Consider the following 133,902-nt stretch of genomic DNA (forward strand, 5'->3'; position numbering starts at 1 on the left):
GTTCAGTTAGGTTGCGGTCGGTGTGTCAGTTTCTGTGTTTTTGGACAGTTTGTGGTCCTTGGGTCAGTGTCTGTGTGTTCTGTCATGTTGCAGTCTGTGGGTCAGTTTCCGTGTGTTTGGTCAGGCTGTGCTCAGTGTGTCAGTTTCTGTATGTTCAGTCAGGTTGTGTTCAATGGGACAGTCACTGTGTGTTCGGACAGGTTGTGGTCAGTGGGTCAGTTTTTGTGTGTTAAGTCAGGTTGTGTTCAATGGGTCAGTTACTGTGTGCTCGGTGAGGTTGAGGTCATTGGTTCAGTTTCTGTGTGTACAAACAGATTCCTTTGAGTGGGTCAGTTTCTGTGTGTTCGGACAGGTTGTGGTCAGTGTGTCAGCTTTTGTGTTTTCGGAGATTTTGTCATCCGTGGGTCAGTTTCTGTGTGTTCTGTCATGTTGTGATCATTGGGTAAGTTTCTGACTGTTCGGTCAGATTGTGTTCAGTGGATCAGTTACTGTGTGCTCAGTCATGTTTTGGTCAGTGGATCAGTTTCCATGTGTTCGGTCAGTTTATGTTGAGTGGGTCAGTTTCTGTGTGTTCAGAAGTTTCGTGTTCAGTGGGTCAGTTTCTGTGTGAACAAAAATATTCTGTTGTGTGGGTCAGTTTCTGTGTGTTCGGACAGGTTGTGTTCAGTGGGTCAGCTTCTGTGTTTTCGGAGTGTTTGTGGTCTGTGGGTCAGTTTCTGTGTGTTCTGCCATGTTGTGGTCAGTAGGTCAGTTTCCGTGTGTTCGGTCAGGTTTTGTTCTGTGGGTCAGTTTCTGCCTGTTTGTTCAGGTTGTGGTCAGTGGGTCGGTTTCTGCGTTTTCGGACAGTTTGGGGTCAGTGTGTCATGTTCCATTTGTTCGGTTATGTTGTGGCCAGTGTGTCAGTTTCTATTTGTTCGGTCAGGTTGTTTTGACTGGGGCAGTCTCTGTGTGATCGGTCAGGTTGTGTTCAATGGCTCAGTTTCTGTTTGTTCGGTCAGGATGTGGTAAGTGTGTCAGATTTTGTGTGTTTGGTCAGATTGTGGACACTGGGTCAGTTTCTGTGTGTTTTGTCAGGCTGTGGTCAGTGGGTCAGTTCCTATGAGTTTGGTCAGGTTGTGTTCAATGGGTCAGCTTCTGTGTTTTTTTCAGTTCGTGTTCAGTGCGTCAGTTTCTGTGTGCTCAGTCAGTTTGCGGTCAGTGGGTTAGTTTCTGTATTCTACGACAGGCTCTGGTCATTGGGTCAGTTTCTGTGTGTTCGGTCAGGTTATGGTCAGTGGGTCAGTTTCTGTGTGCTCAGTCATGTTGTGTTCAATGGGGCAATTTCTGTGTTTGCGGTCATTTTCTGGTCAGTGGTTCAGTTTCTGTGTGTTCGGTCAGGTTGTGGTCAGTGGGTCACTTTCTGTGTGTACAGTCACTTTGTTTTCAATGCGTCAGTTTCTGTGTGTTCGGTCACGTTGTGGTCAGTGGATCAGTTTCTTTGTGTTCAGTAAGGTTGTGGTCAGTGGGTCAGTTTCTGTGTGTTCAGTCACTTTGTTTTCAATGCGTCAGTTGCTGTGTGTTCGGTCACGTTGTGGTCAGTGGGTCAGTTTCTGTGTGTTTGGTCAGGTTTTGGACACTGGCTCAGTTTCTGTGTGTTCAATCATTTTCTGTGTGCTCCGTCAGGATGTGGTCCATGGATTTGTTTCTTTGTGTTCATTCAGGTTGTGGTCAGTGTGTCAGTTTCTGTGTGTTTGGTCAGGTTGTGGTCAATGTGACAGTTTCCATGCGCTCGGTCAATTTCTGGTCAGTGGGTCACTTTCTGTGTGTTCGGTCAGGTTGTGGTCAGTTGGTCAATTCTGTGCATTCGGTCAGTTTGTGGTCAGTTGATTATTTTCTTTGTGTTCGGTCAGACATTGGTCAATGTGTCATTTTCTTTGTGCTCGGTCAGGTTGTGCTCACTGTGTCAGTTTCTGTGTGTAAGGTCAGTTTCTGTTCAGTGGATCCCTTTCTGTGTGTTTGGCCAGGTTGTGGTTTTGGTCAGTTATTGAGTATTTGGTCAGGTTGTGGTCAGTGGGTCAGTTTCTGTTTGTTCAGTCAGTTTGTTGTCAGTGGGACTGTTTCTGTGTGTTCGTTCAGGTTGTGGTCAAAATGTCAGTTTCTCTGTGTTCATTCAGGTTATGGCATTTGTGTCATTTACTGTCTTACGGTTAGTTTGCGGTGAGTGGGTCAGTTTCTGTGTGTTCGGTCAGGTTGTGATCAGTGGGTCAGTTTCTGTGTGTTCGGTCAGTTTGTATTCAGTGGGTCAGTTTCGCTGTGTTCGGTCAGGTTGTAGGCAGTTGGTCTGTTTATGTGTGTTTAGTCAGATTGTGGACATTGTGTCAGTTTCTGTGTGTTCGGTCAGGTTGTGTTCAGTGGGTCAGTTTCTGTGTGTACGGTCAGATTGTGGTCAATGGGTCAGTTGCTGTGTGAGCATTCAGGTTATGCTCAGTGGGTCAGTTTCTCTGTGTTCGGTCAGGTTGTTGGCAGTTGGTCTGTTTATGTGTGTTCAGTCAGGTTGTGGACATTGTGTCAGTTTCTGTGTGTTCGGTCAGGTTGTGTTCAGCGGGTCAGTTTCTGTGTGTAGGGTCAGATTGTGGTCAGTGGGTCAGTTTCTGTGTGTTCGGTCAGGTTGTGGTCAGTGGGTCAGTTTCTGTCTGTTTTGTCAGGTTGTGGCCAATGGGTCAGTTTCTGTGTGTTCAGTCAGGTTGTGGTCAGTGCTCAGTTTTTTTGTGATCGGTCTGTTTTTTTTCAGTGGGGCAGTTTTGTTGTGTTCGGTCAGCTTCTGGTCAGCGGGTCAGTTTCTGTGTGTTTGCTCAGGTTGTGTTCAATATGTCTGTTATTGTGGCCTCTGTCTCGTTGTGGTCAGTGGTTCAGTTTCTGTGTTTTCGGACAGGTTGTGATCAGTGTGTCAGTTTCTGTGTGTTCTGTCAGGTTGTGGTCACTGGGTCAGCTTCCGTGTGTTCGGCAAGGTTGTGTTCAGTATGTCAGTTACTGTGTGCTCGGTGTGGTTGTGGTCAGTGGTTCAGTTTCTGTGTTTTCGGACAGGTTGTGGTCAGTGGGTGAGCTTAAGTGTGTTCGGTCATGTTGTGGTCAGTGCTTCAGTTTCTGTGTATTCGTTCTGGTTGTGGTCAGTGTGTCAATATCTGTGTGTTCAGTGGGTCAGTTTCTGTGTTTTCGGTCAGCTTGTGTTCAGCGTGTCTGTTTCTATGTGTTTGGTCAGGTTGTGTTCTGTTGGTCAATTTCTGCGTACTCAGTCTGGTTGTGGACTGTGGGTCAGTTTCTGTGTGTTCTGTCAGTATCTGGTCAGTGGATGAGTTACTGTGTATTTGGTCTTGTTGTGGTCTGTGTGTCAGTTTCTGGGTGTTTGGACAGTACGTGGTCAGTGGGTAAGTTTCCGTGTGTTCGGTCAGATTGTGGCCTGTGGCTAAATTTCTGTGTGTTCGGCCAGGTTGTGATCAGTGTGTCAGTTATTGTGTGCTCGGTGAGGTTGTGTTCAGTGCGTCATTTACAGTGTGTTCGGAAAGTTTGTGACCAGTGGGTCAGTTTTTCTGTATTCAGTCAGGTTGTTGTCAGAGGGTCAGTTTCTGTGTGATCGGTCAGGTTGTTTTCAGTGGGTCAGTTTCTGTGTTTTCGCTCAGCTTCTGGCCTGCTGGTCAGTTTCTGTGTGTTCGTTGAGTTTGTGTTCAGTATGTCTGTTACTGTGTGCTCGGTCTGGTTGTGGTCAGTGGGCCAGTTTATGTGTTTTCTGACAGGTTGTGATCAGTGGGTCAGATTCTGTGAGTTCTGTCAGGTTGTGGTCAGTGGTCTGTTTCTGTGCATTCGGTCAGATTGTGCTCAGTATGTCAGTTGCTGTGTATTCGGTTTGGTTGTGGTCAGTGCTTCATTTTTTCTGTATTTTCGGACAGGTTGTGTTCAGTGGGTCAGTTTCAGTGTGTTTGTTCAGGTTGTGGTCAGTGGGTGAGTTTCTATGTTTTCGGACAGGCTGTGATTAGTTGGTCAGTTTCTGTGTGTTCTGTCAGGTTGTGGTCAATGGGTCAGTTTCTGTGTGTTCGGTCAGGTTGTGTTCAGTATGTCAGTAACTGTGTGCTCGGTCTGGTTGTGCTCAGTGGTTCAGTTTCTGTGTTTTCGGACAGGTTGTGGTCAGTGGGTGAGTTTAAGTGCGTTCGGTCATGTTGTGGTCAGTGGGTGAATTTCTGTGTGTTCAGTGGGTCAGTTTCTGTGTTTTAGTTCAGCTTGTGTTCAGCCCGTCAGTTTCTATGTGTTCGGTCAGGTTGTGGTTTGTTGGTCAGTTTCTGCGTGCTCAGTCTGGTTGTGGACTGTGGGTCAGTTTCTGTGCATTCTTTCAGTTTGTGGTCAGTGGATGAGTTACTGTGTGTTTGGTCTTGTTGTGGTCTGTGAGTCAGTTTCTGGGTGTTCGGACAGTACGTGGTCAGTGGGTAAGTTTCTGTGTGTTTGGTCAGATTGTGGTGTGTGGCTAAATTTCTGCGTGTTCGGCCAGGTTGTGGTCAGTGTGTCAGTTACTGTGTGGTTGGTGAGGTTGTGTTCAGTGGGTCATTTACCGTGTGTTCGGCAAAGTTGTAGCCAGTGGGTCAGTTTCTCTGTATTCGGTCAGGTTGTGGTCAGTGGGTTAGTTTCTGTGTGATCGGTCAGGTTGTTTTCAGTGGGTCAGTTTCTGTGTGTTCGCTCAGCTTCTGGCCTGCTGGTCAGTTTCTGTGTATTCGCTGAAGTTGTGTTCACTATGTCTGTTACTTTGTGCTCGGTCTGGTTGTGGTCAGTTGGTCAGTTTATGTGTTTTCTGACAGGGTGTGAGCAGTGGGTCAGTTTCTGTGAGTTTTGTCAGGCTTTGGTCAGTGGTCAGTTTCTGAGCATTCGGTCAGATTGTGTTCCGTATGTCAGTTACTGTGTACTCGGTTTGTTTGTGGTCAGTGCTTCATTTTCTGTGTCTTCGGACAGGTTGTGGTCAGTGGGTCAGTTTCAGTGTGTTTGGTCAGGTTGTGGTCAGTGGGTCAGTTTCTGTGATTTCGGTCTGTTTGTGGTCAGTGGGTCAGCTTCTGTGTGTTCAGTAAGGTTGTGGTCAGTGGGTCAGTTTCTGTGTGTTCAGTCAATTTGTTTTCAATGCGTCAGTTGCTGTGTGTATGGTCACGTTGTGGTCAGTGGGTCAGTTTCTGTGTGTTTGGTCAGGTTTTGGACACTGGCTCAGTTTCTGTGTGTTCAGTCATTTTCTGTGTGCTCCATCAGGATGTGGTCCATGGATCTGTTTCTTTGTGTTCATTCAGGTTGTGGTCAGTGTGTCAGTTTCTGTGTGTTTGGTCAGGTTGTGGTCAATGTGACAGTTTCTATGCGCTCGGTGAGCTTCTGTGTGCTCGGTCAGGTTGTGCTCAGTATGTCAGTTTCTGTGTGTAAGATCAGTTTCTGTTCAGTGGATCCCTTTCTGTGTGTTTGGCCAGGTTGTGATCTTTGGGTCAGTTTCTGAGTATTTGTTGAGGTTGTGGTCAGTGGGTCAGTTTTTGTTTGTTTAGTCAGTTTTTGTCAGTGGGACTGTTTCTGTGTGTTCGATCATGTTGTGGTCATAATGTCAGTTTCTCTGTGTTCGTTCAGGTTATGGCCTTTTGGTCAGTTACTGTCTTTCGGTAAGGTTGTGGTGAGTGGGTCAGTTTCTGTGTGTTCGGTCAGGTTGTGTTCAGTGGGTCAGCTTCTGTGTGTTTGGTCAGTTTGTATTCAGTGGGTCAGTTTCTCTGTGTTCGGTCTGTTTATGTGTGTTCAGTCAGGTTGTGGACATTGTGTCAGTTTCTGTGTGTTCGGTCACATTGTGTTCAGTGGGTCAGTTTCTGTGTGTACGGTCAGATTGTGGTCAGTGGGTCAGTTTCTGTGTGAGCATTCAGGTTGTGCTCAGTGGGTCAGTTTCTCTGTGTTCGGTCAGGTTGTTGGTAGTTGGTCTGTTTATGTGTGTTCAGTAAGGTTGTGGACATTGTGTCAGTTTCTGTGTGTTCGTTCAGGTTGTGTTCAGTGGGTCAGTTTCTGTGTGTACGTTCAGATTGTGGTCTGTGGGTCAGATTCTGTGTGTTCGGTCAGGTTGTGGTCAGTGGGTCAGTTTCTGTGTGATTGGTCATGTTGTTTTAAGTGGGTCAGTTTCTGTGTGTTCGGTCAGCTTCTGGTCAACGAGTCCATTTCTGTGTGTTCGGTCAGGTTGTGTTCAGTATGCCTGTTATTTTGTGCTCGGTATGTTTGTGGTCAGTAGGTCAGTTTTTGTGATTTCGGACAGGTTGTGTTCAGTGGGGCAGTTTCTGTGTGTTTGGTCAGGTTGTCGTCTCTGGGTCAGTTTCTGTGTGCTCAGTGTGGTTGCGATCTGTGTGTCAGCTTCTGTGTGTCCGGCCCGATTGTGGTCAGTGGGTCAGTTTCTGAGTGTTAGGTCAGGTTGTGGTCAGTGGTTCAGTTTCTGTCTGTTTGTTCAGGTTATGGCCAATGTCTCACTATCTGTGTGTTTGTTCATGTTGTGGCCACTGGGTCACTTTCTGTGTGTTTGTTCAGGTTGTGGTCAGTGCTCAGTTTCTGTGTGATCAGTCAGTTTGTTTTCAGTGGGTCTGTTTCGATGTGTTCGGTCAGTTTCTGGTCAGCGGGTCAGTTTCTGTGTGTTCGCTCAGGTTGTGCTCAATATGTCTGTTATTGTGTTCTCGGTCTGGTTGTGGTCATTGGGTCAGTTTCAGTGTGTTCGGTGAGGTTGTGGTCAATGGGTCAGTTTCTGTGTGTTCGCTCATGTTGTGTCCAATATGTCTGTTATTGTGTGCTCGGTCTGGTTGTGGTCAGTGGGTCAGTTTCTGTGTGTTCGGACAGGTTGTGGTCAGTGTGTCAGTTTCAGTGTGTTCCGTCAAGTTGTGTTCAGTGGGTCCGTTTCTGTGTTTCCGTTCAGTTTGTGGTCAGCGAGTCAGTTTCTGTGTGTTCGGTCAGTTTGTGGTCTGCGGGTCAGTTTCTGTGTGCTCAGTCTGGTTGTGATCTGTGTGTCAGCTTCTGTGTGTTCGGCCAGTTTGTGTTCAGTGGGTCAGTTAATGTGTGCTCGGTTTGGCTGTGTTCTGTGTGTCGGTTTCAATGTGTTCGGTCTGGTTGTGGTCAGTGGGGCAGTTTCTGTGTGTTTGGTCAATTGTGGTCAGTGGGTCAGTTTCCGTGTGTTCAGTCAGCTTGTGGTCAGTGGGTCAGTTTCTGTCTGTTTGGTGAGGTTGTGGCCAATTGGTCATTCTCTGTGTGTTCGGTCAGGTTGTGGTCGGTGCTCAGTTTCTGTGTGATCGGTATGTTTGTTTTCAGTGGGTCAGTTTCGTTGTGTTTGGTCAGCTTCTGGTCAGCGGGTCAGTTTCTGTGTGTTCGCTCAGGCTGTTTTTAATATGTCTGCTATTGTGTGCTCTGTCTGGTTGTGGTCCGTGGTTCAGTTTCTGTGTTTCGGACAGGTTGTGGTCAGTGGGTCAGTTTCTGTGTGTTCTGTCAGGTTGTGGTCAATGGGTCAGTTTCTGTGTGTTCGGTCAGTTTGTGTTCAGTATGTCAGTTGCTGTGTGCTCGGCCTGGTTGTGGTCAGTGGTTCAGTTTCTGTGTTTTCAGACAGGTTGTGGTCAGTGGGTGAGTTTAAGTGTGTTCGGTCATGTTGTGGTCATTGGGTGAATTTCTGTGTGTTCAGTGGGTCAGTTTCTGTGTTTTAGTTCAGCTTATGTTCAGCGGGTCAGTTTCTATGTGTTCGGTCAGGTTGTGGTCTGTTGGTCAGTTTCTGCGTGCTCAGTCTGGTTGTGGACTGTGGGTCAGTTTCTGTGTGTTCTTTCAGTTTGTGGTCAGCGGATGAGTTACTGTGTGTTTGGTCTTTCTGTGGTCTGTTCAACATGTCAGTTACTGTGTGCTCGGTCTTATTGTGTTCAGTGGATCAGTTTCTGTGTTTTCGTAAGGTTTTGGTTAGTGGATCAGTTTCTGTGTGTTCGGTAAGGTTGTGTGCACTGGGTCAGCTTCTGTGTTTTCGGGCAGCGTGTTGACAGCAGGTCAGTTTCTGTTTGTTCGGTCACATTGTGGTCTGTGGGTCCGTTTCTGTGTGTTCAGTCAGCTTGTGTTCAGTATGTCAGTTACAGTGTGCTTGATCTGGTTTTGGTCAGTGTATCAGTTTCTGTGTTTTCGGGCAGGTTTTGGTCAGTGGTTCAGTTTCAGTGTGTGTGGTCAGGTTGTGGTCAGTGGGTCAGTTCCTGTAAGTTCAGTCTGTTTGTGGTCAGTGGGTTAGTTTCTCTGTGCAGGGCCAGGTTGTGTACAGTGGGTCAGTTTCTGTGTTTTCGGTCAGGTTGTGGTCTGTGGGTCAAGTTCTGTGTGCTCTGTCTTGTTGTGGTCAGTGGGTCAGTTTCTGTGCGATCTCTCAGGTCGTGGTCAGTGGATCAGTTACTGTTTGCACGGTCTTGTTGTAGTCTGTGTGTCAGTTTCTATGTGTTCGGTCAGGTCGTAGTCAGTGGGTCAGTTTCTGTGTGTTCAGTCAGCTTGTGGTCTGTGTGTTCAGACAGGATGTGTTCAGTGGGTCGGCTTATGTGTTTTCGGACAGGGTGTCGTCCGTGGGTCAGCTTCTGTGTGTTTGGTCAAGTTGTGATCAATGGGACAGTTTCTGTGTGTTCGGTCATGTTGTGGTCAGTGTGTCAGTTTCTGTGTCTTCGGTCACATCGTGGTCATTAGGTCAGTTTCTGTGTGTTCAGTGTGATTTTGTTCAGTGGGTCAGTTTCTGTGAGTTTGGTCAGGATGTGGTCATTGGGTCAGTTTCTGTGTGTTTGGTCAGGTTGTGTTATGTGGGTCAGTTACTGTGTGCTCGGTCAGTTTGTGGTCAGTGGCTCAGTTTCTGTGTGTTCGACAGTTTCTTTGTGTTCGCTGCGGATGTTGTCTGTCGGTCAGTTTCTGTGTTATCTGTCACGCTCTGGTCAGTGGGTCAGTTTCTGTTTGTTCGGTGAGCTTGTGGTCAATGGGTCAGTTTCTGAGTATCCGGCTATGTTGTGGCCAGTGGGTCAGTTTCTGAGTTTTTGGGAAGGTTGTGGTCAGTGTGTCAGTTACTTTGTAATGGTCAGGTTGTGGCCAGTGGGAGAGTTTCTGTGTGCTTGGTCGCGTGGTGGACACTGGGTCAGTTTCTGTCTTTTTGATCAGTGTTTGGTCAGCTGGTCAGTTTCTGTGCGTTCGTGCAGGTTGTGTTCAGTGGGTCAGTTACTGTGTACTCTGCCTGGTTGTGTTCAGTGTTTCAGTTTCTGTGTGTTCGATCAGGTTGTGTTAAGTGGATCAGTTTCTGTGTGTGCGGTCAGGTTGTGGTAAATGGGTCAGTTCCTGTGTGTTCGTTCAGCTTGTGGTCAATTGGTCAGTTTCTGTGTGTTCAGTCAGGTTGTGTTCAGTGGGTCTGTTTGTGTTTTCGGTAAGATTGTGGGCAGTGGGTCAGTTTCTGTGTGTTTCGTCAGCTTGTGGTCAGTGGGTCAGTTAATGTGTGCTCAGTCAGGTTGTTGTCAGTGGGTCATTTTCCATGCGTTCATTCAGATTGTGGCCAGTAGGTCAGTTTATGTGTGTTGGGTGGGGTTGTGGTCAGTGGGTCAGTTTCTGTGTCTTTGGTTAATTAGTTATCATTGGGACAGTTTGTGTGTGTTCGGTCAGGTTGTGTTCAGTGGGTCAGTTACTGTGTGCTCGGTCACAATGTGGTCATTGTGTCAGTTTCTGTGTGTGCGGTCAGGTTGTGGTAAGTGGGTCAGTTACTCTGTGTTCGTTCAGCTTGTGGACAATTGGTCAGTTTCTGTGTGTTCGGTCAGGTTGTGTTCAACATGTCAGTTACTGTGTGCTCGGTCTTATTGTGTTCAGTGGATCAGTTTCTGTGTTTTCGAAAGGTTTTGGTTAGTGGATCAGTTTCTGTGTGTTCGGTAAGGTTGTGTGCACTGGGTCAGCTTCTGTGTTTTCGGGCAGCGTGTTGACAGCAGGTCAGTTTCTGTTTGTTCGGTCACATTGTGGTCTCTGGCTCCGTTTCTGTGTGTTCAGTCAGCTTGTGTTCAGTATGTCAGTTACAGTGTGCTTGATCTGGTTTTGGTCAGTGTATCAGTTTCTGTGTTTTCGGGCAGGTTTTGGTCAGTGGTTCAGTTTCAGTGTGTGTGGTCAGGTTGTGGTCAGTGGGTCAGTTTCTGTAAGTTCAGTCTGTTTGTTGTCAGTGGGTTAGTTTCTCTGTGCAGGGCCAGGTTGTGTACAGTGGGTCAGTTTCTGTGTTTTCGGTCAGGTTGTGGTCTGTCTTGTTGTGGTCAGTGGGTCAGTTTCTGTGCGATCTCTCAGGTCGTGGTCAGTGGATCAGTTACTGTTTGCACGGTCTTGTTGTAGTCTGTGTGTCAGTTTCTATGTGTTCGGTCAGGTCGTAGTCAGTGGGTCAGTTTCTGTGTGTTCAGTCAGCTTGTGGTCTGTGTGTTCAGACAGGATGTGTTCAGTGGGTCGGCTTATGTGTGTTCGGACAGGGTGTCGTCCGTGGGTCAGCTTCTGTGTGTTTGGTCAAGTTGTGATCAATGGGACAGTTTCTGTGTGTTCGGTCATGTTGTGGTCAGTGTGTCAGTTTCTGTGTCTTCGGTCACATCGTGGTCATTAGGTCAGTTTCTGTGTGTTCAGTGTGATTTTGTTCAGTGGGTCAGTTTCTGTGAGTTTGGTCAGGATGTGGTCATTGGGTCAGTTTCTGTGTGTTTGGTCAGGTTGTGTTATGTGGGTCAGTTGCTGTGTGCTCGGTGAGTTTGTGGTCAGTGGCTCAGTTTCTGTGTGTTCGACAGTTTCTTTGTGTTCGCTGCGGATGTTGTCTTTAGGTCAGTTTCTGTCTTATCTGTCATGCTCTGGTCAGTGGGTCAGTTTCTGTTTGTTCGGTGAGCTTGTGGTCAATGGGTCAGTTTCTGAGTATCCGGCTATGTTGTGGCCAGTGGGTCAGTTTCTGAGTGTTTGGGAAGGTTGTGGTCAGTGTGTCAGTTACTTTGTAATGGTCAGGTTGTGGCCAGTGGGAGAGTTTCTGTGTGCTTGGTCGCGTGGTGGACACTGGGTCAGTTTCTGTCTTTTTGATCAGTGTTTGGTCAGCTGGTCAGTTTCTGTGCGTTCGTGCAGGTTGTGTTCAGTGGGTTAGTTACTGTGTACTCTGCCTGGTTGTGTTCAGTGTTTCAGTTTCTGTGTGTTCGATCAGGTTGTGTTAAGTGGATCAGTTTCTGTTTGTGCGGTCAGGTTGTGGTAAATGGGTCAGTTCCTGTGTGTTCGTTCAGCTTGTGGTCAATTGGTCAGTTTCTGTGTGTTTAGTCAGGTTGTGTTCGGTGGGTCTGTTTGTGTTTTCGGTAAGATTGTGGTCAGTGGGTCAGTTTCTGTGTGTTCGGTCAGCTTGTGTTCAGTGGGTCAGTTAATGTGTGCTCAGTCAGGTTGTTGTCAGTGGGTCATTTTCCATGCGTTCATTCAGATTGTGGCCAGTAGGTCAGTTTATGTGTGTTGGGTGGGGTTGTGGTCAGTGGGTCAGTTTCTGTGTCTTTGGTTAATTAGTTATCATTGGGACAGTTTGTGTGTGTTCGGTCAGGTTGTGTTCAGTGGGACAGTAACTGTGTGCTCGGTCACAATGTGGTCATTGTGTCAGTTTCTGTGTGTGCGGTCAGGTTGTGGTAAATGGGTCAGTTCCTCTGTGTTCGTTCAGCTTGTGGTCAATTGGTCAGTTTCTGTGTGTTCGGTCAGGTTGTGTTCAGTGGGTCTCTTTGTGTTTTCGGTAAGGTTGTGGTCAGTGGGTCAGTTTCTATGTGTTCGGTCATGTTGTGGTCAGTGGGTCAGTTAATGTGCCCTCGGTCAGTTTGTAGACAGTGGGTCATTTTCCGTGTGTTCATTCAGATTGTGGTCAGTAGGTCAGTTTATGTGTGTTCGGTGGGATTGTGGTCAGTGGGTCAGTTTCTGTGTGTTTGGTTAATTAGTTGTCATTGGGAAAGTTTGTGTGTGCTTGGTCAGGTTGTGTTCAGTGGGTCAGTTACTGTGTGCTCGGTCACAATGTGGTCATTAGGTCAGTTTCTGTGTGTTCGGTAAGGTTGTTGTCTCTGGGTCAGTTTTTGTGTTTTATGTCATGTTGTGGTCAGTGGGTCAGCTTCAGTGTGTTCGGTCATCTAGTGGTCAATGGGTCAGTTTCTGAGTGTTTGGCTATGTTGTGGCCAATGGGTCAGTTTCTGAGTGTTCGTTCATGTTGTGGTCAGTGTGTCAGTTTATTTGTGATCGGTCAGGTTGTGTTCAGCGGGTCAGTTTCTCTGTGTTCTGTCAGCTTGTGGTCAGTGGCAAAGTTTCTGTGTGTTCATTCAAGTTGTGGTAAGCGTGTCAGTTTCTCTGTTTTCGGACAGGTTGTGGTCAGTGGGTCAGTTTCTGTATGTTCGGTCAGGGTGTGGTCGGTACATCAGTTTCTGTGTGTTCGGTCAGGTTGTTTTCAATATGTCAGTTGCTGTGTGTTCGGTCTGGTTGTGGTCAGTCGGTCAGTTGCTGTTTTTTCGGACAGGTTTTGTCAGTGTGTCAGTTTCTGTGTGTTCGGTAAGGTTTTGTTCAGTTGTTCAGATTCTGTGTTTTCGGTCAGCTTGTGGTCAGTGGGTCAGCTTCTGTTTGATTCGTAAGGTTGTGGTCTGTGGGTCAGTTTCTGTGTGTTTGGTTTGGTTGTGTTTAGCATGTCAGTTATTGTGGGCTCGGTCTGGTTGTGGTCAGTGTGTCAGTTTCTGTGTGTTCAGGAAGGTTGTGTTCAGTGGGTCAGTTACTGTGTTTTCTGTCAGGTTGTGGTCTGTGGGACAGTTTCTGTGTGCTCATTCTGCATGTGATCTGTGGGTCATTTTCTGTGTGTTTTGTCAGGTTGTGGTCAGTGGATCAGTTACTGTGCGCTCAGTCAGCTTGTGGTCAGTGATTCAGTTTCTGTGTGTTCGGTGAGGATGTTGTCTGTGGGTCAGTTTTTGTGTATTATGTCAGGTTGTGGTCAGTGGGTCAGTTTCAGTGTGTTCGGTGAGGATGTTGTCTGTGGGTCAGATTTTGTGTTTTATGTCAGATTGTGGTCAGTGGGTCAGTTTCAGTGTGTTCGGTGGGGATGTTGTCTGTGGGTCAGTTTTTGTGTTTTATGTCAGGTTGTGGTCAGTGGGTCAGTTTCAGTGTGTTCGGTGAGGATGTTGTCTGTGGGTCAGTTTTTGTGTTTTATGTCATGTTGTGGTCAGTGGGTCAGATTCAGTGTGTTCGGTGAGGATGTTGTCTGTGGGTCAGCTTTTGTGTTTTATGTCAGGTTGTGGTCAGTGGGTTAGTTTCAGTGTGCTGCGTCAGATTGTGGTCAATGGATCAGTTTCTGAGTGTTCGTTCAGGTTGTGGTCAGTGTGTCAGTTTCTTTGTGATCGGGCAGGTTGTGTTCAGTGGGTCAGTATCTGTGTGTTCTGTCAGCTTGTGGTCAGTGGTTCAGTTTCTGTGTGTTCAGTCAAGTTGTGGTCAGTGGGTCAGTTTCTGTGTTTTCGGACAGGTTGTGGTCAGTGGGTCAGTTTCTGTGTGTTCGGTCAGGTTGTGGTCTGTAGGTCAGTTTCTGTGTGCTCTGTCAGGTTGTGTTCAGTATGTCAGTTACTTTGTGCTCGGTCTGGTTGTGGTCAGTGGATCAGTTTCTGTGTTTTCGGACAGGTTTTGGTCAGTGGGTCAGCTTCTGTTTGTTTGTTAAGGTTGTGGTCTGTGGGTCAGTTTCTGTGTATTTGGTCAGGTCGTGTTCAGTATGTCAGTTATTGTGTGCTCAGTCTAGTTGTGGACAGTGTGTCCGTTTCTGTGTTTTTGGACAGGTTTTGTTCACTGGGCCAGTTTCTGTGTTTTCGGTCAGGTTGTGGTCAGTGGGTCAGTTTCTGTGCGTTCCATCTGGTTCTGCTCAATTGGTCAGTTTCTGTGTGTTCGGTCAGCTTGTGTTCAGTGGGTCATTTACTGTGTTTTCGGTCAGGTTGTGGTCTGTGGGTCAGTCTCATTGTGCTCATTCTGCTTGTCGTCTGTGGGACAGTTTCTGTGTGTTCTGTAAGGTTGTGGTCAGTGGGACAGTTTCTGTGAGTTCGGAAAGGTCGTGGTCAGTGTTTCAGTTTCTGAGTGTTCGGTCAGCTTGTGGTTTTTGGTCAGTTTCTATGTGTTCGGTCAGGATGTGGCCAGTGGGTCAATTAATGTGTGCTCGGTCAGGTTATGGTCGTTAGGTCATTTTCCTTGTGTTCTGACAGGTTGTGTTCTGAGGGTCAGTTTCTGTGTGTTCGGACAGGTTGTGGTCAGTCGGTCAGTTTCTTTGTGTTCAGTCAAGTTGTGTTCAGTGGGTCAGTTTCTGTGTTTTCGGTCAGCTTGTGGTCAGCGGGTAAGCTTCTGTTTGTTTGGTAAGGTTGTGGTCTGTGGGTCAGTTTCTGTGTATTTGCCAGGTCGTGTTCACTATGTCAGATATTGTGTGCTCGGTCTGGTTGTGGTCAGTGTGTCAGTTTCTGTGTTTTTGGACAGGTTTTGGTCACTGGGTCAGATTCTGTGTTTTCGGTCAGTTTGTTGTCAGTGGGTCAGTTTCTGTGTGTTCCGTCTGGTTGTGGTCAATGGGTCAGTTTCTGTGTGTTTGGTCAGGTTGTGTTCAGTGGGTCAGTTACAGTGTTTTCGGTCAGGTTGTGGTCTTTGGGGCAGTCTCTTTGTGCTCAATCTGCTTGGTGTCTGTGGGTCAGTTTCAGTGTGTTCTGTAAGGTTGTGGTCCGTGGATCAGTTACTGTGTGCTCAGTCAGCTTGTGGGCTGTGGGACAGTTTGTGTGTGTTTGGAAAGTTCGTGGTCAGTGTTTCTGTTTCTGAGTGTTTGGTCAGCTTGTGGTCTGTAGGTCAGTTGCTATGTGTTCGGTCAGGATGTGGTCAGTGGGTCAGTTAATGTGTGCTCGGTCAGGTTATGTTCATTGGGTGATTTTCCGTGTGTTCTGACAGGTTGTGTTCTGAGGGTCAGTTTCTGTGTGTTCGGACAGGTTGTGATCAGTCGGTCAGATACTGTGTTTTTGGTCAAGTTGTGGTCAGTGGGTCAGTTTCTGTGTGTTCAGTCAGGGAGTTGTTGGTGTGTCAGTTTCTGTGTGTTCGGTCAGATTCTGGTCAGTTGGTCAGTTTTTTGTGTTCAGTGAGGTTGTGGACTGTGGGTCTGCTTCTTTGTGTTTGGCCATGTTGTGGTCATTGGCTCAGTTTCTGTGTGTTCGGTCAAGATGTGGTCAGTGGGTCAGATTCTGTGTGCTCGGTCAGTTTCTGTGAGTTCGGTGAGGCTGTTGTCTGTGGCTCATTTTCTGTATTTTCTGTCAGCTTGTGGTCAATGCGTCAGTTTCTGCGTATTTGGCTATGTTGTGGCCAGTGGGTCAGTTTCTGAGTGTTCTGTCAGTTTCTCGTCAGTGTGTCAATTTCTTTTCGATTGGTCAGCTTGTGTTCAGTGGGTCAGTTTCTGTGTGTTCTGTGAACTTGTGGTCAGTAGGACAGTTTCTGTGTGTTCACTCAAGTTGTGGTCAGTGGGTCAGTTTCTGTGCGTTCGGTCAGGTTTTGTTCAGTGGGTCAGTTTCTGTGTGCTCGGACAAGTTGTTGTCAGTGGTTCAGTTTCTGTGTGTTCGTTCAGTTTGTGGTCAATGGGTCAGTGTCTGAGTGTTTGCTCAGGTTGTGTTAATTGGGTCAGTTCCTGTGTGTTCGATCAACTTGTGGTCAATTGGTCAGTTTCTATGTGCTCAGTCAGGTTCTTATCAGTGGATCTGTTTTTGTGTTTTCGGTCAAGTTGAGGTCAGTGGGTCAGTTTCTGTGTGTTCGTTCAGCTTGTGGTCTTTGGGTCAGTTTATGTGCTTTAGGTCATGTTGTGGTCAGTGGTTCAGTTACTGTGTGATCGGTCAGGTGTTCGTCAGTGGGTCATGTTCCGTGTGTTCTGACAGGTTGTGTTATGTGGGTCAGTTTCTGTGTGTTCGGACAGGTTGTGGTCAGTGGGTCAGTTTCTGTGTTTTTGGTCAAGTTGCGGTCAGTGGGTCAGTTTCTGTGTGTTCAGTCAGGTTGTGGTCAGTGTGTCAGTTTCTGTGTTTTCAGTATGGTTGTGGTCAGTGGGTCCGTTTCTGTGTTTTCGGTCTCATTGTGGTCAGTAGGTCAGTTTCTTTGTGTTCGGTGAGGTTGTGATCTCTGCGTCTGTTTCTTTGTGGTTTCCCAAGTTGTGGACTTTGGGTCAGTTTCTGTGTGTTCTGTGAACTTGTGGTCAGTAGGACAGTTTCTGTGTGTTCACTCAAGTTGTGGTCAGTGGGTCAGTTTCTGTGCGTTCGGTCAGGTTTTGTTCAGTGGGTCAGTTTCTGTGTGTTCGGACAAGTTGTTGTCAGTGGTTCAGTTTCTGTGTGTTCGATCAGTTTGTGGTCAATGGGTCAGTGTCTGAGTGTTTGCTCAGGTTGTGTTAATTGGGTCAGTTCCTGTGTGTTCGATCAGCTTGTGGTCAATTGGTCAGTTTCTGTGTGCTCAGTCAGGTTCTTATCAGTGGATCTGTTTCTGTGTTTTCGGTCAAGTTGAGGTCAGTGGGTCAGTTTCTGTGTGTCCGTTCAGCTTGTGGTCTTTGGGTCAGTTTATGTGCTTTAGGTCATGTTGTGGTCAGTGGTTCAGTTACTGTGTGATCGGTCAGGTGTTCGTCAGTGGGTCATGTTCCGTGTGTTCTGACAGGTTGTGTTATGTGGGTCAGTTTCTGTGTGTTCGGACAGGTTGTGGTCAGTGGGTCGGTTTCTGTGTTTTTGGTCAAGTTGCGGTCAGTGGGTCAGTTTCTGTGTGTTCAGTCAGGTTGTGGTCAGTGTGTCAGTTTCTGTGTTTTCAGTATGGTTGTGGTCAGTGGGTCCGTTTCTGTGTTTTCGGTCTCATTGTGGTCAGTAGGTCAGTTTCTTTGTGTTCGGTGAGGTTGTGATCTGTGCGTCTGTTTCTTTGTGGTTTCCCAAGTTGTGGACTTTGGGTCAGTTTCTGTGTGTTCTGTCAAGTTGTGATCAGTGGCCCTGTTTCTGTGTTTTCGGTCAAGCTGTGATCAGTGGGTCTGTTTCTGTGTTTTCGGTCAAGTTGTGATCAGTGGGTCAGTTCCTGTGTGTTCGGTCAGCTTGTGTTCAATGGGTCAGTTTCTGTGTGTTCGGTCAGGTTGTGATCAGTGGGTCAGTTTCTTTGTTTTTGATCAGCTACTGGTCAGCGGGTCAGTTTCTGTGTGTTCAGTGAGTTTGTGGTCAGTGGGTCAGTTATTGTGTGTTCGGTCTGGTTGTTGTCAGTGGACCATTTTCTGTGTGTTCGGACAGGTTCTGGTCAGTGGTTTAGTTTCTTTGTCTTTGGTCAATTTGAAGTCTGCGGGGCAGGTACTGTATGATCGGTCAGATTATGGTCAGTGGGTCAGTTTCTGTGTGTTCGGTCCGGTTGCAGTCTGTGGGTCAGTTTCTCTGTGTTCAGACAGGTTGCGGTCAGTGTGTCTGTTTTTGTGCGCTCGGTCAGATTCTGTTCAGTTTGTCAGTTAATGTGAGCTCGGTCAGGTTGTGGTCAGTAGGTCAGTTTCTGTGTTATCGGTCAGGTTGTGGTCTGTGGGTCAGTTTCTGCGTGTTCGGTCAGGTTGTGTTCAGTGTGTCAGTCACTGTGTGCTCGGTCTGTTTGCGGTCTGTGGGTCAGTTTCTGTGTGTTCGAAGAGGTTGTGGTCAGTGGGTCAGTTTCTCTGTGCTCGGTCAGTTTGTGGTCAGTGGGTCAGTTACTGTGTGCTCAGTCAGGGTGTGGTCAGTGTGTCAGTTTCTGTGTGTTTGGTCAGTTTGTGGTCAGTGGGTAAGTTTCTGTGTGTTCAGTCATATAGTGGTCAGTATGTCAGATTCTGTGTGTTCGGTGGGGTTGTGATCAGTTGGTCTGCTTCTGTGTGTTTGGTCAGGTTGTGGTCATTGCTTCAGTTTCTGTGTGTTCGGTCAAGTTGTGTTCAATGGGTAAGTTACTGTGTGCTCGGTCAGGAAGTGGTCAGTGGGTCAGTTTCTGTGTGTTTGGTCTGTTTGTATGTGTTCGGTGAGGATGTTTTCTGTGGGTTAGTTTCTTTGTTATCTGTCAGGTCGTGGTCAGTGGGTCAGCTTCATTGTGTTCGGTCAGCTTGTGGTCAATGGGTCAGTTTCTGAGTGATCGGCTATGTTATGGCCAGTGGGTCAATCTGTGAGTGTTCGTTGAGGTTTTGGTCAGTGTGTCAGTTACTTTGTGATTGGTCAGGGTGTGGTCAGTGGGTAAGTTAATGTGTGTTCTTTCAGGTTGTGTTATTTGAGTCAGTTACTGTGTGCTCGGTGTGGTTGTGTTCATTGGGTCAGTTTCTGCATGACCGGTCAGGTTGTGGGCAGTGGGTCAGTTTCTGGGTGTTCTGTCAGGTTTTGGTCAGTGGTTCAGCTTCTCTGTTATCGGTCAGCTTCTGGTCAGTGGCTCAGTTTCTGTGTTTTCGGTCAGGTTGTTTTCAGTGGGTCAGTTTCTGTGTGTTGGGTCAGGTTGTGTTCACTGGGTCAGTTTCTGTGTTTTCGTTCAGCTTGTGGTCAGTGGGTCAGTTTCTCTGTGTTCGGTCTAGTTGTAACATGTGGGTCAGTTTCTGTCTGTTCGCTCAGCTTGTAGTCTGTGGGTCAGTTTCTGTTTGTTCGGTTAGTTTGTGGTCAGTGGGTCAGTTAATGTGTGCTCGGTCAGGTTGTGGTCAATGTGTCATTTTCCGTGTGTTCAGTCAAGTTGTGTTCAGTGGGTCAGTTTCTGTGTGTTTGGTCAAGTTGTGGTCAGTGGGTCAGTTTCTGTGTGTTCAGTCAGGCTGTGGTCAATGTGTCAGTTTCTGTTTGTTCAGTCAGGTTGTGGTCAGTAGGTCAGTTTATGTGTGTTCGGTGAGGTTGTGGTCATGGGTTCTGTTTCTGTGTGTTTAGTCAGGTTGTGGTCATTGGGTCAGTTTCTGTATGTTCAGTGAGGTTGTGTTCAGTGGGTCAGTTACTGTGTGCTCGGTCAGGATGTGGTCAGTGGGTCAGTTTCTGTGTGTTCGTTCAGTTTCTGTGTGTTCGGTCAGGATGTGGTCAGTGGGTCAGTTTCTGAGTGTTCTGTTATGTTGTGTCCACTGGTTCAGTTTGTGAGTGCTCGGTCAGGTTGTTGTCAGTGTGTCAGTTACATTGTGATCGGTCAGTTTGTGGTCAGAGTCTCAGTTTTGGTGTGTTCTTTCAGGTTGTGTTCGGTGGGTCAGTTTCTGTGTGTTCGGAAAGGTTGTGGTCAGTGGTTCAGTTTCTGTGTGTTTGGTCAGGTTGTGGTCAATGGGTCAGTTTCTGTGTGTTTGGTCATGTTGCGGTCAGTGTGTCAGTTTCTGTGCTTTCGCTCAGATAGTGGTCAGTGGGTGAGTTTCTGTGCTATCGCTCAGGTTATGGTCATTGGATTAGTTTTTGTGTGTTCTGTCAGGTTGTGGTTAGTGGGTCAGTTTTTGACTGCTCAGTCATGTTGTGGTCTGTGGGTCAGCTGCTGTGTGTTTGTTCAGGTTGTTGTCAGTGGGCCAGATTCTGTGTGTTCGGTCAGTTTGTGGTCAGTGGGTCAGTTACTGTGTGCTCAGTCAGGGTGTGGTCAGTGTGTCAGTTTCTGTGTGTTTGGTCAGTTTGTGGTCAGTGGGTAAGTTTCTGTGTGTTCAGTCATATAGTGGTCAGTATGTCAGATTCTGTGTGTTCGGTGGGGTTGTGATCAGTTGGTCTGCTTCTGTGTGTTTGGTCAGGTTGTGGTCATTGCTTCAGTTTCTGTGTGTTCGGTCAAGTTGTGTTCAATGGGTAAGTTACTGTGTGCTCGGTCAGGAAGTGGTCAGTGGGTCAGTTTCTGTGTGTTTGGTCTGTTTGTATGTGTTCGGTGAGGATGTTTTCTGTGGGTTAGTTTCTTTGTTATCTGTCAGGTCGTGGTCAGTGGGTCAGCTTCATTGTGTTCGGTCAGCTTGTGGTCAATGGGTCAGTTTCTGAGTGATCGGCTATGTTATGGCCAGTGGGTCAATCTGTGAGTGTTCGTTCAGGTTTTGGTCAGTGTGTCAGTTACTTTGTGATTGGTCAGGGTGTGGTCAGTGGGTAAGTTAATGTGTGTTCTTTCAGGTTGTGTTATTTGAGTCAGTTACTGTGTGCTCGGTGTGGTTGTGTTCAGTGGGTCAGTTTCTGCATGACCGGTCAGGTTGTGGGCAGTGGGTCAGTTTCTGGGTGTTCTGTCAGGTTTTGGTCAGTGGTTCAGCTTCTCTGTTATCGGTCAGCTTCTGGTCAGTGGCTCAGTTTCTGTGTTTTCGGTCAGGTTGTTTTCAGTGGGTCAGTTTCTGTGTGTTGGGTCAGGTTGTGTTCACTGGGTCAGTTTCTGTGTTTTCGTTCAGCTTGTGGTCAGTGGGTCAGTTTCTCTGTGTTCGGTCTAGTTGTAACATGTGGGTCAGTTTCTGTCTGTTCGCTCAGCTTGTAGTCTGTGGGTCAGTTTCTGTTTGTTCGGTTAGTTTGTGGTCAGTGGGTCAGTTAATGTGTGCTCGGTCAGGTTGTGGTCAATGTGTCATTTTCCGTGTGTTCAGTCAAGTTGTGTTCAGTGGGTCAGTTTCTGTGTGTTTGGTCAAGTTGTGGTCAGTGGGTCAGTTCCTGTGTGTTCAGTCAGGCTGTGGTCAATGTGTCAGTTTCTGTTTGTTCAGTCAGGTTGTGGTCAGTAGGTCAGTTTATGTGTGTTCGGTGAGGTTGTGGTCATGGGTTCTGTTTCTGTGTGTTTAGTCAGGTTGTGGTCATTGGGTCAGTTTCTGTATGTTCAGTGAGGTTGTGTTCAGTGGGTCAGTTACTGTGTGCTCGGTCAGGATGTGGTCAGTGGGTCAGTTTCTGTGTGTTCGTTCAGTTTCTGTGTGTTCGGTCAGGATGTGGTCAGTGGGTCAGTTTCTGAGTGTTCTGTTATGTTGTGTCCACTGGTTCAGTTTGTGAGTGCTCGGTCAGGTTGTTGTCAGTGTGTCAGTTACATTGTGATCGGTCAGTTTGTGGTCAGAGTCTCAGTTTTGGTGTGTTCTTTCAGGTTGTGTTCGGTGGGTCAGTTTCTGTGTGTTCGGAAAGGTTGTGGTCAGTGGTTCAGTTTCTGTGTGTTTGGTCAGGTTGTGGTCAATGGGTCAGTTTCTGTGTGTTTGGTCATGTTGCGGTCAGTGTGTCAGTTTCTGTGCTTTCGCTCAGATAGTGGTCAGTGGGTGAGTTTCTGTGCTATCGCTCAGGTTATGGTCATTGGATTAGTTTTTGTGTGTTCTGTCAGGTTGTGGTTAGTGGGTCAGTTTTTGACTGCTCAGTCATGTTGTGGTCTGTGGGTCAGCTGCTGTGTGTTTGTTCAGGTTGTTGTCAGTGGGCCAGATTCTGTGTGTTCGGTCAGTTTGTGGTCAGTGGGTCAGTTACTGTGTGCTCAGTCAGGGTGTGGTCAGTGTGTCAGTTTCTGTGTGTTTGGTCAGTTTGTGGTCAGTGGGTAAGTTTCTGTGTGTTCAGTCATATAGTGGTCAGTATGTCAGATTCTGTGTGTTCGGTGGGGTTGTGATCAGTTGGTCTGCTTCTGTGTGTTTGGTCAGGTTGTGGTCATTGCTTCAGTTTCTGTGTGTTCGGTCAAGTTGTGTTCAATGGGTAAGTTACTGTGTGCTCGGTCAGGAAGTGGTCAGTGGGTCAGTTTCTGTGTGTTTGGTCTGTTTGTATGTGTTCGGTGAGGATGTTTTCTGTGGGTTAGTTTCTTTGTTATCTGTCAGGTCGTGGTCAGTGGGTCAGCTTCATTGTGTTCGGTCAGCTTGTGGTCAATGGGTCAGTTTCTGAGTGATCGGCTATGTTATGGCCAGTGGGTCAATCTGTGAGTGTTCGTTCAGGTTTTGGTCAGTGTGTCAGTTACTTTGTGATTGGTCAGGGTGTGGTCAGTGGGTAAGTTAATGTGTGTTCTTTCAGGTTGTGTTATTTGAGTCAGTTACTGTGTGCTCGGTGTGGTTGTGTTCAGTGGGTCAGTTTCTGCATGACCGGTCAGGTTGTGGGCAGTGGGTCAGTTTCTGGGTGTTCTGTCAGGTTTTGGTCAGTGGTTCAGCTTCTCTGTTATCGGTCAGCTTCTGGTCAGTGGCTCAGTTTCTGTGTTTTCGGTCAGGTTGTTTTCAGTGGGTCAGTTTCTGTGTGTTGGGTCAGGTTGTGTTCACTGGGTCAGTTTCTGTGTTTTCGTTCAGCTTGTGGTCAGTGGGTCAGTTTCTCTGTGTTCGGTCTAGTTGTAACATGTGGGTCAGTTTCTGTCTGTTCGCTCAGCTTGTAGTCTGTGGGTCAGTTTCTGTTTGTTCGGTTAGTTTGTGGTCAGTGGGTCAGTTAATGTGTGCTCGGTCAGGTTGTGGTCAATGTGTCATTTTCCGTGTGTTCAGTCAAGTTGTGTTCAGTGGGTCAGTTTCTGTGTGTTTGGTCAAGTTGTGGTCAGTGGGTCAGTTTCTGTGTGTTCAGTCAGGCTGTGGTCAATGTGTCAGTTTCTGTTTGTTCAGTCAGGTTGTGGTCAGTAGGTCAGTTTATGTGTGTTCGGTGAGGTTGTGGTCATGGGTTCTGTTTCTGTGTGTTTAGTCAGGTTGTGGTCATTGGGTCAGTTTCTGTATGTTCAGTGAGGTTGTGTTCAGTGGGTCAGTTACTGTGTGCTCGGTCAGGATGTGGTCAGTGGGTCAGTTTCTGTGTGTTCGTTCAGTTTCTGTGTGTTCGGTCAGGATGTGGTCAGTGGGTCAGTTTCTGAGTGTTCTGTTATGTTGTGTCCACTGGTTCAGTTTGTGAGTGCTCGGTCAGGTTGTTGTCAGTGTGTCAGTTACATTGTGATCGGTCAGTTTGTGGTCAGAGTCTCAGTTTTGGTGTGTTCTTTCAGGTTGTGTTCGGTGGGTCAGTTTCTGTGTGTTCGGAAAGGTTGTGGTCAGTGGTTCAGTTTCTGTGTGTTTGGTCAGGTTGTGGTCAATGGGTCAGTTTCTGTGTGTTTGGTCATGTTGCGGTCAGTGTGTCAGTTTCTGTGCTTTCGCTCAGATAGTGGTCAGTGGGTGAGTTTCTGTGCTATCGCTCAGGTTATGGTCATTGGATTAGTTTTTGTGTGTTCTGTCAGGTTGTGGTTAGTGGGTCAGTTTTTGACTGCTCAGTCATGTTGTGGTCTGTGGGTCAGCTGCTGTGTGTTTGTTCAGGTTGTTGTCAGTGGGCCAGATTCTGTGTGTTCGGTCAGGTTGTGGTCAACATTTCAGTTTCTGTGAGTTCGGTCAGGTTGTGGACAGTGGGTCATTTTCTATGTGTTCGGTCAGGTTGTGTACAGTAAGTCAGTTTCTGTGTGTTTGTTCAGCTTGTGGTCAGCCGGTCAGTTTCTGTGTGTTCGGTCAGGTTGTGGTCAGTGGTTCCTTTTCCGTGGGTTCGGACAGGTTGTGTTCAGTGGGTTAGTTTCTGTGTGTTCGGAGAGGCTGTGTTTAGAGGGTCAGTTTCTGTGTGTTTGGACAAGTTGTGATCTGTGGGTCAGTTTCTCTGTGTTCGGAGAGGTTGTGGTCAGTGGGTCAGTTTCTGTGTGTTCGGCCAATTTCAGGTAATTGGGTCAGTTACTATGTGCTCATTCAGGGTGTGGTCAGTGGGTTATTTTCCTGTGTTTCGGACAGTTTGTGTTCACTGTGTCAGTTTCTGTGTGTAGGGACAGGCTGTGGTCAGTGGGTCAGTTTCTGCGTGTTTGGTCAAGTTGTGGTCAGTGGGTCAATTTCTGTGTGTTCGGTCAGGATGTGGTCAGTGTCTCAGTTTCTGTGTGTTCGGTCAGGTTGTGGTCAGTGTGTCAGTTTCTGTGTGTTTGGTCAGATTGTGGTCAGTAGGTCAGTTTCTGTTTGTTTGGTGAGGTTGTGGTCAGTGGGTTAGTTTCTGTGTGTTCGGTCAGTTTCTGTGTGTTTGGTGAGGATGTTTTCTGAGGGTCAGTTTCTGTGTTTTCTGTCAGGTTGTGGTCAGTGGGTCAGTTTCAGTGTGTTCGGTCAGCTTGTTGACAATTGGTCAGCTTCTGAGTGATCGGCTATGTTGTGGCCAATGGGTCAGTCTCTGAGTGTTCGGTCAGGTTGTGGTCAGTGGGTCAGTTACTTTGTGGTCGGTCAGGTAATGATCAATGGGTATGCTCCTGTGTGTTCTTTCAGGTTGCGTTCATTGGGTCAGTTACTGTGTGCTCGGTCTGGTTGTGTTCAGTGGGTCAGTTTCTGTGTGTTCAGTCAGGTTGTGGTCAGTGGGTCAGTTTCTCGCTGTTCAGAGAGGTTGTGGTCAGTGGGACAGTTTCTGTGCGTTCGGTCAGGTTGTGGTCAGTGGGTCAGTTTCTGTGTGTTTGGTCAGCTTGTGGTCAATGGGTCAGTTTCTGTGTGTTCGGTCAGGTTGTGTCGAGTGGGTCAGTTTCTATGTGATCGGTAAGGTTGTGTTCTGTGGGTCATTTCCTGTTTGTTCAGTCAGCTTGTCGTCAGTGGGTCAGTTTCTCTGTGTTCGTTAAGGTTGTGGTCAGTGGGTCAGCTTCTGTGTGCTCGGTCGGGTTGTGGTCAGTGGGCCAGTTTCTGTGTTTTTGATGAGCTTCTGGTCAGAGGGTCATTTACTGTGTGTTCGGACATGTTGTGGTCAGTGGTTCAGTTTCTGTGTGTTCGGTCATGTTGTGGTCAGTGGTTCAGTTTCTGTGTGTTCGGTCAGGTTGTGGTCAGTGGATCAGTTTCTGTGTGTTCGGTCAGGTTGTGGTCAGTGGTTCAGTTTCTGTGTGATCAGTCAGGTTGTGGTCATTGGCTCAGTTTCTATGTGTTCAGTCTGGTTGTAGTCTGTGGGTCAGTATCTCTGATTTCGGACACGTTGTGGTCAGTGGGTCTGTTTCTGTGTGCTCGGTCAGGTTGTGCTCAGTCTGTCAGTTCCTTTGTGCTCGGTCGGGTTGTGGTCAGTGTGCCAGTTTCTGTGTGTTCGGTCAGGTTGTGGTCTGTGGGTCAGTTTCAACGTGTCCGGACAGATTGTGGTCATTGGATCAGTTTCTGTGTGTTTGGTTAGGTTGCGGTCTGTGGGTCAGATTCTGTGTGTTCGTTCATGTTGTTTTCAGTGTGTCAGTTTCTGTGTGCTCGGTTAGGTTGTGGACAGTGGGTCAGTTTCTGTGTGTTAGGCCATGTTGTGGTCATTGTGTCAGTTACTGTGTGCTCGGTCAGGGTGTGGTCTGTGGGGCAGAAACTCTCTGTTCTGTCAGTTTGTGGTCAGTAGGTCAGTTACTGTGTGCTAGGTCTGGTTGTGGTCTGTGGGTCAGTTTCTGTGTCTTCGAAGAGGTTGTGGTCAGTTTGTGGTCAGTGGGTCAGTTTGAGTGTGTTCGGTCAGGTTGTGGTCTGTGCGTCAGTTTCTGTGTGTTCGGTCATGTTGTGTTCACAGGGTCAGTTTATGTGTTTTCGTTCAGCTTGTGGTCAGTGTGTCAGTTTCTCTGTGTTCGGTCTGGTTGTAATCTATGGGTCAGTTTCTGTCTGTTCGCTCAGCTTGTAGTCATTGGGTCAGTTTCTATTTGTTCGGTCAGTTTGTGGTCAGTGGGTCAGTTACTCTGTGCTCAGTCAGGGTGTGGTCAGTGGGTCATTTTCTGTGTTTTCTGACAGGTTGTGTTCAAGTGGTTCAATTTCTGTGTGTTCGGACAGGTTGTGGTCAGTGTGTCTGCTTCTGTGTGATTGGCTATGTTGTGGCCAGTGGGTCAGTCTCTGAGTGATCGTTCAGGTTGTGGTCAGTGTGTCAATTACTTTGTGATCGTTCAGGTTTTGGTCAGTGGGTAATTTCTGTGTGTTATTTCAGGTTGTGTTCATTTGATCAGTTACTGTGTGCTCGGCCTGGTTGTGTTCAGTGGGACAGTTTCTACGTGACCAGTCAGTTTGTGGGCAGTGGGTCAGTTTCTGGGTGTTCCGTCAGGTTGTGGTCAGTGGTTCAGCTTCTCTGTTTTCGGTCAGCGTCTGTTCAGCGGCTCAGTTTCTGTGTTTTCGGTCAGGTTGTGATCAGTGGATCAGTTTGAGTGTGTTCGGTCAGGTTGTGGTCTGTGCGTCAGTTTCTGTGTGTTCGGTCATGTTGTGTTCACTGGGTCAGTTTATGTGTTTTCGTTCAGCTTGTGGTCAGTGTGTCAGTTTCTCTGTGTTCGGTCTGGTTGTAATCTATGGGTCAGTTTCTGTGTGTTCGCTCAGTTTGCAGTCATTGGGTCAGTTTCGATTTGTTCGGTCAGTTTGTGGTCAGTGGGTCAGTTACTGTGTGCTCAGTCAGGTTGTGGTCTATGTGTCATTTTACGTGTGTTCAGACAGTTTGTGTTCAGTGGGTCAGTTTCTGTGTGTTTGGACAGTTTGTGTTTAGTGGGTCAGTTTATGTGTATTCGGTTATGTTGTGGCCAGTGGGTCAGTTTGTGAGTGCTCGGTCAGGTTGTGGTCATTGTGTCAGTTACATAGTGATTGGGCAGTTTGTGAGCAGTGGCTCTGTTTTGTGTGTTCTTTCAGGATGTGTTCGGTGGTTCAGTCACATTGTGCTCAGTCTGGTTGTGTTCAGTGGGTCAGTTTCAGTGTGTTCGGTCAGGTTGTGGTCAGTGGGTCAGTTTCTGTGTGTATGGAAAGGGTGTGGTCAGTTCTTCAGTTTCTGTGTGTTTGGTCTGGTTGTGGTCAGTCGTTCACTTTCTGTGTGTTTGGTCTGGTTCTGGTTAGTGGGTCCGTTTCTGTCTTCTCAGTCAGTTTGTGGTCTTCGTGTCAGCTTCTGTGTGTTTGTTCAGGTTGTAGTCAGTGGGCCAGATTCTGTGTGTTCGGTCAGGTTTTTTCAGCATGCCAGTTTCTGTGTATTCGTTCAGGTTGTGGTCAGTGGGTCAGTTTCTGTGTGCTTGTTCAGGTTGTGGTCAGTTGGTCAGTTTCTGTGTGTTTAGTCAGGTTGTGGTCAGTGGGACAGTTTCTGAGCTTTCGCTCAGGTAGTGGTCAGCGGGTGAGTTTCTGTGTGTTCGGTCAGGTTGTGATCTGTGGGTCAGTTTCTGCATGTTCGGACAGGTTGTGGTCTTTGGATCAGTTTATTTGTGTTCGGTCAGCTTGTGCTCAGTGGTTCAGTTTCTGTATGCTCAGTCAGGTTGTGGTCTGTGGGACAGTTTCTGTGTTAACTGTCAGTTTGTTGTCAGTGAGCCAGATTCTGTGTGTTCGGACAGGTTGTGGTCAACATGTCAGTTTCTGTGTGATCAGTCAGATTGTGTTCTGTGGGTCAGTTTCGTTTTTTTCGTTCAGGTTGTGGTCAGTGTGTCAGTTTCTGTGTGGTCGGTTAAGTGGTGGTCAAAATGTCATTTTCTGTGTGTTCGTTCAGGTTCTGATCAGTGGGTCAGTTTCTGTGTGTTTGTGCAGGTTGTGGTCAGTGCGTCAGTTTCTGTGCATTCGGTAGGTTGTGGTCAGTGGGTCAGTTGCTGTGTGTTCGGTAAGCTTGTGGTCAATGGGTCAGTTTCTGTGTGTTCGGTCAGGTTGCGTCCAGTGGGTCAGTTTATATGTGATCGGTAAGGTTGTGTTCTGTGGGTCATTTTATGATTGTTCAGTCAGCGTGTCGTCCGTGGGTCAGTTTCTCTGTGTTCATTAAGGTTGTGGTCAGTGGGTCAGCTTCTGTGTGCTCGGTCGGGTTGTGGTCAGAGGGTCAGTTTCTGTGTTTTTGGTCAGCTTCTGATCAGCGGGTCAGTTTCTGTGTGCTCGGACATGTTGTGGTCAGTGGTTCAGTTTCTGTGTGTTTGGTCAGGTTGTGGTCAGTGGTTCAGTTTCTGTGTGATTGGTCAGGTTGTGGTCAATGGGTCAGTTTCTATGTGTTCAGTCTGGTTGTAATCTGTGGGTCAGTATCTCTGATTGCGGACACGTTGTGGTCAGTGAGTCTGTTTCTGTGTGCTCGGTCAGGTTGTGTTCAGTCTGTCACTTACTTTGTGCTTGGTCGGGTTGTGGTCAGTGTGCCAGTTTCTGTGTGTTCGGTCAGGTTGTGGTCTGTGGGTCAGTTTCTGCGTCTCTTGACAGGTTGTGGTCATTGGATCAGTTTCTGTGTGTTTGGTTAGGTTGCGGTCTGTGGGTCAGATTCTGTGTGTTCGGTCATGTTGTGTTCAGTGTGTCAATTTCTGTGTGCTCGTTCAAGTTGTGTACAGTGGGTCAGTTTCTGTGTGTTAGGCCATGTTGTGGTCAATGTGTCAGTTTCTGTGTTATCGGTCAGGGTGTGGTGTGTGGGGCAGAATCTCTCTGTTCTGTCAGTTTATGGTCAGTGGGTCAATTACTGTGTGTTAGGTCTGGTTGTGGTCTGTGGGTCAGTTTCTGTGTGTTCGAAGAGGTTGTGCTCAGTGGGTCACTTTCTGTGTCTTTGGTCAGTTTCTGGTCAGTGGGTCAGTTATTGTGTGCTCAGTCAGGGCATTGTCAGTGGGTCATTTTCTGTGTTTTCTGACAGGTTTTGTTCAAGTGGGTCAGTTTCTGTGTGTTCGGAGAGGTTGTGGTCAGTGGGTCTGCTTCTGTGTGATCGGCTATGTTGTGGCCAGTGGGTCAGTCTCTGAGTGTTCGTTCAGGTTGTGGTCAGTGTGTCAGTTACTTTGTGATCGTTCAGGTTGTTGTCAGTGGGTAATTTTCTGTGTGTTCTTTCAGGTTGTATTCATTTGGTCAGTTACTCTGTGCTCGGCCTGGTTGTGTTCAGTGGGTCAGATTCTGCATGGCCGGTCGGATTGTGGGCAGTCGGTCAGTTTCTGGCTGTTCCGTCAGGTTGTGGTCAGTGGTTCAGCTTCTCTGTTTTCGGTCAGCTTCTGGTCAGCGGCTCAGTTTCTGTGTTTTCGGTCAGGTTGTGTTTCATTGGTCAGTTTCCGTGTTTTCGGTCAGGTTGTGTTCAGTGGGGCAGTTTCTGTGTGTTCGGTCAAGTTGGGATCAGTGGATCAGTTTCTGTGTGTTCGGTCAGGTTGTGGTCAGTGGGTCAGTTACTGTGTGCTCAGTCAGGTTGTGGTCTATGTGTCATTTTACGTGTGTTCAGACAGTTTGTGTTCAGTGGGTCAGTTTCTGTGTGTTTGGACAGTTTGTGTTTAGTGGGTCAGTTTATGTGTATTCGGCTATGTTGTGGCCAGTGGGTCAGTTTGTGAGTGCTCGGTCAGGTTGTGGTCATTGTGTCAGTTACATAGTGATTGGGCAGTTTGTGAGCAGTGGCTCAGTTTTGTGTGTTCTTTCAGGATGTGTTCGGTGGTTAAGTCAAATTGTGCTCAGTCTGGTTGTGTTCAGTGGGTCAGTTTCAGTGTGTTCGGTCAGGTTGTGGTCAGTGGGTCAGTTTCTGTGTGTATGGAAAGGGTGTGGTCAGTACTTCAGTTTCTGTGTGTTTGGTCTGGTTGTGGTCAGTCGTTCACTTTCTGTGTGTTTGGTCTGGTTGTGGTTAGTGGGTCCGTTTCTGTCTTCTCAGTCAGTTTGTGGTCTTCGTGTCAGCTTCTGTGTGTTTGTTCAGGTTGTAGTCAGTGGGCCAGATTCTGTGTGTTCGGTCAGGTTTTTTCAGCATGCCAGTTTCTGTGTATTCGTTCAGGTTGTGGTCAGTGGGTCAGTTTCTGTGTGCTTGTTCAGGTTGTGGTCAGTTGGTCAGTTTCTGTGTGTTTAGTCAGGTTGTGGTCAGTGGGACAGTTTCTGAGCTTTCGCTCAGGTAGTGGTCAGCGGGTGAGTTTCTGTGTGCTCGGTCAGGTTGTGATCTGTGGATCAGTTTCTGCGTGTTCGGTCAGCTGGTGGTCAGTGGGTCATTTACTGTGTGTTTAGTCAGGTTGTGGTTAGTGGGACAGTTTCTGTGCTTTCGCTCAGGCAGTGGTCAGCGGGTGAGTTTCTGTGTGTTCGGTCAGGTTGTGATCTGTGGGTCAGTTTCTGCGTGTTCGGTCAGTGGGTCATTTACTGTGTGTTTACTCAGGTTGTGGTTAGTGGGACAGTTTCTGTGCTTTCGCTCAGGCAGTGGTCAGCGGGTGAGCTTCTGTGTGTTCGGTCAGGTTGTGATCTGTGGGTCAGTTTCCGCATGTTCGGACAGGTTGTGGTCTTTGGATCAGTTTATTTGTGTTCGGTCAGCTTGTGCTCAGTGGTTCAGTTTCTGTATGCTCAGTCAGGTTGTGGTCTGTGGGACAGTTTCTGTGTTAACGGTCAGTTTGTTGTCAGTGAGCCAGATACTGTGTGTTCGGTCAGGTTGTGGTCAACATGTCAGTTTCTGTGTGATCAGTCAGATTGTGTTCTGTGGGTCAGTTTCGTTTTTTTCGTTCAGGTTGTGGTCAGTGTGTCAGTTTCTGTGTGGTCGGTTAAGTGGTGGTCAAAATGTCATTTTCTGTGTGTTCGTTCAGGTTCTGATCAGTGGGTCAGTTTCTGTGTGTTTGTGCAGGTTGTGGTCAGTGCGTCAGTTTCTGTGCATTCGGTAGGTTGTGGTCAGTGAGTCAGTTGCTGTGTGTTCGGTAAGCTTGTGGTCAATGGGTCAGTTTCTGTGTGTTCGGTCAGGTTGCGTCCAGTGGGTCAGTTTATATGTGATTGGTAAGGTTGTGTTCTGTGGGTCATTTTATGATTGTTCAGTCAGCGTGTCGTCCGTGGGTCAGTTTCTCTGTGTTCATTAAGGTTGTGGTCAGTGGGTCAGCTTCTGTGTGCTCGGTCGGGTTGTGGTCAGAGGGTCAGTTTCTGTGTTTTTGGTCAGCTTCTGGTCAGCGGGTCAGTTTCTGTGTGCTCGGACATGTTGTGGTCAGTGGTTCAGTTTCTGTGTGTTCGGTCAGGTTGTGGTCAGTGGTTCAGTTTCTGTGTGATTGGTCAGGTTGTGGTCAATGGGTCAGTTTCTATGTGTTCAGTCTGGTTGTAATCTGTGGGTCAGTATCTCTGATTGCGGACACTATGTGGTCAGTGAGTCTGTTTCTGTGTGCTCGGTCAGGTTGTGTTCAGTCTGTCACTTACTTTGTGCTTGGTCGGGTTGTGGTCAGTGTGCCAGTTTCTGTGTGTTCGGTCAGGTTGTGGTCTGTGGGTCAGTTTCTGCATCTCTTGACAGGTTGTGGTCATTGGATCAGTTTCTGTGTGTTTGGTTAGGTTGCGGTCTGTGGGTCAGATTCTGTGTGTTCGGTCATGTTGTGTTCAGTGTGTCAATTTCTGTGTGCTCGTTCAAGTTGTGGACAGTGGGTCAGCTTCTGTGTGTTAGGCCATGTTGTGGTCAATGTGTCAGTTTCTGTGTTATCGGTCAGGGTGTGGTGTGTGGGGCAGAATCTCTCTGTTCTGTCAGTTTATGGTCAGTGGTCAATTACTGTGTGTTAGGTCTGGTTGTGGTCTGTGGGTCAGTTTCTGTGTGTTCGAAGAGGTTGTGCTCAGTGGGTCACTTTCTGTGTCTTTGGTCAGTTTCTGGTAAGTGGGTCAGTTATTGTGTGCTCAGTCAGGCCATTGTCAGTGGATCATTTTCTGTGTTTTCTGACAGGTTTTGTTCAAGTGGGTCAGTTTCTGTGTGTTCGGAGAGGTTGTGGTCAGTGGGTCTGCTTCTGTGTGATCGGCTATGTTGTGGCCAGTGGGTCAGTCTCTGAGTGTTCGTTCAGGTTGTGGTCAGTGTGTCAGTTACTTTGTGATCGTTCAGGTTGTTGTCAGTGGGTAATTTTCTGTGTGTTCTTTCAGGTTGTATTCATTTGGTCAGTTACTCTGTGCTCGGCCTGGTTGTGTTCAGTGGGTCAAATTCTGCATGGCCGGTCGGATTGTGGGCAGTCGGTCAGTTTCTGGCTGTTCCGTCAGGTTGTGGTCAGTGGTTCAGCTTCTCTGTTTTCGGTCAGCTTCTGGTCAGCGGCTCAGTTTCTGTGTTTTCGGTCAGGTTGTGTTTCATTGGTCAGTTTCCGTGTTTTCGGTCAGGTTGTGTTCAGTGGGGCAGTTTCTGTGTGTTCGGTCAAGTTGTGATCAGTGGATCAGTTTCTGTGTGTTCGGTCAGGTTGTGGTCAGTGTGTCAGTTTCTGTGTATTCGGTCATGTTGTGTTCACTGGGTCAGTTTCTGTGTTTTCGTTCAGCTTGTGGTCAGTGTGTCAGTTTCTCTGTGTTCGGTCTAGTTGTAGTGTATGGGTCAGTTTCTGTGTGTTTGCTCAGCTTGTAGTCTGTGGGTCAGTTTCTCTTTGTTCAGTCAGTTTGTGGTCAATGGGTCAGTTACTGTGTGCTTGGTCAGGTTGTGGTTAATGTGTCATTTTACGTGTGTTCAGACAGGTTGTGTTCAGTGGGTGAGTTTTTGTGTGTTTGGACAGGTAGTGTTTAGTGTGTCAGTTTATGTGTGTTCGGCTATGTTCTGGCCAGTGGGTCAGTTGGTGAGTGCTCGGTCAGGTTGTGATCAGTGTGTCAGTTACATAGTTATCGGGCAGTTTGTGGTCAGTGGCTCAGTTTTTGTGTGTTCTTTCAGGTTGTGTTCGGTGGTTCAGTTACATTGTGCTCGGTCTGGTTGCGTTCAGTGGGTCAGTTTCAGTGTGTTCGGTCAGGTTGTGGTCAGTGGGTCAGTTTCTGCGTGTATGGAAAGGTTGTGGTCAGTGGTTCAGTTTCTGTGCTTTTGCTCTGGTTGTGGTAAGTGGAACAGTTTCTGTGTGTTCGGTCAACCTGTGGTCAGTGGGTCAGTTTCTGTGTGTTTGGTCAGGTTGCGGTCAGTGGGTCAGTTTCTGTGCTTTCGCTCAGGTAGTGGTCAGTGGGCCAGATTCTGTGTGTTCGGTCAGGTTGTGGTCAGCATGTCAGTTTCTGTGTGTTCGTTCAGGTTGTAGTCAGTTGGTCAGTTTATGTGTGTTTGTTCAGGTTGTCGTCAGTTGGTCAGTTTCTGTGTGTTTGTTCAGGTTGTCGTCATTGGATCAGTTTCTGTGTATTTGGTCAGGTTGTGGTCAGTGGGTCAGTTTGTGTGTGCTCGGTCAACTTGTGGTCAGTGGGTCAGTTTCTGTGTGTTCGGTCAGGTTGTGGTCAGTGGGTGAGTTTCTGTGTGCTCAGTTAGGTTGCGGTCTGTGTGTCAGTTTCTGTGTGATCTGTCAGGTTGTGGTCAACATGTCAGTTTTTGTGTGATCTGTTAGGTTGTGTTCAGTGGGTCAGTTTCACTGTGTTCGTTCAGGTTGTGGTCAGTGTGTCAGTTTCTGCATGTTCGGTCAGGTGGTGGTCAATATATCAGTTTCTGTGTGTTCTTTCAGGTTGTGGACAGTGGGTCAGTTTCTGTGTGATTGTTCAGGTTGTGGTCAGTGGGTAAGTATCTGTGTTCAGTTAGTTTGTGGTCAATGGGTCAGTTTCTGTGTTTGCCCAGTTTGTGGTCAGAGGGTCAGTTTCTGTGTGTTCGGTCAGGATGTGATCAATCGGTCAGTTTCTGTGTCTTCGGTTAGTTTGTGTTCTGTGGTTTAGTTTCTGTATGATCGGTTGGGTTGTATACATTGGGTCAATTTCTGCGCTGCCATTCAGCTTCAGGTCATTGGCTCAGTTTCTGTGTGGTCGGTCTGGTTGAGTTCAGTATGTCAGTTACTTTGTGCTCAGTCTGGTTGTGGTCAGTGGGTCAGTTTCTATGTTTTCAGACAGGTTGTGGTCTGTGGGTCAGTTTGTTTGTGTTCATTCAGGTTGTCGTCAGTGGGTCAAATTCTGGGTGTTCGGTCAGTTTGTGGCCAGTTGTTCAGCTTCTGTGTGCTCAGTCTGGTTGTGGCAAGTGTGTCAGTTTCTCTGATTTCGGTCAGCTTCTGGTCAGTGGGTCAGTTTCTGTGCTTTCGGTCAGGTTGTTTTCAGTGGGTCTGTTTCTGTGTGTTCGGTCACGCTGTGGTCAGTGGATCAGTTTCTTTGTGTTCAGTAAGGTTGTGGTCAGTGGGTCAGTTTCTGTGTGTTCAGTCACTTTGTTTTCAATGCGTCAGTTGCTGTGTGTTCGGTCACGTTGTGGTCAGTGGGTCAGTTTATGTGTGTTTGGTCAGGTTTTGGACACTGGCTCAGTTTCTGTGTGTTCAGTCATTTTCTGTGTGCTCCGTCAGGATGTGGTCCATGGATTTGTTTCTTTGTGTTCATTCAGGTTGTGGTCAGTGTGTCAGTTTCTGTGTGTTTGGTCAGGTTGTGATCAATGTGACAGTTTCTATGCGCTCGGTAAATTTCTGATCAGTGGGTCACTTTCTGTGTGTTCGGTCAGGTTGTGGTCAGTTGGTCAATTTCTGTGCATTCGGTCAGGTTGTGGTTAGTTGATTATTTTCTTTGTGTTTGGTCAGACAGTGGTCTATGTGTCATTTTCTGTGTGCTCGTTCAGGTTGTGACCAAGGGGTGAGCTTCTTTGTGCTCGGTCAGGTTGTGCTCACTGTGTAAGTTTCTGTGTGTAAGGTCAGTTTCTGTTCAGTGGATCCCTTTCTGTGTGTTTGGCCAGGTTGTGGTTTTGGGTCAGTTATTGAGTATTTGGTCAGGTTGTGGTCAGTGGGTCAGTTTCTGTTTGTTCAGTCAGTTTGTTGTCAGTGGGACTGTTTCTGTGTGTTCGTTCAGGTTGTGGTCAAAATGTCAGTTTCTCTGTGTTCGTTCAGGTTATGGCCTTTGTGTCATTTACTGTCTTTCGGTTAGTTTGCGGTGAGTGGGTCAGTTTCTGTGTGTTCGGTCAGGTTGTGTTCAGTGGGTCAGTTTCTGTGTGTTCGGTCATTTTCTGTGTGCTCCGTCAGGATGTGGTCCATGGATTTGTTTCTTTGTGTTCATTCAGGTTGTGGTCAGTTGGTCAATTTCTGTGCATTCGGTCAGGTCGTGGTTAGTTGATTATTTTCTTTGTGTTTGTTCAGACAGTGGTCAATGTGTCATTTTCTGTGTGCTCGTTCAGGTTGTGACCAAGGGGTGAGCTTCTGTGTGCTCGGTCAGGTTGTGCTCACTGTGTCAGTTTCTGTGTGTAAGGTCAGTTTCTGTTCAGTGGATCCCTTTCTGTGTGTTTGGCCAGGTTGTGGTTTTGGGTCAGTTATTGAGTTTTTGGTCAGGTTGTGGTCAGTGGGTCAGTTTCTGTTTGTTCAGTCAGTTTGTTGTCAGTGGGACTGTTTCTGTGTGTTCGTTCAGGTTGTGGTCAAAATGTCAGTTTCTCTGTGTTCGTTCAGGTTATGGCCTTTGTGTCATTTACTGTCTTTTGGTTAGTTTGCGGTGAGTGGGTCAGTTTCTGTGTCTTCGGTCAGGTTGTGTTCAGTGGGTCAGTTTCTGTGTGTTCGGTCAGGTTGTGTTCAGTGGGTCAGTTTCTGTGTGTACGGTCAGATTGTGGTCAGTGGGTCAGTTTCTGTGTGAGCGTTCAGGTTATGCTCAGTGGGTCAGTTTCTCTGTGTTCGGTCAGGTTGTTGGCAGTTGGTCTGTTCATGTGTGTTCAGTCAGGTTGTGGACATTGTGTCAGTTTCTGTGTGTTCGGTCAGGTTGTGTTCAGTGGGTCAGTTTCTGTGTGTACGGTCAGATTGTGGTCAGTGGGTCTGTTTCTGTGTGTTCGGTCAGGTTGTGGTCAGTGGGTCAGTTTCTGTCTGTTTTGTCAGGTTGTGGCCAATGGGTCAGTTTCTGTGCGTTCAGTCAGATTGTGGTCAGTGCTCAGTTTTTTTGTGATTGGTCTGTTTTTTTTCAGTGGGTCAGTTTTGTTGTGTTCGGTCAGCTTCTGGTCAGCGGGTCAGTTTCTGTGTGTTTGCTCAGGTTGTGTTCAATATGTCTGTTATTGTGTGCTCTGTCTGGTTGTGGTCAGTGGTTCAGTTTCTGTGTTTTCGGACAGGTTGTGATCAGTGGGTCAGTTTCTGTGTGTTCTGTCAGTTTGTGGTCACTGGGTCAGCTTCCGTGTGTTCGGCCAGGTTGTGTTCAATATGTCAGTTACTGTGTGCTCAGTGTGGTTGTGGTCAGTGGTTCAGTTTTTTGTGTTTTCGGACAGGTTGTGGTCAGTGGGTGAGCTTAAGTGTGTTCGGTCATGTTGTGGTCAGTGCGTCAGCTTCTGTGTGTTCGGTCTGGTTGTGGTCAGTGTGTCAATATCTGTGTGTTCAGTGGGTCAGTTTCTGTGTTTTCGGTGAGCTTGTGTTCAGCGTGTCTGTTTCTATGTATTTGGTCAGGTTGTGTTCTGTTGGTCAGTTTCTGCGTACTCAGTCTGGTTGTGGACTGTGGGTCAGTTTCTGTGTGTTCTGTCAGGATGTGGTCAGTGGATGAGTTACAGTGCATTTGGTCTTGTTGTGGTCTGTGTGTCAGTTTCTGGGTGTTCGGACAGTACGTGGTCAGTGGGTAAGTTTCCGTGTGTTCGGTCAGATTGTGGTCTGTGGCTAAATTTCTGTGTGTCCGGCCAGGTTGTGATCAATGTGTCAGTTATTGTGTGCTCGGTGAGGTTGTGTTCAGTGCGTCATTTACAGTTTGTTCGGAAAGTTTGTGACCAGTGGGTCAGTTTTTCTGTATTCGGTCAGGTTGTTGTCAGTGGGTCAGTTTCTGTGTGATCGGTCAAGTTGTTTTCAGTGGGTCAGTTTCTGTGTGTTCGTTGAGTTTGTGTTCAGTATGTCTGTTACTGTGTGCTTGGTCAGGTTGTGGTCAGTGGGTCAGTTTCTGTTTGTTCATTCAGTTTGTTGTCAGTGGGACTGTTTCTGTGTGTTCGTTCAGGTTGTGGTCAAAATGACAGTTTCTCTGTGTTCGTTCAGGTTATGGCCTTTGTGTCATTTACTGTCTTTCGGTTAGTTTGCGGTGAGTGGGTCAGTTTCTGTGTGTTCGGTCAGATTGTGTTCAGTGGGTCAGTTTCTGTGTGTTCGGTCAGTTTGTATTCAGTGGGTCAGTTTCTCTGTGTTCGGTCAGGTTGTAGGCAGTTGGTCTGTTTATGTGTGTTTAGTCAGATTCTGGACATTGTGTCAGTTTCTGTGTGTTCGGCCAGTTTGTGTTCAGTGGGTCAGTTAATTTGTGCTCGGTTTGGCTGTGTTCTGTGTGTCGGTTTCAGTGTGTTCGGTCAGGATGTGGTCACTGGGACAGTTTCTGTGTGTTTGGACAGGTTGTGGTCAGTGGGGCAGTTTCTGTGTGTTTGGGTATTGTGGTCAGTGGGTCAGTTTCCGTGTGTTCAGTCAGCTTGTGGTCAGTGGGTCAGTTTCTGTCTGTTTTGTGAGGTTGTGGCCAATTGGTCATTTTATGTGTGTTCGGTCAGGTTGTGGTCGGTGCTCAGTTTCTGTGTGATCGGTACGTATGTTTTCAGTGGGTCAGTTTCGTTGTGTTCGGTCAGCTTCTGGTCAGCGGGTCAGTTTCTTTGTGTTCGCTCAGGCTGTGTTCAATATGTCTGTTATTGTGTCCTCTGTCTGGTTGTGGTCAGTGGTTCAGTTTCTGTTTTTCGGACAGGTTGTGATCAGTGGGTCAGTTTCTGTGTGTTCTGTCAAGTTGTGGTCAATGGGTCAGTTTCTGTGTGTTCGGTCAGTTTGTGTTCAATATGTCAGTTACTGTGTGCTCGGTCTGGTTGTGGTCAGTGGTTCAGTTTCTGTGTTTTCAGACAGGTTGTGGTCAGTGGGTGAGTTTAAGTGTGTTTGGTCATGTTGTGGTCAGTGCGTCAGTTTCTGTGTGTTCGGTCTGGTTGTGGTCAGTGGGTCAATTTCTGTGTGTTCAGTGGGTCCGTTTGTGTGGTTCGGTCAGCTTTTGTTCAGCGGGTCACTTTCTATGTGTTCGGTCAGGTTGTGTTCTGCTGGTCAGTTTCTGCGTGCTCATGTCTGTTTGTGGTCAGTGGGTCAGTTTCTGTGTCTTCGGTCAGGTTGTGTTCAGTGGGTCAGTTTCTGTGTGTTCGGTCAGGTTGTGTTCAGTGGGTCAGTTTCTGTGTGTACGTTCAGTTTGTGGTCAGTGGGTCAGTTTCTGTGTGAGCGTTCAGGTTATGCTCAGTGGGTCAGTTTCTCTGTGTTCGGTCAGGTTGTTGGCAGTTGGTCTGTTCATGTGTGTTCAGTCAGGTTGTGGACATTGTGTCAGTTTCTGTGTGTTCGGTCAGGTTGTGTTCAGTGGGTCAGTTTCTGTGTGTACGGTCAGATTGTGGTCAGTGGGTCTGTTTCTGTGTGTTCGGTCAGGTTGTGGTCAGTGGGTCAGTCTCTGTCTGTTTTGTCAGGTTGTGGCCAATGGGTCAGTTTCTGTGCGTTCAGTCAGGTTGTGGTCAGTGCTCAGTTTTTTTGTGATTGGTCTGTTTTTTTTCAGTGGGTCAGTTTTGTTGTGTTCGGTCTGCTTCTGGTCAGCGGGTCTGTTTCTGTGTGTTTGCTCAGGTTGTGTTCAATATGTCTGTTATTGTGTGCTCTGTCTGGTTGTGGTCAGTGGTTCAGTTTCTGTGTTTTCGGACAGGTTGTGATCAGTGGGTCAGTTTCTGTGTGTTCTGTCAGGTTGTGGTCACTGGGTCAGCTTCCGTGTGTTCGGCCAGGTTGTGTTCAATATGTCAGTTACTGTGTGCTCAGTGTGGTTGTGGTCAGTGGTTCAGTTTCTGTGTTTTCGGACAGGTTGTGGTCAGTGGGTGAGCTTAAGTGTGTTCGGTCATGTTGTGGTTAGTGCATCAGCTTCTGTGTGTTCGGTCTGGTTGTGGTCAGTGTGTCAATATCTGTGTGTTCAGTGGGTCAGTTTCTGTGTTTTCGGTGAGCTTGTGTTCAGCGTGTCTGTTTCTATGTATTTGGTCAGGTTGTGTTCTGTTGGTTAGTTTCTGCGTACTCAGTCTGGTTGTGGACTGTGGGTCAGTTTCTGTGTGTTCTGTCAGGATGTGGTCAGTGGATGAGTTACAGTGCATTTGGTCTTGTTGTGGTCTGTGTGTCAGTTTCTGGGTGTTCGGACAGTACGTGGTCAGTGGGTAAGTTTCCGTGTGTTCGGTCAGATTGTGGTCTGTGGCTAAATTTCTGTGTGTACGGCCAGGTTGTGATCAATGTGTCAGTTATTGTGTGCTCGGTGAGGTTGTGTTCAGTGCGTCATTTACAGTTTGTTCGGAAAGTTTGTGACCAGTGGGTCAGTTTTTCTGTATTCGGTCAGGTTGTTGTCAGTGGGTCAGTTTCTGTGTGATCGGTCAAGTTGTTTTCAGTGGGTCAGTTTCTGTGTGTTCGCTCAGCTTCTGGCCTGCTGGTCAGTTTCTGTGTGTTCGTTGAGTTTGTGTTCAGTATGTCTGTTACTGTGTGCTTGGTCAGGTTGTGGTCAGTGGGTCAGTTTCTGTTTATTCAGTCAGTTTGTTGTCAGTGGGACTGTTTCTGTGTGTTCGTTCAGGTTGTGGTCAAAATGTCAGTTTCTCTGTGTTCGTTCAGGTTATGGCCTTTGTGTCATTTACTGTCTTTCGGTTAGTTTGCGGTGAGTGGGTCAGTTTCTGTGTGTTCGGTCAGATTGTGTTCAGTGGGTCAGTTTCTGTGTGTTCGGTCAGTTTGTATTCAGTGGGTCAGTTTCTCTGTGTTCGGTCAGGTTGTAGGCAGTTGGTCTGTTTATGTGTGTTTAGTCAGATTCTGGACATTGTGTCAGTTTCTGTGTGTTCGGTCAGGTTGTGTTCAGTGGGTCAGTTTCTGTGTGTACGGTCAGATTATGGTCAGTGGGTCAGTTTCTTTGTGAGCGTTCAGGTTATGCTCAGTGGGTCAGTTTCTCTGTGTTCTGTCAGGTTGTTGGCAGTTGGTCTGTTTATGTTTGTTCAGTCATGTTGTGGACATTGTGTCAGTTTCTGTGTGTTCGGTCAGGTTGTGTTCACTGGGTCAGTTTCTGTGTGTACGATCAGATTGTGGTCAGTGGGTCAGTTTCTGTGTGTTCGGTCAGGTTGTGGTCAGTGGGTCAGCTTCTGTCTGTTTTGTCAGGTTGTGGCCAATGGGTCAGTTTCTGTGTGTTCGGTCAGGTTGTGTTCAGTATGTCAGTAACTGTGTGCTCGGTCTGGTTGTACTCAGTGGTTCAGTTTCTGTGTTTCCGGACAGGTTGTGGTCAGTGGGTGAGTTTAAGTGCGTTCGGTCATGTTGTGGTCAGTGGGTGAATTTCTGTGTGTTCAGTGGATCAGTTTCTGTGTTTTAGTTCAGCTTGTGTTCAGCGGGTCAGTTTCTATGTGTTCGGTCAGGTTGTGGTTTGTTGGTCAGTTTCTGCGTGCTCAGTCTGGTTGTGGACTGTGGGTCATTTTCTGTGCGTTCTTTCAGTTTGTGGTCAGTGGATGAGTTACTGTGTGTTTGGTCTTGTTGTGGTCTTTGAGTCAGTTTCTGGGTGTTCGGAGAGTACGTGGTCAGTGGGGAAGTTTCTGTGTGTTCGGTCAGATTGTGGTGTGTGGCTAAATTTCTGTGTGTTCGGCCAGGTTGTGGTCAGTGTGTCAGTTACTGTGTGGTCGGTGAGGTTGTGTTCAGTGGGTCATTACCGTGTGTTCGGAGAATTTGTGGCCAGTGGGTCAGTTTCTCTGTATTCGGTCAGGTTGTGGTCAGTGGGTTAGTTTCTGTGTGATCGGTCAGGTTGTTTTCAATGGGTCAGCTTCTGTGTGTTCGCTCAGCTTCTGGCCTGCTGGTCAGTTTCTGTGTATTCGCTGAAGTTGTGTTCAGTATGTCTGTTACTTTGTGCTCGGTCTGGTTGTGGTCAGTTGGTCAGTTTATGTGTTTTCTGACAGGGTGTGATCAGTGGGTGAGTTTCTGTGAGTTTTGTAAGGCTTTGGTCAGTGGTCAGTTTCTGAGCATTCGCTCAGATTGTGTTCCGTATGTCAGTTACTGTGTACTCGGTTTGGTTGTGGTCAGTGCTTTATTTTCTGTGTTTTCGGACAGTTTGTGGTCAGTGGGTCAGTTTCAGTGTGTTTGGTCAGGTTGTGGTCAGTGGGTCAGTTTCTGTGAGTTCGGTCTGTTTGTGGTCAGTGGGTCAGTTTCTGTGTGTTCGGTCAGGTTTTGTTCAGTGGGTCAGTTTCTGTGTTTTCGGTCACGTTGTGGTCAGTGGATCAGCTTCTGTGTGTTCAGTAAGGTTGTGGTCAGTGGGTCAGTTTCTGTGTGTTCAGTCAGTTTGTTTTCAATGCGTCAGTTGCTGTGTGTACGGTCACGTTGTTGTCAGTGGGTCAGTTTCTGTGTTTTTGGTCAGGTTTTGGACACTGGCTCAGTTTCTGTGTGTTCAGTCATTTTCTGTGTGCTTCATCAGGATGTGATCCATGGATCTGTTTCTTTGTGTTCATTCAGGTTGTGGTTAGTGTGTCAGTTTCTGTGTGTTTGGTCAGGTTGTGGTCAATGTGACAGTTTCTATGCGCTCGGTCAATTTCTGGTCAGTGGGTCACTTTCTGTGTGTTCGGTCAGGTTGTGGTCAGTTGATTATTATCTTTGTGTTCGGTCCGACAGTGGTCAATGTGTCATTTTCTGTGTGCTCGTTCAAGTTGTGACCAAGTGGTGAGCTTCTGTGTACTCGGTCAGGTTGTGCTCAGTATGTCAGTTTCTGTGTGTAAGATCAGTTTCTGTTCAGTGGATCCCTTTCTGTGTGTTCGGCCAGGTTGTGGTCTTTGGGTCAGTTTCTGAGTATTTGGTGAGGTTGTGGACAGTGGGTCAGTTTCTGTTTGTTCAGTCAGTTTTTGTCAGTGGGACTGTTTCTGTGTGTTCGTTCATGTTGTGGTCATAATGTCAGTTTCTCTGTGTTCGTTCAGGTTATGGCCTTTTGGTCAGTTACTGGCTTTTGGTTAGGTTGTGGTGAGTGGGTCAGTTTCTGTGTGTTCGGTCAGGTTGTGTTCAGTGGGTCAGTTTCTGTGTGTTTGATCAGTTTGTATTCAGTGGGTCAGTTTCTCTGTGTTCGGTCTGGTTGCAGGCAGTGGGCCTGTTTATGTGTGTTCAGTCAGGTTGTGGACATTGTGTCAGTTTCTGTGTGTTCGGTCAGATTGTGTTCAGTGGGTCAGTTTCTGTGTGTACGGTCAGATTGTGGTCAGTGGGTCAGTTTCTGTGTGAGCATTCAGGTTGTGCGCAGTGGGTCAGTTTCTCTGTGTTCGTTCAGGTTGTTGGCAGTTGGTCTGTTTATGTGTGTTCAGTCAGATTGTGGACATTGTGTCAGTTTCTGTGTGTTCGTTCAGGTTGTGTTCAGTGGGTCAGTTTCTGTGTGTACGGTCAGATTGCTGTCAATGGGTCAGTTTCTGTGTGTTCGGTCAGGTTGTGGTCAGTGGGTCAGTTTCTGTGTGATTGGTAATGTTGTTTTAAGTGGGTAAGTTTCTGTGTGTTCTTTCAGCTTCTGGTCAACGGGTCCATTTCTGTGTGTTCGGTCAGGTTGTGTTCAGTATGCCTGTTATTTTGTGCTCGGTATGTTTGTGGTCAGTAGGTCAGTTTTTGTGATTTCGGACAGGTTGTGGTCAGTGGGGCAGTTTCTGTGTGTTCGGTCAGGTTGTGGTCTCTGGGTCAGTTTCTGTGTGCTCAGTGTGGTAGCGATCTGTGGGTCAGCTTCTGTATGTTCGTCCCGATTGTGGTCAGTGGGTCAGTTTCTGTGTGTTAGGTCAGTTTGTGGTCAGTGGGTCAGTTTCTGTCTGTTTGGTCAGGTTATGGCCAATGTGTCACTTTCTGTGTGTTTGTTCATGTTGTGGCCACTGGGTCACTTGCTGTGTGTTTGTTCAGCTTGTGGTCAGTGCTCAGTTTCTGTGTGATCGGTCAGTTTGTTTTCAGTGCGTCTGTTTCGATGTGTTCGGTCAGTTTCTGGTCAGCGGGTCAGTTTCTGTGTGTTCGCTCAGGTTGTGCTCAATATGTCTGTTATTGTGTTCTCGGTCTGGTTGTGGTCATTGGGTCAGTTTCAGAGTGTTCGGTCAGATTGTGGTCAATGGGTCAGTTTCTGTGTGTTCGCTCATGTTGTGTTCAATATGTCTGTTATTGTGTGCTCGGCCTGGTTGTGGTCAGTGGGTCAGTTTCTGTGTGTTCGGACAGGTTGTGGTCAGTGTGTCAGTTTCAGTGTGTTCGGTCAGGTTGTGTTCAGTGGGTCCGTTTCTGTGTTTCCGTTCAGTTTGTGGTCAGCGAGTCAGTTTCTGTGTGTTCGGTCAGTTTGTGGTCTGTGGGTCAGTTTCTGTGTGCTCAGTCTGGTTGTGATCTGTGTGTCAGCTTCTGTGTTTTCGGCCAGTTTGTGTTCAGTGGGTCAGTTAATTTGTGCTCGGTTTGGCTGTGTTCTGTGTGTCGGTTTCAGTGTGTTCGGTCAGGATGTGGTCACTGGGACAGTTTCTGTGTGTTTGGACAGGTTGTGGTCAGTGGGGCAGTTTCTGTGTGTTTGGGGATTGTGGTCAGCGGGTCAGTTTCCGTGTGTTCAGTCAGCTTGTGGTCAGTGGGTCAGTTTCTGTCTGTTTGGTGAGGTTGTGGCCAATTGGTCATTTTCTGTGTGTTCGGTCAGGTTGTGGTCGGTGCTCAGTTTCTGTGAGTTTGGGACGTATGTTTTCAGTGGGTCAGTTTCGTTGTGTTCGGTCAGCTTCTGGTCAGCGGGTCAGTTTCTTTGTGTTCACTCAGGCTGTGTTCAATATGTCTGTTATTGTGTCCTCTGTCTGGTTGTGGTCAGTGGTTCAGTTTCTGTGTTTCGGACAGGTTGTGATCAGTGGGTCAGTTTCTGTGTGTTCTGTCAAGTTGTGGTCAATGGGTCAGTTTCTGTCTGTTCGGTCAGTTTGTGTTCAGTATGTCAGTTACTGTGTGCTCGGTCTGGTTGTGGTCAGTGGTTCAGTTTCTGTGTTTTCAGACAGGTTGTGGTCAGTGGGTGAGTTTAAATGTGTTTGGTCATGTTGTGGTCAGTGCGTCAGTTTCTGTGTGTTCGGTCTGGTTGTGGTCAGTGGGTCAATTTCTGTGTGTTCAGTGGGTCCGTTTGTGTGGTTCGGTCAGCTTTTGTTCAGCGGGTCAGTTTCTATGTGTTCGGTCAGGTTGTGTTCTGCTGGTCAGTTTCTGCGTGCTCAGGTCTGTTTGTGGTCAGTGGGTCAGTTTCTGTGTTTTCGGACAGGTTGTGATCAGTGGGTCAGTTTCTGTGTGTTCTGTCAGGTTGTGGTCAATGGGTCAGTTTCTGTGTGTTCGGTCAGGTTATGTTCAATATGTCAGTAACTGTGTGCTCGGTCTGCTTGTGGTCAGTGGTTCAGTATCTGTGTTTTCGGACAGGTTGTGATCAATGGGTGAGTTTAAGTGTGTTCGGTCATGTTGTGGACAGTGGGTGAATTTCTGTGTGTTCAGTGGGTCAGTTTCTGTGTTTTAGTTCAGCTTATGTTCAGCGGGTCAGTTTCAATGTGTTCGGTCACGCTGTGGTCTGTTGGTCAGTTTTTGCGTGCTCAGTCTGGTTGTGGACTGTGGGTCAGTTTCTTTGTGTTCTTTCAGTTTGTGGTCAGTGGATGAGTTACTGTGTGTTTGGTCTTGCTGTGGTCTGTGTGTCAGTTTCTGGGTGTTCGGACAGTACGTGGCCAGTGGGTAATTTCCGTGTGTTCGGTCAGATTGTGGTCAGTGTGTCAGTTATTGTGTGGTCGCTGAGGTTGTGTTCAGTGGGACATTTACCATGTGTTCGGAAAGGTTGTGGCCAGTGTGTCAGTTTCTCTGAATTTGGTCAGGTTGTGGTCAGTGGGTTAGTTTCTGTGTGATCGGTCAGGTTGTTTTCAGTGGGTCAGTTTCTGTGTGTTCGCTCAGCTTCTGGCCTGCTGGTCAGTTTCTGTGTGTTTGCAAAGGTTCTGTTCAGTCTGCCTGTTACTATGTGCTCGGTCTGGTTGTGGGCAGTGGGTCAGTTTATGTGTTTTCTGATAGGTTGTGATCAGTGGGTCAGTTTCTGTGAGTTTTGTCAGGCTTTAGTCAGTGGTCAGTTTCTGAGCATTCGGTCAGATTGTGTTAGTATGTCAGTTACTGTGTACTCGGTTTGGTTGTGGTCAGTGCTTCATTTTCTGTGTTTTCGGACAGGTTGTGGTCAGTGGGTCAGTTTCAGTGTGTTTGGTCAGGTTGTGGTCAGTGTGTCAGTTTCTGTGAGTTCGGTCGGTTTGTGGTCAGTGGGTCAGTTTCTGTGTGTTCTGTCAGGTTGTGCTCAGTGGGTCAGTTTCTGCGCGCTCAATCTGTTTCTGGTCTGTGGGTCAGTTTCTGTGTGTTCTGTCAGGTTGTGGTCAGTGGATCAGTTACTGTGTGCTTGGTCTGGTTGTGGTTTGTGTGTCAGTTTCTTTGTGTTCTGTCAGGTTGTGGTCAGTGTGTCAGTTTCTCTGTGTTAGGTCAGGTTGGGGTCAGTGGGTCAGTTTCTGTGTGTTCGGTCAGATTTTGGTCAGTCGGTCAGTTTCTGTGTGTTTGGTGAGGTTGTGGTTAGTGGGTCCGTTACTGTGTGTTCGGTCAGGATGTGGTCAGTGGGTCAGTTTCTATGTGTTCAGTCTGTTTCTGAGTGTTCGCTGAGGTTGTTGTCTGTGTGTCAGTTTCTTTGTTTTCTGTCAGGTTGTAGTCAGTGTGTCATTTTCTGTGTGTTCAGTCAGCTTGTGGTCAATGGTTCAGTTTCTGAGTGTTCGGCTATGTTGTGGTCAGTAGGTCAGTTTCTGATTGTTCGTTCAGGTTGTGGGCAGTGTGTCAGTTTCTTTGTGATTGGTCAAGTTGTGTTCAGATTTTCAGTTTCAGTGTGTTCAGTCAATTTGTGGTCAGTGGGGCAGATTCTGCGTGTTTGGTCAATTGTGGTCAGTGGGTCATTTTCTGTCTTTCTGATCAGTGTTTGGTCAGCAGGTCATTTTCTGTGTGTTCGTTCAAGTTTGTTCAGTGGGTCAGTTTCTGTGTGTTTGGTCAGGTTGTGGCCAGTGGGTCTTTTCCTGCATGTTCGGTCAGTTTGTGGTTTGTGGGTCAGCATCTGTGTGATCAGTCAGGTTGTGGTCAGTGGGTCAGTTTCTGTGTTTTCGATCAGCTTCTGGTCAGCGGGTCAGTTTCTGTGTGTTCGGTCAGGTTGTGTTCAGTCTGTCAGTTACTGTGTGCTCGGTCAGGTTGTGGTCTGAGTGTCAGTTTCCGTGTGTTCGGTCAGGTTGTTGTCAGTGGGTCAGATTCTGTCTGTTCAGTCAGGTTGTGGTCAACACTTCAGTTTTCTGTGTGATAGTTCAGGTTGTGCTCAGTGGGTCACTTTCTGTGTGTGTGTTCACGTTGTGGTCAGAGGGTCAGTCTCTGTGTTTTCGGTTAGTTTGTGGTCAGTGGTTCAGTTTCTGTGTGTTCTGTCAGGGTGTGGTCATTGAATCAGTTTCAGTGTCTTCCTTTAGCTTCTGGTCAATGGGTCAGTTTCTGTGTGTTAGGTCATGTTGTGACCAGTAGGTCAGTTTCTGTGTGTTCCATCAGGTTGTGGTCCGTGGGTCAGTTGCTGTAAGATCTGTCAGGTTGTGTTCAGTGGGACAATTTCTGTGTTTGCAGTCAGCTTTTGGTCAGCGGGTCAGTTTCTGTGTGCTCATTCAGCTTGTGTTCAGTGCGTCAATTACGGTGTGCTCGGTCTGGTTTTGGTCAGTGGGACAGTTTTTTTTTTTTCGGTCAGTTTGTTTTCAGTGAGTCAGTTTCTGTGTGTTCGGTCAGCTAAAGGTCAGTGGGTCAGTTCATGTGTGTTCGGTCAGGTTGTATTCAGTATGTCAGTTACTATGTGCTCGGTCAGGTTGTGGTCAGTGGTTCAGCTTCTGCTTTGCGGTCAGATTTTGATTTGGCCAAGTTGTGGTCATTGGGTCAGTTTCTTTGTGTTCGGTCAGGATGTGGTCAGTGGGTCAGTTTCTATCTGTTCGGTCTGTTTCTGTGTGTTCAGTGAGGATGTTGCCTGTGGGTCAGTTTCTTTGTTTTTTTTTCTCTCACGTTGTGGTCAGTTGGTCATATTCTGTGTGTTCAGTCAGCTTGTGGTCAATGTTTCAGTTTCTGAGTGTTCGGCTATGTTGTGGTCATTGGTTAGTTTCTGAGTGTTCGTTCAGGTTTTGGGCATTGTTTAAGTTTCTTTGTGATCGGTCAGTTTGTGTTCAGATTTTCATTTTCTGTGTGTTATGTCAGCATGTGGTCAGCGGGTCAGTTTCTATTTCTTCGGTTAGGTTGTGTTCAGTGGGTCAGTTTCTGTGTGTTCGGTCTGGTTGTGGTCAGTGGGTCAGTTTCTCTGTGTTCGGTAAGGTTGTGTTCAGTGAGTCAGTTTCTGTGATTTCGGTCAGCTTGTGGTCAGCGGATCAGTTTCTGTGTGTTCGGTCAGGTAGTGGTCTGTGGGTCAGTTTCTGTGTGCTCAGTCTGGTTGTTGTCAGTGGGTCAGGTTCTCTCTGTTCTGTCAGGTTGTGGACAGTGGATCAGTTACTGTGTGTTCTGTCAGGTTGTGGTCAGTGGGTCAGTTACTGTGTGCTTGGTGAGGTTGTGGTCAGTGGGTAATTTTCCGTGTGTTCGGACAGGTTGTGTTCAGTGGGTCAGATTCTGTGTGTTCGGACAGGGTGTGGTCAGTGGGTCAGTTTCTGTGTGTTTGGTCAAGTTGTGATCAATGGGGCAGTTTCTATGTGTTCGGTCAAGTTGTGGTCAGTGTGTCAGTTTCTGTGTCTTCGGTCAGATTGTGTTCATTACATCAGTTTCTCTATGTTCGGTGAGGTTTTGGTCAGTGGGTCTATACTGTGTTTTTGGTCAGGTTGTTGTCATTGGGTCAGTTTCTGTGTGTTTGGTCAGGTTGTATAAAATGGGTCAGTTACTGTGTGTTTGGTGAGGTTCTTTGTGTTCGGTGAGGATGTTTTCTGTGGATCAGTTTCTGTGATATCTGTCAGGCTGTGGTCAGTGGGTCAGATTCTGTGTGTTCAGTGAGCTTCTGGTCAATGGGTCAGTTTCTGAGAGATCGGCTATGTTGTGGCCAGTTGGTTAGTCTCTGAGTGTTTCTGTGCGTTCGGGCAGGTTGTGCCCAGTGGGTCTGTTTCTGTGTGATCGGTCTGGTTGTGGTCAGTGGGTCAGTATCTGTGTGTTTGGTCAAGTTGTGGTCAGTGGGTCTGTTTCTGTGTGATCCATCAGTTTGTTTTCAGAGGTATAGTTCCTGTGTGTTCGATCAGCTTCTGGTCAGCGGTTCAGTTTCTGTGTTTTCGGTCAGGTTGTGGACTGTGGGTCAGTTTCTGTGTGTTCGTTCAGATTGTGTTCAATATGTCAGTTACTGTGTGCTCGCTCTTATTGTGTTCAGTGGGTCAGTTTCTGTGTTATTGGACAGGTTGTAGTCAGTGGGCCGATTTCTGTGAGTTCGGTCAGGTTGTGGTCTGTGGGTCAGTTTCTGTGTGTTCGTTCAGGTTGTGGTCTGTGGGTCAGTTTCTGTGTGTTCGTTCAGATTGTGTTCAACATGTCAGTTACTGTGTGCTCGGTCTTATTGTGTTCAGTGGATCAGTTTCTGTGTTTTCGAAAGGTTTTGGTTAGTGGATCAGTTTCTGTGTGTTCGGTAAGGTTGTGTGCACTGGGTCAGCTTCTGTGTTTTCGGGCAGCGTGTTGACAGCAGGTCAGTTTCTGTTTGTTCTGTCACATTGTGGTCTGTGGGTCCGTTTCTGTGTGTTCAGTCAGCTTGTGTTCAGTATGTCAGTTACAGTGTGCTTGATCTGGTTTTGGTCAGTGTATCAGTTTCTGTGTTTTCGGGCAGGTTTTAATCAGTGGTTCAGTTTCATTGTGTGTGGTCAGGTTGTGGTCAGTGGGTCATTTTCTGTAACTTCAGTCTGTTTGTGGTCAGTGGGTTAGTTTCTCTGTGCAGGGCCAGGTTGTGTACAGTGGGTCAGTTTCTGTGTTTTCGGTCAGGTTGTGGTCTGTGGGTCAATTTCTGTGTGCTCTGTCTTGTTGTGGTCAGTGGGTCAGTTTCTGTGCGATCTCTCAGGTCGTGGTCAGTGGATCAGTTACTGTTTGCACGGTCTTGTTGTAGTCTGTGTGTCAGTTTCTATGTGTTCGGTCAGGTCGTAGTCAGTGGGTCAGTTTCTGTGTGTTCAGTCAGCTTGTGGTCTGTGTGTTCAGACAGGATGTGTTCAGTGGGTCGGCTTATGTCTGTTCGGACAGGGTGTCGTCCGTGGGTCAGCTTCTGTGTGTTTGGTCAAGTTGTGATCAATGGGACAGTTTCTGTGTGTTCGGTCATGTTGTGGTCAGTGTGTCAGTTTCTGTGTCTTCGGTCACATCGTGGTCATTTGGTCAGTTTCTGTGTGTTCAGTGTGATTTTGGTCAGTGGGTCAGTTTCTGTGAGTTTGGTCAGGATGTGGTCATTGGGTCAGTTTCTGTGTGTTTGGTCAGGTTGTGTTATGTGGGTCAGTTACTGTGTGCTCGGTCAGTTTGTGGTCAGTGGCTCAGTTTCTGTGTGTTCGACAGTTTCTTTGTGTTCGCTGCGGATGTTGTCTGTCGGTCAGTTTCTGTGTTATCTGTCACGCTCTGGTCAGTGGGTCAGTTTCTGTTTGTTCGGTGAGCTTGTGGTCAATGGGTCAGTTTCTGAGTATCCGGCTATGTTGTGGCCAGTGCGTCAGTTTCTGAGTGATTGGGAAGGTTGTGGTCAGTGTGTCAGTTACTTTGTAATTGTCAGGTTGTGGCCAGTGGGAGAGTTTCTGTGTGCTTGGTCGCGTGGTGGACACTGGGTCAGTTTCTGTCTTTTTGATCAGTGTTTGGTCAGCTGGTCAGTTTCTGTGCGTTCGTGCAGGTTGTGTTCAGTGGGTCAGTTACTGTGTACTCTGCCTGGTTGTGTTCAGTGTTTCAGTTTCTGTGTGTTCGATCAGGTTGTGTTAAGTGGATCAGTTTCTGTGTGTGCGGTTAGGTTGTGGTAAATGGGTCAGTTCCTGTGTGTTCGTTCAGCTTGTGGTCAATTGGTCAGTTTCTGTGTGTTCAGTCAGGTTGTGTTCAGTGGGTCTGTTTGTGTTTTCGGTAAGATTGTGGTCAGTGGGTCAGTTTCTGTGTGTTCGGTCAGCTTGTGGTCAGTGGGTCAGTTAATGTGTGCTCAGTCAGGTTGTTGTCAGTGGGTCATTTTCCATGCGTTCATTCAGATTGTGGCCAGTAGGTCAGTTTATGTGTGTTGGGTGGGGTTGTGGTCAGTGGGTCAGTTTCTGTGTCTTTGGTTAATTAGTTATCATTGGGACAGTTTGTGTGTGTTCGGTCAGGTTGTGTTCAGTGGGTCAGTTACTGTGTGCTCGGTCACAATGTGGTCATTGTGTCAGTTTCTGTGTGTGCGGTCAGGTTGTGGTAAGTGGGTCAGTTCCTCTGTGTTCGTTCAGCTTGTGGTCAATTGGTCAGTTTCTGTGTGTTCGGTCAGGTTGTGTTCAGTGGGTCTCTTTGTGTTTTCGGTAAGGTTGTGGTCAGTGGGTCAGTTTCTATGTGTTCGGTCATGTTGTGGTCAGTGGGTCAGTTAATGTGTGCTCGGTCAGGTTGTAGACAGTGGGTCATTTTCCGTGTGTTCATTCAGATTGTGGTCAGTAGGTCAGTTTATGTGTGTTCGGTGGGATTGTGGTCAGTGGGTCAGTTTCTGTGTGTTTGGTTAATTAGTTGTCATTGGGACAGTTTGTGTGTGCTTGGTCAGGTTGTGTTCAGTGGGTCAGTTACTGTGTGCTCGGTCACAATGTGGTCATTAGGTCAGTTTCTGTGTGTTCGGTAAGAATGTTGTCTCTGGGTCAGTTTTTGTGTTTTATGTCAGGTTGTGGTCAGTGGGTCAGCTTCAGTGTGTTCGGTCATCTAGTGGTCAATGGGTCAGTTTCTGAGTGTTTGGCTATGTTGTGGCCAATGGGTCAGTTTCTGAGTGTTCGTTCATGTTGTGGTCAGTGTGTCAGTTTCTTTGTGATCGGTCAGGTTGTGTTCAGCGGGTCAGTTTCTCTGTGTTCTGTCAGCTTGTGGTCAGTGGCAAAGTTTCTGTGTGTTCAGTCAAGTTGTGGTAAGCGGGTCAGTTTCTCTGTTTTCGGACAGGTTGTGGTCAGTGGGTCAGTTTCTGTATGTTCGGTCAGGTTGTGGTCGGTACATCAATTTCTGTGTGTTCGATCAGGTTGTTTTCAGTATGTCAGTTGCTGTGTGTTCGGTCTGGTTGTGGTCAGTCGGTCAGTTGCTGTTTTTTCGGACAGGTTTTGTCAGTGTGTCAGTTTCTGTGTGTTCGGTAAGGTTTTGTTCAGTTGTTCAGATTCTGTGTTTTCGGTCAGCTTGTGGTCAGTGGGTCAGCTTCTGTTTGATTCGTAAGGTTGTGGTCTGTGGGTCAGTTTCTGTTTGTTTGGTTTGGTTGTGTTTAGCATGTCAGTTATTGTGGGCTCGGTCTGGTTGTGGTCACTGTGTCAGTTTCTGTGTTTTCGGTCATGTTGTAGTCAGTGGGTCAGTTTCTGTGTGTTCCATCTGGTTGTGGTCAGTGGGTCAGTTTCTGTGTGTTCAGGAAGGTTGTGTTCAGTGGGTCAGTTACTGTGTTTTCTGTCAGGTTGTGGTCTGTGGGACAGTTTCTGTGTGCTCATTCTGCATCTGGTCTGTGGGTAATTTTCTGTGTGTTTTGTCAGGTTGTGGTCAGTGGATCAGTTACTGTGCGCTCAGTCAGCTTGTGGTCAGTGATTCAGTTTCTGTGTGTTCGGTGAGGTTGTTGTCTGTGGGTCAGTTTTTGTGTTTTATGTCAGGTTGTGGTCAGTGGGTCAGTTTCAGTGTGTTCGGTGAGGATGTTGTCTGTGGGTCAGTTTTTGTGTTTTATGTCAGGTTGTGGTCAGTGGGTCAGTTTCAGTGTGTTCGGTGAGGATGTTGTCTGTGGGTCAGTTTTTGTGTTTTATGTCAGGTTGTGGTCAGTGGGTCAGATTCAGTGTGTTCGGTGAGGATGTTGTCTGTGGGTCAGTTTTTGTGTTTTATGTCAGGTTATGGTCAGTGGGTTAGTTTCAGTGTGTTGCGTCAGATTGTGGTCAATGGATCAGTTTCTGAGTGTTCGTTCAGGTTGTGGTCAGTGTGTCAGTTTCTTTGTGATCGGGCAGGTTGTGTTCAGTGGGTCAGTATCTGTGTGTTCTGTCAGCTTGTGGTCAGTGGTTCAGTTTCTGTGTGTTCAGTCAAGTTGTGGTCAGTGGGTCAGTTTCTGTGTTTTCGGACAGGTTGTGGTCAGTGGGTCAGTTTCTGTGTGTTCGGTCAGGTTGTGGTCTGTAGGTCAGTTTCTGTGTGTTCTGCCAGGTTGTGTTCAGTATGTCAGTTACTTTGTGCTCGGTCTGGTTGTGGTCAGTGGATCAGTTTCTGTGTTTTCGGACAGGTTTTGTTCAGTGGGTCAGTTGCTGTGTGTTCGGTAAGATTGTGTTCAGTTGTTCAGTTTCTGTGTTTTCGGTCAGCTTGTGGTCAACGGGTCAGCTTCTGTTTGTTGGTTAAGGTTGTGGTCTGTGGGTCAGTTTCTGTGTATTTGGTTAGGTCGTGTTCAGTATGTCAGTTATTGTGTGCTCAGTCTAGTTGTGGACAGTGTGTCCGTTTCTGTGTTTTTGGACAGGTTTTGTTCACTGGGCCAGTTTCTGTGTTTTCGGTCAGGTTGTGGTCAGTGGGTCAGTTTCTGTGCGTTCCATCTGGTTCTGGTCAATAGGTCAGTTTCTGTGTGTTCGGTCAGGTTGTGTTCAGTGGGTCATTTACTGTGTTTTCAGTCAGGTTGTGGTCTGTGGGTCAGTCTCATTGTGCTCATTCTGCTTGTCGTCTGTCGGACAGTTTCTGTGTGTTCTGTAAGGTTGTGGTCAGTGGGACAGTTTCTGTGAGTTCGGAAAGGTCGTGGTCAGTGTTTCAGTTTCTGAGTGTTCGGTCAGCTTGTGGTCTTTTGGTCAGTTTCTATGTGTTCGGTCAGGATGTGGCCAGTGGGTCAGTTAATGTGTGCTCGGTCAGGTTATGGTCGTTAGGTCATTTTCCTTGTGTTCTGACAGGTTGTGTTCTGAGGGTCAGTTCCTGTGTGTTCGGACAGGTTGTGGTCAGTCGGTCAGTTTCTGTGTGTTCAGTCAGGTTGTTGTTGATGTGTCAGTTTCTGTGTGTTCGGTCAGATTCTGGTCAGTAGGTCAGTTTTTTGTGTTCAGTGAGGTTGTGGACTGTGGGTCTGTTTCTTTGTGTTTGGCCATGTTGTGATTATTGGCTCAGTTTCTGTTTGTTCGGTCAGGATGTGGTCAGTGGGTCAGTTTCTGTGTGTTCGGTCAGTTTCTGTCTGTTCGGTGAGGCTGTTGTCTCTGGCTCATTTTCTGTATTTTCTGTCAGCTTGTGGTCAATGCTTCAGTTTCTGCGTGTTTGGCTATGTTGTGGCCAGTGGGTCAGTTTCTATGTGCTCGGTCAGGATGTGGTCAGTGCGTCAGTTAATGTGTGCTCGGTCAGGTTATGTTCATTGGGTCATTTTCCGTGTGTTCTGACAGGTTGTGTTCTGTTGGTCAGCTTCTGTGTGTTTGGACAGGTTGTGGCTAGTGGGTCAGTTTCTGTGTGTTCGGTGAGGATGTTGTCTGTGGGTCAGTTATTGTGTTTTATGTCAGGTTGTGGTCAGTGGGTCAGTTTCAGTGTGTTGCATCAGCTTGTGGTCAATGGGTCAGTTTCTGTGTTTTCGTTCAGCTTGTGGTCAGTGGGTCAGTTTCTCTGTGTTCGGTCTAGTTGTAACATGTGGGTCAGTTTCTGTCTGTTCGCTCAGCTTGTAGTCTGTGGGTCAGTTTCTGTTTGTTCAGTTAGTTTGTGGTCAGTGGGTCAGTTACTGTGTACTCGGTCAGGTTGTGGTCAATGTGTCATTTTCCGTGTGTTCAGTCAAGTTGTTTTCAGTGGGTCAGCTTCTGTGTGTTTGGTCAAGTTGTGGTCAGTGGGTCAGTTTCTGTGTGTTCAGTCAGGCTGTGGTCAATGTGTCAGTTTCTGTTTGTTCAGTCAGGTTGTGGTCAGTAGGTCAGTTTATGTGTGTTCGGTGAGGTTGTGGTCATGGGTTCTGTTTCTGTGTGTTTGGTCAGGTTGTGGTCATTGGGTCAGTTTCTATATGTACAGTGAGGTTGTGTTCAGTGGGTCAGTTACTGTGTGCTCGGTCAGGATGTGGTCAGTGGGTCAGTTTCTGTGTGTTCGTTCAGTTTCTGTGTGTTCGGTCAGGATGTGGTCAGTGGGTCAGTTTCTGAGTGTTCTGTTATGTTGTGTCCACTGGTTCAGTTTGTGAGTGCTCGTTCAGGTTGTTGTCAGTGTGTCAGTTACATTGTGATCGGTCAGTTTGTGGTCAGAGTCTCAGTTTTGGTGTGTTCTTTCAGGTTGTGTTCGGTGGGTCAGTTTCTGTGTGTTCGGAAAGGTTGTGGTCAATGGGTCAGTTTCTGTATGTTTGGTCATGTTGCGGTCAGTGTGTCAGTTTCTGTGCTTTCGCTCAGATAGTGGTCAGTGGGTGAGTTTCTGTGCTATCGCTCAGGTTATGGTCATTGGATTAGTTTTTGTGTGTTCTGTCAGGTTGTGGTTAGTGGGTCAGTTTTTGCCTGCTCAGTCAGGTTGTGGTCTGTGGGTCAGCTGCTGTGTGTTTGTTCAGGTTGTTGTCAGTGGGCCAGATTCTGTGTGTTCGGTCAGGTTGTGGTCAACATTTCAGTTTCTGTGAGTTCGGTCAGGTTGTGGACAGTGGGTCATTTTCTATGTGCTCTGTCAGGTTGTGTACAGTAAGTCAGTTTCTGTGTGATCGGTCAGCTTGTGGTCAGCCGGTCAGTTTCTGTGTGTTCGGTCAGGTTGTGGTCAGTGGTTCCTTTTCCATGGGTTCGGACAGGTTGTGTTCAGTGGGTTAGTTTCTGTGTGTTCGGAGAGGCTGTGTTTAGAGGGTCAGTTTCTGTGTGTTTGGACAAGTTGTGATCTGTGGGTCAGTTTCTCTGTGTTCGGAGAGGTTGTGGTCAGTGGGTCAGTTACTGTGTGTTCGGCCAATTTCAGGTAATTGGGTCAGTTACTATGTGCTCATTCAGGGTGTGGTCAGTGGGTCATTTTCCTGTGTTTCGGACAGTTTGTGTTCACTGTGTCAGTTTCTGTGTGTAGGGACAGGTTGTGGTCAGTGGATCAGTTTCTGCGTGTTTGGTCAAGTTGTGGTCAGTGGGTCAATTTCTGTGTGTTCGGTCAGGATGTGGTCAGTGTCTCAGTTTCTGTGTGTTCGGTCAGGTTGTGGTCAGTGTGTCAGTTTCTGTGTATTTGGTCAGATTGTGGTCAGTAGGTCAGTTTCTGTTTGTTTGGTGAGGTTGTTGTCTGTGGGTCAGATTTTGTGTTTTATGTCAGGTTGTGGTCAGTGGGTCAGTTTCAGTGTGTTCGGTGAGGATGTTGTCTGTGGGTCAGATTTTGTGTTTTATGTCAGGTTGTGGTCAGTGGGTCAGTTTCAGTGTGTTCGGTGAGGATGTTGTCTGTGGGTCAGTTTTTGTGTTTTATGTCAGGTTGTGGTCAGTGGGTCAGTTTCAGTGTGTTCGGTGAGGATGTTGTCTGTGGGTCAGTTTTTGTGTTTTATGTCAGGTTGTGGTCAGTGGGTCAGATTCAGTGTGTTCGGTGAGGATGTTGTCTGTGGGTCAGTTTTTGTGTTTTATGTCAGGTTGTGGTCAGTGGGTTAGTTTCAGTGTGTTGCGTCAGATTGTGGTCAATGGATCAGTTTCTGAGTGTTCGTTCAGGTTGTGGTCAGTGTGTCAGTTTCTTTGTGATCGGGCAGGTTGTGTTCAGTGGGTCAGTATCTGTGTGTTCTGTCAGCTTGTGGTCAGTGGTTCAGTTTCTGTGTGTTCAGTCAAGTTGTGGTCAGTGGGTCAGTTTCTGTGTTTTCGGACAGGTTGTGGTCAGTGGGTCAGTTTCTGTGTGTTCGGTCAGGTTGTGGTCTGTAGGTCAGTTTCTGTGTGTTCTGCCAGGTTGTGTTCAGTATGTCAGTTACTTTGTGCTCGGTCTGGTTGTGGTCAGTGGATCAGTTTCTGTGTTTTCGGACAGGTTTTGTTCAGTGGGTCAGTTGCTGTGTGTTCGGTAAGATTGTGTTCAGTTGTTCAGTTTCTGTGTTTTCGGTCAGCTTGTGGTCAACGGGTCAGCTTCTGTTTGTTGGTTAAGGTTGTGGTCTGTGGGTCAGTTTCTGTGTATTTGGTTAGGTCGTGTTCAGTATGTCAGTTATTGTGTGCTCAGTCTGGTTGTGGACAGTGTGTCCGTTTCTGTGTTTTTGGACAGGTTTTGTTCACTGGGCCAGTTTCTGTGTTTTCGGTCAGGTTGTGGTCAGTGGGTCAGTTTCTGTGCGTTCCATCTGGTTCTGGTCAATAGGTCAGTTTCTGTGTGTTCGGTCAGGTTGTGTTCAGTGGGTCAGTTACTGTGTTTTCGGTCAGGTTGTGGTCTGTGGATCAGTCTCATTGTGCTCATTCTGCTTGTCGTCTGTGGGACAGTTTCTGTGTGTTCTGTAAGGTTGTGGTCAGTGGGACAGTTTCTGTGAGTTCGGAAAGGTCGTGGTCAGTGTTTCAGTTTCTGAGTGTTCGGTCAGCTTGTGGTCTTTTGGTCAGTTTCTATGTGTTCGGTCAGGATGTGGCCAGTGGGTCAGTTAATGTGTGCTCGGTCAGGTTATGGTCGTTAGGTCATTTTCCTTGTGTTCTGACAGGTTGTGTTCTGAGGGTCAGTTCCTGTGTGTTCGGACAGGTTGTGGTCAGTCGGTCAGTTTCTGTGTGTTCAGTCAGGTTGTTGTTGATGTGTCAGTTTCTGTGTGTTCGGTCAGATTCTGGTCAGTAGGTCAGTTTTTTGTGTTCAGTGAGGTTGTGGACTGTGGGTCTGTTTCTTTGTGTTTGGCCATGTTGTGATTATTGGCTCAGTTTCTGTTTGTTCGGTCAGGATGTGGTCAGTGGGTCAGTTTCTGTGTGTTCGGTCAGTTTCTGTCTGTTCGGTGAGGCTGTTGTCTCTGGCTCATTTTCTGTATTTTCTGTCAGCTTGTGGTCAATGCTTCAGTTTCTGCGTGTTTGGCTATGTTGTGGCCAGTGGGTCAGTTTCTATGTGCTCGGTCAGGATGTGGTCAGTGCGTCAGTTAATGTGTGCTCGGTCAGGTTATGTTCATTGGGTCATTTTCCGTGTGTTCTGACAGGTTGTGTTCTGTTGGTCAGCTTCTGTGTGTTTGGACAGGTTGTGGCTAGTGGGTCAGTTTCTGTGTGTTCGGTGAGGATGTTGTCTGTGGGTCAGTTATTGTGTTTTATGTCAGGTTGTGGTCAGTGGGTCAGTTTCAGTGTGTTGCATCAGCTTGTGGTCAATGGGTCAGTTTCTGTGTTTTCGTTCAGCTTGTGGTCAGTGGGTCAGTTTCTCTGTGTTCGGTCTAGTTGTAACATGTGGGTCAGTTTCTGTCTGTTCGCTCAGCTTGTAGTCTGTGGGTCAGTTTCTGTTTGTTCAGTTAGTTTGTGGTCAGTGGGTCAGTTACTATGTACTCGGTCAGGTTGTGGTCAATGTGTCATTTTCCGTGTGTTCAGTCAAGTTGTTTTCAGTGGGTCAGCTTCTGTGTGTTTGGTCATGTTGTGGTCAGTGGGTCAGTTTCTGTGTGTTCAGTCAGGCTGTGGTCAATGTGTCAGTTTCTGTTTGTTCAGTCAGGTTGTGGTCAGTAGGTCAGTTTATGTGTGTTCGGTGAGGTTGTGGTCATGGGTTCTGTTTCTGTGTGTTTGGTCAGGTTGTGGTCATTGGGTCAGTTTCTGTATGTACAGTGAGGTTGTGTTCAGTGGGTCAGTTACTGTGTGCTCGGTCAGGATGTGGTCAGTGGGTCAGTTTCTGTGTGTTCGTTCAGTTTCTGTGTGTTCGGTCAGGATGTGGTCAGTGGGTCAGTTTCTGAGTGTTCTGTTATGTTGTGTCCACTGGTTCAGTTTGTGAGTGCTCGTTCAGGTTGTTGTCAGTGTGTCAGTTACATTGTGATCGGTCAGTTTGTGGTCAGAGTCTCAGTTTTGGTGTGTTCTTTCAGGTTGTGTTCGGTGGGTCAGTTTCTGTGTGTTCGGAAAGGTTGTGGTCAATGGGTCAGTTTCTGTATGTTTGGTCATGTTGCGGTCAGTGTGTCAGTTTCTGTGCTTTCGCTCAGATAGTGGTCAGTGGGTGAGTTTCTGTGCTATCGCTCAGGTTATGGTCATTGGATTAGTTTTTGTGTGTTCTGTCAGGTTGTGGTTAGTGGGTCAGTTTTTGCCTGCTCAGTCAGGTTGTGGTCTGTGGGTCAGCTGCTGTGTGTTTGTTCAGGTTGTTGTCAGTGGGCCAGATTCTGTGTGTTCGGTCAGGTTGTGGTCAACATTTCAGTTTCTGTGAGTTCGGTCAGGTTGTGGACAGTGGGTCATTTTCTATGTGCTCTGTCAGGTTGTGTACAGTAAGTCAGTTTCTGTGTGATCGGTCAGCTTGTGGTCAGCCGGTCAGTTTCTGTGTGTTCGGTCAGGTTGTGGTCAGTGGTTCCTTTTCCATGGGTTCGGACAGGTTGTGTTCAGTGGGTTAGTTTCTGTGTGTTCGGAGAGGCTGTGTTTAGAGGGTCAGTTTCTGTGTGTTTGGACAAGTTGTGATCTGTGGGTCAGTTTCTCTGTGTTCGGAGAGGTTGTGGTCAGTGGGTCAGTTACTGTGTGTTCGGCCAATTTCAGGTAATTGGGTCAGTTACTATGTGCTCATTCAGGGTGTGGTCAGTGGGTCATTTTCCTGTGTTTCGGACAGTTTGTGTTCACTGTGTCAGTTTCTGTGTGTAGGGACAGGTTGTGGTCAGTGGATCAGTTTCTGCATGTTTGGTCAAGTTGTGGTCAGTGGGTCAATTTCTGTGTGTTCGGTCAGGATGTGGTCAGTGTCTCAGTTTCTGTGTGTTCGGTCAGGTTGTGGTCAGTGTGTCAGTTTCTGTGTATTTGGTCAGATTGTGGTCAGTAGGTCAGTTTCTGTTTGTTTGGTGAGGTTGTTGTCTGTGGGTCAGATTTTGTGTTTTATGTCAGGTTGTGGTCAGTGGGTCAGTTTCAGTGTGTTCGGTGAGGATGTTGTCTGTGGGTCAGATTTTGTGTTTTATGTCAGGTTGTGGTCAGTGGGTCAGTTTCAGTGTGTTCGGTGAGGATGTTGTCTGTGGGTCAGTTTTTGTGTTTTATGTCAGGTTGTGGTCAGTGGGTCAGTTTCAGTGTGTTCGGTGAGGATTTTGTCTGTGGGTCAGTTTTTGTGTTTTATGTCAGGTTGTGGTCAGTGGGTCAGATTCAGTGTGTTCGGTGAGGATGTTGTCTGTGGGTCAGTTTTTGTGTTTTATGTCAGGTTGTGGTCAGTGGGTTAGTTTCAGTGTGTTGCGTCAGATTGTGGTCAATGGATCAGTTTCTGAGTGTTCGTTCAGGTTGTGGTCAGTGTGTCAGTTTCTTTGTGATCGGGCAGGTTGTGTTCAGTGGGTCAGTATCTGTGTGTTCTGTCAGCTTGTGGTCAGTGGTTCAGTTTCTGTGTGTTCAGTCAAGTTGTGGTCAGTGGGTCAGTTTCTGTGTTTTCGGACAGGTTGTGGTCAGTGGGTCAGTTTCTGTGTGTTCGGTCAGGTTGTGGTCTGTAGGTCAGTTTCTGTGTGTTCTGCCAGGTTGTGTTCAGTATGTCAGTTACTTTGTGCTCGGTCTGGTTGTGGTCAGTGGATCAGTTTCTGTGTTTTCGGACAGGTTTTGTTCAGTGGGTCAGTTGCTGTGTGTTCGGTAAGATTGTGTTCAGTTGTTCAGTTTCTGTGTTTTCGGTCAGCTTGTGGTCAACGGGTCAGCTTCTGTTTGTTGGTTAAGGTTGTGGTCTGTGGGTCAGTTTCTGTGTATTTGGTTAGGTCGTGTTCAGTATGTCAGTTATTGTGTGCTCAGTCTGGTTGTGGACAGTGTGTCCGTTTCTGTGTTTTTGGACAGGTTTTGTTCACTGGGCCAGTTTCTGTGTTTTCGGTCAGGTTGTGGTCAGTGGGTCAGTTTCTGTGCGTTCCATCTGGTTCTGGTCAATAGGTCAGTTTCTGTGTGTTCGGTCAGGTTGTGTTCAGTGGGTCAGTTACTGTGTTTTCGGTCAGGTTGTGGTCTGTGGATCAGTCTCATTGTGCTCATTCTGCTTGTCGTCTGTGGGACAGTTTCTGTGTGTTCTGTAAGGTTGTGGTCAGTGGGACAGTTTCTGTGAGTTCGGAAAGGTCGTGGTCAGTGTTTCAGTTTCTGAGTGTTCGGTCAGCTTGTGGTCTTTTGGTCAGTTTCTATGTGTTCGGTCAGGATGTGGCCAGTGGGTCAGTTAATGTGTGCTCGGTCAGGTTATGGTCGTTAGGTCATTTTCCTTGTGTTCTGACAGGTTGTGTTCTGAGGGTCAGTTCCTGTGTGTTCGGACAGGTTGTGGTCAGTCGGTCAGTTTCTGTGTGTTCAGTCAGGTTGTTGTTGATGTGTCAGTTTCTGTGTGTTCGGTCAGATTCTGGTCAGTAGGTCAGTTTTTTGTTTTCAGTGAGGTTGTGGACTGTGGGTCTGTTTCTTTGTGTTTGGCCATGTTGTGATTATTGGCTCAGTTTCTGTTTGTTCGGTCAGGATGTGGTCAGTGGGTCAGTTTCTGTGTGTTCGGTCAGTTTCTGTCTGTTCGGTGAGGCTGTTGTCTCTGGCTCATTTTCTGTATTTTCTGTCAGCTTGTGGTCAATGCTTCAGTTTCTGCGTGTTTGGCTATGTTGTGGCCAGTGGGTCAGTTTCTATGTGCTCGGTCAGGATGTGGTCAGTGCGTCAGTTAATGTGTGCTCGGTCAGGTTATGTTCATTGGGTCATTTTCCGTGTGTTCTGACAGGTTGTGTTCTGTTGGTCAGCTTCTGTGTGTTTGGACAGGTTGTGGCTAGTGGGTCAGTTTCTGTGTGTTCGGTGAGGATGTTGTCTGTGGGTCAGTTATTGTGTTTTATGTCAGGTTGTGGTCAGTGGGTCAGTTTCAGTGTGTTGCATCAGCTTGTGGTCAATGGGTCAGTTTCTGTGTTTTCGTTCAGCTTGTGGTCAGTGGGTCAGTTTCTCTGTGTTCGGTCTAGTTGTAACATGTGGGTCAGTTTCTGTCTGTTCGCTCAGCTTGTAGTCTGTGGGTCAGTTTCTGTTTGTTCAGTTAGTTTGTGGTCAGTGGGTCAGTTACTGTGTACTCGGTCAGGTTGTGGTCAATGTGTCATTTTCCGTGTGTTCAGTCAAGTTGTTTTCAGTGGGTCAGCTTCTGTGTGTTTGGTCAGGTTGTGGTCAGTAGGTCAGTTTATGTGTGTTCGGTGAGGTTGTGGTCATGGGTTCTGTTTCTGTGTGTTTGGTCAGGTTGTGGTCATTGGGTCAGTTTCTGTATGTACAGTGAGGTTGTGTTCAGTGGGTCAGTTACTGTGTGCTCGGTCAGGATGTGGTCAGTGGGTCAGTTTCTGTGTGTTCGTTCAGTTTCTGTGTGTTCGGTCAGGATGTGGTCAGTGGGTCAGTTTCTGAGTGTTCTGTTATGTTGTGTCCACTGGTTCAGTTTGTGAGTGCTCGTTCAGGTTGTTGTCAGTGTGTCAGTTACATTGTGATCGGTCAGTTTGTGGTCAGAGTCTCAGTTTTGGTGTGTTCTTTCAGGTTGTGTTCGGTGGGTCAGTTTCTGTGTGTTCGGAAAGGTTGTGGTCAATGGGTCAGTTTCTGTATGTTTGGTCATGTTGCGGTCAGTGTGTCAGTTTCTGTGCTTTCGCTCAGATAGTGGTCAGTGGGTGAGTTTCTGTGCTATCGCTCAGGTTATGGTCATTGGATTAGTTTTTGTGTGTTCTGTCAGGTTGTGGTTAGTGGGTCAGTTTTTGCCTGCTCAGTCAGGTTGTGGTCTGTGGGTCAGCTGCTGTGTGTTTGTTCAGGTTGTTGTCAGTGGGCCAGATTCTGTGTGTTCGGTCAGGTTGTGGTCAACATTTCAGTTTCTGTGAGTTCGGTCAGGTTGTGGACAGTGGGTCATTTTCTATGTGCTCTGTCAGGTTGTGTACAGTAAGTCAGTTTCTGTGTGATCGGTCAGCTTGTGGTCAGCCGGTCAGTTTCTGTGTGTTCGGTCAGGTTGTGGTCAGTGGTTCCTTTTCCATGGGTTCGGACAGGTTGTGTTCAGTGGGTTAGTTTCTGTGTGTTCGGAGAGGCTGTGTTTAGAGGGTCAGTTTCTGTGTGTTTGGACAAGTTGTGATCTGTGGGTCAGTTTCTCTGTGTTCGGAGAGGTTGTGGTCAGTGGGTCAGTTACTGTGTGTTCGGCCAATTTCAGGTAATTGGGTCAGTTACTATGTGCTCATTCAGGGTGTGGTCAGTGGGTCATTTTCCTGTGTTTCGGACAGTTTGTGTTCACTGTGTCAGTTTCTGTGTGTAGGGACAGGTTGTGGTCAGTGGATCAGTTTCTGCATGTTTGGTCAAGTTGTGGTCAGTGGGTCAATTTCTGTGTGTTCGGTCAGGATGTGGTCAGTGTCTCAGTTTCTGTGTGTTCGGTCAGGTTGTGGTCAGTGTGTCAGTTTCTGTGTATTTGGTCAGATTGTGGTCAGTAGGTCAGTTTCTGTTTGTTTGGTGAGGTTGTTGTCTGTGGGTCAGATTTTGTGTTTTATGTCAGGTTGTGGTCAGTGGGTCAGTTTCAGTGTGTTCGGTGAGGATGTTGTCTGTGGGTCAGATTTTGTGTTTTATGTCAGGTTGTGGTCAGTGGGTCAGTTTCAGTGTGTTCGGTGAGGATGTTGTCTGTGGGTCAGTTTTTGTGTTTTATGTCAGGTTGTGGTCAGTGGGTCAGTTTCAGTGTGTTCGGTGAGGATGTTGTCTGTGGGTCAGTTTTTGTGTTTTATGTCAGGTTGTGGTCAGTGGGTCAGATTCAGTGTGTTCGGTGAGGATGTTGTCTGTGGGTCAGTTTTTGTGTTTTATGTCAGGTTGTGGTCAGTGGGTTAGTTTCAGTGTGTTGCGTCAGATTGTGGTCAATGGATCAGTTTCTGAGTGTTCGTTCAGGTTGTGGTCAGTGTGTCAGTTTCTTTGTGATCGGGCAGGTTGTGTTCAGTGGGTCAGTATCTGTGTGTTCTGTCAGCTTGTGGTCAGTGGTTCAGTTTCTGTGTGTTCAGTCAAGTTGTGGTCAGTGGGTCAGTTTCTGTGTTTTCGGACAGGTTGTGGTCAGTGGGTCAGTTTCTGTGTGTTCGGTCAGGTTGTGGTCTGTAGGTCAGTTTCTGTGTGTTCTGCCAGGTTGTGTTCAGTATGTCAGTTACTTTGTGCTCGGTCTGGTTGTGGTCAGTGGATCAGTTTCTGTGTTTTCGGACAGGTTTTGTTCAGTGGGTCAGTTGCTGTGTGTTCGGTAAGATTGTGTTCAGTTGTTCAGTTTCTGTGTTTTCGGTCAGCTTGTGGTCAACGGGTCAGCTTCTGTTTGTTGGTTAAGGTTGTGGTCTGTGGGTCAGTTTCTGTGTATTTGGTTAGGTCGTGTTCAGTATGTCAGTTATTGTGTGCTCAGTCTAGTTGTGGACAGTGTGTCCGTTTCTGTGTTTTTGGACAGGTTTTGTTCACTGGGCCAGTTTCTGTGTTTTCGGTCAGGTTGTGGTCAGTGGGTCAGTTTCTGTGCGTTCCATCTGGTTCTGGTCAATAGGTCAGTTTCTGTGTGTTCGGTCAGGTTGTGTTCAGTGGGTCAGTTACTGTGTTTTCGGTCAGGTTGTGGTCTGTGGATCAGTCTCATTGTGCTCATTCTGCTTGTCGTCTGTGGGACAGTTTCTGTGTGTTCTGTAAGGTTGTGGTCAGTGGGACAGTTTCTGTGAGTTCGGAAAGGTCGTGGTCAGTGTTTCAGTTTCTGAGTGTTCGGTCAGCTTGTGGTCTTTTGGTCAGTTTCTATGTGTTCGGTCAGGATGTGGCCAGTGGGTCAGTTAATGTGTGCTCGGTCAGGTTATGGTCGTTAGGTCATTTTCCTTGTGTTCTGACAGGTTGTGTTCTGAGGGTCAGTTCCTGTGTGTTCGGACAGGTTGTGGTCAGTCGGTCAGTTTCTGTGTGTTCAGTCAGGTTGTTGTTGATGTGTCAGTTTCTGTGTGTTCGGTCAGATTCTGGTCAGTAGGTCAGTTTTTTGTGTTCAGTGAGGTTGTGGACTGTGGGTCTGTTTCTTTGTGTTTGGCCATGTTGTGATTATTGGCTCAGTTTCTGTTTGTTCGGTCAGGATGTGGTCAGTGGGTCAGTTTCTGTGTGTTCGGTCAGTTTCTGTCTGTTCGGTGAGGCTGTTGTCTCTGGCTCATTTTCTGTATTTTCTGTCAGCTTGTGGTCAATGCTTCAGTTTCTGCGTGTTTGGCTATGTTGTGGCCAGTGGGTCAGTTTCTATGTGCTCGGTCAGGATGTGGTCAGTGCGTCAGTTAATGTGTGCTCGGTCAGGTTATGTTCATTGGGTCATTTTCCGTGTGTTCTGACAGGTTGTGTTCTGTTGGTCAGCTTCTGTGTGTTTGGACAGGTTGTGGCTAGTGGGTCAGTTTCTGTGTGTTCGGTGAGGATGTTGTCTGTGGGTCAGTTATTGTGTTTTATGTCAGGTTGTGGTCAGTGGGTCAGTTTCAGTGTGTTGCATCAGCTTGTGGTCAATGGGTCAGTTTCTGTGTTTTCGTTCAGCTTGTGGTCAGTGGGTCAGTTTCTCTGTGTTCGGTCTAGTTGTAACATGTGGGTCAGTTTCTGTCTGTTCGCTCAGCTTGTAGTCTGTGGGTCAGTTTCTGTTTGTTCAGTTAGTTTGTGGTCAGTGGGTCAGTTACTGTGTGCTCGGTCAGGTTGTGGTCAATGTGTCATTTTCCGTGTGTTCAGTCAAGTTGTGTTCAGTGGGTCAGCTTCTGTGTGTTTGGTCAAGTTGTGGTCAGTGGGTCAGTTTCTGTGTGTTCAGTCAGGCTGTGGTCAATGTGTCAGTTTCTGTTTGTTCAGTCAGGTTGTGGTCAGTAGGTCAGTTTATGTGTGTTCGGTGAGGTTGTGGTCATGGGTTCTGTTTCTGTGTGTTTGGTCAGGTTGTGGTCATTGGGTCAGTTTCTGTATGTACAGTGAGGTTGTGTTCAGTGGGTCAGTTACTGTGTGCTCGGTCAGGATGTGGTCAGTGGGTCAGTTTCTGTGTGTTCGTTCAGTTTCTGTGTGTTCGGTCAGGATGTGGTCAGTGGGTCAGTTTCTGAGTGTTCTGTTATGTTGTGTCCACTGGTTCAGTTTGTGAGTGCTCGTTCAGGTTGTTGTCAGTGTGTCAGTTACATTGTGATCGGTCAGTTTGTGGTCAGAGTCTCAGTTTTGGTGTGTTCTTTCAGGTTGTGTTCGGTGGGTCAGTTTCTGTGTGTTCGGAAAGGTTGTGGTCAATGGGTCAGTTTCTGTATGTTTGGTCATGTTGCGGTCAGTGTGTCAGTTTCTGTGCTTTCGCTCAGATAGTGGTCAGTGGGTGAGTTTCTGTGCTATCGCTCAGGTTATGGTCATTGGATTAGTTTTTGTGTGTTCTGTCAGGTTGTGGTTAGTGGGTCAGTTTTTGCCTGCTCAGTCAGGTTGTGGTCTGTGGGTCAGCTGCTGTGTGTTTGTTCAGGTTGTTGTCAGTGGGCCAGATTCTGTGTGTTCGGTCAGGTTGTGGTCAACATTTCAGTTTCTGTGAGTTCGGTCAGGTTGTGGACAGTGGGTCATTTTCTATGTGCTCTGTCAGTTTGTGTACAGTAAGTCAGTTTCTGTGTGTTCGGTCAGCTTGTGGTCAGCCGGTCAGTTTCTGTGTGTTCGGTCAGGTTGTGGTCAGTGGTTCCTTTTCCATGGGTTCGGACAGGTTGTGTTCAGTGGGTTAGTTTCTGTGTGTTCGGAGAGGCTGTGTTTAGAGGGTCAGTTTCTCTGTGTTTGGACAAGTTGTGATCTGTGGGTCAGTTTCTCTGTGATCGGAGAGGTTGTGGTCAGTGGGTCAGTTTCTGTGTGTTCGGCCAATTTCAGGTAATTGGGTCAGTTACTATGTGCTCATTCAGGGTGTGGTCAGTGGGTCATTTTCCTGTGTTTCGGACAGTTTGTGTTCACTGTGTCAGTTTCTGTGTGTAGGGACAGGTTGTGGTCAGTGGATCAGTTTCTGCGTGTTTGGTCAAGTTGTGGTCAGTGGGTCAATTTCTGTGTGTTCGGTCAGGATGTGGTCAGTGTCTCAGTTTCTGTGTGTTCGGTCAGGTTGTGGTCAGTGTGTCAGTTTCTGTGTATTTGGTCAGATTGTGGTCAGTAGGTCAGTTTCTGTTTGTTTGGTGAGGTTGTGGTCAATGGGTAAGTTACTGTGTGATCGGTCGGAAAGTGGTCAGTGGGTCAGTTTCTGTGTGTTCGGTCAGTTTCTGTGTGTTTGGTGAGGATGTTTTCTGAGGGTCAGTTTCTGTGTTTTCTGTCAGGTTGTGGTCAGTGGGCCAGTTTCAGTGTGTTCGGTCAGCGTGTTGACAATTGGTCAGCTTCTGAGTGATCAGCTATGTTGTGGCCAATGGGTCAGTCTCTGAGTGTTCGGTCAGGTTGTGGTCAGTGGGTCAGTTACTTTGTGATCGGTCAGGTAATGATCAATGGGTATGCTCCTGTGTGTTCTTTCAGGTTGCGTTCATTGGGTCAGTTACTGTGTGCTCGGTCTGGTTGTGTTCAGTGGGTCAGTTTCTGTGTGTTCAGTCAGGTTGTGGTCAGTGGGTCAGTTTCTCGCTGTTCAGAGAGGTTGTGGTAAGTGGTTCAGTTTCTGTGTGTTCGATCATGTTGTGGACAGTTGGTCAGTTCCTGTGTGTTCAATCAGGTTGTGGTCAGTTGGTCAATTTCTGTGTGTTCTTTGAGGTTCTGTTCATTGGGTCAGTTACTGTGTGCTCGGTTTGTTTGCGTTCAGTGGGTCATTTTCAGTGTGTTCGGTCAGGTCCTGGTCAGTGGTTCAGTTTATGTCTGTTCGGAGAGGTTTGTCAGTGGTTCAGTTTATGTGTGTTCGATCATGTTGTGGTCAGTGGGACAGTTTCTATGCGTTCGGTCAGGTTGTGGTCAGTGGGTCAGTTTCTGTGTGTTTGGTCAGCTTGTGGTCAATGGGTCAGTTTCTGTGTGTTCGGTCAGGTTGTGTCGAGTGGGTCAGTTTCTATGTGATCGGTAAGGTTGTGTTCTGTGGGTCATTTCCTGTTTGTTCAGTCAGCTTGTCGTCAGTGGGTCAGTTTCTCTGTGTTCGTTAAGGTTGTGGTCAGTGGGTCAGCTTCTGTGTGCTCGGTCGGGTTGTGGTCAGTGGGCCAGTTTCTGTGTTTTTGATGAGCTTCTGGTCAGAGGGTCATTTACTGTGTGTTCGGACATGTTGTGATCAGTGGTTCAGTTTCTGTGTGTTCGGTCATGTTGTGGTCAGTGATTCAGTTTCTGTGTGTTCGGTCAGGTTGTGGTCAGTGGTTCAGTTTCTGTGTGTTCGGTCAGGTTGTGGTCAGTGGTTCAGTTTCTGTGTGATCAGTCAGGTTGTGGTCATTGGCTCAGTTTCTATGTGTTCAGTCTGGTTGTAGTCTGTGGGTCAGTATCTCTGATTTCGGACACGTTGTGGTCAGTGGGTCTGTTTCTGTGTGCTCGGTCAGGTTGTGCTCAGTCTATCAGTTCCTTTGTGCTCGGTCGGGTTGTGGTCAGTGTGCCAGTTTCTGTGTGTTCGGTCAGGTTGTGGTCTGTGGGTCAGTTTCACCGTGTCCGGACAGATTGTGGTCATTGGATCAGTTTCTGTGTGTTTGGTTAGGTTGCGGTCTGTGGGTCAGATTCTGTGTGTTCGTTCATGTTGTGTTCAGTGTGTCAGTTTCTGTGTGCTCGGTCAGGTTGTGGACAGTGGGTCAGTTTCTGTGTGTTAGGCCATGTTGTGGTCATTGTGTCAGTTACTGTGTGCTAGGTCTGGTTGTGGTCTGTGGGTCAGTTTCTGTGTCTTCGAAGAGGTTGTGGTCAGTTTGTGGTCAGTGGGTCAGTTTGAGTGTGTTCGGTCAGGTTGTGGTCTGTGCGTCAGTTTCTGTGTGTTCGGTCATGTTGTGTTCACTGGGTCAGTTTATGTGTTTTCGTTCAGCTTGTGGTCAGTGTGTCAGTTTCTCTGTGTTCGGTCTGGTTGTAATCTATGGGTCAGTTTCTGTGTGTTCGCTCAGCTTGTAGTCATTGGGTCAGTTTCTATTTGTTCGGTCAGTTTGTGGTCAGTGGGTCAGTTACTGTGTGCTCAGTCAGGTTGTGGTCTATGTGTCATTTTACGTGTGTTCAGACAGTTTGTGTTCAGTGGGTCAGTTTCTGTGTGTTTGGACAGGTTGTGTTTAGTGGGTCAGTTTATGTGTATTCGGCTATGTTGTGGCCAATGGGTCAGTTTGTGAGTGCTCGGTCAGGTTGTGGTCATTGTGTCAGTTACATAGTGATTGGGCAGTTTGTGAGCAGTGGCTCAGTTTTGTGTGTTCTTTCAGGATGTGTTCGGTGGTTCAGTCACATTGTGCTCAGTCTGGTTGTGTTCAGTGGGTCAGTTTCAGTGTGTTCGGTCAGGTTGTGGTCAGTGGGTCAGTTTCTGTGTGTATGGAAAGGGTGTGGTCAGTGGTTCAGTTTCTGTGTGTTTGGTCTGGTTGTGGTCAGTGGTTCACTTTCTGTGTGTTTGGTCTGGTTGTGGTTAGTGGGTCCGTTTCTGTCTTCTCAGTCAGTTTGTGGTCTTCGTGTCAGCTTCTGTGTGTTTGTTCAGGTTGTAGTCAGTGGGCCAGATTCTGTGTGTTCGGTCAGGTTTTTTCAGCATGTCAGTTTCTGTGTATTCGTTCAGGTTGTGGTCAGTGGGTCAGTTTCTGTGTGCTTGTTCAGGTTGTGGTCAGTTGGTCAGTTTCTGTGTGTTTAGTCAGGTTGTGGTCAGTGGGACAGTTTCTGAGCTTTTGCTCAGGTAGTGGTCAGCGGGTGATTTTCTGTGTGTTCGGTCAGGTTGTGATCTGTGGGTCAGTTTCTGCGTGTTCGGTCAGCTGGTGGTCAGTGGGTCATTTACTGTGTGTTTAGTCAGGTTGTGGTTAGTGGGACAGTTTCTGTGCTTTCGCTCAGGCAGTGGTCAGCGGGTGAGTTTCTGTGTGTTCGGTCAGGTTGTGATCTGTGGGTCAGTTTCTGCGTGTTCGGACAGGTTGTGGTCTTTGGATCAGTTTATTTGTGTTCGGTCAGCTTGTGCTCAGTGGTTCAGTTTCTGTATGCTCAGTCAGGTTGTGGTCTGTGGGTCAGTTTCTGTGATAACGGTCAGTTTGTTGTCAGTGAGCCAGATTCCATGTGTTCGGTCAGGTTGTGGTCAACATGTCAGTTTCTGTGTGATCAGTCAGATTGTGTTCTGTGGGTCAGTTTCGTTTTTTTCGTTCAGTTTGTGGTCAGTGGGTCAGTTTGAGTGTGTTCGGTCAGGTTGTGGTCTGTGCGTCAGTTTCTGTGTGTTCGGTCATGTTGTGTTCACTGGGTCAGTTTATGTGTTTTCGTTCAGCTTGTGGTCAGTGTGTCAGTTTCTCTGTGTTCGGTCTGGTTGTAATCTATGGGTCAGTTTCTGTGTGTTCGCTCAGCTTGTAGTCATTGGGTCAGTTTCTATTTGTTCGGTCAGTTTGTGGTCAGTGGGTCAGTTACTGTGTGCTCAGTCAGGTTGTGGTCTATGTGTCATTTTACGTGTGTTCAGACAGTTTGTGTTCAGTGGGTCAGTTTCTGTGTGTTTGGACAGGTTGTGTTTAGTGGGTCAGTTTATGTGTATTCGGCTATGTTGTGGCCAATGGGTCAGTTTGTGAGTGCTCGGTCAGGTTGTGGTCATTGTGTCAGTTACATAGTGATTGGGCAGTTTGTGAGCAGTGGCTCAGTTTTGTGTGTTCTTTCAGGATGTGTTCGGTGGTTCAGTCACATTGTGCTCAGTCTGGTTGTGTTCAGTGGGTCAGTTTCAGTGTGTTCGGTCAGGTTGTGGTCAGTGGGTCAGTTTCTGTGTGTATGGAAAGGGTGTGGTCAGTGGTTCAGTTTCTGTGTGTTTGGTCTGGTTGTGGTCAGTGGTTCACTTTCTGTGTGTTTGGTCTGGTTGTGGTTAGTGGGTCCGTTTCTGTCTTCTCAGTCAGTTTGTGGTCTTCGTGTCAGCTTCTGTGTGTTTGTTCAGGTTGTAGTCAGTGGGCCAGATTCTGTGTGTTCGGTCAGGTTTTTTCAGCATGTCAGTTTCTGTGTATTCGTTCAGGTTGTGGTCAGTGGGTCAGTTTCTGTGTGCTTGTTCAGGTTGTGGTCAGTTGGTCAGTTTCTGTGTGTTTAGTCAGGTTGTGGTCAGTGGGACAGTTTCTGAGCTTTTGCTCAGGTAGTGGTCAGCGGGTGATTTTCTGTGTGTTCGGTCAGGTTGTGATCTGTGGGTCAGTTTCTGCGTGTTCGGTCAGCTGGTGGTCAGTGGGTCATTTACTGTGTGTTTAGTCAGGTTGTGGTTAGTGGGACAGTTTCTGTGCTTTCGCTCAGGCAGTGGTCAGCGGGTGAGTTTCTGTGTGTTCGGTCAGGTTGTGATCTGTGGGTCAGTTTCTGCGTGTTCGGACAGGTTGTGGTCTTTGGATCAGTTTATTTGTGTTCGGTCAGCTTGTGCTCAGTGGTTCAGTTTCTGTATGCTCAGTCAGGTTGTGGTCTGTGGGTCAGTTTCTGTGATAACGGTCAGTTTGTTGTCAGTGAGCCAGATTCCATGTGTTCGGTCAGGTTGTGGTCAACATGTCAGTTTCTGTGTGATCAGTCAGATTGTGTTCTGTGGGTCAGTTTCGTTTTTTTCGTTCAGGTTGTGGTCAGTGTGTCAGTTTCTGTGTGGTCGGTTAAGTGGTGGTCAAAATGTCATTTTCTGTGTGTTCGTTCAGGTTCTGATCAGTGGGTCAGTTTCTGTGTGTTTGTGCAGGTTGTGGTCAGTGCGTCAGTTTCTGTGCATTCGGTAGGTTGTGGTCAGTGGGTCAGTTGCTGTGTGTTCGGTAAGCTTGTGGTCAATGGGTCAGTTTCTGTGTGTTCGGTCAGGTTGCGTCCAGTGGGTCAGTTTATAAGTGATCGGTAAGGTTGTGTTCTGTGGGTCATTTTATGACTGTTCAGTCAGCGTGTCGTCCGTGGGTCAGTTTCTCTGTGTTCATTAAGGTTGTGGTCAGTGGGTCAGCTTCTGTGTGCTCGGTCGGGTTGTGGTCAGAGGGTCAGTTTCTGTGTTTTTGATCAGCTTCTGGTCAGCGGGTCAGTTTCCGTGTGCTCGGACATGTTGTGGTCAGTGGTTCAGTTTCTGTGTGTTCGGTCAGGTTGTGGTCATTGGTTCAGTTTCTGTGTGATTGGTCAGGTTGTGGTCAATGGGTCAGTTCCTATGTGTTCAGTCTGGTTGTAATCTGTGGGTCAGTATCTCTGATTGCGGACACGTTGTGGTCAGTGAGTCTGTTTCTGTGTGCTCGGTCAGGTTGTGTTCAGTCTGTCACTTACTTTGTGCTTGGTCGGGTTGTGGTCAGTGTGCCATTTGCTGTGTGTTCGGTCAGGTTGTGGTCTGTGGGTCAGTTTCTGCGTCTCTTGACAGGTTGTGGTCATTGGATCAGTTTCTTTGTGTTTGGTTAGGTTGCGGTCTGTGGGTCAGATTCTGTGTGTTCGGACATGTTGTGTTCAGTGTGTCAATTTCTGTGTGCTCGTTAAAGTTGTGGACAGTGGGTCAGTTTCTGTGTGTTAGGCCATGTTGTGGTCAATGTGTCAGTTTCTGTGTTATCGGTGAGGGTGTGGTGTGTGGGGCAGAATCTCTCTGTTCTGTCAGTTTATGGTCAGTGGGTCAATTACTGTGTGTTAGGTCTGGTTGTGGTCTGCGGGTCAGTTTCTGTGTGTTCGAAGAGGTTGTGCTCAGTGGGTCACTTTCTGTGTGTTTGGTCAGTTTCTGGTCAGTGGGTCAGTTATTGTGTGCTCAGTCAGGGCATGGTCAGTGGGTCATTTTCTGTGTTTTCTGACAGGTTTTGTTCAAGTGGGTCAGTTTCTGTGTGTTCGGAAAGGTTGTGGTCAGTGGGTCTGCTTCTGTGTGATCGGCTATGTTGTGGCCAGTGGGTCAGTCTCTGAGTGTTCGTTGAGGTTGTGGTCAGTGTGTCAGTTACTTTGTGATCGTTCAGGTTGTTGTCAGTGGGTAATTTTCTGTGTGTTCTTTCAGGTTGTATTCATTTGGTCAGTTACTCTGTGCTCGGCCTGGTTGTGTTCAGTGGGTCAGATTCTGCATGGCCGGTCGGGTTGTGGGCATTCGGTCAGTTTCTGGGTGTTCCGTCAGGTTGTGGTCAGTGGTTCAGCTTCTCTGTTTTCAGTCAGCTTCTGGTCACCGGCTCAGTTTCTGTGTTTTCGGTCAGGTTGTGTTCAATTGGTCAGTTTCTGTGTTTTCGGTCAGGTTGTGTTCAGTGGGGCAGTTTCTGTGTGTTCGTTCAAGTTGTGATCAGTGGATCAGTTTCTGTGTGTTCGGTCAGGTTGTGGTCTGTGCGTCAGTTTCTGTGTGTTCGGTCATGTTGTTTTCACTGGGTCAGTTTCTGTGTTTTCGTTCAGCTTGTGGTCAGTGTGTCAGTTTCTCTGTGTTCGGTCTAGTTGTAGTATATGGGTCAGTTTCTGTGTGTTTGCTCAGCTTGTAGTCTGTGGGTCAGTTTCTCTTTGTTCAGTCAGTTGGTGGTCAATGGGTCAGTTACTGTGTGCTTGGTCAGGTTGTGGTTAATGTGTCATTTTACGTGTGTTCAGACAGGTTGTGTTCAGTGGGTGAGTTTCTGTGTGTTTGGACAGGTAGTATTTAGTGGGTCAGTTTATGTGTGTTCGGCTATGTTCTGGCCAGTGGGTCAGTTTGTGAGTGCTCGGTCAGGTTGTGATCAGTGTGTCAGTTACATAGTTATCGGGCAGTTTGTGGTCAGTGGCTCAATTTTTGTGTGTTCTTTCAGGTTGTGTTCGGTGGTTCAGTTACATTGTGCTCGGTCTGGTTGCGTTCAGTGGGTCAGTTTCTGTGTGTTCGGTCAACCTGTGGTCAGTGGGTCAGTTTCTGTGTGTTTGGTCAGGTTGAGGTCAGTGGGTCAGTTTCTGTGATTTCGCTCAGGCAGTGGTCAGTGGGTGAATTTCTGTGCTTTCGCTCAAGTTGTAGTCAGTGGGCCAGATTCTGTGTGTTCGGTCAGGTTGTGGTCAGCATGTCAGTTTCTGTGTGTTCGTTCAGGTTGTAGTCAGTGGGTCAGTTTATGTGTGTTTGTTCAGGTTGTGGTCAGTTGGTCAGTTTCTGTGTGTTTGTTCAGGTTGTCGTCATTGGATCAGTTTCTGTGTATTTGGTCAGGTTGTGGTCAGTGGGTCAGTTTCTGTGAGCTCGGTCAGCTTGTGGTCAGTGGGTCAGTTTCTGTGTGTTTAATCAGGTTGTGGTCAGTGGGACAGTTTCTGTGTGTTCAGTCTGCTTGTGGTCAGTGGGTCAGTTTCTGTGTGTTTGGGCAGGTTGCGTTCAGTGGGACAGTTTCTGTGCTTTCGCTCAAGTAGTGGTTGTTGGGTGAATTTCTGTGTGTTCGGTCAGGTTGTGGTCAGTGGGTAAGTTTCTGTGTGCTCAGTCAGGTTGCGGTCTGTGTGTCAGTTTCTGTGTGATCTGTCAGGTTGTGGTCAACATGTCAGTTTTTGTGTGATCTGTCAGGTTGTGTTCAGTGGGTCAGTTTCACTGTGTTCGTTCAGGTTGTGGTCAGTGTGTCAGTTTCTGCATGTTCGGTCAGGTGGTGGTCAATATATCAGTTTCTGTGTGTTCTTTCAGGTTGTGGACAGTGGGTCAGTTTCTGTGTGATTGTTCAGGTTGTGGTCAGTGGGTAAGTATCTGTGTTCAGTTAGTTTGTGGTCAATCGGTCAGTTTCTGTGTTTGCCCAGTTTGTGGTCAGAGGGTCAGTTTCTGTGTGTTCGGTCAGGATGTGATCAATCGGTCAGTTTCTGTGTCTTCGGTTAGTTTGTGATCTGTGGTTTAGTTTCTGTAAGATCGGTTGGGTTGTATACATTGGGTCAATTTCTGCGCTGCCAAACAGCTTCAGGTCAATGGCTCAGTTTCTGTGTGGTCGGTCTGGTTGAGTTCAGTATGTCAATTACTGTGTGCTCAGTCTGGTTGTGGTCAGTGGGTCAGTTTCTATGTTTTCAGACAGGTTGTGGTCTGTGGGTCAGTTTGTTTGTGTTCATTCAGGTTGTCGTCAGTGGGTCAAATTCTGGGTGTTCGGTCAGTTTGTGGTCAGTTGTTCAGCTTCTGTGTGCTCGGTCTGGTTGTGGCAAGTGTGTCAGTTTCTCTGATTTCGGTCAGCTTCTGGTCAGTGGGTCAGTTTCTGTGCTTTCGGTCAGGGTGTTTTCAGTGGGTCTGTTTCTGTGTGTTCGGTCACGTTGTGGTCAGTGGATCTGTTTCTTTGTGTTCAGTAAGGTTGTGGTCAGTGGGTCAGTTTCTGTGTGTTCAGTCACTTTGTTTTCAATGCGTCAGTTGCTGTGTGTTCGGTCACGTTGTGGTCAGTGGGTCAGATTCTGTGTGTTTGGTCAGGTTTTGGACACTGGCTCAGTTTCTGTGTGTTCAGTCATTTTCTGTGTGCTCCGTCAGGATGTGGTCCATGGATTTGTTTCTTTGTGTTCATTCAGGTTGTGGTCAGTGTGTCAGTTTCTGTGTGTTTGGTCAGGTTGGGTTCAATGTGACAGTTTCAATGCGCTCGGTCAATTTCTGGTCAGTGGGTCACTTTCTGTGTGTTCGGTCAGGTTGTGGTCAGTTGGTCAATTTCTGTGCATTCGGTCAGGTTGTGGTTAGTTGATTATTTTCTTTGTGTTTGGTCAGACAGTGGTCAATGTGTCATTTTCTGTGTGCTCGTTCAGGTTGTGACCAAGGGGTGAGCTTCTGTGTGCTCGGTCAGGTTGTGCTCACTGTGTCAGTTTCTGTGTGTAAGGTCAGTTTCTGTTCAGTGGATCCCTTTCTGTGTGTTTGGCCAGGTTGTGGTTTTGGGTCAGTTATTGAGTATTTGGTCAGGTTGTGGTCAGTGGGTCAGTTTCTGTTTGTTCAGTCAGTTTGTTGTCAGTGGGACTGTTTCTGTGTGTTCGTTCAGGTTGTGGTCAAAATGTCAGTTTCTCTGTGTTCGTTCAGGTTATGGCCTTTGTGTCATTTACTGTCTTTCGGTTAGTTTGCGGTGAGTGGGTCAGTTTCTGTGTGTTCGGTCAGGTTGTGTTCAGTGGGTCAGTTTCTGTGTGTTCAGTCACTTTGTTTTCAATGCATCAGTTGCTGTGTGTTCGGTCACGTTGTGGTCAGTGGGTCAGATTCTGTGTGTTTGGTCAGGTTTTGGACACTGGCTCAGTTTCTGTGTGTTCAGTCATTTTCTGTGTGCTCCGTCAGGATGTGGTCCATGGATTTGTTTCTTTGTGTTCATTCAGGTTGTGGTCAGTGTGTCAGTTTCTGTGTGTTTGGTCAGGTTGGGTTCAATGTGACAGTTTCAATGCGCTCGGTCAATTTCTGCTCAGTGGGTCACTTTCTGTGTGTTCGGTCAGGTTGTGGTCAGTTGGTCAATTTCTGTGCATTCGGTCAGGTTGTGGTTAGTTGATTATTTTCTTTGTGTTTGGTCAGACAGTGGTCAATGTGTCATTTTCTGTGTGCTCGTTCAGGTTGTGACCAAGGGGTGAGCTTCTGTGTGCTCGGTCAGGTTGTGCTCACTGTGTCAGTTTCTGTGTGTAAGGTCAGTTTCTGTTCAGTGGATCCCTTTCTGTGTGTTTGGCCAGGTTGTGGTTTTGGGTCAGTTATTGAGTATTTGGTCAGGTTGTGGTCAGTGGGTCAGTTTCTGTTTGTTCAGTCAGTTTGTTGTCAGTGGGACTGTTTCTGTGTGTTCGTTCAGGTTGTGGTCAAAATGTCAGTTTCTCTGTGTTCGTTCAGGTTATGGCCTTTGTGTCATTTACTGTCTTTCGGTTAGTTTGCGGTGAGTGGGTCAGTTTCTGTGTGTTCGGTCAGGTTGTGTTCAGTGGGTCAGTTTCTGTGTGTTCGGTCAGTTTGTATTCAGTGTGTCAGTTTCTCTGTGTTCGGTCAGGTTGTAGGCAGTTGGTCTGTTTATGTGTGTTTAGTCAGGTTGTGGACATTGTGTCAGTTTCTGTGTGTTCGGTCAGGTTGTGTTCAGTGGGTCAGTTTCTGTGTGTACGGTCAGATTGTGGTCAGTGGGTCAGTTTCTGTGTGAGCGTTCAGGTTATGCTCAGTGGGTCAGTTTCTCTGTGTTCGGTCAGGTTGTTGGCAGTTGGTCTGTTTATGTGTGTTCAGTCAGGTTGTGGACATTGTGTCAGTTTCTGTGTGTTCGGTCAGGTTGTGTTCAGTGGGTCAGTTTCTGTGTGTACGGTCAGATTGTGGTCAGTGGGTCAGTTTCTGTGTGTTCGGTCAGGTTGTGGTCAGTGGGTCAGTTTCTGTCTGTTTTGTCAGGTTGTGGCCAATGGGTCAGTTTCTGTGGGTTCAGTCAGGTTGTGGTCAGTGCTCAGTTTTTTTGTGATTGGTCTGTTTTTTTTCAGTGGGTCAGTTTCGTTGTGTTCGGTCAGCTTCTGGTCAGCGGGTCAGTTTCTGTGTGTTTCCTCAGCTTGTGTTCAATATGTCTGTTATTGTGTGCTCTGTCTGGTTGTGATCAGTGGTTCAGTTTCGGTGTTTTCGGACAGGTTGTGATCAGTGGGTCAGTTTCTGTGTGTTTTGTCAGGTTGTGGTCACTGGGTCAGCTTCCGTGTGTTCGGCCAGGTTGTGTTCAATATGTCAGTTACTGTGTGCTCGGTGTGGTTGTGGTCAGTGGTTCAGTTTCTGTGTTTTCGGACAGGTTGTGGTCAGTGGGTGAGCTTAAGTGTGTTCGGTCATGTTGTTGTCAGTGCGTCAGCTTCTGTGTGTTCGGTCTGGTTGTGGTCAGTGTGTCAATATCTGTGTGTTCAGTGGGTCAGTTTCTGTGTTTTCGGTGAGCTTGTGTTCAGCGTGTCTGTTTCTATGTGTTTGGTCAGGTTGTATTCTGTTGGTCAGTTTCTGCACACTCAGTCTGGTTGTGGACTGTTGGTCAGTTTCTGTGTGTTCTGTCAGTATGTGGTCAGTGGATGAGTTACAGTGTATTTGGTCTTGTTGTGGTCTGTGTGTCAGTTTCTGGGTGTTCGGACAGTACGTGGTCAGTGGGTAAGTTTCCGTGTGTTCGGTCAGATTGTGGTCTGTGGCTAAATTTCTGTGTGTTCGGCCAGGTTGTGATCATTGTGTCAGTTATTGTGTGCTCGGTGAGGTTGTGTTCAGTGCGTCATTTACAGTGTGTTCGGAAAGTTTGTGACCAGTGGGTCAGTTTTTCTGTATTCGGTCAGGTTGTTGTCAGTGGGTCAGTTTCTGTGTGATCGGTCAAGTTGTTTTCAGTGGGTCAGTTTCTGTGTGTTCGCTCAGCTTCTGGCCTGCTGGTCAGTTTCTGTGTGTTCGTTGAGTTTGTGTTCAGTATGTCTGTTACTGTGTGCTTGGTCAGGTTATGGTCAGTGGGTCAGTTTCTGTTTGTTCAGTCAGTTTGTTGTCAGTGGGACTGTTTCTGTGTGTTCGTTCAGGTTGTGGTCAAAATGTCAGTTTCTCTGTGTTCGTTCAGGTTATGGCCTTTGTGTCATTTACTGTCTTTCGGTTAGTTTGCGGTGAGTGGGTCAGTTTCTGTGTGCTCGGTCAGGTTGTGTTCAGTGGGTCAGTTTCTGTGTGTTCGGTCAGTTTGTATTCAGTGGGTCAGTTTCTCTGTGTTCGGTCAGGTTGTAGGCAGTTGGTCTGTTTATGTGTGTTTAGTCAGGTTGTGGACATTGTGTCAGTTTCTGTGTGTTCGGTCAGGTTGTGTTCAGTGGGTCAGTTTCTGTGTGATCGGTCAAGGTGTTTTCAGTGGGTCAGTTTCTGTGTGTTCGCTCAGCTTCTGGCCTGCTGGTCAGTTTCTGTGTGTTCGTTGAGTTTGTGTTCAGTATGTCTGTTACTGTGTGCTTGGTCTGGTTGTGGTCAGTGGGTCAGTTTATGTGTTTTCTGACAGGTTGTGATCAGTGGGTCAGATTCTGTGAGTTCTGTCAGGTTGTGGTCAGTGGTCAGTTTCTGTGCATTCGGTCAGATTGTGCTCAGTATGTCAGTTACTGTGTATTCGGTTTGCTTGTGGTCAGTGCTTCATTTTCTCTGTATTTTCGGACAGGTTGTGTTCAGTGGGTCAGTTTCAGTGTGTTTGTTCAGGTTGTGGTCAGTGGGTCAGTTTCTGTGTTTTCGGACAGGTTGTGATCAGTGGGTCAGTTTCTGTGTGTTCTGTCAGGTTGTGGTCAATGTTTCAGTTTCTGTGTGTTCGGTCAGGTTGTGTTCAGTATGTCAGTAACTGTGTGCTCGGTCTGGTTGTACTCAGTGGTTCAGTTTCTGTGTTTCCGGACAGGTTGTGGTCAGTGGGTGAGTTTAAGTGCGTTCGGTCATGTTGTGGTCAGTGGGTGAATTTCTGTGTGTTCAGTGGGTCAGTTTCTGTGTTTTAGTTCAGCTTGTGTTCAGTGGGTCAGTTTCTATGTGTTCGGTCAGGTTGTGGTTTGTTGGTCAGTTTCTGCGTGCTCAGTCTGGATGTGGACTGTGGGTCATTTTCTGTGCGTTCTTTCAGTTTGTGGTCAGTGGATGAGTTACTGTGTGTTTGGTCTTGTTGTGGTCTGTGAGTCAGTTTCTGGGTGTTCGGACAGTACGTGGTCAGTGGGGAAGTTTCTGTGTGTTCGGTCAGATTGTGGTGTGTGGCTAAATTTATGTGTGTTCGGCCAGGTTGTGGTCAGTGTGTCAGTTACTGTGTGGTCGGTGAGGTTGTGTTCAGTGGGTCATTTACCGTGTGTTCGGAAAGGTTGTGGCCAGTGGGTCAGTTTCTCTGTATTCGGTCAGGTTGTGGTCAGTGGGTTAGTTTCTGTGTGATCGGTCAGGTTGTTTTCAGTGGGTCAGCTTCTGTGTGTTCGCTCAGCTTCTGGCCTGCTGGTCAGTTTCTGTGTATTCGCTGAAGTTGTGTTCAGTATGTCTGTTACTTTGTGCTCGATCTGGTTGTGGTCAGTTGGTCAGTTTATGTGTTTTCTGACAGGTTGTGATCAGTGGGTCAGATTCTGTGAGTTCTGTCAGGTTGTGGTCAGTGGTCAGTTTCTGTGCATTCGGTCAGATTGTGCTCAGTATGTCAGTTACTGTGTATTCGGTTTGGTTGTGGTCAGTGCTTCATTTTTTCTGTATTTTCGGATAGGTTGTGTTCAGTGGGTCAGTTTCAGTGTGTTTGTTCAGGTTGTGGTCAGTGGGTCAGTTTCTGTGAGTTCGGTCTGTTTGTGGTCAGTGGGTCAGTTTCTGTGTGTTCGGTCAGGTTTTGTTCAGTGGGTCAGTTTCTGTGTTTTCGGTCACGTTGTGGTCAGTGGATCAGCTTCTGTGTGTTCAGTAAGGTTGTGGTCAGTGGGTCAGTTTCTGTTTGTTCAGTCAGTTTGTTTTCAATGCGTCAGTTGCTGTGTGTACGGTCACGTTGTTGTCAGTGGGTCAGTTTCTGTGTGTTTGGTCAGGTTTTGGACACTGGCTCAGTTTCTGTGTGTTCAGTCATTTTCTGTGTGCTCCATCAGGATGTGGTCCATGGATCTGTTTCTTTGTGTTCATTCAGGTTGTGGTCAGTGTGTCAGTTTCTGTGTGTTTGGTCAGGTCGTGGTCAATGTGACAGTTTCTATGCGCTCGGTCAATTTCTGGTCAGTGGGTCACTTTCTGTGTGTTTGGTCAGGTTGTGGTCAGTGGGTCAATTTCTGTGCATTCGGTCAGGTTGTGGTCAGTTGATTATTTTCTTTGTGTTCGGTCTGACAGTGGTCAATGTGTCATTTTCTGTGTGCTCGTTCAGGTTGTGACCAAGTGGTGAGCTTCTGTGTACTCGGTCAGGTTGTGCTCTGTATGTCAGTTTCTGTGTGTAAGATCAGTTTCTGTTCAGTGGATCCCTTTCTGTGTGTTTGGCCAGGTTGTGGTCTTTGGGTCAGTTTCTGAGTATTTGGTGATGTTGTGGTCAGTGGGTCAGTTTCTGTTTGTTCAGTCAGTTTTTGTCAGTGGGACTGTTTCTGTGTGTTCGTTCATGTTGTGGTCATAATGTCAGTTTCTCTGTGTTCGTTCAGGTTATGGCCTTCTGGTCAGTTACTGTCTTTTGGTTAGGTTGTGGTGAGTGGGTCAGTTTCTGTGTGTTCGGTCAGGTTGTGTTCAGTGGGTCAGTTTCTGTGTGTTCGGTCAGTTTGTATTCAGTGGGTCAGTTTCTCTGTGTTCGGTCAGGTTGCAGGCAGTTGGCCTGTTTATGTGTGTTCAGTCAGGTTGTGGACATTGTGTCAGTTTCTGTGTGTTCGGTCAGATTGTGTTCAGTGGGTCAGTTTCTGTGTGTACGGTCAGATTGTGGTCAGTGGGTCAGTTTCTGTGTGAGCATTCAGGTTGTGCTCAGTGGGTCAGTTTCTCTGTGTTCGTTCAGGTTGTTGGCAGTTGGTCTGTTTATTTGTGTTCAGTCAGATTGTGGACACTGTGTCAGTTTCTGTGTGTTCGTTCAGGTTGTGTTCAGTGGGTCAGTTTCTGTGTGTACGGTCAGATTGCTGTCAATGGGTCAGTTTCGGTGTGTTCGGTCAGGTTGTGGTCAGTGGGTCAGTTTCTGTGTGATTGGTAATGTTGTTTTAAGTGGGTAAGTTTCTGTGTGTTCGGTCAGCTTCTGGTCAACGGGTCCATTTCTGTGTGTTCGGTCAGGTTGTGTTCAGTATGCCTGTTATTTTGTGCTCGGTATGTTTGTGGTCAGTAGGTCAGTTTTTCTGATTTCGGACAGGTTGTGGTCAGTGGGGCAGTTTCTGTGTGTTCGGTCAGGTTGTGGTCTCTGGGTCAGTTTCTGTGTGCTCAGTGTGGTAGCGATCTGTGGGTCAGCTTCTGTATGTTCTGCCCGATTGTGGTCAGTGGGTCAGTTTCTGTGTGTTAGGTCAGTTTGTGATCAGTGGGTCAGTTTCTGTCTGTTTGGTTAGGTTATGGCCAATGTGTCACTTTCTGTGTGTTTGTTCATGTTGTGGCCACTGGGTCACTTTCTGTGTGTTGTTCAGGTTGTGGTCAGTGCTCAGTTTCTGTGTGATCGGTCAGTTTGTTTTCGGTGGGTCTGTTTCGATGTGTTCGGTCAGTTTCTGGTCAGCGGGTCAGTTTCTGTGTGTTCGCTCAGGTTGTGGTCAGTGGGTCAATTTCTGTGCATTCGGTCAGGTTGTGGTCAGTTGATTATTATCTTTGTGTTCGGTCTGACAGTGGTCAATGTGTCATTTTCTGTGTGCTCGTTCAGGTTGTGACCAAGTGGTGAGCTTCTGTGTACTCGGTCAGGTTGTGCTCTGTATGTCAGTTTCTGTGTGTAAGATCAGTTTCTGTTCAGTGGATCCCTTTCTGTGTGTTTGGCCAGGTTGTGGTCTTTGGGTCAGTTTCTGAGTATTTGGTGATGTTGTGGTCAGTGGGTCAGTTTCTGTTTGTTCAGTCAGTTTTTGTCAGTGGGACTGTTTCTGTGTGTTCGTTCATGTTGTGGTCATAATGTCAGTTTCTCTGTGTTCGTTCAGGTTATGGCCTTCTGGTCAGTTACTGTCTTTTGGTTAGGTTGTGGTGAGTGGGTCAGTTTCTGTGTGTTCGGTCAGGTTGTGTTCAGTGGGTCAGTTTCTGTGTGTTTGATCAGTTTGTATTCAGTGGGTCAGTTTCTCTGTGTTCGGTCAGGTTGCAGGCAGTTGGCCTGTTTATGTGTGTTCAGTCAGGTTGTGGACATTGTGTCAGTTTCTGTGTGTTCGGTCAGATTGTGTTCAATGGGTCAGTTTCTGTGTGTACGGTCAGATTGTGGTCAGTGGGTCAGTTTCTGTGTGTTCGTTCAGGTTGTTGGCAGTTGGTCTGTTTATGTGTGTTCAGTCAGATTGTGGACACTGTGTCAGTTTCTGTGTGTTCGTTTAGGTTGTGTTCAGTGGGTCAGTTTCTGTGTGTACGGTCAGATTGCTGTCAATGGGTCAGTTTCGGTGTGTTCGGTTAGGTTGTGGTCAGTGGGTCAGTTTCTGTGTGATTGGTAATGTTGTTTTAAGTGGGTAAGTTTCTGTGTGTTCGGTCAGCTTCTGGTCAACGGGTCCATTTCTGTGTGTTCGGTCAGGTTGTGTTCAGTATGCCTGTTATTTTGTGCTCGGTATGTTTGTGGTCAGTAGGTCAGTTTTTCTGATTTCGGACAGGTTGTGGTCAGTGGGGCAGTTTCTGTGTGTTCGGTCAGTTTGTGGTCTGTGGGTCAGTTTCTGTGTGCTCAGTCTGGTTGTGATCTGTGTGTCAGCTTCTGTGTTTTCGGCCAGTTTGTGTTCAGTGGGTCAGTTAATTTGTGCTCGGTTTGGCTGTGTTCTGTGTGTCGGTTTCAGTGTGTTCGGTCAGGATGTGGTCACTGGGACAGTTTCTGTGTGTTTGGACAGGTTGTGGTCAGTGGGGCAGTTTCTGTGTCATTGGTCAATTGTGGTCAGTGGGTAAGTTTCCGTGTGTTCAGTCAGCTTGTGGTCAGTGGGTCAGTTTCTGTCTGTTTGGTGAGGTTGTGGCCAATTGGTCATTTTCTGTGTGTTCGGTCAGGTTGTGGTGAGTGCTCAGTTTCTGTGTGATCGGTATGTTTGTTTTCAGTGGGTCAGTTTCGTTGTGTTCGGTCAGATTCTGGTCAGCGGGTCAGTTTCTGTGTGTTCGCTCAGGCTGTGTTCAATATGTCTGTTATTGTGTGCTCTGTCTGGTTGTGGTCAGTGGTTCAGTTTCTGTGTTTCGGACAGGTTGTGATCAGTGGGTCAGTTTCTGTGTGTTCTGTCAAGTTGTGGTCAATGGGTCAGTTTCTGTGTGTTCGGTCAGTTTGTGTTCAGTATGTCAGTTACTGTGTGCTCGGTCTGGTTGTGGTCAGTGGTTCAGTTTCTGTGTTTTCAGACAGGTTGTGGTCAGTGGGTGAGTTTAAATGTGTTCGGTCATGTTGTGGTCAGTGCGTCAGTTTCTGTGTGTTCGGTCTGGTTGTGGTCAGTGGGTCAATTTCTGTGTGTTCAGTGGGTCCGTTTGTGTGGTTCGGTCAGCTTTTGTTCAGCGGGTCAGTTTCTATGTGTTCGGTCAGGTTGTGTTCTGCTGGTCAGTTTCTGCGTGCTCAGGTTTGTTTGTGGTCAGTGGGTCAGTTTCTGTGTTTTCGGACAGGTTGTGTTCAATATGTCAGTAACTGTGTGCTCGGTCTGCTTGTGGTCAGTGGTTCAGTTTCTGTGTTTTCGGGCAGGTTGTGCTCAATGGGTGAGTTTAAGTGTGTTCGGTCATGTTGTGGTCAGTGGGTTAATTTCTGTGTGTTCAGTGGGTCAGTTTCTGTGTTTTAGTTCAGCTTATGTTCAGCGGGTCAGTTTCAATGTGTTCGGTCAGGTTGTGGTCTGTTGGTCAGTTTCTGCGTGCTCAGTCTGGTTGTGGACTGTGGGTCAGTTTCTGTGTGTTCTTTCAGTTTGTAGTCAGTGGATGAGTTACTGTGTGCTTGGTCTTGTTGTGGTCTGTGTGTCAGTTTCTGGGTGTTCAGACAATACGTGGTCAGTGGGTAATTTCCGTGTGTTCGGTCAGATTATGGTGTGTGGCTAAATTTCTGTGTGTTCGGCCAGTTTGTGGTCAGTGTGTCAGTTATTGTGTGGTCGCTGAGGTTGTGTTCAGTGGGACATTTACCGTGTGTTCGGAAAGGTTGTGGCCAGTGTGTCAGTTTCTCTGAATTTGGTCAGGTTGTGGTCAGTGGGTTAGTTTCTGTGTGATCGGACAGGTTGTTTTCAGTGGGTCAGTTTCTGTGTGTTCGCTCAGCTTCTGGCCTGCTGGTCAGTTTCTGTGTGTTTGCTGAGGTTCTGTTCAGTATGCCTGTTACTATGTGCTCGGTCTGGTTGTGGGCAGTGGGTCAGTTTATCTGTTTTCTGATAGGTTGTGATCAGTGGGTCAGTTTCTGTGAGTTTTGTCAGGCTTTAGTCAGTGGTCAGTTTCTGAGCATTCGGTCAGATTGTGTTAGTATGTCAGTTACTGTGTACTCGGTTTGGTTGTGGTCAGTGCTTCATTTTCTGTGTTTTCGGACAGGTTGTGGTCAGTGGGTCAGTTTCAGTGTGTTTGGTCAGGTTGTGCTCAGTGTGTCAGTTTCTGTGAGCTCGGTCTGTTTGTGGTCAGTGGGTCAGTTTCTGTGTGTTCTGTCAGGTTGTGGTCAGTGGGTCAGTTTCTGCGTGCTCAATCTGATTCTGGTCTGTGGATCAGTTTCTGTGTGTTCTGTCAGGTTGTGGTCAGTGGATCAGTTACTGTGTGCTTGGTCTGGTTGTGGTCTGTGTGTCAGTTTCTTTGTGTTCTGTCAGGTTGTGGTCAGTGTGTCAGTTTCTCTGTGTTAGGTCAGGTTGGGGTCAGTGGGTCAGGTTCTGTGTGTTCGGTCAGATTTTGGTTAGTAGGTCAGTTTCTGTGTGTTTGGTGAGGTTGTGGTTAGTGGGTCCGTTACTGTGTGTTCGGTCAGGATGTGGTCAGTGGGTCAGTTTCTATGTGTTCAGTCTGTTTCTGAGTGTTCGCTGAGGTTGTTGTCTGTGTGTCAGTTTCTTTGTTTTCTGTCAGGTTGTAGTCAGTGTGTCATTTTCAGTGTGTTCAGTCAGCTTGTGGTCAATGGTTCAGTTTCTGAGTGTTCGGCTATGTTGTGGTCAGTAGGTCAGTTTCTGATTGTTCGTTCAGGTTGTGGGCAGTGTGTCAGTTTCTTTGTGATTGGTCAAGTTGTGTTCAGATTTTCAGTTTCAGTGGGTTCAGTCAATTTATGGTCAGTGGGGCAGATTCTGCGTGTTTGGTCAATTGTGGTCAGTGGGTCATTTTCTGTCTTTCTGATCAGTTTTTGGTCAGCAGGTCATTTTCTGTGTGTTCGTTCAAGTTTGTTCAGTGGGTCAGTTTCTGTGTGTTTGGTCAGGTTGTGGCCAGTGGGTCTTTTCCTGCATGTTCGGTCAGTTTGTGGTTTGTGGGTCAGCATCTGTGTGATCAGTCAGGTTGTGGTCAGTGGGTCAGTTTCTGTGTTTTCGATCAGCTTCTGGTCAGCGGGTCAGTTTCTGTGTGTTCGGTCAGGTTCTGTTCAGTCTGTCAGTTACTGTGTGCTCGGTCAGGTTGTGGTCTGAGTGTCAGTTTCCGTGTGTTCGGTCAGGTTGTTGTCAGTGGGTCAGATTCTGTCTGTTCAGTCAGGTTGTGGTCAACACTTCAGTTTTCTGTGTGATAGTTCAGGTTGTGGTCAGTGGGTCACTTTCTGTGTGTGTGTTCACGTTGTGGTCAGGGGGTCAGTCTCTGTGTTTTCGGTTAGTTTGTGGTCAGTGGTTCAGTTTCTGTGTGTTCTGTCAGGGTGTGGTCATTGAATCAGTTTCAGTGTGTTCGTTTAGCTTCTGGTCAATGGGTCAGTTTCTGTGTGTTAGGTCATGTTGTGACCAGTAGGTCAGTTTCTGTGTGTTCCATCAGGTTGTGCTCCGTGGGTCAGTTGCTGTAAGATCTGTCAGGTTGTGTTCAGTGGGACAATTTCTGTGTTTGCAGTCAGCTTTTGGTCAGCGGGTCAGTTTCTGTGTGCTCGTTCAGCTTGTGTTCAGTGCGTCAATTACGGTGTGCTCGGTCTGGTTTTGGTCAGTGGGACAGTTTTTTTTTTTTCGGTCAGTTTGTTTTCAGTGAGTCAGTTTCTGTGTGTTCGGTCAGCTAAAGGTCAGTGGGTCAGTTCATGTGTGTTCGCTCAGGTTCTTTTCAGTATGTCAGTGACTATGTGCTCGGTCAGGTTGTGGTCAGTGGTTCAGCTTCTGCTTTGCGGTCAGCTTTTGATTTGGCCAAGTTGTGGTCATTGGGTCAGTTTCTTTGTGTTCGGTCAGGATGTGGTCAGTGGGTCAGTTTCTATCTGTTCGGTCTGTTTCTGTGTGTTCAGTGAGGATGTTGCCCGTGGGTCAGTTTCTTTGTTTTGTTTTCTCTCACGTTGTGGTCAGTTGGTCATATTCTGTGTGTTCAGTCAGCTTGTGGTCAATGTTTCAGTTTCTGAGTGTTCGGCTATGTTGTGTTCATTGGTTAGTTTCTGAGTGTTCGTTCAGGTTTTGGGCATTGTGTAAGTTTCTTTGTGATCAGTCAGTTTGTGTTCAGATTTTCATTTTCTGTGTGTTATGTCAGCATGTGGTCAGCGGGTCAGTTTCTATTTGTTCGGTTAGGTTGTGTTCTGTGGGTCAGTTTCTGTGTGTTCGGTCTGGTTGTGGTCAGTTGGTCAGTTTCTCTGTGTTCGGTAAGGTTGTGTTCAGTGAGACAGTTTCTGTGATGTCGGTCAGCTTGTGGTCAGCGGATCAGTTTCTGTGTGTTCGGTCAGGTAGTGGTCTGTGGGTCAGTTTCTGTGTGCTCAGTCTGGTTGTGATCAGTGGGTCAGGTTCTCTCTGTTCTTTCAGGTTGTGGACAGTGGATCAGTTAATGTGTGTTCTGTCAGGTTGTGGTCAGTGGGTCAGTTACTGAGTGCTTGGTGAGGTTGTGGTCAGTGGGTAATTTTCCGTGTGTTCGGACAGGTTGTGTTCAGTGGGTCAGATTCTGTGTGTTCGGACAGGGTGTAGTCAGTGGGTCAGTTTCTGTGTCTTTGGTCAGATTGTGTTCATTAGGTCAGTTTCTGTGTGTTCGGTGAGGTTTTGGTCAGTGGGTCTATACTGTGGTTTTGGTCAGGTTGTTGTCATTGGGTCAGATTCTGTGTGTTTGGTCAGGTTGTATAAAATGGGTCAGTTACTGTGTGTTTGGTGAGGTTCTTTGTGTTCAGTGAGGATGTTTTCTGTGGATCAGTTTCTGTGATATCTGTCAGGCTGTGGTCAGTGGGTCAGATTCTGTGTGTTCAGTGAGCTTCTAGTCAATGGGTCAGTATCTGAGAGATCGGCTATGTTGTGGCCAGTTGGTTAGTTTCTGAGTGTTTCTGTGCGTTCGGGCAGGTTGTGCCCAGTGGGTCTGTTTCTGTGTGATCGGTCTGGTTGTGGTCAGTGGGTCAGTATCTGTGTGTTTGGTCAGGTTGTGGTCAGTGGGTCTGTTTCTGTGCGATCCATCAGTTTGTTTTCAGTGGTACAGTTCCTGTGTGTTCGATCAGCTTCTGGTCAGCGGTTCAGTTTCTGTGTTTTCGGTCAGGTTGTGGACTGTGGGTCAGTTTCTGTGTGTTCGTTCAGATTGTGTTCAATATGTCAGTTACTGTGTGTTCGGTCTTATTGTGTTCAGTGTGTCAGTTTCTGTGTTATTGGACAGGTTGTGGTCAGTGGGCCAGTTTCTGTGAGTTCGGTCAGGTTGTGGTCTGTGGGTCAGTTTCTGTGTGTTCGTTCAGGTTGTGGTCTGTGGGTCAGTTTCTGTGTGTTCGTTCAGATTGTGTTCAACATGTCAGTTACTGTGTGCTCGGTCTTATTGTGTTCAATGGATCAGTTTCTGTGTTTTCGAAAGGTTTTGATCAGTGGATCAGTTTATGTGTGTTCGGTAAGGTTGTGTGCATTGGGTCAGCTTCTGTGTTTTCGGGCAGCATGTTATCAGCAGGTCAGTTTCTGTGTGTTCGGTCACATTGTCGTCTGTGGGTCAGTTTCTGTGTGTTCGGTCAGCTTGTGTTCAGTATGACAGTTACAGTGTCCTTGGTCTTGTTTTGGTCAGTGTATCAGTTTCTGTGTTTTCGGGCAGGTTTTGGACAGTGGGTCAGTTTCAGTGTGTGTGGTCAGGTTGTGGTCAGTGGGTCAGTTTCTGTAAGTTCAGTCTGTTTGTGGTCAGTGTGTTAGTTTCTCTGTGCAGGGCCAGGTTGTGTACAGTGGGTCAGTTTCTGTGTTTTCGGTCAGGTTGTGGTCTGTGGGTCAATTTCTGTGTGCTCTGTCTTGTTATGGTCAGTGGGTCAGTTTCTGTGCTATCTCTCAGGTCGTGGTCAGTGGATCAGTTACTGTTTGCGCGATCTTGTTGTAGTCTGTCTGTCAGTTTCTATGTGTTCGGTCAGGTCGTAGTCAGTGGGTCAGTTTCTGTGAGTTCAGTCAGCTTGTGGTCTGTGTGTTCAGACAGGATGTGTTCAGTGGGTCGGCTTATGTGTGTTCGGACAGGGTGTCGTCCATGGGTCAGCTTCTGTGTGTTTGGTCAAGTTGTGATCAATGGGACAGTTTCTGTGTGTTCGGTCATGTTGTGGTCAGTGTGTCAGTTTCTGTGTCTTCGGTCACATCGTGGTCATTAGGTCAGTTTCTGTGTGTTCGGTGTGATTTTGATCTTTGGTTCTGTTTCTGTGAGTTTGGTCAGGATGTGGTCATTGGGTCAGTTTCTGTGTGTTTGGTCAGGTTGTGTTATGTGGGTCAGTTACTGTGTGCTCGGTCAGTTTGTGGTCACTGGCTCAGTTTCTGTGTGTTCGACAGTTTCTTTGTGTTCGCTGCGGATGTTGTCTGTCGGTCAGTTTCTGTGTTATCTGTCAGGCTCTGGTCAGTGGGTCAGTTTCTGTGTGTTCGGTGAGCTTGTGGTAAATGGGTCAGTTTCTGAGTATCCGGCTATGTTGTGGCCAGTGGGTCAGTTTCTGAATGTTTGGGAAGGTTGTGGTCAGTGTGTCAGTTACTTTGTAATGGTCAGGTTGTGGTCAGTGGGAGAGTTTCTGTGTGCTTGGTCGCGTGGTGGACACTGGGTCAGTTTCTGTCTTTTTGATCAGTGTTTGGTCAGCTGGTCAGTTTCTGTGCGTTCGTGCAGGTTGTGTTCAGTGGGTCATTTACTGTGTACTCTGCCTGGTTGCGTTCAGTGTTTCAGTTTCTGTGTTTGTGGTCAGGTTGTGGTAAATGGGTCAGTTCCTGTGTGTTCGTTCAGATTGTGTTCAACATGTCAGTTTATGTGTGTTCAGTCAGGTTGTGTTCAGTGGGTCTGTTTGTGTTTTCGGTAAGTTTGTGGTCAGTGGGTCAGTTTCTGTGTGTTCGGTCAGCTTGTGGTCAGTGGGTCAGTTAATGTGTGCTCGGTCAGTTTTTTGTCAGTGGGTCATTTTCCATGCGTTCATTCAGATTGTGGCCAGTAGGTCAGTTTATGTGTGTTGGGTGGGGTTGTGGTCAGTGGGTCAGTTTCTGTGTCTTTGGTTAATTAGTTATCATTGGGACAGTTTGTGTGTGTTCGGTCAGGTTGTGTTCAGTGGGTCAGTTACTATGTGCTCGGTCACAATGTGGTCATTGTGTCAGTTTCTGTGTGTGCGGTCAGGTTGTGGTAAGTGGGTCAGTTCCTGTGTGTTCGTTCAGCTTGTGGTCAATTGGTCTCTTTCTGTGTGTTCGGACAGGTTGTGTTCAGTGGGTGTCTTTGTGTTTTCGGTAAGGTTGTGGTCAGTGGGTCAGTTTCTGTGTGTTCGGTCATGTTGTGGTCAGTGGGTCAATTAATGTGTGCTCGGTCAGGTTGTGGACAGTGGGCCATTTTCCGTGTGTTCATTCTGATTGTGGTCAGAAGGCCAGTTTATGTGTGTTTGGTGGGATTGTGGTCAGTGGGTCAGTTTCTGTGTGTTTGGTTAATTAGTTGTCATTGGGACAGTTTGTGTGTGCTCAGTCAGGTTGTGTTCAGTGGGTCAGTTACTGTGTGCTCGGTCACTATGTGGTCATTAGGTCAGTTTCTCTGTGTTCGGTAAGGATGCTGTCTCTGGGTCAGTTTTTGTGTTTAATGTCAGGTTGTGGTCAGTGGGTCAGCTTCAGTGTGTTCGGCCATCTAGTGGTCAATGGGTCAGTTTCTGAGTGTTTGGCTATGTTGTGGCCAATGGGTCAGTTTCTGAGTGTTCGTTCATGTTGTGGTCAGTATGTCAGATTCTTTGTGATCGGTCAGGTTGTGTTCAGTGGGTCAGTTTCTCTGTGTTCTCTCAGCTTGTGGTCAGTGGCTAAGTTTCTGTGTGTTCAGTCAAGTTGTGTTCAGCGGGTCAGTTTCTCTGTTTTCGGACAGGTTGTGGTCAGTGGGTCAGTTTCTGTATGTTCGGTCAGGTTGTGGTCGGTACATCAGTTTCTGTGTGTTCGGTCAGGTTGTGGTCAGTCGGTCAGTTGCTGTTTTTTCGGACAGGTTTTGGTGAATGTGTCAGTTTCTGTGTGTTCGGTAAGGTTTTGTTCAGTTGTTCAGATTCAGTGTTTTCGGTCAGCTTCTGGTCAGTCGGTCAGCTTCTGTTTGATTGGTAAGGTTGTGGTCTGTGGGTCAGTTTCTGTGTGTTTGGTTTGGTTGTGTTTAGCATGTCAGTTATTGTGGGCTCGGACTGTTTGTGGTCAGTGTGTCAGTTTCTGTGTTTTCGGTCATGTTGTAGTCAGTGGGTCAGTTTCTGTGTGTTCCATCTGGTTGTGGTCAGTGGGTCAGTTTCTGTGTGTTCAGGAAGGTTGTATTCAGTGGGTCAGTTACTGTGTTTTCTGTCAGGTTGTGGTCTGTGGGACAGTTTCTGTGTGTTCTGTCAGGTTGTGGTAAGTGGATCAGTTACTGTGCGCTCAGTCAGCTTGTGGTCAGTGATTCAGTTTCTGTGTGTTCGGTGAGGATGTTGTCTGTGGGTCAGTTTTTGTGTTTTATGTCAGGTTCACAGAATCACAGAAACCCCACAGTGCAGATAGAGGCCACTTCGGCCCATCGAGCCTGCACCAACACATATCCCACCCGATCCCCGTAACCCCTACACCAACACGTATCCCACCCTATCCACGTAACCCCACGTATTTAATCCACCTAACACTAAGGGTCAATTTATCATAGCCAATCAACCTAACCCGCACATCTTTGGACTGTGGGAGGAAACCGGAGCACCCGGAGGAAACCCACGCAAACACGGGGAGAATGAACAAACTCTACACAGATAGTCGCCCGAGGCCGGATTCGAACCCGGGTCCCTGGCGCTGTGAGGCAACAGTGCTAACCACTATGCCACCGTGCTGTTGTGGTCAGTGGGTCAGTTTCAGTGTGTTCGGTGAGGATGTTGTCTGTGGGTCAGTTTTTGTGTTTTATGTCAGGTTGTGGTCAGTGGGTCAGTTTCAGTGTGTTCGGTGAGGATGTTGTCTGTGGGTCAGTTTTTGTGTTTTATGTCAGGATGTGGTCAGTGGGTCAGATTCAGTGTGTTCGGTGAGGATGTTGCCTGTGGGTCAGTTTTTGTGTTTTATGTCAGGTTGTGGCCAGTGGGTTAGTTTCAGTGTGTTGCGTCAGATTGTGGTCAATGGATCAGTTTCTGAGTGTTCGTTCAGGTTGTGGTCAGTGTGTCAGTTTCTTTGTGATCGGGCAGGTTGTGTTCAGTGGGTCAGTATCTGTGTGTTCTGTCAGCTTGTGGTCAGTGGATCAGTTTCTGTGTGTTCAGTCAAGTTGTGGTCAGTGGGTCAGTTTCTGTGTTTTCGGACAGGTTGTGGTCAGTGGGTTAGTTTCTGTGTGTTTGGTCAGGTTGTGGTCTGTAGGTCAGTTTCTGTGTGTTCTGTCAGGTTGTGTTCAGTATGTCAATTACTTTGTGCTCGGTCTGGTTGTGGTCAGTGGATCAGTTTCTGTGTTTTCGGACAGGTTTTGGTCAGTGGGTCAGTTGCTGTGTGTTCGGTAAGATTGTGTTCAGTTGGTCAGTTTCTGTGTTTTCGGTCAGGTCGTGTTCAATATGTCAGTTATTGTGTGCTCAGTCTGGTTGTGGACAGTGTGTCCGTTTCTGTGTTTTTGGACAGGTTTTGTTCACTGGGCCAGTTTCTGTGTTTTCGGTCAGTTTGTGGTCAGTGGGTCAGTTTCTGTGTGTTCCATCTGGTTGTGGTCAATGTGTCAGTTTCTGTGTGTTCGTTGGGTCAGTTACTGTGTTTTCGGTCAGGTTGTTATCTGTGGGTCAGTCTCATTGTGCTCATTCTGCTTGTCGTCTGTGGGACAGTTTCTGTGTGTTCGGAAAGGTCGTGGTCAGTGTTTCAGTTTCTGAGTGTTTGGTCAGCTTGTGGTCTGTTGGACAGTTTCTATGTGTTCGGTCAGGATGTGGTCAGTGGGTCAGTTAATGTGTGCTCGGTCAGGTTATGGTCATTAGGTCATTTTCCTTGTGTTCTGACAGGTTGTGTTCTGAGGGTCAGTTTCTGTGTGTTCGGACAGGTTGTGGTCACTCGGTCAGTTTCTGTGTGTTTGGTCAATTTGTGGTCAGTGTGTCAGTTTCTGTGTGTTCGGTCAGATTCTGGTCAGTAGGTCAGTTTTTTGTGTTCAGTGAGGTTGTGGACTGTGGGTCTGTTTCTCTGTGTTTGGCCATGTTGTGGTCATTTGCTCAGTTTCTGTTTGTTCGTTCAGGATGTGGTCAGTGGGTCAGTTTCTGTGTGTTCGGTCAGTTTCTGTGTGTTCGGTGAGGCTGTTGTCTGTGGCTCATTTTCTGTATTTTCTGTCAGCTTGTGGTCAATGCTTCAGTTTCTGCGTGTTTGGCTATGTTGTGGCCAGTGGGTCAGTTTCTATGTGCTCGCTCAGGATGTGGTCAGTGGGTCAGTTAATATGAGCTCGGTCAGGTTATGTTCATTGGGTCATTTTCCGTGTGTTCTGACAGGTTGTGTTCTGTTGGTCAGCTTCTGTGTGTTCGGACAGGTTGTGGTCAGTGGGTCAGTTTCTGTGTGTTCGGTGAGGATGTTGTCTGTGGGTCAGTTTTTGTGTTTTATGTCAGGTTGTGGTCAGTGGGTCAGTTCAGTGTGTTCGGTGAGGATGTTGTCTGTGGGTCAGTTTTTGTGTTTTATGTCAGGTTGTGGTCAGTGTGTCAGTTTCAGTGTGTTGCGTCAGCTTGTGGTCAATGGGTCAGTTTCTGAGTGTTCGTTCAGGTTGTGGTCAGTGTGTCAGTTTCTTTGCTATCGGTCAGGTTTTGTTCAGTGGGTCAATATCTGTGTGTTCTGTCAGAGTGTGATCAGTTGGTCAGTTTCTGGGTGTTCAGTCAAGTTGTGGTCAGTGGGTCAGTTTCTGTGCATTCGGTCAGCTTGTGGTCAGCGGGTAAGATTCTGTTTGTTTGGTAAGGTTGTGGTCTGTGGGTCAGTTTCTGTGTATTTGCACAGGTCGTGTTCACTATGTCAGTTATTGTGTGCTCGGTCTGGTTGTGGTCAGTGTGTCAGTTTCTGTGTTTTTGGACAGGTTTTGGTCACTGGGTCAGATTCTGTGTTTTCGGTCAGTTTGTTGTCAGTGGGTCAGTTTCTGTGTGTTCCGTCTGGTTGTGGTCAATGGGTCAGTTTCTTTGTGTTTGGTCAGGTTGTGTTCAGTGGTCAGTGACAGTGTTTTCGGTCAGGTTGTTGTCTTTGGGGCAGTCTCTTTGTGCTCAATCTGCTTGTCGTCTGTTGGTCAGTTTCGGTGTGTTCTGTAAGGTTGTGGTCAGCGGATCAGTTACTGTGTGTTCAGTCAGCTTGTGGTCTGTGGGACAGTTTGTGTGTGTTCGGAATTTTCGTGGTCAGTGTTTCTGTTTCTGAGTGTTCGGTCAGCTTGTTATCTGTAGGTCAGTTGCTATGTGTTCGGTCAGGATGTGGTCAGTGGGCCAGTTAATGTGTGCTCGGTCAGGTTATGGTCATTGGGTGATTACCCGTGTGTTCTGACAGGTTGTGTTCTGAGGGTCAGTATCTGTGTGTTCGGACAGGTTTTGATCAGTCGGTCAGATACTGTGTTTTTGGTCAAGTTGTGGTCAGTGGGTCAGTTTCTGTGTGTTCAGTCAGGTTATTGCTGGTGTGTCAGTTTCTGTGTGTTCGGCCAGATTCTGGTCAGTGGGTCAGTTTTTTGTGTTCAGTGAGGTTGTGGACTGTGGGTCTGTTTCTTTGTGTTTGGCCATGTTGTGGTCATTGGCTCAGTTTCTGTGTGTTCGGTCAAGATGTGGTCAGTGGGTCAGTTTCTGTGTGCTCGGTCAGTTTCTGTGAGTTCGGTGAGGCTGTTGTCTGTGGCTCATGTTCTGTATTTTCTGTCAGCTTGTGGTCAATGCGTCAGTTTCTGCGTTTTTGGCTATGTTGTGGCCAGTGGGTTAGTTTCTGAGTGTTCTGTCAGTTTGTCGTCAGTGTGTCAATTTCTTTTTGATCGGTCAGGTTGTGTTCAGTGGGTCAGTTTCTGTGTGATCTGTGAACTTGTGGTCAGTGGGTCAGTTTCTGTTTGTTCGGTCAGGTTTTGTTCAGTGGGTCAGTTTCTGTGTGTTCGATCAGTTTGTGGTCAATGGGTCAGTGTCTGAGTGTTTGGTCAGGTTGTGGTAATTGGGTCAGTTCCTGTGTGTTCGATCAGCTTGTGGTCAATTGGTTAGTTTCTGTGTGCTCAGTCAGGTTCTTATCAGTGGATCTGTTTCTGTGTTTTCGGTCAAGTTGAGGTCAGTGGGTCAGATTCTGTGTGTTCGTTCAGCTTGTGGTCTTTGGGTCAGTTTATGTGCTTTAGGTCAGGTTGTGGTCAGTGGTTCAGTTACTGTGTGATCGGTCAGGTGGTGGTCAGTGGGTCATGTTCCGTGTGTTCTGACAGGTTGTGTTATGTGGGTCAGTTTCTGTGTGTTCGGACAGGTTGTGGTCAGTGGGTCAGTTTCTTTGTTTTTGGTCAAGTTGTGGTCAGTGGGTCAGTTTCTGTGTGTTCAGTGAGTTTCTGGTCAGTGGGTCAGTTATTGTGTGCTCTGTCTGGTTGTTGTCAGTGAACCATTTTCTGTGTGTTCGGACAGGTCTGGTCAGTGGTTCCGTTTCTTTGTCTTTGCTCAGGTTGAAGTCTGCGGGTCAGGTACTGTATGATCGGTCAGATTGTGGTCAGTGGGTCAGTTTCTGTGTGATCAGTCCGGTTGCAGTCTGTGGCTCAGTTTCTCTGTGTTCGGACAGGTTGCGGTCAGTGTGTCTGTTTTTGTGCGCTCGGTCATATTCTGTTCAGGTTGTCAGTTACTGTGAGCTCGGTCAGGTTGTGGTCAGTAGGTCAGTTTCTGTGTTATCAGTCAGGTTGTGGTCTGTGGGTCAGTTTCTGCGTGTCTGGACAGGTTGTGGTAATAGGATCAGTTTCTGTGTGTTGGGTCAGGTTGCGGTCTGTTGGTCAGATTCTGTGTGTTCGGTCAGGTTGTGTTCAGTGTGTCAGTCACTGTGTGCTCGGTCTGTTTGTGGTCCGTGTGTCAGTTTCTGTTTGTTCGAAGAGGTTGTGGTCAGTGGGTCAGTTTCTCTGTGTTCGGTCAGTTTGTGGTCAGTGGGTCAGTTACTGTGTGCTCAGTCAGGGTGTGGTCAGTGTGTCAGTTTCTGTGTGTTTGGTCAGTTTGTGGTCAGTGGGTAGGTTTCTCTGTGTTTGGTCATATAGGGGTCAGTATGTCAGATTCTGTGTGTTCGGTGGGGTTGTGATCAGTTGGTTTGCTTCTGTGTGTTTGGTCAGGTTGTGGTCATTGCTTCTGTTTCTGTGTGTTCGGTCAAGTTGTGTTCAATGGGTAAGTTACTGTGTGCTCGATCAGGAATTGGTCAGTGGGTCAGTTTCTGTGTGTTTGGTCTGTTTGTATGTATTCGGTGAGGATGCTTTCTGTGGGTTAGTTTCTTTGTTATCTGTCAGGTCGTGGTCAGTGGGTCAGTTTCAGTGTGTTCGGTCAGCTTGTGGTCAATGGGTCAGTTTCTGAGTGATCGGCTATGTTATGGCCAGTGGGTCAATCTCTGAGTGTTCGTTCAGGTTGTGGTCAGTATGTTAGTTACTTTGTGATTGGTCAGGTTGTGGTCAGTGGGTAAGTTTATGTGTGTTCTTTCAGGTTGTGTTATTTCAGTCAGTTACTGTGTGCTCGATCTGGTTGTGTTCAGTGGGTCAGTTTCTGTATGACCAGTCAGGTTGTGGGCAGTGGGTCAGTTTCTGGGTGTTCTGTCAGGTTTTGGTCAGTGGTTCAGCTTCTCTGTTATCGGTCAGCTTCTTGTCAGCGGCTCAGTTTCTGTGTTTTTGGTCAGGTTGTGTTCAGTGGGTCAGTTTCTGTGTGTTCGGTCAGGTTGTGTTCACTGGGTCAGTTTCTGTGTTTTCATTCAGCTTGTGGTCAGTGGGTCAGTTTCTCTGTGTTCGGTCTAGTTGTAACATGTGGGTCAGTTTCTGTCTGTTCGCTCAGCTTGTTGTCTGTGGGTCAGTTTCTGTATGTTCGGTTAGTTTGTGGTCAGTGGGTCAGTGACTTTGTGCTCGGTCAGTTTGTGGTCAATGTGTCATTTTCCATGTGTTCAGTCAGGTTGTGTTCAGTGGTTCAGTTTCTGTGTGTTCGGACAAGTTGTGTTCAGTGGGTCAGTTTCTGTGTGTTGGTCAAGTTGTGGTCAGTGGGTCAGTTTCTGTGTGTTCAGTCAGGTTGTGGTCAGTGTGTCAGTTTCTGTTTGTTCAGTCAGGTTGTGGTCAATAGGTCAGTTTATGTGTGTTCGGTGAGGTTGTGGTCATGGGTTCTGTTTCTGAGTGTTTGGTCAGGTTGTGGTCATTGGGTCAGTTTCTGTATGTTCAGTCAGGTTTTGTTCAGTGGGTCAGTTTCTGTGTGTTGGTCAAGTTGTGGTCAGTGGGTCAGTTTCTGTGTGTTGGTCAAGTTGTGGTCAGTGGGTCAGTTTCTGTGTGTTCAGTCAGGTTGTGGTCAGTGTGTCAGTTTCTGTTTGTTCAGTCAGGTTGTGGTCAATAGGTCAGTTTATGTGTGTTCGGTGAGGTTGTGGTCATGGGTTCTGTTTCTGAGTGTTTGGTCAGGATGTGGTCAGTGGGTCAGTTTCTGTGTGTTCGTTCAGTTTCTGTGTGTTCGGTCAGGATGTGGTCAGTGGGTCAGTTTCTGAGTGTTCGGTTATGTTGTGTCCAGTGGGTCAGTTTGTGAGTGCTCGGTCAGGTTGTTGTCAGTGTGTCAGTTACATTGTGATCGGTCAGTTTGTGGTCAGAGTCTCAGCTTTGGTGTGTTCTTTCAGGTTGTGTTCGCTGGGTCAGTTTCTGTGTGTTCGGAAAGGTTGTGGTCAGTGGTTCAGTTTCTGTGCTTTCGCTCAGATAGTGGTCAGTGGGTGAGTTTCTGTGCTATCGCTCAGGTTATGGTCATTGGATTAGTTTTTGTGTGTTCTGTCATGTTGTGGTTAGTGGGTCAGTTTTTGTCTGCTCAGTCAGGTTGTGGTCAACATTTCGGTTTCTGTGAGTTCGGTCAGGTTGTGGACAGTGGATCATTTTCTATGTGTTCGGTCAGGTTGTGTACAGTAAGTCAGTTTCTGTGTGTTCGGTCAGCTTGTGGTCAGTCGGTCAGTTTCTGTGTGTTCGGTCAGGTTGTGGTCAGTGGTTCCTTTTCCGTGTGTTCGGACAGGTTGTGTTCAGTGGGTTAGTTTCTGTGTGTTCGGAGAGGCTGTGTTTAGAGGGTCAGTTTCTGTGTGTTTGGACAAGTTGTGATCTGTGTGTCAGTTTCTCTGTGTTCAGAGAGGTTGTGGTCAGTGGGTCAGTTTCTGTGTGTTCGGCCAATTTCAGGTAATTGGGTCAGTTACTATGTGCTCATTCAGGGTGTGGTCAGTGGGTCATTTTCCTGTGTTTCAGACAGGTTGTGTTCACTGTGTCAGTTTCTGTGTGTAGGGACAGGTGGTCAGTGGGTCAGTTTCTGTGTGTTTGGTCAAGATGTGGTCAGTGGGTCAAATTCTGTGTGTTCGGTCAGGATGTGGTAAGTGTGTCAGTTTCTGTGTGTTTGGTCAGATTGTGGTCAGTAAGTCAGTTTCTGTTTGTTTGGTGAGGTTGTGGTCACTGGGTAAGTTACTGTGTGATCGGTCAGAAAGTGGTCAGTGGGTTAGTTTCTGTGTGTTCGGTCAGTTTCTGTGTGTTTGGTGAGGATGTTTTCTGAGGGTCAGTTTCTGTGTTTTCTGTCAGGTTGTGGTCAGTGGGTCAGTTTCAGTGTGTTCGGTCAGCTTGTTGTCAATTGGTCAGCTTCTGAGTGATCGGCTAATTTGTGGCCAGTGGGTCCGTCTCTGAGTGTTCGGTCAGGTTGTGGTCAATGGGTCAGCTACTTTGTGATCGGTCAGGTAATGATCAATGGGTATGTTTCTGTGTGTTCTTTCAGGTTGCGTTCATTGGGTCAGTTACTGTGTGCTCGGTCTGGTTGTGTTCAGTGGGTCAGTTTCTGTGTGTTCAGTCAGGTTGTGGCCAGTGGGTCAGTTTCTTTCTGTTCAGAGAGGTTGTGGTCAGTGGTTCAGTTTCTGTGTGTTCGATCATGTTGTGGACAGTTGGTCAGTTCCTGTGTGTTCAATCAGGTTGTGGTCAGTTGGTCAATTTCTGTGTGTTCTTTGAGGTTCTGTTCATTGGGTCAGTTACTGTGTGCTCGGTCTGTTTGCGTTCAGTGGGTCAGTTTCAGTGTGTTCGGTCAGGTTCTGGTCAGTGGGTCTGTTTATGTCTGTTCGGAGAGGTTTGTCAGTGGTTCAGTTTCTGTGTGTTCTATCATGTTGTGGTCAGTGCGTCAGTTTCTGTGTGTTTGGTCAGCTTGTGGTCAATGGGTCAGTTTCTGTGTGTTCGGTCAGGTTGTGTCCAGTGCGTCAGTTTCTAAGTGATCGGTAAGGTTGTGTTCTGTGGGTCATTTCCTGTTTGTTCAGTCAGCTTGTCGTCAATGGGTCAGTTTCTCTGTGTTCGTTAAGGTTGTGGTCAGTGGGTCAGCTTCTGTGTGCTCGGTCGGATTGTGGTCAGTGGGTCAGTTTCTGTGTTTTTGATGAGCTTCTGGTCAGAGTGTCATTTACTGTGTGTTCGGACATGTTGTGGTCAGTCGTTCAGTTTCTGTGTGTTCGGTCATGTTGTGGTCAGTGGTTCAGTTTCTGTGTGTTCGGTCAGGTTGTGGTCAGTGGTTCAGTTTCTGTGTGTTCGGTCAGGTTCTGGTCAGTAGTTCAGTTTCTTTGTGTTCGATTAGGTTGTGTTCAGTGGGTCAGTTTCCGTGTGTTTGGACAGGTTGTGTTTAGTGGGTCAGTTTATGTGTATTCGGCAATGTTGTGGCCAGTGGGTCAGTTTGTGAGTGCTCGGTCAGGTTGTTGTCGTTGTGTCAGTTACATAGTGATTGGGCAGTTTGTGAGCAGTGGCTCAGTTTTTGTGTGTTCTTTCAGGTTGTGTTCGGTGGTTCAGTTACATTGTGCTCAGTCTGGTTGTGTTCAGTGGGTCAGTTTCAGTGTGTTCGGTCAGGTTGTGGTCAGTGGGTCAGTTTCTGTGTGTATGGAAAGGGTGTGGTCAGTGGTTCAGTTTCTGTGTGTTTGGTCTGGTTGTGGTCAGTGGTTCACTTTCTGTGTGTTTGGTCTGGTTGTGGTTAGTGGTTCCGTTTCTGTCTTCTCAGTCAGTTTGTGGTCTTCGTGTCAGCTTCTGTTTGTTTGTTCAGGTTGTAGTCAGTGGGCCAGATTCTGTGTGTTCGGTCAGGTTTTTTCAGCATGTCAGTTTCTGTGTATTCGTTCAGGTTGTGGTCAGTGGGTCAGTTTCTGTGTGCTTGTTCAGGTTGTGGTCAGTTGGTCAGTTTCTGTGTGTTTAGTCAGGTTGTGGTCAGTGGGACAGTTTCTGAGCTTTCGCTCAGGTAGTGGTCGGCGGGTGAGTTTCTGTGTGTTCGGTCAGGTTGTGATCTGTGGGTCAGTTTCTGCGTGTTCGGTCAGTGGGTCATTTTCTGTGTGTTTAGTCAGGTTGTGGTCAGTGGGACAGTTTCTGTGCTTTCGCTCAGGCAGTGGTCAGCGGGTGAGTTTCTGTGTGTTCGGTCAGGTTGTGATCTGTGGGTCAGTTTCTGCGTGTTCGGACAGGTTGTGGTCTTTGGATCAGTTTATTTGTGTTCGGTCAGCTTGTGCTCAGTGGTTCAGTTTCTGTATGCTCAATCAGGTTGTAGTCTGTGGGTCAGTTTCTGTGTGTACGGTCAGTTTGTTGTCTGTGGGCCAGATTCTTTGTGTTCCGTCAGGTTTTGGTCAACATGTCAGTTTCTGTGTGATCAGTCAAATTGTGTTCTGTTGGTCAGTTTCGTTTTTTTCGTTCAGGTTGTGGTCAGTGTGTCAGTTTCTGTGTGGTCGGTTAAGTTGTGGTCAAAATGTGATTTTCTGTGTGTTCGTTCAGGTTCTGATCAGTGGGTCAGTTTCTGTGTGTTTGTGCAGGTTGTGGTCAGTGCCTCAGCTTCTGTGCATTCGGTAGGGTGTGGTCATTGGGTCAGTTGCTGTGTGTTCGGTCAGCTTCTGGTCAGTGGCTCAGTTTGTGTGTTTTCGGTCAGGTTGTGTTCAGTGGGTCAGTTTCCGTGTGTTCGGTCAGGTTGTGTTCACTGGGTCAGTTTCTGTGTTTTCAGTCAGGCTGTGGTCAGTGGGTCAGTTTCTGTATGTTTGTGCAGGTTGTGGTCAGTGCGTCATTTTCTGTGCATTCGGTAGGTTGTGGTCAGTGGGTCAGTTGCTGTGTGTTCGGTCAGCTTGTGGTCAATGGGTCAGTTTCTGTGTGTTCGGTCAGGTTGCGTCCAGTGGGTCAGTTTATATGTGATCGGTAAGGTTGTGTTCTGTGGGTCATTTTATGTTTGTTCAGTCAGCGTGTCGTCCGTGGGTCAGTTTCTCTGTGTTTATTAAGGTTGTGGTCAGTGGGTCAGCTTCTGTGTGCTCGGTCGGGTTGTGGTCAGGGGGTCAGTTTCTGTGTTTTTGATCAGCTTCAGGTCAGCGGGTCAGTTTCTGTGTGCTCGGACATGTTGTGGTCAGTGGTTCAGTTTCTGTGTGTTCGGTCAGGATGTGGTCAGTGGTTCAGTTTCTGTGTGTTCGGTCAGGTTGTGGTCAGTGGTTCAGTTTCTGTGTGATTGGTCAGGTTGTGGTCAATGGGTCAGTTTCTATGTGTTCGGTCTGGTTGTAATCTGTGGGTCAGTATCTTTTATTGCGGACACGTTGTGGTCAGTGAGTCTGTTTCTGTGTGCTCGGTCAGGTCATGTTCAGTCTGTCAGTTACTTTATGCTTGGTCGGGTTGTGGTCAGTGATCCATTTTCTGTGTGTTCGGTCAGGTTGTGGTCTGTGGGTCGATTTCTGCGTCTCTGGACAGGTTGTGGTCATTGGATCAGTTTCTGTGTGTTTGGTTAGGTTGCGGTCTGTGGGTCAGATTCTGTGTGTTCGGTCATGTTGTGTTCAGTGTGTCAATTTCTGTGTGCTCGTTCAAGTTGTGGATAGTGGGTCAGTTTCTGTGTGTTAGGCCATGTTGTGGTCAATGTGTCAGATTCTGTGTTATCGGTCAGGGTGTGGTGTGTGGGGCAGAATCTCTCTGTTCTGTCAGTTAGTGGTCAGTGGGTCAGTTACTGTGTGTTAGGTCTGGTTGTGGTCTGTGGGTCAGTTCCTGTGTGTTCGAAGAGGTTGTGCTCAGTGGGTCACTTTCTGTGTGTTTGGTCAGTTTCTGGTCAGTGGGTCAGTTATTGTGTGCTCAGTCAGGGCATGGTCAGTGGGTCATTTTCTGTGTTTTCTGACAGGTTTTGTTCAAGTGGGTCAGTTTCTGTGTGTTCGGAAAGGTTGTGGTCAGTGGGTCTGCTTCTGTGTGATCGGCTATGTTGTGGCCAGTGGGTCAGTCTCTGAGTGTTCGTTCAGGTTGTGGTCAGTGTGTCAGTTACTTTGTGATCGTTCAGGTTGTTGTCAGTGGGTAAGTTTCTGTGTGTTCTTTCAGGTTGTATTCATTTGGTCAGTTACTCTGTGCTCGGCCTGGTTGTGTTCAGTGGGTCAGTTTCTGCATGGCCGGTCGGGTTGTGGGCAGTCGGTCAGTTTCTGGGTGTTCCATCAGGTTGTGGTCAGTGGTTCAGCTTCTCTGTTTTCGGTCAGCTTCTGGTCAGCAGCTCAGTTTCTGTGTTTTCGGTCAGGTTGTGTTCAATTGGTCAGTTTCCGTGTTTTCGGTCAGGTTGTGTTCAGTGGGTCAGTTACTGTGTGCTTGGTCAGGTTGTGGTTAATGTGTCATTTTACGTGTGTTCAGACAGGTTGTGTTCAGTGGGTGAGTTTCTGTGTGTTTGGACAGGTAGTGTTTAGTGGGTCAGTTTATGTGTGTTCGGCTATGTTCTGGCCAGTGGGTCAGTTTGTGAGTGCTCGGTCAGGTTGTGGTCAGTGTGTCAGTTACACAGTTATCGGGCAGTTTGTGGTCAGTGGCTCAATTTTTGTGCGTTCTTTCAGGTTGTGTTCGATGGTTCAGTTACATTGTGCTCGGTCTGGTTCCGTTCAGTGGGTCAGTTTCAGTGTGTATGGAAAGGTTGTGGTCAGTGGTTCAGTTTCTGTGCTTTTGGTCTGGTTGTGGTAATTGGAACAGTTTCTGTGTTTTCGGTCAACCTGTGGTCAGTGGGTCAGTTTCTGTGTGTTTGGTCAGGTTGCGGTCAGTGGGTCAGTTACTGTGCTTTCGCTCAGGTAGTGGTCAGTGGGTGAATTTCTGTGCTTTCGCTCAGGTTGCAGTCAGTGGGCCAGATTCTGTGTGTTCGGTCAGGTTGTGGTCAGCATGTCAGTTTCTGTGTGCTCGTTCAGGTTGTAGTCAATGGGTCAGTTTATGTGTGTTTGTTCAGGTTGTGGTCAATTGGTCAGTTTCTGTGTGTTTGTTCAGGTTGTCGTCATTGGATCAGTTTCTGTGTATTTGGTCAGGTTGTGGTCAGTGGGTCAGTTTCTGTGTGCTCGGTCAGCTTCTGGTCAGCAGCTCAGTTTCTGTGTTTTCGGTCAGGTTGTGTTCAATTGGTCAGTTTCCGTGTTTTCGGTCAGGTTGTGTTCAGTGGGGCAGTTTCTGTGTGTTCGGTCAGGTTGTGATCAGTGGATCAGTTTCTGTGTGTTCGGTCAGGTTGTGGTCAGTGTGTCAGTTTCTGTGTGTTCGGTCATGTTGTGTTCACTGGGTCAGTTTCTGTGTTTTCGTTCAGCTTGTGGTCAGTGTGTCAGTTTCTCTGTGTTCGGTCTAGTTGTAGTGTATGGGTCAGTTTCTGTGTGTTCGCTCAGCTTGTAGTCTGTGGGTCAGTTTCTGTTTGTTCAGTCAGTTTGTGGTCAGTGGGTCAGTTACTGTGTGCTTGGTCAGGTTGTGGTTAATGTGTCATTTTACGTGTGTTCAGACAGGTTGTGTTCAGTGGGTGAGTTTCTGTGTGTTTGGACAGGTAGTGTTTAGTGGGTCAGTTTATGTGTGTTCGGCTATGTTCTGGCCAGTGGGTCAGTTTGTGAGTGCTCGGTCAGGTTGTGGTCAGTGTGTCAGTTACATAGTTATCGGGCAGTTTGTGGTCAGTGGCACAGTTTTTGTGCGTTCTTTCAGGTTGTGTTCGGTGGTTCAGTTACATTGTGCTCGGTCTGGTTGCGTTCAGTGGGTCAGTTTCAGTGTGTATGGAAAGGTTGTGGTCAGTGGTTCAGTTTCTGTGCTTTTGGTCTGGTTGTGGTAATTGGAACAGTTTCTGTGTGTTCGGTCAACCTGTGGTCAGTGGGTCAGTTTCTGTGTGTTTGGTCAGGTTGCGGTCAGTGGTTCAGTTACTGTGCTTTCGCTCAGGTAGTGGTCAGTGGGTGAATTTCTGTGCTTTCGCTCAGGTTGCAGTCAGTGGGCCAGATTCTGTGTGTTTGGTCAGGTTGTGGTCAGCATGTCAGTTTCTGTGTGCTCGTTCAGGTTGTAGTCAGTGGGTCAGTTTATGTGTGTTTGTTCAGGTTGTGGTCAGTTGGTCAGTTTCTGTGTGTTTGTTCAGGTTGTCGTCATTGGATCAGTTTCTGTGTATTTGGTCAGGTTGTGGTCAGTGGGTCAGTTTCTGTGTGCTCGGTCAGCTTGTGGTCAGTGGGTCAGTTTCTGTGTGTTTAATCAGGTTGTGGTCAGTGGGACAGTTTCTGTGCTTTCGCTCAGGTAGTGGTCAGCGTGTGAGTTTCTGTGTGTTCGGTCAGGTTGTGATCTGTGGGTCAGTTTCTGCGTGTTCGGACAGGTTCTGGTCTTTGGATCAGTTTATTTGTGTTCGGTCAGCTTGTGGTCAGTGGTTCAGTTTCTGTGTGCTCAGTCAAGTTGTGGTCTGTGGGTCAGTTTCTGTGTGTTCGGTCAGGTTGTGGTCAACATGTCAGTTCCTGTGTGATCGGTCAGATTGTGTTCTGTGGGTCAGTTTCGCTTTCTTCGTTCAGGTTTTGGTCACTGTGTCAGTTTCTGTGTGTTCGGTTATGTTGTGGTCAAAATGTCATTTTCTGTGTGTTCGTTCAGGTTCTGATCAGTGGGTCAGTTTCTGTGCGTGTGTTCAGTTTGTGGTCAGTGAGTCAGATTCTGTGTGTTTTTTCAAGTTGTGGTCAGTGGGTCAGTATCTGTGTTCGGTCAGTATGTGGTTAGTGGGTCAGTTACTTTGTTCGGTCAATTTGTGATCAATGGGTCAGTTTCTGTCTGTTCGGTCAGCTTGTTGTCAATGGGTCAGTTTCTGTGTGTTCGTTCATGTTGTGGCCAGTGGGTCAGTTCCTGTGTGTTCGGTAAGCTTGTGTTCAGTGGGTCAGTTTCTGTGTTTTCGGTCAGCTTCTGGCGAGTGGGTCAGTTTTTTTGTGTTCAGTCAGGTTGTTTTCAGTGGTTCAGTTTCTGTGTGTTCGATCAGGCTGACGTCACTAGGTCAGTTTCTGTGTGTTCGGTCAGGTTGTGATGAGTGTGTCATTTTCCTTGTGCTCGATCAGGTTGTGTTCAGTTGGTCATTTGCTGTGTTTTCGGTCTGCTTGTGGTCAGTGGGTCTGTTTCCGTTTTTTCGGTCAGGTAGTGGTCTGTGGGCCAGTTTCTATCTGCTCAGTCTAGTTGTGGTCTGTGGGTCAGTTTCTGTGTGTTCGATCAGGTTGTGGTCAGTGGTTCAGTTTCTGTGTTTTTGCTTAACTTGTGGTCAATGGATGAGTTTCTGTGTGTTCAGTCAGGTTGTGGCCTGTGGGTTAATTTCTGTGTGTTCGGTCAGGATGTGATCAGTGGGTCAGTTTCTGTAAGATCGGTCAGCTTGTGCTCAGTGGGTCAATATCTGTGTTTCCAGTCAGCTTCTGGTCAGCGGGTCAGTTCCTGTGTCTTCGGTCATGTTTTGTTCAGAGAGTCACTTACTGTGTGCTCGGTCTGGTTCTGGTCATTGGGTCAGTTTCTGTGTTTTCGATCAGGTTGTTTTCAGTGGGTCTGTTTCTGTGTGTTCGGTCAGCTTCAGGTCAGTGGGTCAGTTTCTGTGTGTTCGGTCATGTAGTGTTCAGTATGTCAGTTACGGTGTGCTCGGTCTGGTTGTGGTCAGTGGGTAGTTTCTGTGTTTTCGTACAGGTTGTGGTCAGTGGGTCAGTTTCTGTGTGTTTGGTTTGGTTGTGGTCAGTGCGTCAGTTTCTGTGTGTTGGTCATGTTGTGGTCAGTCGGTCAGTTTCTGTGTGTTCGATCTGGTTGTGGTCAGTGGATCTGTTACTGTCTGCTCGGTCTGGTTGTGGTCAGTGGGTCAGTTTCTGTGTTTTCGGAAAGGTAGTGGTCAGTGTGTCAGTTTCTGTGTGTTTGGTCAGGTTGTGGTCAGATTGTCAGTTTCTGGATATTCGGTTAGTTTGTGTTCAGTGTGTCAGTTTCTGTGTGTTTGGTCAGGTTGTGGTCAGTGCGTCAGTTTCTGCGTGTTCGGCCTAGTTGTGGTCATTGGGTAAGTTCCTGTGTGTTCGGTCAGCTTGTGGTTAGTGGGTCAGATTATGTGTGTTCGGTCAGGTTGTGTTATGTGGGTCTGTTTCTGTGTGCTCAGTCTGTTTGTGGTCTGTGGTTCAGTTTCTGTGTGTTCAATCAGGTTGTTGTCAGTGGGTCAGATTCTGTTTGTTCGGTCTGGTTGTGGTCAGTTGGTCAGTTCCTGTGTGTTCAGTCAAGTTGTGGTCAGTGTGTCAGCTTCTGTGTTCTCGGTCAGTAGGTCAATTACTGTGTTTTTGATCAGCTTCTGGTCAGCGGGTCAGTTTCTGTGTGCTCGGTCAGGTTGTGTTCAGTCGGACAGTTACTGTGTGCTCGGTCAGGTTGTGGTCAGTGGTTCAGTTTCTGTGTGTTCCGTCAGGTTGTGGTCTGTGGGTCAGTTTCTGCCTGTTCAGACAGGCTGTGGTCATTGGATCAGTTGCTGTGTGTTCGGTCAGGTTGTGGTCAGTGTGTCAGTTCCAGTGTGTTCAGACAGCTTGTGGTCAGTGGGTGAGTTTCTGTGTGTTTGCTCAGGTTGCAGTCAGTGGGACAGTTTCTGTGCTTTCGCTCAGTTAGTGGGCAGTGGATGAGTTTCTGTGTGTTCTGTCAGGTTGTGCTCTGTGGGTCAGTTTCTGCATGTTCGGACAGTTTGTGGTCATAGGATTAGTTGCTGTGTGTTCGGTCAATTTGTGGTCAGTGGGTCAGTTTCTGGCTGCTCGGTCAGGTTGTGGTCTGTGTATAAGCTTCTGTGTGTTGGTTCAGGTTGTTGTCAGAGGGCCAGATTCTATGTGTTCGGTCAGGTTGTGTTCAGTGGTTCAGTATCTCTGTTTTCGTTCAGGTTTTGGTCTGTTTGTCTGATTCTGTTTGTTTGGTCAGGTTGCTTTCAACATGTCAGTTTCTGTGTGTTCGTTCAGTTTGTGGTCAGTGGGTCAGCTTCTGTGTGTTTGTTCAGGTTGTGGTCATTGATCAGTTTCTGTGTGTTTGTTCAGGTTGTGGTCATTGGGACAGTTTCTGTGTGTTCGGTCAGGTTGTGGTCAGTGGGCCAGTTTCTGTGTGCTCAGTCAGGTTGCGGTCTGTGTGTCAGTTTCTGTGTGTTCGGTCAGGTTGTTGTCAGTGGGCCAGATTCTGTGTTATCGGTCAGGTTGTGGTCTACATGTCAGTTTCTGTGTGATCGGTCAGGTTGTGTTCAATGGGTCAGTTTCATGTGGTCGTTCAGGTTGTAGTCAGTGTGTCAGTTTCTGCGTGTTCGGTCAGGTGGTGGTCAAAATGTCAGTTTCTGTGTGTTCTTTCAGGTTGTGGACAGTGGGTCATTTTCTGTGTGATTGTTAAGATTGTGTTCAGTGGGACAATTTCTGCGTTTTTCTTCAGGTTGTGGTCAATGGGTAAGTATCTGTGTTCAGTCAGTTTGTGGAAAATGGGTCAGTTTCTGTGTTGTTCAGTTTGTGGTCTTTGGGTCAGTTTCTGTGTGTTCGGTCAGGCTGTGATCAATGGCTCAGCTTCTGTGTGTTCGGTCAGCTTGTGGTCTATGGGTCAGTTTCTGTGTGTTCATTCAGGTTTCTGGCCAGTGGGTCAGTTCCTGCGTGTTCGGTGAGGTTGTGGTCTGTGCTTTAGTTTCTTTAAGATCGGTCGGGTTGTATTCATTGGGTCAATTTCTGTGTTGCCAATCAGCTTCAGGTCAGTGGGTCAATTTCTGTGTGGTCGGCCTGCTTGTGTTCAGTATGTCAGTTACTGTGTGCTCAGTCTGGTTGTCGTCAGTGGGTCAGTTTCTATGTTTTCGGACAGGTTGTGGTCTGTGGGTCAGTTTCTTTGTGTTCATTCAATTTGTGGTCAGTGGGTCAGCTTCTGGGTGTTCGGTCAGTTTGTGGTCAGTTGTTCAGTTTCTGTGTTGCCAATCAGCTTCAGGTCAGTGGCTCAGTTTCTGTGTGGTCGGCCTGCTTGTGTTCAGTATGTCAGTTACTGTGTGCTCAGTCTGGTTGTGGTCAGTGGGTCAGTTTCTGTGTGTTCGGTCTGGTTGTCGTCAGTGGGTCAGTTTCTGTGTGTTCGGTCAGGTTGTGGTCTGTCGGTCAGTTTCTGTGTGTTCGGTCAGGTTGTGGTCAGTTGGTCAGTTTCTGTGTGTTCGGTCTGGTTGTCGTCATTGGGTCAGTTTCTGTGTGTTCGGTCAGGTTGTGGTCAGTCGGTCAGTTTCTGTGTGTTCGGTCTGGTTGTCGTCAGTGGGTCAGTTTCTGTGTGTTCTGTCCAAATGTGGTCAGTGGATCAGTTACTGTGTGCTTGGTCTGGTTGTGGTCAGTGGGTCAGTTTCTGTGTTTTCGGACAGGTAGTGGTCAATGGGTCAGTTTCTGTGTGTTTGGTCAGGTAGTGGCCAGTCGGTCAGTTTCTGGATGTTCGCTCAGCTTGTGGTCTGTGGGTCTCTTTCTGTTTGTCGGTCAGCTTGTGGTCAGTGGGTCAGTAAATGTGTGCTCGGTCAGGTTTTGGTCAATGGGTCATTTTCCGTGTGTTCAGACAGGTTGTGTTCAGTGTGTCAGTTTCTGTGTGTTCAGAAAGTTTGTGTTCAGTGGGTCAGTTTCTGTGAATTTGGTCAAGTATTGCTCAGTGGGTCAGTTTTTGTGTTTTCAGTCAGTTTGTGGTCAGTATGTCAGTTTCTGTTTGTTCAGTCAGGTTGTGGTCAGTCGGTCAATTTCTGCGTGTTCGGTCAGGTTGTGGTCAGTTGGTCAGTTTCTGTGTGTTCGGTCAGGTTGTATTCATTATGTCAGTTTCTGTGTGTTCAGTGAGGGTGTGGTCAGAAGTTCTGTTTCTGTGTGTTTGGTCAGGTTGTGGTCATTGGGTCAGTTTCTGTGTGTTCGGTCAGGTTGTATTCAGTGGGTCAGTTACTGTGTGCTCGGTCAGGATGTGCTCAGTGGGTCAGTTTCTGTGTGTTCAGTCAGTTTCTGTGTGTTCAGTGAAGATGTTGTCTGTGGGTCAGTTTCTGTATTTTCTGTCAGGTTGTTGTCAGTGGGTCAATTTCTGTGTGTGTGGTCAACTTGTGGTCAATGGTTCAGTTTCTGAGTGTTCCGCTATGTTGTGGCCAGTGTGTCAGTTTATGAGTGCTTGATCAGTTTGTGGTCACATTGTGATCGGACAGGTTGTGGTCAGGGGTCAGCTTGTGTTTTTTTTTCAGGTTCTCTTCGGTGGTTAAGTTACTCTATGCTCGGTCTAGTTGTGTTCAGTGTGTCAGTTTCTGTGTGGTTGGTCAGGTTGTGGTCAGTGTGTCAGTTTCTGTCTGTTCGGAAAGGTTGTGGTCAATGGTTCAGTTTCTGTCTGTTCGACCAGATGGTGGTCATTGGGTCAGTTTCTGTGTGTTTGGTCAGGTTGTGGTCAGTGGGTCAGTTCCTGTGTGTCCATTCAAGTTGTGGTCAGTGTGTCAGCTTCTGTGTTCTTGTTCGTGTTGTGGGCAGTGGGTCAGTTTCTGTGATTTTGTTCAGCTTCTGGTCAGCGCGTCAGTTTCGGTGTGCTCGTTCAGGCTGTGTTCAGTCTCCCAGTAACTGTGTGCTCGGTCAGGTTGTGGTCAGTGGGTCAGTTTCTGTGTGTTCGGTCAGTTTGCTGTCAGTGGGACGGTTTCTGCGTGTTCAGACAGGTTCTGGTCATTGGATCAGTTTCTGTGTGTCCGGTCATGTTATTGTCATGGGTCAGTTTCTGTGTGCTCGGACAGCTTGTTGTCAGTGGGTAAATTTCTGTGTGTTTGCTCAGGTTGCAGTCATTGGGGGACAGTTTCTTTGCATTCGCTCAGGAAGTGGTCATTGGGTGAGTTTCTGTGTGTTCGGTCAGGTTGTGGTCTGTGGGTCAGTTTCTGCGTGTTCGGACAGATTGTGGACATTGGATTAGTTTCTATGTGTTCGGTCAGGTTGTGATCAGTGTGTCAGTTTCTGTCTGCTCAGTCAGGTTGTGGTCTTTGGGTCAGCTTCTCTGTGTTTGTTCAGGTTGTTGTCGGTGGGCCAGATTCTATGTGTTCGGTCAGGTTGTGGTCAACATGTCAGTTTCTGTGCGCTCGGTCAGGTTGTGTTCAGTGGACCGGTTTCTCTGTTTTCGTTCAGTTTGTGGTCTGTGGGTCAATTTCAGCGTGTTTGGACAGGTTGTGGTCATTGGATCACTTTCTGTGTGTTCGGTCAGGATGTGGTCAGTGGGTCACTTTCTGTGTGCTCAGTCAGGTTGTGGTCTGTGTGTCAGTTTCTGTGTGTTCGGTCAGGTTGTTGTCAGTGGGCCAGATTCTGTGTGTTCGGTCAGGTTGTGATCAACATGTCAGTTTCTGTGTGATCGGTCAGGTTGTGGTCAACATGTCAGTTTCTGTGTGTATGTTCAGGTTTTGGTCCGTGGGTCAGTTTCTGTGTGTTTGTTCAGGTTTTGGTCAGTTGGTCTGTTTCTGTGTGTTTGTTCTGGTTGTGTTCAGTGAGTAAGAATCTGTATTCGGTCAGTTTATTTGTCAGTGGGTCAGATTCTGTATTCGGTCACTTTGTGGTCAGTGGGTCAGTTTCTGTGTGTTCGGTCAGCTTATGGTCAGTGGGTCAGTTACTGTGTGTTCGGTCAGGATGTGCTCAGTGGGTCAGTTTCTGTGTGTTCAGTCAGTTTCTGTGTGTTCAGTGAAGATGTTGTCTGTGGGTCAGTTTCTGTATTTTCTGTCAGGTTGTTGTCAGTGGGTCAGTTTCTGTGTGTGTGGTCAACTTGTGGTCAATGTTTCAGTTTCTGAGTGTTCCGCTATGTTGTGGCCAGTGTGTCAGTTTATGAGTGCTTGATCAGTTTGTGGTCACATTGTGATCGGACAGGTTGTGGTCAGGGGTCAGCTTGTGTTTTTTTTTTCAGGTTCTCTTCGGTGGTTAAGTTACTCTGTGCTCGGTCTAGTTGTGTTCAGTGTGTCAGTTTCTGTGTGGTCGGTCAGGTTGTGGTCAGTGTGTCAGTTTCTGTCTGTTCGGAAAGGTTGTGGTCAATGGTTCAGTTTCTGTCTGTTCGACCAGATGGTGGTCATTGGGTCAGTTTCTGTGTGTTTGGTCAGGTTGTGGTCAGTGGGTCAGTTCCTGTGTGTCCATTCAAGTTGTGGTCAGTGTGTCAGCTTCTGTGTTCTTGTTCGTGTTGTGGTCAGTGGGTAAGTTTCTGTGAATTTGTTCAGCTTCTGGTCAGTGCGTCAGTTTCGGTGTGCTCGTTCAGGCTGTGTTCAGTCTCCCAGTAACTGTGTGATCGGGCAGGTTGTGGTCAGTGGGTCAGTTTCTGTGTGTTCGGTCAGTTTGTTGTCAGTGGGTCGGTTTCCACGTGTTCAGACAGGTTCTGGTCATTGGATCAGTTTCTGTGTGTCCGGTCATGTTGTTGTCATGGGTCAGTTTCTGTGTGCTCGGACAGCTTGTTGTCAGTGGGTAAGGTTCTGTGTGTTTGCTCAGGTTGCAGTCATTGGGGGACAGTTTCTTTGCATTCGCTCAGGAAGTGGTCATTGGGTGAGTTTCTGTGTGTTCAGTCAGGTTGTGGTCTGTGGGTCAGTTTCTGCGTGTTCGGACAGATTGTGGACATTGGATTAGTTTCTATGTGTTCGGTCAGGTTGTGATCAGTGGGTCAGTTTCTGTCTGCTCAGTCAGGTTGTGGTCTGTGGGTCAGCTTCTCTGTGTTTGTTCAGGTTGTTGTCGGTGGGCCAGATTCTATGTGTTCGGTCAGGTTGTGGTCAACATGTCAGTTTCTGTGCGCTCGGTCAGGTTGTGTTCAGTGGACCGGTTTCTCTGTTTTCGTTCAGTTTGTGGTCTGTGGGTCAATTTCAGCGTGTTTGGACAGGTTGTGGTCATTGGATCACTTTCTGTGTGTTCGGTCAGGATGTGGTCAGTGGGTCACTTTCTGTGTGCTCAGTCAGGTTGTGGTCTGTGTGTCAGTTTCTGTGTGTTCGGTCAGGTTGTTGTCAGTGGGCCAGATTCTGTGTGTTCGGTCAGGTTGTGGTCAACATGTCAGTTTCTGTGTGATCGGTCAGGTTGTGGTCAACATGTCAGTTTCTGTGTGTATGTTCAGGTTGTGGTCCGTGGGTCAGTTTCTGTGTGTTTGTTCAGGTTTTGGTTAGTTGGGCAGTTTCTGTGTGTTTGTTCTGGTTGTGTTCAGTGAGTAAGAATCTGTATTCGGTCAGTTTATTTGTCAGTGAGTCAGATTCTGTATTCGGTCACTTTGTGGTCAGTGGGTCAGTTTCTGTGTGTTCGGTCAGCTTATGGTCAGTGGGTCAGTTTCTGTGTGTTCGGTCAGCTTGTGGTCAATGGGTCAGTTTCTGTAAGATCGGTCGTGTTGTGTTCATTGGATCAATTGCTGTGTTTCCAATCATCTTCAGGTCAGTGGGTCAGTTCCTGTGTGTTCGGTCTGGTTGGGTTCAGACTGTCACTTACTCTGTGCTCGGTCTGGTTGTGGTCAGTGGGTCAGTTTCTGTGTTTTCAGACAGGTTGTGGACTGTGGGTCAGTTTCTTTGTGTTCATTCAGGTTGTGGTCAGTGGTCGGCTTCTGGGTGTTCGGTCAATTTGTGGTCAGTTGTTCAGCTTCTTTCTGCTCTTTTCGATTGTGGTCAGTGGGTCAATTTCTCTGTTTTCAGTCAGCTACTGGTCAGTGGGTCAGTTTCTGTGTGTTTGTTCAGGTTGTTGTCTGTGGGCCAGATTCTATGTGTTCGGTCAGGTTGTGGTCAACATGACAGTTTCTGTGTGTTCGTTCAGCTTGTGGTCAGTGGGTCAGTTTCTGTGTGTTTGTTCAGGTTGTGGTCTTTGGTCAGTTTCTGTGTGCTTGTTCAGGTTGTGGTCATTGGATCAGTTGCTGTGTGTTCGAGCAGGTTGTGGTCAGTGGGTCAGTTTGTGTGGGAGTTCAGTCTGCTTGTGGTCAGTGGGTCAGTTTCTGTGTGTTTGGTCAGGTTGCGTTCAGTGGGACAGTTTCTGTGCTTTCGCTCAGGTAGCGGTTGTTGGGTGAGTTTCTGTGTGTTCGGTCAGGTTGTGGTCAGTGGGTAAGTTTCTGTGTGCTCAGTCAGGTTGCGGTCTGTGTGTCAGTTTCTGTGTGATCCGTCAGGTTGTGGTCAACATGTCAGTTTTTGTGTGATCTGTCAGGTTCTGTTCAGTGAGTCAGTTTCACTGTGTTCGTTCAGGTTGTGGTCAGTGTGTCAGTTTCTGCATGTTCGGTCAGGTGGTGGTCAATATATCAGTTTCTGTGTGTTCTTTCAGGTTGTGGACAGTGGGTCAGTTTCTGTGTGATTGTTCAGGTTGTGGTCAGTGGGTAAGTATCTGTGTTCAGTCAGTTTGTGGTCAATGGGTCAGTTTCTGTGTTTGGTCAGTTTGTGGTCAGAGGGTCAGTTTCTGTGTGTTCGGTCAGGATGTGATCAATCGGTCAGTTTCTGTGTCTTCGGTTAGTTTGTGATCTGTGGTTCAGTTTCTGTAAGATCGGTTGGGTTGTATACATTGGGTCAATTTCTGCGCTGCCAATCAGCTTCAGGTCAGTGGCTCAGTTTCTGTGTGGTCGGTCTGGTTGAGTTCAGTATGTCAGTTACTGTGTGCTCAGTCTGGTTATGGTCAGTGGCTCAGTTTCTATGTTTTCAGACAGGTTGTGGTCTGTGGGTCAGTTTGTTTGTGTTCATTCAGGTTGTCGTCAGTGGGTCAGATTCTGGGTGTTCGGTCAGTTTGTGGTCAGTTGTTCAGCTTCTGTGTGCTCGGTCTGGTTGTGGCAAGTGTGTCAGTTTCTCTGTTTTTGATCAGCTTCTGGTCAGTGGGTCAGTTTCTGTGCTTTCGGTCAGGTTGTTTTCAGTGGGTCTGTTTCAGTGTGTTCGGTCAGCTTCAGGTCAGCGGGTCAGTTTCTGTGTATTCGATCAGGTTGTGTTGAGTATGTCAGTTACTGTGTTCCCTCTCTGGTTGTGGTAAGTGGTCAGTTTCTGTGTTTTCGGACAGACTGTGGTCAGTTGGTCAGTTTCTGTGTGTTCGGTCAAGTTGTGTTCAGTGGGTCAGTTTCTGTGTGTTCGGTCAGGTTGTGGTCAGTCAGTCAGTTTCTCTGTGTTCGTTCTGGTTGTGGTCAGTGGGTCAGTTTATGTGTGTTCTGTCCAGATGAGGTCAGTGATCAGTTACTGTGTGCTCGGTCTGGTTGTGGTCAGTGGGTCAGTTTCTGTGTTTTCGTACAGTTGGTGGTCAATGGGTCAGTTTCTTTGTGTTCGGTCAGGTTGTGGTCAGTCGGTCAGTTTCTGGGTGTTCGCTCAGCTTGTGGTCTGTGGGTCTCTTTCTGTTTGTTCGGTCAGGTTGTGGTCATTGGGTCAGTTACTGTGTGCTCGGTCAGGTTGTGGTCAATGGGACATTTTCCATGTGTTCAGACAGGTTGTGTTCAGTGGGTCAGTTTCTGTGTGTTCGGTCAGGTTGTTGTCAGTGTGTCAGTTTCTGTTTGTTCAGTCAGGTTGTGGTCAGTTGGTCAGCTTCTGTGTGTTCGGTCAGGTTGTGGTCAGTTGGTCAATTTCTCTGTGTTCTGTCAGATTGTAGTCAGTGTGTCAGTTTCTGTGTGTTCAGTGAGGTTGTGGTCAGAAGGTCTGTTTCTGTGTGTTTGGTCAGGTTGTGTTCATTGGGTCAGTTTCTTTGTGTTCTGTCAGGTTGTAGTCAGTGGGTGAGTTACTGTGTGATCATTCAGGATGTGTTCAGTGGGACAGTTTCTGTGTTTTCGGTCAGTTTCTGTGTGTTCGGTGAAGATGTTGTCTGTGGGTCAGATTCTGGATTTTCTGTCAGGTTGTGGTCAGTGGGTCAGTTTCTGTGTGATGGTCAACTTGTGGACAATTGTTCAGTTTCTGAGTGTTCGGCTATGTTGTGGCCAGTATGTCAGTTTATGAGTGCTCGGTCAGTTTGTGGTCAGTGTGTCAGTAAGATTGTGATGGGTCAGGTTGTGGCCAGTGGGTCAGTTTGTGTGTGTTTTTTCAGGTTGTGTTCGGTGGTTAAGTTACTCTGTGCTCGGTATGGTTGCGTTCAGTGTGTCAGTTTCTGTGTGGTCGTTCAGGTTGTGGTCAGTGTGTCAGTTTCTGTCTGTTCGGAAATGTTGGGGTCAGTTGTACAGTTTCTGTGTGTTCTATCGGGTTGTGGTCAGTGGTTCAATTTCTGTGTGTTTGGTCAGGTTGTGGTCAGTGGGTCAGTTCCTGTGTGATCAGTCAAGTTTTGGTCAGTGTGTCAGCTTCTGTGTTTTCGGTCGTGTTGTGGTCAGTGGGTCAGTTCCTGTGTTTTTGATCAGCTTCTGTTCAGCGGGTCAGTTTCGGTGTGCTCATTCAGGTTGTGTTCAGACTGACAGTATTTGTGTGCTCGGTCAGTTTGTCGTCTTTGTTTCAGTTCCTGTGTGTTCGGTCAGTTTGTGGTCTGTGGGTCAGTTTCTGCGTGTTCAGACAGGTTCTGGTCGTTGGATCAGTTTCTGTGTGTTCGGTCATGTTGTTGTCATGGGTCAGTTTCTGTGTGTTCGGACAGCTTGTGGTCAGTGGGTCAGATTCTGCGTGTTTGCTGAGTTGCAGTCATTGGGACAGTTTCTGTGCTTTCGCTCATGCAGTGGTCATTGGGTGAGTTTCTGTGTGTTCGATCAGGTTGTGGTCTGTGGGTCAGTTTCTGCGTGTTCGGACAGATTGTGGACATTGGATTAGTTTCTGTGTGTTCGGTCAGGTTGTGGTCAGTGGGTCAGTTTCTGCCTGTTCAGTCAGGTTGTGGTCTGTGGTTCAGCTTCTCTGTGTTTTTCAGGTTGTTGTCAGTGGGCCAGTTTCTATGTGTTCGGTCAGGTTGTGGTCAACATGTCAGTTTCTGTGCGCTCGGTCAGTTTGTGTTCAGTGGGTCAGTTTCTCGGTTTTCGTTCAGTTTGTGGTCTGTGGGTCAGTTTCTGCGTGTTCGGACAGGTTGTGGTCATTGGATCACTTTCTTTGTGTTCGGTCAGTATGTGGTCAGTGGGTCAGTTACTGTGTGCTCAGTCAGTTTGTGGTCAGTGGGTCAGTTTCTGTGTGCTCAGTCAGGTTGTGGTCTGTGTGTCAGTTCCTGTGTGATTGGTAAGGCTGTGGTATGTGGGTCAGTTTCTGTAAGATAGATCGGGTTGTGTTAATTTGGCTAATTTCTGTGCTTCCAATCAGCTTCAGGTCAGTGGGTCAGTTTGTCTGTGTTCGGTCTGGTTGTGTTCAATATGTCAGTTACTGCGTTCTCGGTCTGGTTGTGGTCAGTGGGTCAGTTTCTGTGTTTCCGGACAGGTTGTCAACTGTGGGTCAGTTTCTGTGCATTCCTTCAGGTTGTGGTCAGTGCGTATCCCTCTAGGCATACGGTCAGGTTGTGGTCAGTTGTTCAGCTTCTGTCTGCTCGGTCTGGTTGTGATCAATGGGTCAGTTTCTCTGTTTTCGGTCAGCTTCTGGTCAGTGGATCAGTATCTGTGTTTTCAATCAGGTTGTTTTCAGTGGGTCTGTTGCTGTGTGTTCGGTCAGCTTCAGGTCAGCGGGTCAGTTTCTGTGTGTTCGATCAGGTTGTGTTGAGTATGTCAGTTACTGTGTGCTCAGTCTGGTTGTGGTCAGTGGTCAGTTTCTGTGTTTTCGGACAGGTTGTGGTTAGATGGCTAGTTTCTGTGTGTTTGGCCAAGTTGTGTTCAGTGGGTCACTTTCTCTGTGTTCGCATATGTTGTGGTCAGTGGGGCAGTTTCTGTGTGTTCGGTCTGGTTGTGGTCAGTGTGTCAGTTTCTGTGTGTTCGGTCAGGTTGTGGTCAGTCGGTCAGCTTCTGTGTGTTCGGTCTGGTTGCGATCAGTGGGCCAGTTTCTGTCTTTTTGGACAGGTAGTGGTCTGTGGGTCAGTTTCTTTCCGTTTGGTCAGTTTGTGGTCAGTCGGTCAGTTTCTGGGTGTTTGCTCAGCTTGTGGTCTGTGGGTCAGTTACTATTTGGTCGGTCAGGTTGTGGTCAGTGGGTCAGTTACTTTGTCCTCGGTCAGGTAGTGGTCAATGGGTCATTTTCCGTGTGTTCAGGCAGGTTGTGTTCAGTGGGTCAGTTTCTGTGTGTTCGGACAATTTGTGTTCAGTGGGTCAGTTTCTGTGTGCTCGGTCAGGATGTGTTCAGTGGGTCAGTTTCTGTGTGTTCGGTCAGTTTCTGTGTGTTCGGTGAGGATGTTCTCTGTGGGTCAGTTTCTGTGTTTTCGGTCAGGTTGTGGTCAGTGTGTCAGTTTATGAGTGTTCGGTCAGTTTGTGCTCAGTCTGTCAGTTACATTATGACCGGTCAGGTTGTGGTCAATGGGTCAGTTTGTGTGTTTTTCAGGCTGTGTTCGGTGGTTCAGTTCCTGTGTGTTCAGTCAAGTTGTGGTCAGTGTGTCAGCTTCTGTGTTCTCGGTCGTGCTGTGGTCAGTGGGTCAGTTTCTGTGTTTTTGATCAGCTTCTGGTCAGCGGGTCAGTTTCAGAGTGCTGGGTCAGGTTGTGTTCAGGCTGACAGTAACTTGTGTGCTCGGTCAGGTTGTGGTCAGTGGGCCAGTTTCTGTGTGTTCGGTCAGTTTGTGGTCTGTGGGTCAGTTTCTGCGTGTTCAGACAGGTTCTGGTCATTGGATCAGTTTCTGTGTGTTCGGTCATATTGTTGTCATGTGTCAGTTTCTGTGTGTTCAGACAGCTTGTGTTCAGTTGTTCAGTTTCTGTGTTTTTGCTCAGGTTGCATTCATTGGGACAGTTTCTGTGCTTTCGCTCTGTTGTGGCCAGTGGGCGAGTTTCTGTGTGTTCGGTCAGGTTGTGGTCTGTGGGTCAGTTTCTGCGTGTTCAGTCAGGTTGTGGACATCTATTAGTTCCTGTGTGTTCGGTCAGGTTGTCGTCAGTGGGTCAGTTTCGGTCTGCTCAGTCAGGTTGTGGTCTGTGGGTCAGCTTCTGTGTGTTTGTTCAGGTTGTTGTCAGTGGGACAGATTCTATGTGTTCGGTCAGGTTGTGGTCAACATGTCAGTTTCTCTGTGCTCGGTCAGGTTGTGTTCAATGGTTCAGTTTCTCTGTTTTTGTTCAGGTTGTGTTCTGTGGGTCATTGTCTGCGTGTTCGGACAAGTTGTGGTCATTGGATCACTTTTTGTGTGTTCAGTCAGGATGTGCTCAGTGGGCCATTTTCTGTGTGCTCAGTCAGGCTGTGGTCAGTGGATCAGTTTCTGTGTGCTCAGTCAGATTGTGGACTGTGTGTCAGTTTCTGTGTTTTCGGTCAGGTTGTTGTCAGTGGGCCAGATCCTGTATGATCGGTCAGGTTGTGGTCAACATGTCAGTTTCTGTGTTTTCGTTCAGGTTGTGGTCAGTTGGTCAGTTTCTGTGTGTTTGTTCAGGTTGTGGTCAGTAGGTCAGTTTCTGTGCGTTTGTTCAGATTGTGGTCAGTGGGTCAGTTTCTGTGCGTATGTTCAGGTTGTGGTCAGTGGGTAAGCATCTGTATTCGGTCAGTTTGTGGTCAGTGGGTCAGTTTCTGTGTTTGGTCAGTTTGTGGTCAGTGGGTCAGTTTCTGTGTGTTCGGTCAGTTTGTGGTCAATGGGTCAGTTTCTGTGTGTTCGGTTAGCTTGTGGTCAATGGATTAGTTTCTGTGTGTTCATTCAGGTTGTGGACAGTGGGTCAGTTCCTGTGTGTTCGGTAAGTTTGTGGCCAGTGGGTCAGTTTCTGCAAGATCGGTCATTTGTGTTCATTGGGTCAATTGTTGTGTTTCGAATCAGCTTCAGGTCAGTGGGTCAGTTTATGTCTGTTAGTTCTGGTTGGGTTCAGTGTGTCAGTTATTGTGTGCTCGGTCTGGTTGTGGTCAGTGGGTCAGTTTCTGTGTTTTCGGACAGGTTGTGGTCTGTGGGTGAGTTTCTTTGTGTTCATTCAGGTTGTGGTCAGTGGGTCAGCTTCTGGGTGTTCGGTCAGGTTGTGGTCAGTTGTTCAGCCTCTTTGTGCTCATTCTGATTGTGGTCAGTGGGACAATTACTCTGTTTTCGGTCAGCTACTGGTCAGTTGGTTAGATTCTGCGTGTTTGTTCAGGTTTCTGTTAGTGGGACAGATTCTATGTGTTTGGTCAGGTTGTGGTCAACATGTCAGTTTCTGTGTGCTCGGTCACGTTGTGTTCAGTGGGTCAGTTTCTCTGTTTTCGTTCAGGTTGTGGTCAGTGTGTCAGTTTCTGTGTGTTCGGTCAAGTTGTGGTCACCATGTCAGTTTCTGTGTGTTCGTTCAGGTTGTGGTCAGTGGGGCAGTTTCTGTGTGTTCGTTCAGGTTGTGGTCATTGGTCAGTTTCTCTGTGTTTGTTCAGGTTGCGTTCATTGCATCAGTTTCTGTGTGTTCGGTCAGGTTGTGGTCTGTGGGTCAGTTTCTTCGTGTTAGACCAGCTTGTGATCAATGGGTCAGTTTCTGTGTGTTTGGACAGGTTGCGGACAGTGTGTCAGTTTCTGTGCTTTCGCTCATGTAGTGGTCAGTGGGTGAGTTTCTGTGTGTTCGGTCAGTTTGTGATCTGTGGGGCAGTTTCTGCGTGTTAGGACAGGTTGTGGTGATTGGATCAGTTCCTGTGTGTTCGGTCAGGTTGTGTTCAGTGGGTCAGTTTCAGTGTGTTCAGTCAGTTTGTGGTCTGTGGATCAGCTTCTGTGTGCTCAGTCAGGTTGTTGTCAGTGGGCCAGATTCTGTGTGTTCGGTCAGGTTGTGGTCAACATATCAGTTTCTGTGTGATCGTTCAGCTTGTGTTCAGTCGGGCAGTGTCACTGAGTTCGTTCAGGTTCTGGCCAGTGTGTCAGTATCTGTGTGTTTGTTCAGGCTGTGGTCAGTGGGTAAATTTCTGTGTGTTTGTTCAGGTTGTGGTCAGCATGTAAGTATCTGTGTTCACTCAGTTTGTGGTCAGTGGTTCAGTTTCTGTGTTCGGTCAGTATGTGGTCAGTTGTTCAGTTTCTGTCTGTTCGGTCAGGTTGTGGTCAATGGGTCAGTTTCTGTGTGTTCAGTCAGCTTGTGGTCAATGGGTCAATCTCTGTGTGTTCATTCAGGTTGTGGCCAGTGAGTCAGTTCCTGTGTGTTCGGTAACGTTATGGTGTGTGTGTCAGTTCCTGTAAGATCGGTCGGGTTGTGTTCATTGGGTCAATTTCTGTATTCCCAAGCTGCTTCAGGTCACTGGGTCAGTTTCTTTGTGTTCGGTCTGGTTGGATTCAGTATGTCAGTTACTGTGTGCTCGGTCTGGTTGTTGTCAGTGGGTAAGTTTCTGTGTTTTCGGACAGATTGTGGTATGTTTGTCAGTATCTGTGTGTTCGTTCAGGTTGTGGTCAGTGGGTCAGCTTCTGCTTGTTCGGTCAGGTTGTGTTCAGTTATTCAGCTTCTGTGAGCTCGGTCTAGATGTGTTCAGTGGGTCAGTTTCTCTGTTTTCGGTCAGCTTCTGGTCAGTGGGTCAGTTTCTGTGTGTTCGGTCAGGTTGTGTTCAGTGTATCAGTTGCTGTGTGTTAGATCAGGGTGAGGTCAGTGGGTCAGTTCCTCTGTGTTCGGTCATCTTGTGGTCAGTGGGTCAGTCTCTGTGTTTTCGGTCAGGTTGTGGTCTGCGGTTCAGTTTCTGTCTGCTCAGTCTGGTTGTGTTCTGTGGGTCAGTTTCTGTGTGTTTAGATCAGGTGGTGGTCAATGGGTCAGTTTCTGTGTTTTTGATTAAATTGTGGTCAATGGGTAAGTTTCTATGTGTTCGGGCAGGTTGTGGGCAGTGGGTAAGTTTCTGTGCGTTCGGTCAGGTTGCAGTCAGTGGTTCAGTTTCTGTAGGATAGGTCAGGTTGTGTTCATTGGGTCAATTTCTGTGTTTCCAGTCAGCTTCATGTCAGCGGGACAGTTTCTGTGTGTTCGGTCATGTTGTGTTCAGTATGTCAGTTACTGTGTGCTCGGTCTGGTTGTGGTCAGTGGGTCAGTTTCTGTGTTTTCGGACAAGTTGTGGTCAGTAGGTCAGTTTCTGTGTGTTCGGTCAGGTTTGGTCAGTGGGTCAGTATCTGGGTGTTCGGTCAGTTTCTGGTCAGTGGTTCAGCTTCTGTGTTTCGGTCAGGTTGTGGTCATTGTATCAGTTTCTATGTGTTCAGTCAGCTTGTGGTCAGTGGGTCAGATTCTGTGTGTTAGGTCAGGTTCTGCTCTGTGGGTCTGTTTCTGTGTGCTCAGTCTGTTTGTGGTCTGTGGGTCAGTTTCTTTCTGTTCTGTCAGACTGTGGTCAGTTGATCAGTTACTAGGTGCTCGGTCTGGTTGTGGTCAGTGGGTCAGTTTCTGTGTTTTCGGACAGGCTGTGGTCAGTGGGTCAGTTTCTGTATGTTCGGACAGGTTGTGGTCTTTGGGTCAGTTACTGTGTGTTCGGTCAAATGTGGGCAATGGTTCAGCTTCTGTGTTTTTGGTCTGCTTCTGATCAGCGTGTCAATGTCTGTGTGTTCGGCCAGGTTGTGGTCAGTGGGTCAGTTTCTGTGTTCTGTCATTTTGTGGTCAGTGGGGCAGTTTAGTTGTGCTCAGTCTGTTTGTGGTATGTGGGTCAGGTTCTTTGTGTTCGGTCTGGTTGGATTCAGTATGTCAGTTACTGTGTGCTCAGTGTGGTTGTGGTCAGTGTGTCAGTTTCTGTGTTTTCGGACAGATTGTGGTCTGTTTGTCAGTTTCTGTGTGTTCGTTCAGGTTGTGGTCAGTGGGTCAGCTTATGGGTGTTCGGTCAATTTGTGGTCAGTTGTCCAGCTTCTGTGTGCTCAGTCTGGTTGTGTTCGGTGGGTCAGTTTCTCTGTTTTCGGTCAGCTTCTGGTCAGTGGGTCAGTTTCTGTGTGTTCGGTCAGGTTTTTTTCAGTGGGTCATGTGCTGTGTGTTACATCAGGGTGAGGTCAGTGGGTCAGTTTCTGTGTGTTCGGTCAGCTTGTGGTCAGTGGGTCAGTCTCTGTGTTTTCGGTCAGATTGTGTTCTGTGGTTCAGTTCCTGTCTGCTCAGTCTGTTGTGGTCTGTGGGTCAGTTTCTCTGTGTTCGGTCTGGTGGCAGACAGAGGGTCAGTTTCTGTGTTTTTGGTTAACTTGTGGACAATGGGTAAGTTTCTGTGTGTTCGGGCAGATTGTGGCCAGAGGGTTAGTTTCTGTATGATCGGCCAGGTTGTGTTCAGTGGGTCAATTTCTGTGTTTCCAGTCAGCTTAGGTCAGCGGGTCAGTTTCTGTATATTCGGTCATGTTGTGTTCAGTATGTCAGTTACTGTGTGCTCGTTCTGGTTGTGGTCAGTGGGTCAGATTCTGTGTTGTCGGACAGGTTGTGGTCAGTGGGTCAGTTTCTGGGTGTTTTGTCAGATTTGGGTCAGTGGTTCAGCTTCTGTGTGTTAGGTCAGGTTCTGGTCTGTGGGTCAGTTTCTGTGTGCTCAGTCTGTTTGCGGTCTGCGGGTCATTTTTTTCGTGTTCTGTCAGGTTGTGGTCAGTTGATCAGTTACTGTGATTTAGGTCAGCTTCTGATCAGCGTGTCAGTTCCTGTGTGTTCGGTCAGGTTGTGGTCAGTGGGTCAGTTTCTGTGTGTTCGGTCAGTTTGTGGTCAATGGGTCAGTTTCTGTTTGTTTGTTCAGGTTGTGTTCAGTGTGTCAGTTTCTGTGTGTTCGGTCAGGTTGTGGTCAGTGGTTCATTTTCTGTGTGTTCAGTCTGGTTGTGGTCTGTGGGTCATATACTCTGTGTTCGGTCAGTTTGTTGTTAGTGGGTCAGATTGTACTTTTTCGGACAGGTTGTGGTCTGTCGGTCTGTTTCTATTTGCTCGGTCTGGTTGTGGCCTGTCGGTCAGTTTCTGTTTGATCGGAGATGACGCGGTCAGTTGGTCAGTTTCTGTGTGTTCAGTCAGGTTGTGGTCATTGGGTCAGTTTCTGTGCATTCGGTCAGTTTCTGGGCAGTGTGCCTGTTACTTTGTGATCGGCTAGGATGTGGTCAGTGGGTCAGTTTCTTTGTGTTCCTTCAGGTTGTGTTCAGTGGCTCAGGTTCTGTGTTTTTTTTCAGGATGTGGCCAGTGGGTCAGTTCCTGTGTGTTCGGCCACCTTGTGGTCAATGGCACAGTTTCAGTGTGTTCGGTCAAGTTGTCGTCAATGGGTCAGTTTCTGTGTGATCGGTGAGGTTGTGTTCAGTGGGTAATTGTCTGTGTGATCGGTCAGGTTGTGGTCAGTGGGTCAATTTCTTTGTGTTCAGTCAGGTTGTGGTAAATGGACCAGCTTCTCTGTGCTCGGTCAAGTTGTGTTCAGTGGTTCAGCTTCTGTGTGTTCAGCCAGTTTGTGGTCAGTTGCTCAGCTTCTGTGTGCTCGGTCGGGTTGTGGTCAGTGGGTCAGTTTCTCTGTTTTCGATCAGCTGCTGGTCAACTGGTCAGTTTCTGTGTGTTCGATCAGGTTGTGGTCAGTGGTTCAGTTATTCTGTGTTCGGTCTTTTTGAGGTCAGTTGTTCAGTTTCTGTGTTCTGGCTCAATTTGTGGTCAGTGGTTCAGTTTCTTTGTGTTCGGACAGGTTGTGGTAATTGGATCAGTTACTGTGTGATCGGTCAGGAAGTGGTCATTGGGTCAGTATCAGTGTGTTCAGTCTGGTTGCATTCTGTCATTCAGTTGCTATGTGTTCAGAAAGTTGCTGGTCAACGGGTCAGTTTCTGTGTGCTCTGTCAGGTTGAGGTCAGTGGGGCAGTTACTTTGTGTTCGGTCAGATTGTGGTCAGTAGGTCAGTTTCTGTGAGTTTGGTCCGTTGTGGTCATTGGGTCAGTTTCTGTGTGATCGGTCAGTTTCTGTTCAGTGATTCAGTTCCGGTGTGTTCAGTCAGGATGTGGTCAGTGGGTCAGTTTCTGTGTGTTCGGTCAGTCTGTGTGTTCGGTGAGGATGTTGTCTGTGGGTCAGTTTCTGTGATTTCTGTCAGGTTGTGGTAAGTGGGTCAGTTTCTGTGTGTTCGGTCAGCTTGTGGTCAATGGGTCAGTTTCTGAGTTTTCGGCTATGTTGTGGCCAATGGGTCAGTTTATAAGGGCTCGGTCTAGTTGTGGTCAGTGTGTCAGTTACATTGTGATCAGTCAGGTTGTGGTCACCTGGTCAGTTTCTGTGTGTTCCTTCAAGTTGTGTTCAGTGGGTCAGTTACTGTGTGCTCGGTGTGGTTGTCTTCAGTGGGTCAGTTTCTGTGTGTTCGGTCATGTTGTCGTCAGAGGTTCAGTTTCTGTGTTTTCTGACAGGTTTTGGTCAGTGGTTCGTTTTCTTTTTGTTCGATCAAGTTGTGGTCAGTGGGTCAGTTTCTGTGTGTTTGGACAGGTTGGGGTCAATGGGTCAGTTACTGTGTGATCGGACAGGTTGTGGTCAGTGGGTCAGTTTCTGTGTGTTCTATCTGGTAGTGCTCAGTGTGCCATTTACTCTGTGTTCGGGCATGTTGTGGTCAGTGGGCCAGTTTCTGTGTGCTTCTTCAGGTTGTTGTCAGTGGGACAGATTCTGTGTGTTCGGTCAGTTTATGGTCAAAATGTCAATTTCTGTGTGTTCGTTCAGGTTGTGGTCAGTGGGTCTGTTTCTATGTGTTCCATCAGGTTGTTGTCAGTGATTCTGTTTCTGTGTGTTCGGGCAGGTTGTGGTCAGTGAGTCAGTGCCTGTGTGTTCAGTCAGGTTGTGGTCAGTGGGTCAGTTTCTGTGCTTTTGGTTAACTTGTGGTCAATGGGTCAATTTCTGTGTGTTCGGTCCGGTTGTGGCCAGTGGGTTAGTTTCTCTGTTTTCGACAGGTTGTGGTCAATGGGTCAGTTTCCGTAAGATCAGTCAGGTTGTGTTCAGTGGGTCAATTTCTTTGTTTCCAATCAGCTTCTGGTCAGCTGGACAGTTTCTGTGTGTTCGGTCATGTTGTGTTCAGTGGGTCACTTACAGTGTGCTCGGTCTGGTTGTGGTCAGTGGGTCAGTTTCTGTGTGATCGGTTAGCTTTAGGTCAGCGGGTCAGTTTCTGTGTGTTCGGTCAGGTTGTGGTCAGTGGGTCAGTTACTGTGTGCTCAGTCTGGTTGTGGTCAGTGGGTCAGTTTCTGCGTGTTCAGTCAGTTTGTGGTCAGTATTTCAACTTCTTTGTTTTTGGTCAGCTTCTGATCAGCGAGTCAATTGCTGTGTGTTCGGTCAGGTTGTGTTCAGTGGGTCAGATTCTGTGTCTTCGGGCATGTTGTGGCCAGTGGGTCAGTTTCTTTGTGATCGGTCAGGTTGAGTTCAGTGGGTCATTTTCTGTGTGTTCAGTCAGGTTGTGGTAAATGGGACAGCTTCTCCGTGCTCAGTTGGGTTGTGGTCTGTGGGGCAGTTTCAGTGTTTTCGATCAGCTGCTGGTCAGTGGGTCAGTTTCTGTGTGTTCGGTCAGGTTGTGGTCAGTGGGTCAGTTACTGTGTGCCCGGTCTGGTTGTTGTCAGTAGGTCAGTTTCTGTGGTTTCCACAGGTTGTGGTCACTGGGGCAGTTTCAGTGTTTTCGACCAGCTGCTGGTCAGCGAATCAGTTTTTGTGTGTTCGGTCAGGTTGTGGTCAGTGGGATGGTTACTTTGTGCTCGGTCTGGTTGTTGTCAGTGGGTCATTTTCTGTGTGTTCAGACAGGTTCTGGTCAGTGGTTAAGTTCCTTGTGTTCGGTCAGGTTGTGGTCTGTGGGCCGTTACTGTATGATTGGTCAGATTGTGTTCAGTGGGTCAGTTTCTGTGTATTCAGTCTGGACGTAGTCTGTGGGTCAGTTTCTCTGTGTTCGGACAGGTTGTGGTTAGTGGGTCTCTTGATGTGCGCTTTGTCAGGTTGTGTTCAATCTGTCAGTTACTGTGTGCTCGGTCAGGCTGTGGTCAGTGGTTCAGCTGCTGTGTTTTTGATCAGCTTCTGATCAGCGAGTCAGTTTCTTTGTGTTCGGTCAGGTGGTGTTCAGTGGGTCAGTTTCTGTGTGTTCAGTCAGGTTGTGGCCTGAGGGTCAGTTTCTGTGTGATCTGTCAGGTTGAGTTCTGTTGGTCATTTTCAGTGTATTCGTTCAGCTTGTGGTCAGTGAATCAGTTTCTCTGTGTCCAGTCAGGCTGTGGTAAATATGTCAGCTTCCGTGTGCTCGGTCGTGTTGTGGTCAGTGGGTGATTTTCAGTTTTTTCGACCAGCTGCTCGTCAGCCGGTCATTTTCTGTGTGTTCGGTCAGGTTGTGGTCAGTGGGTCAGTTACTCTGTGCCCGGTCTCGTTGTTGTCAGTGGGGCAGTTTCTGTGGTGTCCACAGGTTGTGGTCAGTGGTTCAGTTTTTGTCTGTTCTGTCAGGTTGTGGTCAATGGTTTAGTTAATGTGTGTTCGGTCAGGTTGTGGTCAGTGGTTCAGTTTCTGTGTGTTCGATCAGGTTGCGGTCAGTGGTTCAGTTTCTGTGTTCTCACGCAGTTTGTGGTCAGTGGTTCAGTTTCTGTGTGATCAGACATGATGTGGTCAGTGGATCAGTTACTGTGTGTTCGTTCAGTCAGTATCTGAGTGTTTAGTCTGGTTGTAGTCTGTCGGTCAGTTTCTATGTGTTCAAACAGGTTCTGGTCAGTGGTTTAGCTTCTGTGTTTTCGGACAGCTTCTGATCAGCGTGTCAGTTTCTGTGTGTTCGGTCAGGTAGTGGTAAGTGGGTCAGTTTCTGTGTGTTCCGTCAGTTTGTGTCTGTGGGTCAGTTTCTGTGTGCTCAGTCTGGTTGTGGTCAATGGGTTAGTTTCTGTGTGTCCTGTCAGGTTTTGGTCAGTGGATCAGTTACTGTGTGCTCGGTCTGGTTGTGGTCTGTGGGTAAGTTTCTGTTTGATCGGAGAGGTCATGGTAAGTGGATCAGTTACGGAGTGTTCTTTCAGGTTGTGGTCCGTGGATCAGTTACTGTGTGCTCGGCCTGGTTGTCATCTGTGTGTCTGTTACTGTGCGTTCGAGAAGGTTGTGGTCAGTGGGTCAGTTCCTTTGTGATCGGTCAGCTTGTGTTCAGTGGGTCAGTTTCTGTGTGTTCTGTGAGCTTGTGGACAGTAGCTCAGTTTCTGAGTGTTCAGTCAAGTTGTGGTCAGTGGGTCAGTTTCTGTATGCTTGTTCGGGTTATGGCAGTGGGTCAGTTTCTGTCTTTTTGATCAGTGTTTGGTCAGCAGGTCAGTTTCTGCATTTCCGTTCAGGCTGTGTTCAGCAGGTCAGTTTCTGTGCATTCGGTCAGGTTCTGGTCAGTGGGTCAGTTTCTGTGTGTTCGGACAAGTTGTGGTCAGTTGTTCAGTTTCTGTGTTTTCCATCAGGTTGTGGTCAGTGGGTGAGATTCTGTGTGTTTGGTCAGGTTGTGGTAAGTGGGTCAGTTCATGTGGGTTCATTCAGGTTGTCGTCAATTGGTCAGTTTCTGAGTGTTCGGTCAGTTTTTGATCAGTGGGTCTGTTGCTGTGTCTTTCGTCAAGTTGTGGTCAGTGGGTCAGTTTCATGTGTGTTCGGTCAGGTTGTGGAAAGTGGGTCAGTTCCTGTGTGTTTGGTCAGCTTGTGGTCAATGGGTCAGTTTCTGTGTGTTCGGTCAGGTCGTGATCAGTGGGTCAGTATCTTTATTTTTGATCAGCTTCTGGTCAGCGGGACAGTTTCTGTGTGTTCGGTCAGGTTGTGGTCTGTGGGTCAGTTTCTGTGCTTTCGGGAAGTTTGCGGTCATTGGGTCAGGTAGTTTGTGATTGTTCAGCTTGTTTTCAGTGGGTCAGTTTCTGTGTGTTCTGTGAGCTTGTGGTCAGTAGCTCAGTTTCTGAGTGTTCAGTCAAGTTGTGGTCAGTGGGTCAGTTTCTGTGTGCTTGTTCGGGTTATGGCAGTGGGTCAGTTTCTGTCTTTTTGATCAGTGTTTGGTCAGCAGCTCAGTTTCTGCATGTTCGTTCAGGCTGTGTTCAGCGGGTCAGTTTCTATGCATTCGGTCAGGTTGTGGTCAGTTGTTCAGTTTCTGTGTGTTCCATCAGGTTGTGGTCAGTGGGTCCGTTTCTGTGCGTTTGGTCAGGTTGTGGTAACTGGGTCATACCTGTGTGTTCGTTCAGATTGTGGTCGATTGGTCATTTTCTGTGTGTTCGGTCAGGTTGTGATCAGTGGGTCTGTATCTGTGTTTTCGGTCAATTTGTGGTCAGTGGGTCAGTTTCTGTGTGTTCATTCAAGTTGTTGTCAGTGGGTCAGTTTCTGTGTGCTTGGTCGGTTTATGGTTAGTGGGACAGTTTCTGTCTTTTTGATCAGTGTTCGGTGAGCAGGTCAGTTTCTGACTATTCATTCAGGTTGTGTTCAGTGGGTCTGTTTCTGTGCGTTCGGTCAGGTTGAGATCAGTGGTTCAGTTTCTGTGTGTTCGGATAAGTTGCGTTCAGTTGGATGTTTACTGTGTGCTCGGTCTGGTTGTTGTCAGTGGGTCATTTTCTGTGTGTTCAGACAGGTTCTGGTCAGTGGTTCAGTTCTTTGTGTTCAGTCAGGTTGTGGTCTGTGTGGCAGTTACTGTATGATCGGTCAGATTGTGGCCAGTGGGTAAGTTTCTGTGTGTTCAGTCTGGTCGTAGTCTGTGGGCCAGTTTCTCTGTGTTCGGGCAGGTTGTGGTCAGTGGGTCTGTTTGTGTGCGCACTCTCAGGTTGTGCTCAGTCTGTCAGTTAATTTTTGCTCGGTCAGGCTGTGGTCAGTGGGTCAGCTGCTGTGTTTTTGGTCAGCTTCTGATCAGCGAGTCAGTTTCTGTGTGTTCGGTCAGGTGGTGTTCAGTGGGTCAGTTTCTGTGTGTTCAGTCAGGCTGTGGCCAGTGTGTCAGTTTCTGTGTGGTCTGTCATGTTGAGTTCTGTTGGTCATATTCTGTGTATTCGTTCAGCTTGTGGTCAGTGGGTCAGATTCTGTGTGTTCAGTCAGGCTGTGGTAAATAGGTGAGCTTCTGTGTGCTCGGTCGTGTTGTGGTCAGTGGGTCAGTTTCAGTGCTTTCGATCAGCTGATCATCTGCACGTCAGTTTCTGTGTGTTCGGTCAAGTTGTGGTAAGTGAATCAGTTACTCTGTGCCGGGTCTCGTTGTTGTCAGTGGGTCAATTACTGTGGTGTCCACAGGTTGTGGTCAGTGGTTCAGTTCTTATTTGTTCGGTCAGGTTGTTGTCAGTGGTTCAGTTTCTGTGTGTTCGGTCAGGTTGTGGTCAGTGGTTCAGTTACAGTGTGTTCGGTCAGGTTGTGGTCAGTGGTTCAGTTTCTGTGTGTCCGGTTAGGTTGTGGTCAGTGGTTCAGTTACTGTGTGTTCGATCAGGTTGCACTCAGTGGGTCAATATCTGTGTGTTCGGTCTTGTTGTAGTCTGTCGGTCAGTTTCTATGTGTTCAGACAGGTTGTGGTCATTGGGTCACCATCTGTGTGTTTGGTCTGGTTGTTGTCTGTCTGTCAGTTTCTATGTGTTTGGACAGGTTGTGGTCAATTGGTCATTTTCTGTGTGCTCATTCGCCTTGTGGTCAGTGGGTCAGCTTGTGTGTGTTCGTTCAGCTTGTGGTCAGTGGGTCAGTTTCTGTGTTTTTGGTCAGCTTCTGATCAGCGAGTCAGTTTCTGTGTGTTCGGTCAGGTGGTGTTCAGTGGGTCAGTTTCTGTGTGTTCAGTCAGGCTGTGGCCAGTGTGTCAGTTTCTGTGTGATCTGTCATGTTGAGTTCTGTTGGTCATATTCTGTGTATTCGTTCAGCTTGTGGTCAGTGGGTCAGATTCTGTGTGTTCAGTCAGGCTGTGGTAAATAGGTGAGCTTCTGTGTGCTTGGTCGTGTTGTGGTCAGTGGGTCAGTTTCAGTGCTTTCGATCAGCTGATCATCTGCGCGTCAGTTTCTGTGTGTTCGGTCAAGTTGTGGTAAGTGAATCAGTTACTCTGTGCCCGGTCTCGTTGTTGTCAGTGGGTCAATTACTGTGGTGTCCACAGGTTGTGGTCAGTGGTTCAGTTTTTGTTTGTTCGGTCAGGTTGTGGTCAGTGGTTCAGTTTCTGTGTGTTCGGTCAGGTTGTGGTCAGTGGTTCAGTTACAGTGTGTTCGGTCAGGTTGTGGTCAGTGGTTCAGTTTCTGTGTGTCCGGTTAGGTTGTGGTCAGTGGTTCAGTTACTGTGTGTTCGATCAGGTTGCACTCAGTGGGTCAATATCTGTGTGTTCGGTCTTGTTGTAGTCTGTCGGTCAGTTTCTATGTGTTCAGACAGGTTGTGGTCAGTGGGTCAGCATCTGTGTGTTTGGTCTGGTTGTTGTCTGTCTGTCAGTTTCTATGTGTTTGGACAGGTTGTGGTCAATTGGTCATTTTCTGTGTGCTCATTCGCCTTGTGGTCAGTGGGTCAGCTTGTGTGTGTTCGTTCAGCTTGTGGTCAGTGGGTCAGTTTCTGTGTGTTCGGCCAGGTTGTGGTCAGTGGTTTAGCTTCTGTGTTTTCGGCCAGCTTTTGATCAGCCTGTCAGTTTCTGTGTGTTCGGTCAGGTAGTGGTCAGTGGGTCAGTTTCTGTGTGTTCGTTCAAGTAGTGGTCAGTGTGTCAGTTTCTGTGTGTTCGGTCTGGTTGTGGTCAGTTGGTCAGTTTCTGTGTGTTCGGTCAGGTTGTGTTCTGTGGGTCAGTTTCTGTGTGCTCAGTCTGGTTGTTCTCTTTGGGTCAATTTCTGTGTTGTCGGTGAAATTGTGTTCTGTGGGTTATTTTCTGTGTGCTCAGTATGGAAGTGGTCATTGGGTTAGGTTCTGTGTGTCCTGTCAGCTTTTGGTCAGTGGATCAATTACTGTGTGCTCGGTCTGGTTGTGATCTGTGGGTCAGTTTCTGTTTGAACAGAGTGGTCATGGGCAGTGGAACAGTTACGGTGTGTTCGTTCAGGTTGTGGTCCATGGATCAGTTACTTTGTGCTTGGTCTGGTTGTGGTCTGTGGCTCTGTTTCTGTGTGTTCGGGAAAGTTGTGGTCAGTGGGTCAGTTCCTTTGTGATCGGTCAGCTTGTGCTCAGTGGGTCAGTTTCTGTGTGTTCTGTGAGCTTGTGGTCAGTAGCTCAGTTTTTGTGTGTTCAGACATGTTGTGGTCAGTGAGTCAGTTTCTGTGTGTTTGGTCGGGTTATGTTCAGTTGGTCTGTTTTTGTCTTTTTGATCAGTGTTCAGTCAGCAGGTCAGTTTCTGTGTGATCATTCAGGTTGTGTTCAGTGGGTCAGTTTCTGTGCGTTCAGTCAGGTTGTGGTCAGTTGTTCAGTTTCTGTGTGTACGATCAGGTTGTGGTCAGTGGGTCAGCTTCTGTGTGTTTCGTCAGGCTGTGGTAATTTCTTCAGTTCATGTGGGTTCATTCAGGTTGTGGTCTATTGGTCAGTTTCTGTGTGTTCGGTCAGTTTGTGATCAGTGTGTCTGTTGCTGTGTCTTTGGTCAAGTTGTGGTCAGTGGATCAGTTTTGGTGTGTTCGGTCAGATTGTGGAAAGTGGGTCAATTCCTGTGTTTTTGATCAGCTTGTGGTCAATGCGTCAGTTTCTGTGTGTTCGGTCAGGTTGTGATCAGTGGGTCAGTTTCCTTGTTTTTGATCAGCTTCTGGTCAGCGGGTCAGTTTCTGTGTGTTCGGTCAGGTTGTGGTCTGTGGGTCAGTTTCTGTGCTTTCGGGAAGGTTGTGGTCATTGGTTCAGGTAATTTGTGATTGGTCAGCTTGTTTTCAGTGGGTCAGTTTCTGTGTGTTCTGTGAGCTTGTGGTCAGTAGCTCAGTTTCTGAGTGTTCAGTCAATTTGTGGTCAGCAGGTCACTTTCTGTATGTTCGTTCAGGCTGTGTACAGCTGGTTAGTTTCTGTGCGTTCGGTCAGGTTGTGGTCAGTGGGTCAGTTTCTTTGTGTTCGGACAAGTTGTGGTCAGTTGTTCAGTTTCTGTGTGATCGATCAGTTTGTGGTCAGTGGGCCCGTTTCTGTGCATTTGGTCAGGTTGTGATAAGTGGGTCTGTTTCTGTGTTTTCGGTCAATTTGGGGTCAGTGGGTCAGTTTCTTTGTGTTCGGTCAGGTTGTGATCAGTGGGTCAGTTTCTTTGTTTTTGATCAGCTTCTGGTCAGCGGGTCAGTTTCTGTGTGTTCGCTCAGGTTGTGGTCAGTGGGTCAGTTACTGTGCGCTCGGTCTGGTTGTTGTCAGTGGGTCATTTTCTGTGTGTTCGGGCTGGTTCTGGTCAGTGGTTCAGTTTCTTTGCGCTCGGTCAGGTTGTGGTCTGTGGGGCAGTTACTGTATGATCGGTCAGATTGTGGTCAGTTGGTCAGTTTCTGTGTGTTCCATCTGGTTGTTGTCTGTGGGTCCGTTTCTGTGTGTTCGGACAAGTTGTGGTCAGTTGTTCAGTTTCTGTCTGATCGATCAGTTGGTGATCAGTGGGTCCGTTTCTGTGCATTTGGTCAGGTTGTGATAAGTGGGTCTATTTCTGTGTTTTCGGTCAATTTGGGGTCAGTGGGTCAGTTTCTTTGTGTTCGGTCTGGTTGTTGTCAGTGGGTCATTTTCTGTGTGTTCGGGCAGGTTCTGGTCAGTGGTTCAGTTTCTTTGCTTTCGGCCAGGTTGTGGTCTGTGGGTCAGTTTCTCTGTGTTCAGACAGGTTGTTGTCTGTGGGTCAGTTTCTCTGTGTTCGGACAGGTTGTGGTCAGTGGGTCTGTTTATGTGCGCTCGTTCAGTTTGTGTTCAGACTGTCAGTTACTGTCTGCTCGGTCAGGTTGTGGTCAATGGGTGAGCGTCTGCGTGTTCGGTTAGTTTGTGGGCTGTGGGTAGTTTTCTGCGTTTTCGGACAAGTTGTGGTCATTGTATGAGTTTCTGTGCGTTCGGTCAGGTTGTGGTCAGTGGGTCAGTTTCTGTGTGTTTGGTCAGCTTGTGGTCTGTGGATCAGTTTCTGTGTGTTTGGTCAGGTTGCGATCAGTGGGACAGTTTCTATGCTTTCGCTAAGGTTGTGGTCAGTGGGTGATTTTCTTTGTGTTCGGTCAGGTTGTTGTCAGTGGGCCAGATTATATCTGTTCAGTCAGGTTGTGGTCAAAATGTCAGTTTCTTTGTGTCCGTTCAGGTTGTTGTCAGTGGGTCAGTTTCTTTGAGATTGTTCAGGTTGTGATCAGAGGGTCAATCTCTGTCTGTTCAGTTAGGTAGTGGTCAGTGTGTCAGTTTTTGTGTGTTTGTTCAGGTTGTCGTCAGTGGGTCAGATTATGTGTGTTCGTTCATGTTGTGGTCAGTGGGTCAGTTCCTGTGCGTTTGTTCAGGTTGTGGTCAGTGGGTCCGTTTCTGTGTGTTCATTCAGGTTGTGGTCAGTGGGTCAGTTTCTGTGTGTTCTGTCAGTTTGTGGTCAGTGAGAAAGTTTCTGTGTGTTCGGTCAGTTTGTTTCAGTGAGACAGTTTCTGTGTGTTCGGTCAGGTTGTGTTCAGTGGTGCAGTTTCTGTGTGCTCGTTCACGTTGTGGTCAGTAGGTCAGTCTCTGTGTGTTCGGTTAGGGTGTGGTTAGTGTGTCCGTTTCTGTGTGTTCCATCAGCTTGTGGTCAGTGAGTCAGTTTCTGTGTGTTCGGTCAGGTTGTGTTCATTGGTGCAGTTTCTGTGTGTTCGTTCTGGTTGTTGTCAGTAGGTCAGTGTCTGTGTGTTCGGTTAGGGTGTGTTCAGTGGGTCAGTTTCTGTGTGCTCGGTCAGGTTGTGGTCAGTGAGTCCGTTTCTGTGTGTTCAGTCACTTTGTGGTCAATGGCTCAATTCCTGCGTGTTCGGCCAGGTTGTGGTCTGTGGTTTAGTTTCTGTAAGATCGTTCTAGTTATTTTCAGTGGGGCAGTTTCTGTGTGTTCGTTCAGGTGATGGACAGTGGGTCAGTTCCTGTGTGTTTGTTCAGGTTGTGGTAAGTGTGTCTCGCTCTGTGTGTTCGGTCAGGTTGTGGTCAGTGAGTCAGTTTCTGTGTGTTCGGTCAGCTTGTCGTCAATGGATCAGTCCTCTGTATTCGGTCAGATTGTGGTCTGTGGGTGAGTTTCTTTAAGATCGGTCGGGTTGTGTTCAATGGTTCAATTTCTGTGTTTCCAGTCAGCTTCTGGTCAGCGGGTCAGTTTCTGTGTGTTCGGTCATGTTGTGTTCATTGGATCACTTAGTGTGTGCTCTGTCTGACTGTGGTCAGTAGGTCAGTTTCTGTGTTTCGGTCAGGTTGTTATCATTTGGTTAGTTTCTTTGTCTTCGTCAGCTTCAGGTCAGCGGGTCAGTTTCTTTGTGTTCGGTCAGGATTTGGTCAGTGGGTCAGTTTCTGTGTGTTCGGTCAGGATTTGGTCAGTGGGTCAGTTTCTGTGTGTTCAGTCAGTTTGTTGTCAGTGAGACAGTTTCTGTGTGTTCGGCCAGGTTGTGTTCAGTGGTGCAGTTTCTGTGTGTTCGTTCAGGTTGTGGTCAGAAGGTCAGTCTCTGTGTGTTCGGTTAGGGTGTGGTTAGTGTGTCAGTTTCTGTGTGTTCCGTCAGCTTGTGGTCAGTGAGCCAGTTTCTGTGTGTTCGGTCAGGTTGTGTTCATTGGTGCAGTTTCTGTGTGTTCGTTCTGGTTGTTGTCAGTAGGTCAGTCTCTGTGTGTTCGGTTAGGGTGTGGTCAGTGGGTCAGTTTCTGTGTGCTCGGTCAGGTTGTGGTCAGTGAGTCCGTTTCTGTGTGTTCAGTCACCTTATGTTCAATGGCTCAATTCCTGAGAGTTCGGCCAGGTTGTGGCCTGTGGTTTAGTTTCTGTAAGATCGTTCTAGTTGTTTTCAGTGGGGCAGTTTCTTTGTGTTCGTTCAGGTGGTGGTCAGTGGGTCAGTTCCTGTGTGTTTGTTCAGGTTGTGGTAAGTGTGTCTCGCTCTGTGTGTTCGATCAGGTTGTGGTCAGTGAGTCAGTTTCTGTGTGTTCGGTCAGCTTGTCGTCAATGGATCAGTCCTGTGTGTTCGGTCAGATTGTGGTCTGTGGGTGAGTTTCTGTAAGATCGGTCGGGTTGTGTTCAGTGGGTCAATTTCTGTGTTTCCAGTCAGCTTCTGGTCAGCGGGTCAGTTTCTGTGTGTTCGGTCATGTTGTGTTCATTGGGTCACTTACTGTGTGCTCTGTCTTGTTGTGGTCAGCAGGTCAGTTTCTGTGATTTCAGTCAGGTTGTTTTCAGTTAGTCAGCTTCAGGTCAGCAGGTCAGTTTCTGTGTGTTCGGTCAGGTTGCGTTCAGTATGTCAGTAACTGTGTGCATGGTCTGGTTGTGGTCAGTGGGTATGTTTCTGCGTTTTCGGACACGTTGTGGTCAGTTGTTCAGCTTTTTGTGTTGATTCTGGTTGTCGTCAGTGGGGCAGTATCTGTGTTTTCGGTCAGCTTCTGGTCAGCGGGTCAGTTTCTGTGTGTTCGGTCAGTTTGTGTTCAGTGGGTCAGTTTCTGTTTTTTCGGTCAGCTTGTGGTCAGTCTGTCAGTTTCTGTGTGTTCGGTCAGGTTGTGTTCAGTGTGTCAGTTTCTGTGTTTTCGGTCAGGTTATGGTCAGTGGTTCAGTTTCTGTGTGTTCTGTCAGCTTCTGGACAGTTGGTCAGTTTC

This window comes from Somniosus microcephalus, unplaced genomic scaffold (genome assembly GCF_052327205.1).
Source record: "Somniosus microcephalus isolate GS21.2 unplaced genomic scaffold, FLI_Smic_1.0 unresolved_chr8, whole genome shotgun sequence".
NCBI lineage: Eukaryota > Metazoa > Chordata > Chondrichthyes > Squaliformes > Somniosidae > Somniosus > Somniosus microcephalus.